At 39.9% G+C, this 134,951-nt stretch overlaps 2 protein-coding genes across 4 annotated transcripts; one reads left to right on the plus strand and one right to left on the minus strand.

Annotated features, from left to right (window-relative positions):
- The first annotated feature begins 14,265 nt into the window (after positions 1–14,265).
- On the plus strand, positions 14,266–99,926 carry mtor (mechanistic target of rapamycin kinase). 3 transcript variants are annotated; one of them, XM_062426536.1, is made up of 58 exons: positions 14,266–14,395; positions 14,827–14,969; positions 15,261–15,369; positions 15,500–15,732; positions 16,355–16,555; positions 16,678–16,812; positions 16,891–17,166; positions 17,814–17,922; positions 18,213–18,396; positions 18,713–18,841; positions 19,093–19,337; positions 20,560–20,769; positions 20,901–21,106; positions 21,862–21,984; positions 22,183–22,266; positions 23,002–23,094; positions 23,641–23,775; positions 24,678–24,807; positions 31,996–32,246; positions 32,377–32,463; positions 34,942–35,109; positions 38,267–38,379; positions 38,693–38,855; positions 39,333–39,425; positions 39,899–40,045; positions 40,548–40,690; positions 41,159–41,321; positions 42,836–42,981; positions 64,082–64,157; positions 67,470–67,609; positions 70,581–70,681; positions 71,253–71,368; positions 74,047–74,124; positions 74,807–74,914; positions 78,581–78,706; positions 79,856–79,987; positions 81,714–81,829; positions 84,975–85,092; positions 85,636–85,833; positions 86,334–86,461; positions 86,663–86,759; positions 86,927–87,025; positions 87,155–87,277; positions 87,463–87,645; positions 87,905–88,039; positions 90,293–90,467; positions 92,223–92,358; positions 92,521–92,668; positions 95,113–95,235; positions 95,796–95,878; positions 95,980–96,052; positions 96,139–96,213; positions 96,856–96,991; positions 98,010–98,075; positions 98,171–98,251; positions 98,511–98,591; positions 98,967–99,072; positions 99,365–99,926. In XM_062426536.1, exons 2-58 carry the CDS (start codon positions 14,841–14,843, stop codon positions 99,378–99,380), a joined length of 7,578 nt encoding a protein of 2,525 aa, XP_062282520.1. In that variant the 5' UTR covers positions 14,266–14,395; positions 14,827–14,840; the 3' UTR covers positions 99,381–99,926. The 3 variants fall into 3 exon arrangements, with proteins under 3 accessions (XP_062282520.1, XP_062282522.1, XP_062282523.1); XM_062426538.1 differs by having other exon boundaries at positions 86,361–86,461; XM_062426539.1 differs by having other exon boundaries at positions 86,373–86,461.
- angptl7 (angiopoietin-like 7) lies at positions 46,517–49,956 on the minus strand. The gene is made up of 5 exons (XM_062427695.1): positions 49,425–49,956; positions 48,093–48,193; positions 47,781–47,975; positions 47,339–47,534; positions 46,517–47,246 (listed from the first exon to the last, which is right to left on the minus strand). Exons 1-5 carry the CDS (start codon positions 49,783–49,785, stop codon positions 47,077–47,079), a joined length of 1,023 nt encoding a protein of 340 aa, XP_062283679.1. The 5' UTR covers positions 49,786–49,956; the 3' UTR covers positions 46,517–47,076.
- Positions 99,927–134,951: the final 35,025 nt, after the last annotated feature.

Below are 134,951 nucleotides of genomic sequence, written 5' to 3' on the forward strand. Positions count from 1 at the left end.
AGTATTTTTAAATCATGTATAATTCCATGAAAATAAGAATGGTTGTGTACAAACCAAACATTGGCTGTAGAGTGGGTCTTTCATGTTTTTCATGATTTTGACAGCCACCATAGGTTCTCCTACATGCTTGGAAGGAGGGGAAGAAGGGAATTTAGTTGGTTGTATCCACTAGATGCCACTAAATCCTACACACTGGTCCTTTAAGTGAAAGTATTTCATTCAGAACCTATACGGTATGTTTCACACATTCTTGAAGCTGCACAAATCAATTTTGGTTGACAACCATGCACGCTAACTGTAACCGCACCTCCAGAACCCAACCGACCCATTCAAAGCTTTAAAATACTCTACCTGTGCAGGCTTGTAACTCTCTTATAGTCCAAAACTAACTGTACAATATTTACTGATAATGAGCTGTGCAGGTATAACACTGTGTAGACATGCATGCAGCATTCTGCATACAGTGGAACTCACTATTTGATGCAAGACTGTATAGACCTCTATAAATAGTGTGGTTTAGACTGTCTTTTACAGTACAAATTTAATCGTAATGGTAAAATTCTTAAATTGAAAATTCTCCTAACATTAATGAATAACATAGAATACATATAACTTCCATATAAAAATATACCCTTAAATATTAATTAACTTCTTCAATCATAGTAAACTAACACCATCATCTTTAGAGTGATATAATGAACAAAATAATTAAATTAGCAGTAGATTTTTGAATTAAGTATGCTTACAAACTGAGTATACTGCCAATTATTATCACTGAAAAGGATTTAATCTTTTTTTTTCATAATAATAAAAAAAAGAATTCCCAAAGACCCCATTTATGATAAATGACAAATGTCAAAAACACGGCGCTGCTCACCTCTTTCTTCAGATGGGAGGAAGGCCGGCCGGTGGTTCATTATCATGGTGGGGGGGACAAGGCTGCTGGTCCTGGCACCAGAGGCGGGGACAACTGAGTTAGTATGAACAGCTTGCTAAAAGTTTACCTGCATGAATTAAATGTCAGCTGAAAGAGGAGTGAATTACAAACTCTCATTATTTTCTGTGGAGACATTAGCAGTTACTAATGTTACGGGAGCAACAGTAACATTAGCCTGTTTCACTGTGGACTAAGTTTAGCTAACAGGTTCATTTCCATTACTCGTGGACTCGACCCACCTTTTAATGAAAAAATGGGTGACATACTGTCGCCCTTTAAGTTCTGTGTCTTGTCTTTCTTTTATTTGTTTTTCCTTTTTTGGAACGCTGACTGTATTTTATGAATGAATTTGCTGGGACATTTTGCTAACCTAGCACTCCTCCTCACTCGCATTTCGCTGCTAGCAGGTGAGAAGGTGCCGCACCTGGTTTGGATTCAGGACTGAACCATTCCATTTAAAGAGAGGGGGTGTTTGGTAAATACAGAGATTTTGGATGGTTTCGTTTGCCAAAATCAAGTAAAATAAACCATTGGTTTGATGAGTACAATGTACATAAAATATCCTTTTGATGTATATGTAATGAATGATGATAGGTTCATTTAAAAAAAAATTAACTTACATATTAAGGGACTGTCAGTAACGGGCCCTTAGAATCATCCTAATTTTCCCCTCCTTGCAGGGCAAATAGCAGCTAGTAGCTAGCAGTAACATAAGCCGGTATCAGCAGTCGGTGGAGATGGAAATAAAGCAAGGAGAGTGAATTTTACATTCATTAGATGTAAATAAACAAAAACCCGAAAGAATGATAATGTTACGTTGTATTTGTAAGGCAATTGCTTGCTAGCCCATTCACCATAACAACAAGGTAATATAAAATGAGATTGTGGTCTCAGACTTGTGGATCCCATTGCAATATGGCAATGTTTAGTTTACAGCTTGTTCTGCTATATTCTGCTAGTTTGTAATGTGTGGCCATATGTGCCAATTGTGTGGCCAATTAAATGAGTTAGTTTGAAATATCCCTTAAGATGTTTTGTGGATACGGAACAAAATGACTAGAAAACCTGAACAATCATTTCCTCCCACTTCTAGTTCTCTCCTGACAGTCCTCCTCCTCCCACAAATATTTGAATACAAAAGTTCAGAAAGTAAACAAGCTTAAACAGATATTTGACTGAAAGGAGACATCTTCTAGGCTTTATTGTGAATCAAAGTGGAGGCAGATGCAATAACAGAATCCCCTGCAGAGGGGATTTACTGGCTGACATGAAGAAGATACACTCAAAAGGTTTGGGAAGCCCTTTGCTTGGACTTCTTTCTCTCTGCATACATGTATGTGAGTTTGATTCTAGTCGTTAAAAACACAGATAAAGTCAGACAGTGTTAGTTGAATCACTCGACAGCTCTACAGTCTTGGAACATGTTTTTTACAGTCAGAGCAAAATTATTCATATTTCTAAAAATTGCAAGAGAACAGTCAGATATGAATTAGTCAATCAGCACAAAATACTGGCTCTAAGGAGTGTTCTACTTGTCTTGCCCCTGCATTGGTCAATCTGTACTTTTCACAGTTATGACAATGAGGGAGCCTATTTTTATCATCTATTTTGATATGCTACACTTTAGTGAGAGTTGATGACTTGCACAGAGGAACGGATTGCAACTGAATAGAGTTGACTGTACTCAGACGCGTGTCACTGCAAAGAAAGACGTGTAACCAGAGATGGCAGCCAAATTGTATGCAAAACCCTGGGGCTGCGTTTCACCGAGAAGCAGCTGCATAGCTGCACCCCGGTGTATCCCTGCATCATGGTCCACCAGAGAATCACTGCAGCTCAGTATCGAAAACCAATCCAGCCTTTGAGCTTGTGTTAAAGTCATGTAAGTGATACCTCACAGTGCATGCTACATAAATAATGCACCACTCCTGCTGAAGTTATTCATTGTCTTGGTCTTCAGTTTTGTATTCTGTTTCAAACATCCTTTATCCTGAAGGTGTCTGTTCATTTCCTCTGCTTAGTATAATATGTTTTACATTGCTCTTATAGATAATGCGCAGGCACACACCCACTTGGAATTGCCCTACTTGAAACAAGCATATATACAAAGTACTCTCACACACACACACAGACATTCCAGCACTATCAAATGAGGCTGCTGTAGCTCTTTTGTTTTTCCAGAGAACAGGCCCAGTCCCCTTTATCAGGTATCAGCATGAGAACAGAAGAGTGAGCCGTGCCTGCTTGGCATCTATCTGACTCAGACCACAGACACAGTGTCCAGTTTCTTACAGTACACCCTGTACAGCCATCGTCTTTCTGCTGTCTCCCAGTGCAGCAAACCTGGCTGGAGAAATAATACTGATGAACTTATCCGGTGATGAATTTACCTTGTGAAATGCAAGTCATCATGGCTGATGTTTGTATATTTTTATCCATGCATGCATTCATATTCAGATGTCTATGTGAGTAACATCATAAGGATGGAGACGATCAGATGCATGAGACATGACATGTTTTTTTTTTTCATTATTGGAAGTTTGCCTTTGTTTGTCATGTTGCCTTCATGAAATGGATGGTTGTACAGTGAATAACATTTGTTTAAGGAAATTAGACGCTCCACTTTCATGTCTGGAAATATGATTTGCTTCAAATTTGACCTTAACATTTCCTAACTCCAATTCCTTTGCATGTAAATTATACAGTACTTAAGTCAAAAGCAAGATATTATTATTAAGAAACTACACACATTTAAATCTTGAGCAAACATAGTACAGAGACACCAATGAATTGTAATGTCATTAACCCCTTTAAAAGATCTCAGGAGGCTCCAGGACCCTTCCAGTGAACTGATAAAATAACCAGGTCACCTGTTTTCCTTCACTCTAACGCCCTCTCACACTGAAGCAGGCCCCTAGGAAGAACATGCTTTCTTTTGATTTTAATGCGTGAACAGAGATTACCTAATCAAGCTTCACAACAAATGCTCCAGGATGAAGAGAAGCTACATGTTAGTAAAAAGGTAAAGCAATAACTTAATCTCTGTATGATTTGTTGAGAGGTGACGTGTTGCAGACCAAGGCCTTGCAATGATCAGGGATTTTTTTCCCCCCCAGTAGGACCAGTCTGCTATGATCAAACAGTGGTGGAACACATGTTCACTGTCAGGCATCTGTGCTGGTTCTTGGTTCATACAAAATATCTTGCAGCATTGTTTTACTTCTATCTTTAATATTCTTGCCATAAGGGCAAACATTTACATGTGCTAGTGTGTGTGAGACACTAAGATTTTCATTAGATCCATGTTGAACTGACATATATATGAAACGATTATAGCGGCTCACTGCATTTGCATAAGAAAATTGCTTTTTTCAGTTGTGTTTTTCTCCACAATTCAGATCTATTTTGGAGCCGTTAGACTGCTTGGTAGAAAGTTCGTTTAAAGCTGATTGGTTTCCCAGAAAGGTGTAGTTTGTCATTCACAATAATAGATTGTTTGGTTTTCGGCACTACATATTGGTTCTTGGACTTACTCATTGCAAATGTGTTTAATTCTGCTGTTTATGTATATTGATGCAACTAGTGCTAAGCTAGTTTTTTTCTTTTTACTTCCATCTGATGGAGATGTATTGGAAGTATTGAAAATACGGACACATTTATTTCCAAATGAAACTTATAAAAGGTTCCCTTTCTCCATACCGCCTACAGACAAGCAAGATGAGAAGTTAAGGAGTATAAATGAGGTGTTTTCCATTGCCACATTATATTCCTCCAAATGCAGCACCACTTTCCCAAGACAAACAGTGGAGGTAGAAACGCTGCAATGAACAGACTGTGTTTAGCTGTCTGACAGTTTGCCAGATGGCCCTCTGCTTTGTGGCGTCAAGTCTAAACAGGAGAGGTGGTTTCACACCTGGTTTTATCCCTGTGCATTTAACTGGAATGTCAGATAGTTCAATGCCCTGTGGAGCCTCTCCCATTTCTTTTTTTCTCTCTCCGGCTTTTTTCTTTTAGTCTGGAGATCTGCAGCTTGAGACCTTGAGCAGAGCTTAAAAGTTTGTTGTCTGTGTCAATGGAATGAACAAACAGGTACATATTCACCATCTGGGTGACTTGTGGTGGATTCTCACGGGCCCCGTCTCTCCTTTTTTCTCACAGCCAAACATGTAGTATCTTTCCCACTGTTCATGTGAAAATGCAGGCCTTACAGTCCTCGAGGTTTGCTACCATCATTAGTATCTGTCTTATCTGAATGGATTACCATAGATAAGGTTGAGTGGAGACAAGATAAAGGAGTGTCAGTGAGGAAGACCATGTAGACTGTGTCTGCTTTATTATAGATAGGAAACTGGATAAAGTCCCCCCACTTCCTCATGTCACACAGGGCGACTGTATTGCCTCCTAGAGTGGATTTAATGTGTAAAGTTTCCACACAAGCACATTATATGTCGGAAAGAGTCATCCTCAAGGTCATTTAAAGGTATTTTCTAAGTCCATGAAATAACAGAAATCCTCATTGTTGGGATTACCAAATGCTAATGTCAAATTCATTATGTCAGTATGAGCTTCCTGTAAATCATTATCTTCAAAACCAGCTGTGAACGGTTTACTGGCCATATTGAAGGCAGTGAATGATAGCGAGCCAGCTTCCATTACTATGAGTTGGGTACGAGACCTCTCCATCCATCTGCTCCAGCTCCCGCCCGTTTATGCAGAGTGGCCACAATTTACCAACGACCATTTTGTCTAATGGATACCATTCATTCATTCCTAGCTTGCTCTTTGGCGGGCGCTCGCCAGAATCCATTAGGAAATTAGTCTAATGTGAACGCCCACGACCGCGCCACTGCAGATGAATGGCAAGATCAAAACCTGTCTGACTCCAAATGATTTAGTCACCGCTGCTGAGCTGATTTTGTATTCTGTACCTGCTGGCTATTTCTGTTGCTAGATGTGTAATGAGATACCAATTTGAAATGAAACTGACCACTCTAAATCACCATTAATGGATTATGTTATATCCTCTCTGTTTGATATATTGAATCTCTCCTTAACAACAGGATTTCATAGGAGGACAGTGGTCTGAAGGAGAAATTCTGAGTAATTCTCCTGTGGAAGCGACAACACCGTTTTGAACCAGAGGTACCGGTGTCCACTGTTATGCTCCCTAATTAAGGACTTTTTAATGTACATGATTATCATTTCCATAAACTGGCCTTAGGTTTTCCCTGCACAGCGATTCATGGATTAGCAGAAACTTGATCAATAGGTTGATTCTGTGTGTGTGTGTGTGTGTGTGTGTGTGTGTGTGTGTGTGTGTGTGTGTGTGTGTGTGTGTGTGTGTGTGTGTGTGTGTGTGTGTGTGTGTGTGTGTGTGTGTGTGTGTGTGTGTGTGTGTGTGTGTGTGTGTGTGTGTGTGTGTGTGTGTGTGAGAGAGAGTGAGTGACTGCGCGCGTGTTTATGTAACTGCCCTTCCAGTCAGGGAGCTGAGCAGTGTGCCAGAAGACAAACTAAGCACTGTGACAAGAAACTGCAGCATCATCATCGCATCCTCCTCTGCAGACTTGTTCAACCCAAAATGGCTGTCTGGTTGCATTAGCTAATTGCACACCTCACTGTCTTCATGCCACTTTTTTACCTTTTTTATTTGACCAGCTGTGCTGATTCAATACGGATGGTCTAATGATTTATTTCTCCTGCCACTACTGAGATCGGATCTACTTGTATGCAGCAAAATGATAAGATTGAGGAAAAGCCATTATAAATCTTACAAATTCACAGATCAGATCCTCTTCCACCAAACATCCAACACTGTGCGTTGAAAACTGTTGGTACAGTTCTGGCTTGACTATCGTGGTATTTCTATATCTAAAAAGGGTGCATGATGTTTAGGTTGGGCTTCCTGCTATTCATGCCAAGTCTGCAGGATGGGAAGCCAAAATTGCAGGCCTACCATCATCAACTTCCACTTCCAGAGAAGGTTTTAATGGCAGTGCCATAGCAAAGAGATCCACAGGCGTTTTGCCCACGCAGGTGGGTAGATACATACGGGCCAGGATACAGTTTTGGCCAGGTAGTGGGTGAAAGCTGCCCCCAGCACTGAAAACCAGATGTTACCTTGTGAATCTTTGCCCAGGAATCTGTGACTCATACCGAACCCTCCTTCTGCTTAACAAAAATCCCTGCTGACAACACGTGACGGAATGAAATAGGGAAGGGGGAAGTGTGTGAGTGTGTGGTGGTGGTGGTGGGGGGGGGTTAATCATGAAGTGCGTGACAGGGGGAGGGAAGGATGAAGGTGGGAAGGATTAACAGATGGATGAATGGTAAATGAACAAGGTGGGTGTAGGAGTAAACGCAGGAGTAAGCTCACCTTTCCAACCCCCCCCCCCTCCCTTCAGTCTAGATGGAATGACAGGCTCCATCATAGGGGAAATATTACAAAAGTGCAGCTGAGTGAAGGGACAAAGCAGGAAAATAAACAGGAATGACGGCGGGGGAATCAAAGCCTCAGACTGATGAAAGTGCGCCCAACATCCTGTCTGTCACTAAGCAGAGGAGGCCTGTTAGGACAAGAGCCTGTGAGGCAGTGAGTGTGCATACATTTGTGGTGTTCAAGTGGTTTTGTGTGTGTGTGTGTGTGTGTGTGTGTGTGTGTGTGTGTGTGTGTGTGTGTGTGTGTGTGTGTGTGTGTGTGTGTGTGTGTGTGTGTGTGTGACAGCATGTGTGTTTCATCTTCCTAAGGAACTCTTCCCTTTCTTTCTTTCTTTTTTTATTTCTGGCACACACACACACACACACACACACACACACACACACACACACACACAAGCTCTCCAGTGAAAGCACACGTCTAAAAGAAAGGTGGGTCTTGCTGATTGAGTGTGTCGATGTCTCATACATGAAATATGTCTGGCTCGGACAGTCTTGAGAGAGGGAGGGGGGCCCTTGGGCACAAAGGTAGGGATCTGCTCCCCTTCCCAGTGTTGTTATGTTATGTTTGGTTTCCCACCCCCTCAACCCTCTCATTTTCTCCGTGTAAAGTGTTGTAAGGGTGCCAGGCTCTCTTTGCACTTCTCGTCCCTCTGAAAAACCGCATCGCACACGCACACACACGCACACGCACACACACACACACACACACACACACACACACACACACACACACACACAGTCACAGCATTACACATTATCATACATTTGTGTACATACAAAGCAGGCACATGCGTACACACTTGCAGTGTCAAATGCACTCACACAGACACACACATTGCTCTGCTTTGAGTTTTAATTACTGAATCATACACCAATTAAATCAGCAATAAAATGTTCATTGGTGACATTTGTGATAATATTATTTTTCAGTCTTTGATTGCAATCTGTGTGAATGTTATTTTGTTATTTACCCTTTCCATCAGAATGAAAGCTTATGAGTTTATATAACTCAATGAAAATCTTAATTACTACAAATAATACAACTGTGCATGCATCAAGGTGAATTAAGTTCCCGATTCACTAGAGTGGAACTGAAACCGCTGCTTACATGCTTGTACCAAAGTGAATTGAAACACAGGTAATTTTAAGACTACTTTTAACCAGATTCTTGTGTTAACCTTCATATTAAGTGGTGGTCTCTCTTTTAGAAGCTATTTAGAAAAGAGAAAGCTTAGTTCAGCTGCAGTTTTCAGTTCCCTAAATGAAAGGCTCATGACACTTTAACAGCTTGAAAAACATTTTGACAGGGTCATAGTAGCAATGTCACCTGCTGCTTTCACAATCAAATTATTACACCGAAGAGGAAGCTAGTTATTTTGTGATACACTGCAAAATACATTTTCTTTTTCTTCTTTTTGGTAATGATCGTTTTGCCTGAGAGTACTTGAAGTCAGACATGCTGGGAGTGCAAAATCATTCTTCACATCATTGTCCAAGGTTGAGGGGAAGAGTCAGTTGATACTATAGCAGCTGGAGAATCTGGATTTGTGGCAGATGATAAATAGATGTCTTCAGGGTATCTTGAAAGATGGCTGAGATCCAGCTCTTTTAAACAAAAGAAGCATTGGATCCTGTCAACACAAAAAGTGGTCTGATGGAGAGAAGCCAGGCCCAGCTAAACACAGACAAGACAACCACAGTGAAGACAGGCAAGCCTCAGACCATGGCCAAACATCATGACCCTGACATAACATGGGACAGTGGAGGTAGGTTGGATCTGGAAAATCTCAGGAAGATAAAACATTGTTGGAAGGCTCCATGTAAGGAACACTCATTCTACAGAAGCTGGATACTTTGCTTCATCCACTAATCTTAACTATCAAAAGGCTGGCTACTGACTGCATTAATCATGGTCACATTACATCAACTTTCCCCCACATTTTAGACATCTAGAATCCCAAAATATATACTTACATTAAGAGATTATTTTTTAGATGTACCCATTTGGTTAGACCTAGGCCACTTGCTGTATGTATCATATCTTACTACTGTCAACAACAACTAAAAGCCAGTGATAACAGCAAATTCTTAAAAAAACAGCCACTGTTACAGCCTGAATTTTATCGTTTAAACAAATTATTCCCCCTTTTGCATGGGACCTCTTGGAACCTCCAAAACAACCCTTCATCATCTCCACACTCCAGTGTGGCAAATACTGATATACCTGAGCCCTTAAAAGAATGAATGAAATGTTTGTTTGCCCGTGGCAACATCTTACCTTACCATGACCTCAATCTAATGATGGCATAAATGTAGAAGGCGATGGTAATTATGTTCTTTTCAATGATGAAAATGTATTTGACATTTACAGTCCAATTTCCTTTAACTGAAAAATAAGAGAGCCCAGGTTTAATTGGTGTGTTGCACTGTGGGAAATGTCACCGCTCAGACCTGGAGCTGCATTAAGTGAGATATTGTGTGTTCTTACAGTAGTTCTACAAGCTTATTGTTGACCTGGGCAATGTCTCCCCCCTGAGGCTGACAATGATTTACACTGTGAAAGAACAATAGCCACACATGTACACAGTAAATGTATCTAAAGCTATATTTTGTATATCCAGTTGTAATGATCTCATTTCACGCCAGTTTATTTTGTTTTATGTTTTGTGTGGAAGGTCCGTGCCATTTAGTTGCTTTTGATACACTCACATTCTCATACATTGATTCTGAATGTCGACAGCCATGTATGTGCTCATACACCATGCAAGCATCTCTATTACTGTAGCACAATGACCACTACTGTCTTGTAATTCTAATAATCATATATATTTTATAATAATCTAATAAATGTTTTCCTGTGTTATATGTGCCTGTTCTTTAAAAAAACAACAACTTTAAAGTAGTTTTATGGGTGACAATTACAAAAGAGTGCAAACTAAAAATTACTTGAAAAATAATGTTGTGTGGGGCCTTATATATATATATATATATATATATATATATATATATATATATATATATATACATATATATATATATATATATATATATATAATGGCCCCACACAGGTATATATATGTATGTATCAGTCATTTGAATTAAAGAGAGAAAAGAAAAAGCACAATGAATAATATTCTCTATTCTCTCTTCTTCTTTTTTAAAATTCATACATCTACCCTGTACCTTACCCCACATATTATATTTCTAATTCTGTCAGAATGGAGATTCTGAATATGTTACCAGTGTAGCAAATAAAAGAACCTTTCAAAATCTGTAGCAATGAATCAATGGGTGCACTCTTTCATATAAAGCCTGACCTGTTCGGTGATATATATTCAAACCAATTTGCCCAAATTATGTTAAATTTGTCCAGTTCTGATCTGGAAGAAATAGTCATCTTCTCCATCGTACATATATTATGCATTACATGAAACCAATCCTCAATCTTAGGTACCTCTGTCTTGAGCCATTTTCTAGTACTGTAACGTCTGTCTTATTTGCAATTAACATTATCCTGAACATTTATTTTCCTCCAAATCTTGTGAGTCCTTCCAAAAGTATAATACCTCAAATGTAAGTGGAAATTCTACCTTCTATACATTTCTTTAACTCCTGCCAGTAAAGGCTAGGGGCAATCCCAGAAGACATGGAAGTGATCAGCTTTATTTGCTCTGCATAATCTCCAACACCTTGTATCTTGCTATTTTTTCTTTTCCGGTGTTATAAAAAAAATCCTGTAATATTTTTCCATCCGTATTCCCTCCAAGATAAGGGGCAAGTTTTTTTATCTACTTTTGCTCATTAATCTCTTCCCATTTGTCCACTGATAACACAATATTAGCCTCTTCCTCCCACTTCTCTTTTATATATACAGTGTATCATTTTCCACACCTGTGTATAGTTTCGAGATTAACTACCTACCCGAGTCCAATTAATATTTTATTAATACTGTATGGGAACGCCATCTGTTGCACTACCATGAATTTTTTCCATCTTGCTAAGTAGGATGCATTGCACAGATTCAAGAGTGTCTTTACTTTTGCAGTTTGTTAACAACTCTTTAACCAAAGGAGAGCTAACCTCCCTTAATTCTCAGTAATCACAAAGTTCTGGTCCTCTATCTTTTTCTTTGCCAAATATATCTCATATCATATCATCATTTTATCCCATCCCATGAAATCTTTATCTGTTATCTCCACTGGCTGAGTCTGGAACAGGTACAGTAACCTCGGAAATATGTTCATTTTTAATCATCTCAACTCTAGAGGTGATGCTTATCATATGAACTGGACTCTATCTTCCAATATCAGATTTCATTCTAGAGAATAACAGGTTGTAATTGATGGATTGTATATCTACTTAAGTCTTGTGGTGGATTGACTTTACGATACTTTATTAGTTTCCAGACCTGGCCTATAATTAAAACTAAAACCTTTTGTTTTTTATACATTTAATAGTAGACCATAGTCTGTAAGAGTTGACAAAAGTGCAAGGAGGGATAGGTATACCAAGACATTTGTAAATAACACTATCTTCCGCAACCTTCCACATTTTATGATTTAATTTATTTCAAACTTAAGCTCAGAGTTTTAAAAAAAAAAAGAGAGGAAGACTTGCTGAGAAACCCTGACAACAGCCACTTTCTTGCGTGATAGAATTTGGAAGACTCCCATTAATCTTGATCCTAGCTGCTGGTTTATTCACTCTAAGAATTTCATTGTACAAAGTGAGTAATTTCACATATGACAATAAAGCTTTTGACTTTGACTTGACTATTAATTCACTGTGTCTCGATTTGTTGCTCTGCTTCTACAATCTGTATATTGAATGTGATAACTCTGGAAATGTTGTCATCAATCTCAGATTATGTCTTCTCACATGAAAATAGTTTTCAAATCCTTCACATATTAAGAACTAGGGTGAATAATTGCTTGATATAAAGAAAATTGAGTTCCTAATGCAATCTATGTAGAGGAGTATTAGCAAGCCTGGATTAACTTGCAAGGGGGCCCATTTCATGCCCAATTTCACCATCCTACTCAGTGTGCAATGTCAGTCCTACTCAAATAATACATGGGCCCAAAAACAATATTTTTTTAATAAACAATATCAAGACAAAACTGAAATTGATGTTATTTTAAATAAACAACCAGTACAAAAGATAATTATAAGATTTTGAGCTTTACTTGCATCAGTAGTCTAGAAATGTATGGCTGAGTGAGGAATGTACTGTATATGTGTGTTAAAGGAAGTGAAATGTCGAACCAAACCATAATGTGGAGATGAGAGAAAAAGGGAAGAAGAGGGCTGGCTCCTGGTGGAACCTGGCAGATGAAGTAATATAGCTGGACCTACCTTAACCCTTAGATACTGTTCATATTATACACCCTTGCAGTATGTTCCAGGTCAATTTTTGACATGGTTTGAGAATCCCCTCATAAAAAGGGTCTATATCAAATTTTGAACCACAGATCTGTTTAGAAAGCACCAATAGTCGATCTGACTGATCAATAAATGATGTGATTAAACCTTGATTATAGTTTCAGAGAGCAGAGAGAGTGTATTTTTATTTATACCACCTATTTTTGGAGAAAAAACACCCTATCACACTATTTGACCTATGACATGAAAATATAACATAGCAATAATGATTTAAATGTATTTTATTGAAAATGAAAATGACAAGAATTTTATGGAACTGTGGGGTTTATTGTATAACCATTAGAGCCATCAGTCTTCACTGCTACATCATTAAAAGAAATCCTCATAACTACTATCTTATTAAAACTATTAACTATTCATTTAACAAAAAGCCATGTCAATAGATACGAGTCAAATTTGACCCAGAACAGCCTCAATGGACAACAATTTGTAGCACCTGCACAAAAGTATTTTTGTGCATTTTGGGCCACTTTATGAAAAGTAGCCACATTTCAGGGTAAAGGAGATTTGGGGTGTTTTTACAGCTGTCAAATGTCTAAACGGGTCAAATTTGACCCAAACAGTATGTAAGGGTTAAACTCTTTACCATGCCTGTAGTTCATAATTAAATCAGTAGAAACAGTTGACACGTGGTTACGCTGGTGCCATGGGGGCCCGTTTTGGCAAATTGGTAATTCAGCCCTTTTTTGTAATAATAATAATAATAATAATAATAATAATAATAATAATAATAATAATAATAATAATAATAATAATAATAATAATAATCATCATCATCATAATCATAATAATAATCATCATCATCATAATAATAATGCATTATATCTAAAGGCGCCTTTCAAAGCACTCAAGGACACCTTACAAGGCACATAAAACACGACAACAGTACATCAAACAATAAAAATCAGGTAATATTTAGTGCAGAGAAAAAGAAATAAGTACTTATCTTTTACATATTAAAGCAGGGAAGAACATGTGATAACATACAAATTGGCTCCTTTGCATTCAGGTGTGCCAGAAAGCCATGTCAGTGAGCCAGTACGCACAATGCCCTGGAGATTGAATACCTGATTAAAGTGCAGCCATCATCAATATTATTAATTAATGTGATTTTAATATGTGTGCCATGACAAATATCCGTTAACTGTACTTTACTTTATAATATAATCCTACATTTAACTTTATTTTATGTACAGTATGGTAATGACACGTTCAGGTGGTGTGTTAACTCATTTATACACACTACAACCCCTAGATAAATTAAGTGGAGTAAAAAGAAAGTAAGTGTATGGGAATAGAAGCATAAAGTCAAACAACTACTAATATTCAATTGTGAGTACAATAAATCTGTTCTCAGCTGCTTTGCGCAAACTGCGCAGCTTTACGCAGACTGCGCAGCTTTACGCTTGTGACGTTTGTGACGTTTGTTGTGTGTCCTGCTGGAGTCAGTCCAACTTACCAGTAGAGATACACACATACAGCTAGCTCACCTTGCACTGTACTAGCCGTGTTGTCGTACAATGAGAGATATCCTACAAGAACCGAAAAGGAATTAAGTGGCCGACTCTTTACTGGGAACACGTAAGTTGTATACATTTGTTACACTTCACCTCGTAGCTAACAGTTTGCTACATTATGTAGGTTAACGTCAGTGCTAGCTAACGTTAGCTAAACAAAACCAGCATGATACACTGACTGGGCTGTGAATTAGCCTACACCAAACCTATACTACCTGGACTTGTCCGGGTGTGGAGGAATGCTATATTTACAGGTTAGCATTGTGTTTCTGTTTGGTATATGTGTGTTGCCTCGCAATGTTTACAATTTATTTCACTAGCTAACCGGACGTGCTAGCTAACGTTAGCCGTAACGCCTGCAATGTTGACCTGGTGTGTTACCACCTCAGGGCTACTATTTTGTGCCTGTCAAGTATGTCATTTATACTTCATTCTTTGTTTGACAGTCTAGCACGTTGTACTCAATACATATTCATTTTATTTGTCTCCTTGCAGATAAAGTCGTCCAAATGGTGATCATGTCAGGCACAGCCACTGTGCTGCAACAGTTTGTGAGTGGCCTGAAGAGTCGAAATGAAGACACTAGAGCAAAATCGGCCAAAGAGCTGCAGCACTATGTGACTACAGAGCTCAGAGAGGTATGAGCAAAAAACATATGTGGACATAACATGCATCTGCCGTGAGGGTATCATTTCAGTATGACTGCACCTCCCCACAGGAGCTGGAAGAGTGATCAGCTGTTTACACGGTGTTTCAGGAGTAAATATAACTCCACAGTTCCTTTTTGTTATAGATATAACATCATATGCAGGGATAATAAAAACAAAATAGAGTACCTATTTCTAGATTGGGTATTTTCTAGATACCCAGTTGTTGCATTTTCCTCTTAACTGTGTTTTGTAATACTGGTTTGTTTGTGCCACCCACAGATAAGCCAAGATGAAGCCACTACATTCTATGATGAGTTAAACCACCACATATTTGAGCTGGTATCCAGCTCTGATGTGAATGAGAAGAAAGGAGGAATTCTCGCTATAGGTAAACTTAGAATAAATAAATGTTCTTATTTAGTTACTTAATTTAAATGGTGTATAACACTATACACACAATGAACCTGTGACAGCACATACAGTATATGCATTAACTGTGATTTGATCCTTTGTTCCAGTGAGTCTGATAGGAGTTGAGGGAGGCAATGCCACCAGGATCAGCCGCTTTGCCAACTACCTGCGCAACCTGCTCCCCTCCGGTGACTCTGTTGTGATGGAGATGGCCTCTAAAGCCATGGGCCACCTGTCTATGGCAGGGGACACCTTCACTGCTGAGTATGTGGAGTTTGAAGTGAAGAGGGCCCTGGAGTGGCTGGGAGCAGACAGGAATGAAGGCAGGCGTCATGCTGCAGTAAGTGATTAGCAAAAAGCAGGGAGTGTGTTGTTTGTCGTTGAAATAACACCACTTCTCGGTGGTGTTTACATATGATGGAGATGAGGGTAGAGTACAATTTCACTCATGGCTGTCCAATTGCACTGTTGCTTTTTCCCCCCCTCACATTGTAAAGCTGAACTCGTCATGTGGCTCGTGGCTGGTCTTGCTTTCTCTGGAAGGCTCATTGCCTTTCAGGAGACAGTGTTGCATTTTGCTTGTAATACCAGTGTCCTTTAGGATTAAAACATTAATACTACTCCCTACGTTATTCACCTTCCTCGAGTAATTTTCCTTAAATAACATAAACCCTACAGTTTATAAAGCCTTGCTTGAAATGATCTACTGTTCCAGCTAACAAACTGACACTTTTTTCTTCATTGTTAAAAGGTCACTATTATTTAAAAGGGGCAGCAGTGAACATCAGTTGTGCAGCTATACATTTTTATAAATTCCAGAGGGTTGAACTTTATATAATTGGAATGTTATTATTGCTGCAGGTCTGAAAAGTACAATGTTACCATTTATTTACACTTTAAAAGAGCAAACCTAAGAAATGCAATTAATGACCAGTCACAAAATGGGATTCTGTCTGTTCCAGGTGTTGGTGTTGAGGGAGCTGGCTGTGAGTGCACCCACCTTCTTCTTTCAGCAAGTGCAGCCCTTCTTTGACAACATCTTCTATGCAGTATGGGACCCTAAGCAGGCTATCCGAGAAGGGGCTGTGTCTGCCCTGCGAGCCTGTCTCATCCTCACTACGCAGAGGGAGACCAAGGAAATGCAGAAACCACAGTGGTACAAAGTATGGCATTCCACCGTTATCCTGTCCTCAAATAAATATTTCTCATCAGTATATGTTGTATTTGCCCGGGGGAAACCAATGTCCTTGTAAAAGCAACACGGATGCCTATTTTTCTGTGACAGCAAACCTTCGAGGAGGCAGAAAAAGGATTCGATGAGACTCTGGCCAAAGAGAAAGGGATGAATCGTGATGACAGGGTCCATGGTGCTCTTCTTATCCTCAATGAATTGGTTCGCATCAGCAGTATGGAAGGAGAGGTGAGAGTTGACTTCACTTCAGAAACACTGTCACATCCAAAAGCAAAACATTCCACTCACTGTCTTGTCTCTCACCAGCGCATGCGCGAGGAGATGGAGGAGATCACGCAGCAGCAGCTGGTTCACGATAAGTACTGCAAGGAGCTGATGGGATTTGGAGCCAAACCCCGCCACATCACACCATTCACCAGCTTCCAGTCGGTGCAGCCGCAGCAGTCCAACGCTCTTCTGGGCCTACTGGGCTACAGCACACCTCAGGGCTTCCTCAGCTTCGGAGCCACGCCAGTGCCTGCCAAGAGCTCGCTGGTGGAGAGCAGATACTGCCGCGAGCTGATGGAGGAGAGATTTGACCAGGTAGATTTTACAGCATGAGTGTGATTATGATAATTGGTTAAGATGACAGTTATTGTGTTCAGAATTTAATTTTTTTAAAATTCACAACTTGTGATATAAACTGCAAGTCTTGTTACTGTTGCGGTTACTTCAGTGATAAAGTTAACACTGTGCTACTCCCTTTGAATAGTGCAGCAATAAAAAATGTTACTGAAGCATTAAAGTGTTCAATTTTTGTTTGCACTGCAAGGGAGGTGCTAATTGAACTCATGTACATTTCAAAGATGCTGTTTGTGGTGGTGTTACACTGGAGTGGATCACTTTGTAAGGTGCTGTTATTTTGTCTGCCACTTATGTGGGGGTTGATTACTGAATCAATGCTTTAACAGGTGTTGAGCAGGATTTCATAACTCACTTTCTGGTCCTTATTTGGATTAGAAACAGTACTCTTTTTTTTTTTTTTTTTTTTTGCCAATACAGGCTACAAAGTTGTTTTCATTTTCAACATTCAAGAAATAGAAGCTGATATTTCATATCAGAAATTAGGCGGAGTAGCTCTCATAGTATAATAGAGGGACCATGAAGGGATTAAAGACACAAGCTCAGTGCTGTTTTGAGCACCACATAAATCATACTTGACATAATTTTTCATGATGTGATTTGTTTAGGTGTGTCGGTGGGTGCTGAAATACAAAACCAGTAAGAACCCTCTGATCCAGATGACCATCCTCAACCTGCTCCCACGCCTTGCTGCCTTTCAGCCAAATACCTTTACAGGTGGGACCAGTTAATGTTTGAACATAATCCAAGATCCAGTTGAATCCGTCTTGTGTACAGTAACTTGCAGTCATGCATTCTTTCCCATTATTATATCGGCTGGGCTACTTTGGTGGTCATGGACAAGAAATGTAAAGAGATCAGGAGCACTTTTTGGGCCTCAGTGGGCTTTGCCGTAATAAATTTGCATGTAATTTCTCCCAGTCAGTTGATTTATGTGTTGCGGCATATACAAAGCCCTACATATGTGTTAAATCATTCACGTTGTGGTTTTTCCATCCACTGTGCAGACCAGTACCTGTCAGACACTATGGGCTACCTGCTGGGCTGTCTGAAGAAGGAGAAGGAGAGGACAGCAGCTTTCCAGGCTCTGGGGCTGCTTGTAGTGGCCGTCAGGGCAGAAATCCAGCCGTACCTCTCTAAGATCCTTGAGATCATCAAGGCTGCCTTGCCACCCAAAGACTTTGCACACAAGTTAGTAATTATGAACATGAAATTGACTCTAGCTACATGTAGTATTTGTATGCTATAAATGGCATTTCTTCATATTCAGATATACATAAATATGTTTAGATTTGCTTCATATGTTTTTTAGAATAATTTTAGTTTTGTAGGTTTTTGTTGTGTTTGATGCTGAAATCTAATCTAAATTTACAAAACATCTTGATTCCAGTCGTGGCCGTATTTGGGTAGTATTTGCTCTATGGTGCACCCGTTTAAATTAATTTTGGGAGTACATATAAACAAAGAGGAAACTTAACTTTGCCTCTTTCTTGTTTCATGTGCACAGGAGGCAGAAGACCATGCAGGTTGATGCCACAGTGTTCACATGTATCAGCATGCTTTCCAGAGCCATGGGTCCCAGCATCCAACCAGACATCAAGGAGCTGCTGGAGCCCATGCTTGCTGTGGGCCTCAGGTAAGACAAAATGCTTCCACTATAAGTCTGTATATTTTTAAAAATAATTTCTGACAGTTTATACATGGCAGTTTTTAAATGTAGTTTGATTTACACTTTAAAGTTTTTAAAGTTATGTATTGGTTTGTATATAAAAAAAATAACTTCACTTAACTTCACTACACTTGTATCCCCTCATCTAAAGTTTATGGTTATGATATTGTGTTTATCCATTGTATAAACATTCTCTAATTGTGTCCCTGTCCATTCAGTCCTGCACTGACGGCAGTTCTGTACGACCTGAGCCGTCAGATCCCCCAGCTGAAGAAGGACATTCAGGATGGTCTGCTGAAGATGCTTTCCCTGGTGTTGATGCACAAGCCACTGCGTCACCCTGGCATGCCCAAAGGCCTGGCTCACCAGCTGGCCTCGCCGAGCCTCACCAACATCCCCGAAGCGAGCGACGTAGGCAGCATCACACTGGCCCTACGCACACTGGGAAGCTTTGAATTTGAGGGTAAGAACCTTAAAAGACCTGAAGAAAAAATATTGGGCCTAAAGCAGGACGCTGTAAATTTTCTCTTAATGTATTTCTTAGGAAATCCAGGGACAGAAAATCCACAAAATGAAAAACAGGCACAGAGCACCAATTCTGTTCCATTGCACCAAACTCCGTTGATTAATTGTACCTTAAATTTGGTTCCGTCAGTGAAGAAAAAATGATAACTTCCAAGTGTGGGTAGTGGCATAATGTCCCAAGGAAATCATAAAACATGAAAAGACATAACTGGCGCTGATAATGTGTTGGTGTCTGAATGAAATGTTGTGGTTTTAAATTAAGGGTATGAACCATCAGGCATAAGACTAGAGCCACAGACAGTGAAGAGAACACATCAAAAAGAAATGATGAAGTAATTAAGAAGAACTGCAGAAGTTTTTGAAGAGTTGGTGATCATCTGTTCTCTGGGCTGAACCTATAGAGTTTTAATCAACATGCCGCTGAATCACATTAGTAGATAATTACGGATATTTGGAGTCAAATGTAGACTGATCTATCTGTGCACTCCATATATTTTCCTTGTTTTTTAGGAGAGAAATGTTATTAAAGAAGTAATAGTTGAAGGAAATGTAATCAAATGTATAAACACAATCTGGACACAGTGGTGTTAATATTTCTGTTCACTGCAGCAGCTGTCAACACATATGTATTACATTAATAGTAACAAGGACCACAGTGTATTGGGAATTGGATAGTCTTCACTGGAGTCAAACGTGGAAAAATTAACATTAACTTTCTTGATTTTTCCAACTGTAGGCTGTAAACAGCAGACCTTGGTAAAATAATTACTTCTCAGAGTCTGTTGTTATCCTGTAATGGAAGTAACAGCTGGTTTTTGTTTTGGGTTACTGGTAGTGGGTTATTCACAGTCTTCTTTTAAATATGTCACAATTGACTAATGACTCTCATTGTCGTACAACACTAGACTTATTCAGAGTTTAGTTGTGAAATCCAAAAATCGTGTGAAAAAACCAGACGGTCCTCTCTGGATCAAGAGAAATTAACAGGAACACTCATGAGTCAAGTTCTGCTGGCAGCACTGATATTTTAAAAATGTCAAAACACGTATAAAAGTTTATGTGTATAACTTTCCTAATTTGCCATAAAACACACCTGTCAAAACAATTATTTGCCAAATAGCTGAGGAATTATTCTTCTAACTCTTATGTTCCTTCATCAGGACACTCCCTCACCCAGTTCGTGCGGCACTGTGCCGATCACTTCTTGAACAGCGAGCACAAGGAGATCCGGATGGAGGCAGCTCGGACGTGCTCACGCCTCCTTACCCCCTCCATCCACCTGATCAGCGGCCATGTTGTCAGTCAGACAGCTGTGCAGGTTGTTGCAGATGTGCTAAGCAAGCTGCTGGTTGTCGGCATCACTGACCCAGGTAATGCATGAAAAAAAAATGAAAAGGAGGAGGGGACAAGGGACATAACTATTGATAGCTGTGATGACTATGATGATGATGAGTGTTACAAAAGTGATAACAAGAGTTTTAATGCTTCACTCCTCCTGTAGATCCAGACATTCGATACTGTGTGCTGGCATCTCTTGATGAACGCTTTGACGCTCACCTGGCCCAGGCTGAGAACTTGCAGGCGCTGTTTGTAGCACTGAACGATGAGGTGTTTGAGATCAGAGAGCTGGCCATCTGTACAATTGGACGCCTCAGCAGCATGAACCCGGCCTTTGTCATGCCCTTCCTCCGCAAGATGCTCATTCAGGTAGGAGAGGCACACAGAGTTCTTTAATGGTAGGTTTTTTCCCCTTTGAAGGGGAGTTCGTTGAATTGGAGAAAACCCCCCACCCCGACCAAAAAAAACAGTCTGAGTTTAATTATTTTAAACATTCAATTTAGCACACTCACATACAGGACTTGGAGAAAAAGCTGTCTTGGCTAAAATCAGCCAAAATATTGCCGGATAATTATGCAGATTATTATAAGATGCTGAAATTGCATTACACAGTGCCTTTAATAACATTAGAAATGTACCAGTTGTGTTTCTGATGACGCTACTTTTTGACCTATCCTCGAAATTAAATTGAAAAACAAATTCCAAACACATTAGTTACATTTATAAATTTATAAATTAATATGGTTTTGAGGATGTATTTTTGGATATTTCTTGATTATTTTCCCTGAAAGAGCGTGGATGTAAAATGAGAAAATTGATTTTTATGTTATCATACACATTTATCGGTATTGACTGTATTTAGTCTGACTGGTGAGAGTACTTATAGTCTGCTGTTTCCATTAGATACCTTTAGAGGGCAGCAAAGGCCAGAATATCCTGCACAGCTTAAAACACCAAAGTATACCTCTAGAAGACCTAGTAAATTATTCTTTTTATGAGACCCTGCTCCCATAACACCATGATGAAAATTATAATTTAATCTCATTAAGATTTGTTGCTGAACAGAAAAGAGTACAGTAAATTGTTTACTTTGTTTTATTTAACGTTTTTGAATTTTGTTGCAGATCTTAACAGAGTTGGAGCACAGTGGTGTTGGCAGGAACAAAGAGCAGAGTGCCCGTATGCTTGGCCATCTGGTCTCCAATGCCCCTCGTCTCATTCGGCCATATATGGAGCCCATCCTTAAGGTACGACTCTGTTGATTCTCCATTGTAAAGGTGTATACGTTTATGAATGTAAACAGGCTTTTACCTGTTTACATGTGTAAAGAAGAAAAGCTCAAGTCCAGTACAACCTCATTTCCCTGAAGCTCTTTAAATATTTTTTTCCTGACTGTGAAACTAAAGTCAAGACTGTAGTTCACCACTTACTTTTTGCTTTTGCAGGCTCTCATTCTCAAGCTAAAAGACCCAGACCCCAACCCTGGAGTGGTCATCAGTGTCCTTGCTACCATTGGCGAGTTGGCTCAGGTAAGGGCAGACTTAATGTTTCACTTCCTTGATGTTATTTCGACATTATTTCAATATTCATCATAACAGTTTTAATGCAAGCAGTCTGAGTTTGTCCTTTTCTAAGGTTAAAAGTAGTGGAAAGCCCACCCATGGATGTGTGCCTTGCTCCTCCTCATTGTTCAGGTGGCTCAATGGTCCCCAGTGAAGAGTCAGGGAAGCAGAGTTAGAAACAGGCAGATGCTGCAGTGCAGAGAGTGTGCAGGAGATGCGCAGGTAGATCAAGTGTTGGTTGACTCAGTGCAGGAAGAGGCAAGAGCCCAGCTGTTCAGGAGCCAACACAGGGAGATGGAAGAAAATGTAGGGAGTTGATTCATTAAATTAAAATGCTGTTAAATGCCATTTCACCTTGCATGCTCTCAAAATACAATGTATATGAGCTAAAAAAAACCCTATGTGTCAGATATGAAGATTTCTAACTTCGGTTACTTGTAGTGATTTTATCAAATAATTAAGTATTTTTGTACAAACAAATAAAAACAACATCAGGAAGATATGGAAAATACTTAAACATAAGTGTTCTTCACATAAGGGCTGTGGTTTAAACTGGTATGGGATCACCAGTCATTTTAATGTAAAACTGTGTACTGAGTAATTATTCCCTTTTTAGATTTCAGAAGATCTCATTCACAGAAAGTTGGACAGGTTATAAGGTATGTTCAGTTTTGATTGTTTCTCCTGTGCCTGCCCTGCCAGGTGAGTGGCCTGGAGATGAGAAAGTGGATGGATGAGCTTTTTCCAATAATTATGGACATGCTGCAGGACTCCTCCTCACTGGCCAAACGACAGGTATGTGAAGAAAATGAGTGTCTGCTTCATCTGGTTCTAATCTTCATTTCACATTTCTCCCTATCATTAGTTCAAGTTCTGAAAAAATATTTGTATCATGGGTACAGTAAATACACATCTCCTTCAATAAACATAACAGGGCATCAGATCTGGAAACGTTTAAAGCCACTTAGAAGTGAAGACATTTTGAGCTTGTTGTGTTTCTGGTATTTCCCGTTTAAACAGGATTGTGTGCCAGGAACTAACTCCGGGAGGGCTTATTCAAAAATAGTAACAAGTGGTGCATCAATATGGAATTAAAAAGTGGCTTGATTTAATGGCAGGGGCACGCAGGCATGATTTAATGTTTATATTTAATACATTTTAATACAGTAAATGAACAACACAATATAGATAACTACAAAAATATACAACTCACATGTACAACACATCAAAAATACTGTAACTTTTTAGCTTTGTTTTTTAGCTAACATTGTAAAGAAAAGTGCACCCTAAACATCCTTTATGCTTATATGTAAAGAGAATCTGTCTCTGACTGTCCACCAGGTGGCATTGTGGACCTTGGGCCAACAAGTGGCCAGTACAGGCTATGTGGTGGAGCCCTACCGCAAATATCCTTCCCTTTTGGAGGTGCTGCTCAACTTCCTGAAGACGGAGCAAAACCAGGGCATCAGGAGAGAGGTATGCACAGTTGCCTCTATAACCCTTTGCCCCCCCCCCCCAGATTTCTTTACAGCAACGTGAATGCAACTCTATGGCTCAGTAAGTCATAATGAGGCCAGAAAGCCTACCTGTCAACTTATACTAAACAACTGAAAGTCTGTTTAGAAGTATAGACTTTGACCAGTAAATTATAATCACATGAATACATACAGTATAACACTATGCACATTTTCCATAATTATGTGGAATTCTTTCCTAAGTCGTTTACTGTGATGTAATTCATCATTTCTTTCCTCGTCTGTTACATTGCATGAGGTTCAGAGAGCACATTGTCACCTTGTATAGTCTGTGGCACAAATCCTGTCTGGCTAATAATACAGCGACAGTTGTGTACTTTGTGTGGTCTTACTATTTACTCTATTCTGTAGCATCTATGCTTCTTGAGGGAACAAATTAGAAGCTTTTCACAGCAACTATTCATATCTAGAGGAACTGAATGTTTGCTACTTTCAAGATTGATTTGGGTGTATGTTGTAATATCTTATTAAAGGCACAGTTCACAGAAAATTTGTCTTTTAAGTATAAAATACTCGCTACCGTAGGCTTGAAAGGTGGCTCTGCATTTTTTTTCAGAGGGCAGCAGCTGCAGTCAGCTTCGATTAACAATACTTTCATTGATTCCAGAGAGGACCCAGAACTACTGGAACAAAAAAATCAAAACATAGAAACTGCCCAAACCACTTACACAGTGTTCTGCTTCTCTGTTTTTGATACTTGTGATTTTTCAAACAATCATCACTTATCTCACTGTTTTGAAAAATTTGACATTTTCTATCTATCCATAAATACTGGAGTGACACATTGCTTCCAATTCTTCCACTGGAAAATTACTAACTGTCTTTGGTGTGTGCCTCCAACAGGCTATACGTGTACTGGGTCTTCTCGGAGCTCTTGACCCCTACAAGCACAAGGTGAACATCGGCATGATCGACCAGTCACGAGATGCCTCTGCCGTCAGCCTCTCTGAGTCCAAGTCGAGTCAGGACTCAGGTACACCCGTGATCACTATTATTAATTCCACTTTTGGGAACAATTTTATTTTTACTTTTTCACCAAGAGTCAGATTATGGATTAGTTGAACTTTTTAATTAGTGTTCCGTAAAGTTATAGCAGTGTTGATTTCTCAGTGCAACAGCTGGAAAGTCTTTAAAACCAACATGAACTTTTGTTGAGATCTCACTGTGTGGTCTTCAGACACTCCCACACTGAGTCTGTCCATTGAGAGCCTTGTTGTTGCTGTGATTTCAGGCTGTCTGTGTGAACCTGAAGGATAGTATTGTAAAGAGGTATCAGAGGATTTTATATTTTTGCAGCCTCATAACATTCACCAAAATGGAATTTGTGATGTTTCTACAGTCAGATAGATTTTAAAGGGCAAGCAAACCACAAGGCAGAATTTTGCAGTATATTATATGTTCCCATTTTTGGCCATTATAGTTTGTGTTTTGATAGTAATTAAAATATATATATTTCCTCCGAGGCATATATACTGTATTTGCAATTCTGAAACCCTTTCAACATGTGGTCAGATGCATTTGGACACATTAACAACATTTATAGGGGATCTCTATGAATATAAACACTCCGATCCAACCAGGATGTGCAGAAATCTGGCAGTAGGCAGCCTGGACAGTAGAACATGAAATAAACAAAGACTGCGAAGTAACTTTTGGAAAAAAATGTTGGTTTTAGTTAATCTTTGGAGAAGAATGTAAATGTCATTCCAAAAAGGCATGTGAGTTGTATAATAAGGCATTGCCAGTTTAAGACAGAGTTTTATGAATTTTTTCGTCATACTCATGAATGATTCAAAACAGCTGATGTGAGTAGAAAAGGGGGTCACAGAATATAAAATGTCAAAGTACCTGTTCACAGGGATATGATACATTTTCCGCTTCACTGAATTGAACAATATTAAATTATGAAAATAATTGGGGAAATTGAGATATTAAACCATTTGTGCAGGTGTGATCTTCACACATGGTTGCATGTTGAAATGTGAATACACAGAACCCCCTCAGTTAATCAATGTCCTGGAAAATGCTCTACGTAAAACAGCCCTTTCCACTTTTGCAGCACTTTGGTCAGAATATGATGACTCTAGAGAGGAATTGATTTCATCTTCAATTATTTGAATTGCTGAGTGTGTCTCACATAAACCATTGAAATTATGTCTGACCAAAAACACTTACATTATCCTTTATGACTTGGCTATTTTACATTTCATAAATCTACATCTCATTAGAAGTAGGACACAGTGAAGTGATATGTCTATGCAGTCAAGACAAAACACAGTTTTTAGAGGTCTTGCCATGAATTTGAAAAGTCAACATCAAATCTGGCTTTGGGTTTACGATCTTTGGGATCTAATTCCTGGATTTTGTCTGATGATGGGGAAATGTAGCTGACACATCTGGGGTGGGATCTTTTTGAGCGGATGTATTTAATTTAAGGTGACCCACTTTGGACAGATGTCTCTTCAAGCATCTGTTCAAATGACTAAGTATGAATGATTTACATTACTATTTTTATGTGAGATTATTGATTACATATATTTTTATGTGTATGGCCGTTGGGATGAAATGTCAGTTTACCTCTCTGGTGCGGATCATTAGATGAATCACCACAAACTCTTACAGACATTCAGGTCCCCAGGGGATGAATCATATCAACTTTGGAGATGCTTCTAGCACCATCAGGGGGTTGACATTTTGGGACTGAAATATCTCAAGAACAGTTGGATAGATTGCCAGTAAATGTGGTACACTCAATCATGGTGCACAGAGGATGAATTGTTACAATTTTAGTGATTCCTTTCCTTTTCATCTATTACCATTATAAGGTTCAAATTATTATTGTCCAGTACTTTGGTTAATAACAATATTTTGCAAAACTGAGAACATTCCTAGTAGCATTGGCTGTACTCTGTGTTTAGTGCTAATTAGCAAATATTAGCATGCTAACGTGTTAAACTAACGTGGTGAAGATGGTAAACATTACACATGATTAACATCTACATGTTAGCGTTATCATTGTGAACATTGGCATTTAGTTCAAAGCAATGCTGTGCCTAAGTTCAATCTCTTTAAGCTGCTCGCATGGCTGTACACTCAGTCTTGTTTCAGTATGTTTGTCATCACAAACTTAGAGAATAAAGCATACAATTTATGTGACATAACAGAGACCAGTGTTTTTGCAGGCCCCCAGACCAAGAAGAATCCCTGCCAAGCCAAAAAAAAGAAGTTTTTAATGCCAAATGTCCATTCAGTCAGATATTAATAGCATGTGGGGGTGTCCCTTTGCAGTGCTGTTCTGAAACTTGAGTCAACCTCTGTTTCATTGCCTGTGAAACTCTTGGTAGCATTGCTCCTTTAAAGAATAGGGCAGTGAGTAGTGAGTGCAAGTGTCAGAAAAGTGACGGTGAATGTGGGTGGACAGAGGAAAAGGTTATTAGTAAGTTGTCAGTCTGGCAGTAAATGTACAGTACAGGCTACAGTGTGTCAGTTAATAAATGCTGCAGCTTCTACAGACAAAGAAAATTCATGTCTGTTGTTTCCCCAGCTGCTGGAAAAGTGAAGGGTGTTAGCTTCAAAGTTAGCAACAATGGGTCTGCCTAACCTGACGATGCTAAACAGAGAACGGAGAAATGTGTGTCTACTGAGTCTCTGTTCTGCTCTGTGCTTCAACCCCTCCCATAAGCCGCCACCGCCATCTGAAAGTAGTCAACCTGCATTTACCTTTTAGGGGAAACACAGACTCCATGGAGCATTTTCATGCCTCAGCAATGTCTGAATATAAAGATAAGTATGTGTCAAAATTCTGTCGTTATAGTAGTTATGCAAGTTTACACATCTGGGTCACATTATTTCCCACCAATCTCCTTCTCCCCCCGCTGCGCTGACTTTTTTTGAATAACTGTTAGACAGTATTGTATAAAAACATTATAAGGTAGTCTTGACTCTTCATATAAGCAAGTCTTAAACTCCTCCAAGATAAATAACCTGATACTGATGACATGTTTGTCATGAGGATGACACTATAGCAAACAAATATTGCGTCACCAAAACATGAGAATTCATCTTCTGTCGATGAAAATTCTCTAAAAGACGCTATCCTCTGGAGATTTTGAAAATTCACAAAAATGACAGTAAAACTGCATGTCTGATGCAGTCATGTGTATCAGAATATGACCTTGTAAAAATTAATATTTTACCAGTTTGTTTCCCAACAAAATGGACTGTGACCAGAATTGGAGGCTGTATATCTGTTGGCAGATGAGTCAGAGAAATTGTCTGGAGCCCTAGTATTTCTGATGACATTTTTTTGTTATCTTGGAGGTCAATTGGACGGCCCATCTCCACACCTAACTTCAAACTAGGCCAATCATGTCACTACACTACAACACTACTTCAGGATCATAACCTGATGAAATGATGCATATTTCTTCATGGTAAGGTACTGTATTTGCATCTGTTATTATGGCTAGGATTTTTTTCCCCTGCACAGCTGAAGCCTGAATTACTACAGCACTGTTGCCTCACTTAGCTACTTGACTGCCTGTTTGTGGGCAGTAAAGATACACATGTGTAGCCATCTATCATAGTCATTAATCTAGACTTGGTGAAGGCCAGCTACCCTCTTTCGCCTGTAGGCTTTGTGCCAGTTTGTTATGTCTACAGTCCAGAATCTGAAGGGAGACAAGTGAAGCAGCTGAAACTTTACTCCTGCAGAAGGCCAGTGAAATGCTGAATACCAGACGTCTGTATTCTCAGATCGCCTGTAAAACTCAGTAGCTCTGCATAGATATATGGACAGACTGACCCCATATGCATTGCCTGCCCCAAAAACATGAATAAAACTACTTATTTAAAAAAGCCGCAAGTGGCAATGAACAGGGTACAAGCACAAAGGGCAGTCTTCGACTTAATATGACCTTCGGAAAAATTTGAAAACATGCCATATGCATAAATTGCCACATTGTTTGCAAGTTAGAATTGGCCAGTTGGGGATTTGAACCCTGGACCATTGTATACCCAGGGAAGATGACTTACTGACTGCACCACTGGGGACATGGTCTCCACACACCTTCTAACAAGTTGAGCCAGTGAGATCACGTGTGCTGGACAGGGGTGGTGTTTTTGTCTGTTAAAACTTGAAACATTTACAAAAGTCAAAATGATGGTGAAAAGATTCTGATAAATATCACACACACCATTATGCTGGTTTAGGGTGTATTGTCAAATATGTTGGTAAAAATGTGTTTCAAAGGTTAGATAAAATAGAAAATGTTGTGCATACAGTAAACAATATAGCAAGACTTTGAATGTCACTGTGGACTCACTGACACTTCTATCTTCTAATCTACCATCTCTACAATGTCTTTCAATTTTGGTAGCATGTGAATGAAGACTTGTGGAGATATAGATTTTATTTTATTTTTCATATTTTGAAAAATATAACGTATGGAATGTGAATTGTTTAGAAATTTGCATTTGTTGTAATAAGTCATGTCTACTTTAATCAATCAGTAAACCTAGTTTCATGCATCGACTGTGTCATCACCCTGGATTGTGAAAAATTAATGTTGTACAAATCTATGCAGCCAATTACAAGATATAAACTTTTTGTATTTGTGGCACCCCTTAGTGACAGAATATTTCAGGGTAATATCTCTGTGTAATGAAGCTCTGGCCTACAATCCAAGCATGTGGCCCAAGTTTGGTCACAATAGCTTAAGTCAATTTAGATTTTTACGTGAAGTTGAACTTAGACACAGGTTTAAAAAATGCATAATTTCAAAACATATGGAATATCAAAAATCTGAAAATGTACTGTTTTCCGGCTTGGTCCAGATATGCTATGTGCCAGTTGTGATGCTGATTGCACCACACATTTGTAGGGGTGTTGGTATGGACAAAATTCAAAATGGTGGAAAATCTATTTTAGCATAACTGTGTGTGGCTTTTATGGATAGATTCGTTTGGACCCACAGAATCCAGGAAAAAAAAAAGTTTAAAAAAAAGTGTTTATCAGACTTGTGATTCAACGTAAAGTTCATTGTTATAGCACCACCATCTGGCCAAACGGTGTAGGTTTTTTTTGTCTAAGTAGAGGGAGAGATTTCCTGATCTGGGGAAGTTTGGTTTGGGGATGTAGCCGTTCCAGTTTATTAGACCCAGATACTTTTAGAGCAAATCATAATCCTAACCGATACAATAGGAGTTTGGGCCCCTAAATATGAATTATAAATGTTTAAAAGGCCACCACTGTTGCTTGGTTTATTTTTAAGAAATGCAAGACATACTGTCTAACCCTGAGCACGAATGTTTAAACCCTCCTCAGATTGTTTTCTACTTTTTGTGTTTACACTAAGGTGATTCTGAAATGGCTTGTTACAGATGGCAACAATTTCTTAAATTTGAGGGTAAAAGTGAGTATTACCAGACATTCAGACCCAAAATAGCACTGTTTAAAAGAAAATGCAATGAGTTTAAAGGCCAACACAAAAACACTCCATAAGTTGTAAGTAGTAAGTATTACTCTTCATGTTCCAACTTTAATCTATCAGTAATGTGAAATGCACATATTTGATTGGCCAAGGCAGTGGCAAGGCAACACTAAAGGGGGACACTTTGAATTTTTTTGTGGCATAAGTTGATTCAGCCTCAACTGGATGATCTTTTTTTTTTATCTGGAGCCATTTACATCAGGTTGCTAACTGTCCCAATGCAGCAGTCTCATTGAATTGAATGAATGGGCTTGATTTTTTTTTTTTTTCATACAGTACTGTTGTTGGACTGAACTCAGACTTGGCCCTGTGATTAATTGCACATTTTGTGTGCTATAGAACACACATGTTTGATCACGTGTTACCTCACATGTAAATATGTGATGCTTATTGTTATTGTACGGTATGCTCAGCTATGCATCTGCCTGAAACTTGTATAACCGTGTGAACCTACATCATCGTGCATTACCTCATAATGCCAAAACAAGAAGAAAAAAAAAGCCCAAAAGAGAATCAGTACTGTGTTTATACTGGCAAGCGGAGTTATTTTTCTGTGGTTGTTCTTGGGGGTTTGAACAAGACTAAACACACGGGGCACAGCCATCAACTACTGCAATCAAATTTCATCTCATAAAAAAAGAGGAAAAATCCCCATTTGATTTGTTGTCCAACATTATAATATAATACAGGTTGGTGCCAGAACTGACACACGGCCAGCAGCAACAAGCCAACAACATCAGCTCTCCCTTCAGCCTCTTAACATTGTCAATGACACACTCAGACTTGCATGCTGGAGAATTGTTGCCTGACTAATGATTTTGGAGAGTCATGACAGCAGAGCCTTCTATCCTACATAGGCCCTAAGGTTGGACTGATGAAGTTATGGTGGGAATTCGCTTTATATTACAAAATGATCTCCAATTTTTGCTATGCTATGATTAAATGTGTAAAATCCAGATGTGGGCAGTGTGGGAAGGGTTGTTTTACTTTCTGGTTAAAGAAACCGACGTGAGTGCTTGCTTGATGTTAGTTAAAGGCAAAATCTCTGATACAAAGATTTTCCCCACCACCCAAATTCAGACCATTTATTTTGAACCTGCTGTCAATCTCAGATTGAATGACAGAACCTTTTAATACAGGTAAGTTATTTACTAATCCTGGTTTCTTGTAAATAGCAGGAAACAAGTCTGTGTTTCTGTTATGATCAGTTGAGAAACACAAGGCACTAATATTCCATGTTATATATGTGAATATCCTACACATATTGGGCCAAAAGAAAAAAAGTTTCTTGGTTGTATTTGGAGGAAACCCTTGAACTGTAATGATATATTTTGCCATGAAATGTGCACTCTGAAGAGAGCAGCTCCTAAATTGGGATGTAGCTTAGGTTTAGAGTGATGCTGTAATACACTGAAGATCTATTCAGGGTTTACTCTGTCCCTGTCCAATATAATATACTGAGATAGGCTCTGATGGATGGATTGTCTTCAGTGATAATGTGGTCAGGATATTTCTTTGCTTGGTCAAGACTAGGACGTGACATGTTTTTTTTCATAAGGTTTGCTACTTCTTATAGTTTGTGATCCAAAGAAGAATTTACTGTAGTTCCAGTGGTTCCAGGTAAATATAGTCACAGCTAAGTGAACCCCTCTATTTTTTCTTCCTCTCAGCGGACTATAGCACCAGTGAGATGCTAGTGAACATGGGCAACCTGCCCCTGGATGAGTTTTACCCTGCTGTGGCAATCGTCACTCTGATGCGCATCCTGAGGGATCCTTCACTCTCCAACCACCATACTATGGTGGTCCAGGCTGTCACCTTCATCTTTAAGTCTCTGGGCCTCAAATGTGTTCAGTTCCTGCCCCAAGTCATGCCCACTTTTCTCAATGTCATCCGTGTGTGTGATGCCAGTATCCGAGAGGTAGGTAGAACTACACAATAAGAGGAAAGAGGCTTTCTCTCAGATTTGTTATCTTTTACCATCTGGTTAATAATGTGAATTACTCACAAAGCTGTAACTGTCTTTCCTATCTTTCATCTGTGTGTTCCAGTTCCTCTTCCAGCAGATGGGAATGGTTGTGTGCTTTGTAAAGATCCACATCCGCCCCTACATGGACGACATCTTCACCCTCATCAGAGTGAGTAATTGCGGTTTCTTTCTATTGTGCTAATTATGATTTCTCCCATCCTCATTCATCTGTCTTCCAACCCATGACTTGGAAATTGAACATTGCGTGCTGTCATTGGTAATTTTTCACTCCCTTTCAAAACCTCCCTAGTGCTCTTTCTCATTGTACTAAGTAGCTACTGGAGAATTGTATCACAACCCTTCTGAGTCACTGTCCTCTAATGCTGGATGCTCTTTCCTCACTTTTAAGTCGATGTGTATATATAAATAATAATGCATGATTATAACACAGATCTATCTACTTGTGGAAACAGGATCAGTAGCAGCAATGGCAGCCTGAAAATTCAGGTCTCGGTTCATTCAGGAAAAATGTACAACTATACATTCTGATACAGATGCACAGTCACATCTATTGTTATTAATCCTGTAATATCAGTACTCATCTTACTGTACCTGTGGTATTTCATAAACTAATCAGGTCATATTTTTACTAAAACATTTATAGCTATGTTATTGCTTCCTCAAATCGGTTCTACTTTTTCAGTCATAAACGTACTTATTTCTTCATATTTGATAGTTGACTAATTGCTATATCCTTAAAGTAATTGCTATATCCTTAAAATGATGCTGGTGCGTGCGTAGATGTCCCATTCGTAAATCGGTAAATACAACTCCTCCGTTCCTTGCGTTTCTGCTGTAAGGAGCTAAGATGCGAGTAAGACACGCAAGTGAAGGAAGAAGAGCCATGTTAACCAAATGGAAAGCACCCTGTGTCAACACCCCCCCCCCCCCCCCCACAATCCCCTAACACCGATCATCCAACCTCTCTTATTTTCCTGTGAGTCAAGCAAACAGCTGCAAACTCTTACTTGCGCTCCGTTGTGCTCTCCACTTTCCTCATTAGGAGTAATGTGTTCAATGCCCTTTGGATGAAGTCTGGCCCCGTGTCACAGCAGTACACATCATGTGTGGTGTGGTACTTTAAAAAGGCTGCAGGAATGGGAGAATGAGAAAATCATGTTATTTATATTTGGATAATATGATTTTTACTCTTGATTTTAGCATGGCTCACTTGTTTAGAATTACACATTCTAACAGCAGTGCTAGATGCAGTTAAGACTTCTGAGGTTTCCACTCACGTTGTCCAATTCATACTTAAGAGGAAACTGATGATGACTGATGACATTTACCCTTATCACATGATGTGGAACAACTGCTAAAGCCATAGCCTCTGCACTTGCACAAACACATTTGACTAGCACATAATTTTATAGCAAAGCACAAAATATCATATGACTGTCCTTGTATCGGAATCTTGGTAACACTGTTACCGACACTTCTGCAATGGCAGTAACTCCTGCTGCTGAGAAGAAATTGAGAGAGCTGGATCACGGCGCCGCAAGTCCTTCTGAGTTAATAAATGGCAAGTGAAACAAAGAATCTATTCATTTGTGCTCCGGCTTGGCTCCTGCATCCAGATGAGGGGGCTGGAATAGCCATTCAGGATGTACACTCACTTGCTCTCTAGTCAGCGGCCACAGGCAGGGAAAGCAGGAAGTTGGGGGCTGCTCAGGACCTCTGGTCACTGACAAAACACCTCTGCCAGATCTCACAGCTGAAGCCCATTGACTGATTGACATATTGCGTGACTGCAAGTCCTCCACCTTAACTCCAAACACCATTATCTCTGACGTATACAATGGCCATGCCTAGATTTTCCAAAGCAGTGTCATGAGCCACACAGACACGATGTCAGTCCCAGTTGACAGGAAATTGTCTCCATTTTGTCACCATTTCATATCGTGATGCTTGGTCTCTGAAACTGACACGTGAAAGCTTTGTACTTCAGTGGGGGGAAGTCTGTCCAAATGTCTCTCACACTCTGATTATTAATGGAAACACATTTTGACCCAATTCCTCAGACCCACACAGACCCTCAGCACTATACCAGAGTAAGGTGGATGAAGTAGTGCTTTGGATGTACCCACTGAATACTGTAAAAATTTATATTCAGGAGTTGGACAGGCATTAATGTAGGCCACTGTTAAGTTACATTCAACTTACTACGGCAGTCACATCTGTCCATTACATTAAGTATGATTCATTTTCTGCATTCTTTTAGATCATAGGATACGTTTTGGAAGGATTTTGGTCACAAATTAAGAGCTAATGCTAGAAGGAGCTCTCTCCATAGACTGACTGGCTAATGTTATTTAACAGTTGTTGTTCAGTGAAGTGGTAAATTAATTACCATCACATAATGTTAGACCTGGAAAACTGAATCCTAGCATCATGTAATTATGAGAGTGAATAATCAAAGTATGAAATTCAGTAGTGTACAATTGGCTGAAAGTATCAGGACCTCTTTGCTGTATGGTAACAGAATGGGTTCTGTTTGTGTGCAACACAAACTTGATCAGGACACCTCAGACATACTCTGTAAGATGTTATTCAAATTGACGCCAACATATTATTTTCTGTGCCGTAGGAGTACTGGACACCAAACAACCCCATGCAAAACACCATCATCCTTCTGATCGAGCAGATTGTTGTGGCACTGGGCGGAGAGTTCAAGCTTTACCTTCCTCAGCTCATCCCACACATGTTGCGCGTCTTCATGCACGACAACAGCACCGGGCGCAGTGTTACCATCAAGGTGAGTGGAAGTCGGTGCAGTTCAGATGACAAAAACACCAAACTTGGTATGAGATTGTAGACCTATACCAGGCTGAAGTATTTATCTTATTATTTATTATTAACTTCAAGGAACAATCTGTTATGAAAGTGTGCAAACCCCCATGATTCAAAACACTCTTCAGTAGAAGCCTTTTACACAAACACAATACTAGATACAGAACCCCAAGCAAATAAACTAATAAAAAGTCTTGCTTGGAAACAAGTTGATGCTGCCATGAATGCTTACCCAGCAGTTGTGTGCACTCCTTAACAATGGGCTTCCTGCATATTGCATAATGGGCCAAGTCCTTGAACAATGCAACATTTTCCAATTAGTACAAAACGCTGACTTTTATTTCTTTTTCTTTTCTCTGTCTTCTTTAAGTAATATAAATGTTAGTGTTTCAAAAACCTTATTTCCAACCCTCTCTTCTCTTTTTCTGACTGAATAGGATATCAGTTATACAGTCCTTTTTATAATGCTCTGCACCTATAGTAGCATAAGCATCTATATAATACGTAAGGAAAGGGGCTGTCACTGTGTTGCCATGCTCATTTCTATACAGTTTGTGAATTGGGTCCCTCACATCGATCTTTGCTTCATTTGGTGGGTCATATTTATTATATGTAGCTCTCCATTTTTACTATAAAGAGCTGTATGCAGTATGAAATTGCACACTTTGCTTGGAAAAAGAGACTTTGTACACTCGTGTGTACATCAGTACTTCAGATAGCATCAGGCTTTTGAGCCCTGAGGATGAGATTTGAGAGCCACTTGTTTAGAACAGTTAAGTAACATTTCTAAATATTTACAAAATCAGCTCTACAAAGTTTTCATGAGGAAGGAAATCCAAAATGTTAAGCCTTAAGTATGGTGAGTAACACTATATTTAAAACTAACTTTTTTGTTTGTTTACAAAATAACTCAACAGGGTAACATAAAACACCAATTTAATAAATTCATATTTGACAATTCATCAAGCAGGACAAACCTTGTGTAAGCAAAGATGTATAGGAAGATGTAAAGGTAACTGACATGTTTTAAATACTCTTTTAGTTATCTACAGATGTTACTTGTCAAGTCCTTAATAAAATATGAATAACTATACATAAAATATGTGCTACACTAATGTAATTTAGAGGAGAGGGAAATTATGAGACTTGTAATTAATAACAGCAGTGAAACCGTAATTGGCATGTAGCAGTATAACATGACTCCAAATAACATGTTATATAACTAAACTTTTTTTGAGGCCAGAGTCGGCCATTTAGCTCATTTTGACATTTGACAGCTGCACTGATTAATGGGTTAAAAGTGCCTGGTTGTATGTCATAAATCTTTTGGAGAAGGCTCACTAACTAGATTTAAAAGATCATATGTCAGATTTGAGTTGTTATTTGAGTAGATAACTTAACTTTTCCCTGACAAGAGGAGTGTGTTTAAAAAATACTGTTGTCACTCCACACTCTTTCAGAAAGCACAGGAGCTCAAGCCCACAGTTGACTTATTGGAGTGCTGTTTTCTGGTTGCGGTTTATGTAAAGATCTATCAAGCCCCACTCAGGTCTAAGCCGTTCATTTGTAATACAGCGGTTCAAAGACAGCATAGATCTGTAGCTGACACACTCTCCTGTTTCAGCAGCTGCTGCCAGTAGTTGTTGGAGTTTTCCCTCAAACCCTAAATCATGGTTTGTGCACAGACCACAAACACAGAATCATAAGGAGCATGGTCATCAGCAGTACCCTCTCCTCTGGTACGGTTTTTGTCTCAGAGTCTGCAGTATTAGATAACCCAGAAGACCACAGTCTGGATACTATATAACTCAGGCCTGGGTCTGCAGCCTAATCCAGACCCAGGCTTGAAGGTGGGGGTCACGAAATGGGGTAACTGGGAATCGGGTTACCCACAAGTCCACAGGAGTAGAAAAGAAAAACACACTTCCATCATTTCAAGTAGCTGTTAACTCCAGCTACCACCAGCCCCCAGCACATGCATGCACACTTGCACCTCCACCTCGGCTTCCTGCTGTCTCGCCGTGCGCAATTTAGACACAGGGTTGGAGGTGTGGTGTGTGCGAGGGGGCCGGGGTGGGTTTGTTGGCTGCGACACACGTCATCCTTTTAAGACCACCATCGATAAACCCACACTACTCGCACATGCTCCACACGACATGATGCAAACCATAACACCGAACTACAGAAATCTAACTCAAGCAACAGCCACACATTAAATTTTTAAATTGTTATTTTAGATGTGGTGAAGACAGCTGGCTGACTGGAATTGGCACTGAAAACAGCCAGTAAGCCCTGGAAGCCCTGATAAGTTTATGAATTTAGAACTTTATATTCAGATCGTTTCAGCATGACAGCTTCCAAGTGCCTGGGCGACATTCAGGTTTAGTGTCAACTCATTAGAACTGGAAACTAGGAGATATATGACCACCTTAGTTGATGGAAATGTTTGATTTAGAATCTCATTAACCTTTGCACTGAAAACATAATCCCATCAATACAAGCTCCTGTTTGTGTGTTTGTTATGTGCAGATTGCCTGGTGAATCTCAGTACTTTGATGATATAAATCAGTATACATGCTAATGGGGAGTACGTCTATGTGTATATATGTAATGGTGCGTATAATGTCAGAAATAATTCATGCTGTATTCTGATTGGTTGGTTGTGGCAGCAGTTACTGTAATGAAACTGTAATGGGACCACCAGTGTTTTGAATTGAAACCGCAATACGTTTTTCTTGTGACTGCCAAATTCTGTTTTTGAAAACCCCACATTGAACAACATTCATGTAAAACTATATGTTCAATATGCTAGAGCTGTGTTGTCTGTTCCTCACAATGTGTTTTCAGTGGATCTCAGAATGATGTTGTTTTGTAGCTCTGATGCACTTTTTATTGTATTTTATGCTCTGTGTGCTGTGAATTGACATCCAGATAGTCAGTCATTCATTCACTCACTCAAAGTAAGGCAGAAATTTCCTTGAAGGTCGGCATGTGTGCCAGCAGCTTGTTGAAATACAACATCATCTGGCTTCTTTTTTTTTCAATGAAAACCCTTTAGCAGTAAACAGCTCATTAAAATGTTGTGGTATGTGGTACTGAGCAGTGTGTGCTCTCCTTTGCAGCTGCTGAATGCCATCCAGCTGTTCGGTGCCAACCTAGACGACTACCTCCACTTGTTGCTGCCTCCCATTGTCAAACTGTTTGATGCCTCTGATGTACCCCTGCAGGCCCGCAAGTCAGTACTATACATGGCTGTCCTTCTGTATATACATTTGCACCAGAGAAATGGAAACATGAAACTACACCAGCCCTAGAATACCAGAAAGATGAGCTGGTATCACAGCACTGCTAGAAATTTTAACAGCATAAAATTTGTATGTTCACTCTCTTTGATATAGAAGAATCTTCACTGACTTATTCTTTTCACGTGTCCTCTTGGCTGTTATAAAAAGTCCTTCAGACTGTCCATTACAGTGTACAAACTGTGCTTGTACTAATGTTCAAAGAAGCTGATTGTTTTCTGTTTGTTTTTCTTCTGTGTGGCTCAGGGTTGCCTTGGAGACACTGGACCGTTTGACAGAATCCCTGGACTTCACTGACTACGCTTCACGTATTATCCACCCGATTGTTAGGACACTTGACAGCACGCCTGAGCTGCGCTCCACCTCTATGGACACTCTGTCCTCGCTAGTGTTCCAGCTGGGCAAGAAGGTAGCTGTAGCTATCCCCAGGGCTCTTTCTAGATGTAGCTATTATTCAGTAGACTGTTTCCAGCCTTCCTGCTGCTGGCTTCACATGAACAGCATTTCGGCAACCCCCAACCCCCTCAGTCTTTATTACTTCCTGCCAGACTGCTGATGTCATTCACTGTTTGGCGGCGGGGGGTGGTGTTTATGAGACTGGATGAGGTCACATTTACCTATCCGTCTCCTTCTGAGCCTTTCCTTCCCGTATCCCTACAACCCTCGTATCATTTTCAGGCCTAACCACCAACCCATGTGCAGCCACGTCTGGCAACAAATGTGAAGGGGAGGCTTTTGATCTGAGGCATACAGTGGTTAGATACAGGTGCAGGATAGTCAATTATTTGGCTTGTGGTGAGGGGAGAGAGGTAGCAAGAGTAGACCACATAATTAAGCTCACATACACCCTTTTATTTACTGTACTTCTCTTTCCTCTCATTTGCAGTACCAGATCTTCATCCCCATGGTTAACAAAGTGATGCTGAAGCACAGGATCAACCACCAGCGCTATGACATACTGATATGTCGCATTGTTAAGGTAAGGCCCTCCGATAAATAAAGTTTTTCTCAAAAACATATTAAACTATACACATATCCAACATTTCTCTTGAATTAATTGCCCACTGATTGAGTGGGTAGATTTTCATTATTTGTTGCCTTTCTCAGTCAGGCCCAAGCATTAGAACCCCTCATGATCATGGAGTAGCTGCACATAAATTGATAATGCAATAAATTGCACAATCATAAATAAATAGTGCTTTTTTATGTACACCATGAGCAAGTCATTTTTATGCTCTGTTTATCAGCAGTTATCCCTCTGGAAGAAAATGTTCTTGTACATTCACAAAAGGTGTTTTGTGGCTGGACTTAACAATTAGTCTGTGTGTGGGCTCTGTGTGTGTGTGTGTGTGTGTGTGTGTGTGTGTGTGTGTGTGTGTGTGTGTGTGTGTGTGTGTGTGTGTGTGTGTGTGTGTGTGTGTGTGTGTGTGTGTGTGTGTGTAAACATAACAGGGCTACACTTTGGCAGAGGAGGAAGAGGACCCTCTAATCTTCCAGCACCGCCAGCTTCGTGGCAACCAAGGTGATGCTCTGGTCAGTGGACCAGTGGAAGCGGGGCCTATGAAAAAGCTTCATGTCAGCACAACAGCACTTCAGAAGGTAAGCAGGGATCATTTTAGTTGTAAAACTGGTTTACAGTGAATTACACTTATATAGTGAATGGTAACACTTAGCAAATCCAGTGTGTTTTAAGGGTCATAGTTACCGACTGCAAGTATTGTTAATGATCTACAAGAGACAGTTCTGTGTATGAGCCCATAGTTCACTTGTGGTGGTAATGATGTAGACCAACAGCCAGTGATAAATTGAAGGAAAAACCTGAATAAATAATGAAGGCAGATGCTTCCATACAGAGGACAAGGAGTCACTGAATGTCTTGATTTTTGACTGACACACTCTCCACCACCTTGAGCCAATGAGTGACTATCTTTTTGGAAGAATGGAGTTCCATTCTTTGCAAATATTTGATGACTTAGCAACTGTGTTCATCTCAGCCAGATCATCCCACACACATAAAGTGTGACAGTCAGGTCTGGAGAAATTGTGTCTCCCACGTAGTTCTCAGTGACCTCTGAAATGGACGATCTCTGTCTGTACACAGGCTTGGGGGGCTGCCAGGAAGGTGTCCAAAGATGACTGGCTGGAGTGGCTTAGGCGTTTGAGTGTCGTCCTGCTGAAGGAGTCCTCCTCCCCAGCCTTGCGATCATGCTGGTCACTGGCCCAAACCTATATCCCGCTCGCCAGGTACACCGCTCCTGTCAAGTGTATTTCTCTAGCTCACTTCCTTCTGCCTCTATTCTTCCTTTATTTTTTTCTTGTCTTAATTATGTAATGCTCCATGTTCATGATAGATCACTATAGTTAAAAACATTCATATAACTCCCCATATTAACACAGGTGCATAACACAATTTGAAGCTTTTTCCTTGCACTTTGTACCACTAGTGTTTGGAAAGCTGAGGGGTTTGGACAGCTATCATTGAGCAAAGCAGTAAACATCATCATTATTACATCATATATTGTTGTGGAGCAGCTCAGTGACCAGCAGTCCAAGTCTGGTTGCACTAGCTACTAGTTTGTATATGTAACTGTGTGTAACAGTAAATGTGAAAGTGACTGTTCCTGAAAAATACTATAAACGCTCTGTTATCAAAGCTATAATATATCATTGCACTTGATTATACATTGATCTAATGATTCTTGTGGTCCACAGGGATTTGTTCAATGCAGCCTTTCTGTCTTGTTGGTCTGAGCTGAGCGAAGACCAGCAGGATGAGCTCATCCGGAGCATTGAGTTAGCTCTCACCTCGCAGGACATCGCTGAGGTCACACAGACTCTGCTCAACCTGGCAGAGTTCATGGAGCACAGTGACAAGGTTAGCATTCAACTGCAGCAGCTATATTAAAGCACACAATCACTGTTGTACATTTAAATGGGACACGCGTCATGTTTTAATATGGTGCTTTGCAGGTTGATATCTCAAGAGTCTTTTACAGGTTTTATTAGCAGATTATTTTAAAGGAGTGACAAGGGAGGCTCTTCCTGCGTCATAGAATTTACTCTCAAGCTGCCCATCATAAATCTACAAGAGTTAGATGTTACTTATTAATACCAGTGACTCAACTTTAGCTTGTTCATGTTTTGAGATGTTTGGCTGATTTATACAAATGCCCCACCCCTTTTGGAACAAAAATGACATGCCCATTGAATGTGTATGACACTGAATGCACTGCTTGATGAAAATGGGATGCACTTACACGGGTCTCCAGCTGGCAGAACCGCAGCATTCAAACCTCATCTGTTTTAATGTTGTGGAAATACCGATGATGGTTCACTTGGCTCAGCTCATTTTATGTCTTTCATTGTCATCAAGGCATCTTTAAACTAAGTTGTGTGTGAAAGCGTTCAGTGTTTTCAAATTATGCATCTGTCAGTAAAGTCAAATGACAAACCAGATGCAAAACAGAGTTCATGACAGCAACAAAAAAAACAAAACCCTGCATATAATAAACCCATATCAACGAAGTCCCTTCATTTTTCCTCTCATGTTATGGAACCAGCAATGCAACAATCCCATACAGCTGGTTTACCTGCCCTGCACTGTGCCATGAGCAACTGTGATGTGGACACGGTGCAAGTAGTTTTCCATGCAATAAAAATGCAATACATATCTTATGCAATATTAGTTGATCGCCATCCAATGTGACTTGTTAGCACTTCCTACAGCTGCTTCAAAATAATATCCAGCCGCAGGAAGTGTTGACAGCAGACTTCAGTTGGAGAGCACATCAGAAAACATTGATTGTTGATAAAAATAAAAACAGGAGGTAAAACTTGAAACCATGGCAACTGCTGTGTTACGCGGATGCTACAAGACTACTAAAAGATTGCCAAAGCAAAGTGTTTGAAGATGGCACTTTTTCTCAAGTCCACTGTTTAACCACATATGTTGAGCTCATTAGTGACAGTACTGTAACATTTAGTGCAGAGATAGTAATAGTTGGCCCATAATATAGCATGTCGACCGGGTTACTCCTACCTGTGAAGCTGCAGTAAAAAAAAAAACAGAGCGTGTCCTATTCCGAGACAGTGGAAAAAAAAGAGCATCAGATGTTAACCCAATCACAAAGACGCGTTACTAAAATCACGAAAATACCTCATCAAACTAAAATCCGTCACGGTAATTGAGCTTTAGTGTACATATAAATGCAATGACCGAGACATTAGAATAACAATAAGTTTTATTGATAGTGCAAACCCTACTAATTGCCAACAGAAAACCATAAAGGTCACAAACAACTCTTTATTCAAGTTCCATTTTATTTAGGAAAAAACATTTTACCACCAGCGCCCTGTTGGTTGTTTTATGCTATTTGTTTTTCTTTCCAGGGCCCTTTGCCTCTTAGAGATGATAATGGCATTGTGCTGCTTGGTGAGAGGGCTGCCAAGTGTCGTGCCTACGCCAAGGCTCTGCATTACAAAGAGCTGGAGTTTCAGAAGGGTCCTTCTCCTCTCATCCTGGAGTCTCTTATCAGGTAGGACGTCTTAAAACTTGAGAAGCAAACATTTTTTTAATGAAAAAACAACTACAGCATATAAATTGTGAGAAGTTTTATTTTTTCATCAGTAGTTTACACAGTATTTGAATGAAAACAGTTATTTGCATGAACTTGGCAAATAAGAAGTGACTGTGTTTAATGCTCCACCTAATTTATTGTTTGGTTGTTATCTAATAAAATCTCAAATCTAAAAATAGGTTACTTATGTTACAAAATACCCACAACCCCCGCGAAATGGCTCGTTTCACTATCAGAATTTGATCCATTTGGTACAATAACACTTGGAAAGTCTAGAAGAGCTGCATGATAAAATGATTTTATCTCCAATCAGGTTAGTCAGCCTGTTTACGGTAATTACCGGTAATGCAGTAACAAAAATTGAAGAGAGCAATTGGAAGCACAGCAGAAAACAAGGAGTCTCCTACTAAAATTTGAACAAATACACTTATCAAACAGAGAGTAGAGATAAAGGCCTCTCTCTAATATAAACCTGCTTCCAGTAAAGGCTTGATACCCTCTGCAGTCAGATAAATAAAGGCCCTGGCCACTATTAGAGGAAATACAGTGATTGGTTTATTGAATTAATATGTTTATTTATTTATTTTTGTTTACTTAGTTAATCTATGTGAAGTTAAAAGCATTGATCCAAAATCACAGTCCGAACCAAATTGTGGACTTCATCATATAAAGCTGTATTATAACTTCTTGAAAGTTGGTACTTGCTGACTTGGTAACTTTGAGATTCCACCATAATTGAGTGTCAGTAGGAGGTAAATAATTGCTTTTCTTTGTTGTCCTTTTTTGGTCTTCCTGTTGGTGTTAATTCATCATTGTCACAAAAACTAGGTTTGACAAATGCCTCTGTAATTAACAGTTATTGCATTATGGTTAAGACAAACATTAAATAACTCTCTCCGAGTCAATTTTTAATCTAATAAATACACAAAGGAATGATATACACATCCTCCTGTCCCATAACCCTTTGATATCTTCTGTCATCTTTTCCATCCACTTTTCTCATCCTTTTTTATTCCTCTGTCTTGGCATGGCGTGGAGAAATCTGTTTTCCAGGCATCTAATTGGATGCTTGCCCCCTTTTCATCTACGAGTGTCTGGACTTGTGTTTCTCAGGGGCCTGTTTTCAATTTCTCAGGACCCTTGATGATGATGAATGATGGGAGCCGGCGCTCTGGTGTTTTCAATAACCCCATCTGGTTCTCACCTCTCCAGGATTTCCCATAAAAGATCTAGGGCCTGGTGTGCAAAAAGCACTACGTGAACCTGGCTCTACTGAGTGGTGGTTGTATAAAAACAAACTGCGTTCATATCTGATGCACACTTTATGATGATGAGGCGCATCCTCACTGCTATTTTAGTACCTGATGAGTCATGGTGTTTGTAGATGAGTTTGTGATTATTGCAGGAATTGTTCTATATATTCTTATATGGATCTTCTGTTAAAAATCAGGGTGTTAAGTTGGAATAAGTTAAAGAATAGCACACATTTTATGAGTTGTAACTAGTATGAATTATGTGTGAGGGTTTTTAAGAAAATAAAAAGAATTAGTTTGTGGTTTCAGGCACCATAGTTTTGCATAGAGCCAAGAAATAGGTCACATTTTCCCCATAATCCCCAACAACAGAGGAACACTATTAATTGAGCTTGAACCTAGGGTGTTATTGGTACACCAAGCAATGTCTTTAAATGGATTTGGATGATAGTTTTTGTTTCTGTTTTATTAATTTTCATTTGGAAAGTTTGTTTCCAAGAGAATGTGCATTTGACACTACCTGGTAGAGTTTAATGACGGGGTGAAAGCTGTGTTATAGGTATTATGAAGGTCTGTAAAAGTAGAGTGCTCCTTCATTTACAGAGTAGCCGTGAATTTGGTGGTTCCATCACCACTGTAACGACTGGAGACGGGTATTGTTGCATCTGGACCATAGACTGTATGATCTGGTCCATGTGTTAATAATAAATGTGTAGCCATAATGTTACCAGGCATCCATGGAGATGCTTGGAAATGGAATTTTAAAATTAAATTTAGTATGTTCAGATGTATAGGAGGCTGCAAACTGTTAAGCAAAAAGCTTTCGTGCATTATTTTATTTCACCTGTTTAAATGGACTCAATATATAAGTGGACACAATTGCAGAAACACTTGTACAACGTAATGCGATCCAGTAGCCCTGCGATGTACTACCTTTGTTGACCTTGGGATATTGTATATTTTGTTATGACAGATGTGGATTTCACCCGTCTGTAAAAGATGACAGATGGAACACCTCGTACAGTATTTGTTTTTGTAGCCTAATTATATAAATAGGTTTATATAGATGTAAATAGCAGTTAATCAATATAAAGAAATCCAGTTCAACAACATCACAAACTGTGGCCTCTCACACAGTCCTGAGAAAATTTAAACCATATAAATTTCCAGAAATTTTTATTGCAGGGCCATCAGTCATATTGGATTGCATTTCAGTTAGGTTTAATAATTACATCACAGGGTCAAGATGCCTAGGCTTCTCATCTTACATAAAATCTGCACTCCAGGTAAGAATTAGGTGAAAAATAGATACTTAAGTCACATGGACAGATTTATAAATACATACATCCAAACCATAGTTTCTATGATTCGCTAAGGTTAGTCAAGTCACACAATATCTTCATTAAATATTAACTTTAACTTTTGCCAGCTCTTGTCACTTAAGTTTAAGTCTCGTGAAAATTTCCATTTGCTGCAGTTGGGTTTCCTAAATTAGGCATGCTAGCAATTAGACCTGTGTAGTACCTTTTATGGAGACAGAAAGGTTTAGGTCAGTAGTCACTGACCCCTCATTGTTACACTTAGACCATCCTCACTGCTCAAGGTCTGCTTTTGTTGATGGCGCCATCAAGTATGAATACCTTTAGACCTCAGAATAGAAAGACTTGGTCATTTGTCACCTCCCAAAGGTCTTTTTAAAGTACCCTTTATTCCACTATGGTAATTCCTTCTAAAGGGAATGGATACATGTCCAGCTTTAATTAGATGTGTGCAATGACATGTCACCTTGTAAAAGGAAAAGAATCTGACTAAGCCTATCACTGAGCTTGTATAGGCAGTGCTCCTCTCTTTTGGTATTTGAATGCTCTAGGGAATCTTTTGTTGATTCAAAGCATGTCAGGATGCTGTTGTTGTTTTCAAAGTAGTAAAGCCAGAGGCATTTAACTAGATGGCAGAATAGGGTGTGTGTGGTCTTCATTCCTGCATTTGGCTTTGGTGCCCTGGGACCTTTGTCCAGGATGTCAGGTGATGACCCAAAGAGTCAGAGGTTAGTGGCTCAAGGCAAATATGTTGCCATTATTAGACATGAATGCAGACCTTGATTTGTGTTTGACTCCCATGGAGGTGGTCAAATTTATAATGTGCTATTTACCCAGTAAAGTATTTAATTTTTTTATTATTAGTATTTTCGTCTGTTTGAGACAGTTTATGCAAGTTTTTCTTTTAAAAAATATGTTTATTTTCTATCACATAAAACAACAAAATTACAAAGCTGTACACATTTTACAACTTGAGACATTTCCATCATCAATGGTTAGGGTTTTACAATAAAATGCAGCATAATTCGTAAGAAATACCATTGGTGGTTGGTCCCATTCCAGCAACTCATAAAGATCCTTCCTACCAGTCCTTAATGACTTATGCCTGCACCAGATTATACCAGTTAGGACTGACTCATAAATCGCTTGTGTTAACTGAAAAGTACTTCCTAGTGCTTTCAAGTCAAATGAGAGAAGGAATCAAAATCCAGTTACCCATATGGGACAGTGGTGAAAGAGCATCTTTCAAAGCTTTTAAAAAATAAAATATTTTACTGATAAATACACAAAATTAACTACAATTTACAATCAAACATGGTAAAAATATTACACATTCATTTGAAACTTAACCACACCATTACAGACAACATTTGCATTCCTTTCCCAGTCAAGGGAAAGCCACAATTTGGGTGGACAGGTATTAGTGAGATCTTTCTGCATTCACGAACATGATCTTGATCCAGGACACACAGCTAAAGCACTTAAGGTTGAAACCCCACAGGCCGGATCTTCATCTCGACTTTCTTGAGGGAGTAGTTGGACCCATGCCATCCATACCAAGTGATCCCATCTGAGTTCTTCATGTGCTTGCCGTAGCGGTAAAAGACGCCATTCAAGTTTGAGTCAGTGCAGCAGTTGTACCAGTAACCACCTGTAAGGAGGTGAGGAATACAAAGTTAGACATAAAGTTGGTAGAAAACAAATATGTCCCTGTTGCAGCTTATGTAAATGACAATAATTTACCTTTGCGCAGAGAAGCACAGTCATCCACACATTTGTCATTGTCCTTGTTGTTGGTGCTGAAGTTGGTGTTGTTGTGGTAGCGCAGAGAGTCTCCTGCATTCCCACTGTAGTTTGCAAGGAAGAGCTTGTAGCTGTTGAGCTCATTACTCACAGTGAAAAAGCCATACTCAGCATAGCGAGTCTCTCCTGCCCAGTCCTGCACAGGAAAACACATATAACATGATATAGTGGGGGACATTTACAGAGCCTGAGAATATTGCCTTTCTTGGTCTGCCAAATGTCTCTAAAAGTTAGTCTGAATTATTATTCATTTTCTTACTCTCAGTGCCCGTAGGAATAAATTGGCTCTGTATTCATGCCCATGTTCATGCTTTTGGCTATTAAAATGTTTTTTGCAGGGTTTACATATTGCTCTTTAGTCTCTAGCGCTGCCAACACATACCTCCATCTCAATCCTGAGCATACTGGGCTGCCTTGTTAGACGGAAGATGTGGTCATTTCCCAGCCAGAAGTCTCCGCGAATGGATCCAAATCCATTTTTGTACTGCTTCCAGTCTCGGTTGAATGATGTCAGGCCGACTTTACGCCTTTGGATCACAGTCCAGCCACCTCCGTTTGTGTCCATATCACAGAACACCTAAAAGCATTTACCAGAGTTCAGTATACTGGAGGGAGAAGGGGGAGGCTCACCATACTCTACCAAAAATTACACATACTAATAAAACCATGATATATAGACTCAACTACAACTCACAGTCAGCTCAGGGGTTCCCAGGAACTCATCTTTTGGCAGTTTGTACTCGCCAGAGATCCTGTAGTTCTTGCTGTAGAGTGATGCACAGTCATATATGGCATCTGTAGAAAAAAACATCTTCAGTTATGCTAAAAACATATGCAGTTTCATCAGACGTTTTATGGATATCTGAGTGAATGAACAGATGACAAAAATTGCCTTTACCCCCACAAAAAGCACAAAAGATCAAATCATAGGGCAATGTACACTGCATGGCTCAGATTTTTTTTTGTCTTTCTTTTACTCCACTCACAGTAAGGTGATGCCATTAACAGGGCTTTAAGACATCCACGCAATGAGCCCAAAACTTTAAAAAGATTGACAAAAAGTGATGGAAACCCTCCACTTATTCTAATCTTTGTGTCTCTTCCTGCTCTGCTCTCCTGTTTCGAAATGTGCTCTAGTCATACAGAGGTCTCTGTGTTCCCTTTGCCATTGACATAAATGTGGCCCAGTCACAACACACAGTTAAGGTATTGAAATAATAAACTACGTCATGCCTGGTTAACCTCTCTGCAGCAGCCAGTGCTGATTAGTGCTGTGCTAATGTTGAAATGAATGGATATGATCTGGCTTTGATGTAGCTCATTCATTGAAAGCCCTGCAGAAGGGACTCCGCAGTTCCAAATTAATACTTTTGACAGCTGTAGGGCAGCTCAGATGAGTGCGTGTGCTATAATTTTACACAGCAGTTGTCCGGGATGTATAAGGCTGATTATAGTCCTTCAGGTCTGAAATAAATATACAGTATAGTGTTGTGTGGACGTAATAGTTGGCTTATTTAAAAAACTGCTTTGAAAATGGAACAGCTCAAATTCCTTTGAAATGATGGTTAGGATTCTCTCTGCGTGTTTACTAGAGTTCATAAATTGAACCAAACAACATTTCTAAAAGGCTGTTTTTCATTGGAAACAGAAGTGAGACAAGCTGAGCAGGTTGATAGACAAAAGGTTCATTCTAAGTGCAGTCATATCTTTTTGATTTGTAAAATCTGTGTCCGTTTGTGGAAATTATTCTAACTCCTGGAGCAAGAATCTGACTGTAGCTGCTAGACAAAGACAGGGGCAGGTACCTCAAAGTTTTACCATGTGTAAACCTTTTACAAACTTTCCAAGATTTTCTATTTATGTAAACTGCTTTCTTATGAATTCAATTGAGCACAAATAATCACTGTGCTGAAATGTTTTCCCTGCCATTTTTGAGATGTTATCACCAACCAGCAGCACACAAAACTAGTATATCATTTAATTCCTACTCTATTACATCTGTTACAGACAAACTGTCGATGCTCACCTGTTGTAGTCTGAGTGGCAGATTGTAGGGTCTGAAGCTGCATGATCTCCACACGGTTGTTAATCTCTGAATACTTGCTCTCTGCCTCCGTGACTCGGGCTTCTTGCTGACGGTTCTGCGAGTCCAGGTCCATTATTTGCCTCACAACGTTCATCAAGTCTGTCTCCTGCTTGCGACTCAGCTCCTCGAGGAGACTGGTCAGATTTGCCACCTGAACTTTGAGAGAGCGCACCTCATCGCAACACTGACCCTTGGGAGGTTTTGGAGGTGCCAGCCTCTTCTTGGGATTCTGGGCCCATGTCCCTGCTAACAGGAGCAGTGTGATCCCCAAAGCCACTACGCTCAAATTTACCTTGACCATTTTCTCTACAAAAGTTCTAAATCTTCACACAGTCTCAGGTGTGTTTGATTGCTTTCAGTGCTCAAAAGCAGTCGGTCCCTATGAATACCTGGAAATAGGAAAAAGACGCAAGCTCTGACTGACCAGTTGAGGTTGGAGATCTTCTTTGACCAAGGGCTCACCCAGGCTGTGTCTTATTTCCTCAGTGAAGCCCTGCTCTGCCTGAGCATCTTAAATATTTTGCATGTGGGTCCTCCCCCTCTCTCCCAGTGTGCACCAGTTACCGTAATGACCCTCTCCAACCTTCTGGGTGGAGGACCTTTCCCATCCCTCCTCCCCCTCCCCCCACCCGCACCCCTCTACTTCTCCCCTCATCTTACTTTCACTCATTCCATAGAAGTCGCGCCCACGTTTCTCCTTTCTCTTAGTCAGGTGTTGAAGGCTTCTCGGCAGTAATGTTCTTTTTTTTCTCCTCTGTCTCGAGGAGCAACATGAGCAGAGGAAATAAAACAAAGGCTACTGTCTGAAGTCATTGCATTTCCAGTTACAAGTGACTTATTTGTACCAGTAAAAATACGAATACTTAAACTGTATGTTATTTAAAGTTAATCAGCTGTACAGACACATTGTTAAAAGATTTAAATACTTGTTTAAGACTTCAGAGCAGTTATATAATTTCCTTCCCTGTTTTCACTCTTTAATTACCTTGTTAATGACAGATTTTATTATAACCTTAGGGCTGACCATTTCTTCAATAAATTTGGTCTTCTCATGCCAGGAGATGTGTGAAGTCGCTAAGTACTCTTAATTGTAGGTTAAGTGTGTTATTGATGCTATCCCCTTTTTGGTATATGTTGAGGCAGGCATGTTTTCCGCAGAGCTTTTCAGCATCATATTTCAAAAGGGTGTTGATACAAGGAGAAAGGCTCAGTGAAACCTTCAGGATAAAATTAATCCCAAAATACAGTTGCATTAACCAGAAAGAATTTGTCACTGAGAAGGTTGGCAACGTCTGATTATGCTGTCTACATGAGTAAAGGCTTAACATTTTGCCATCACACATGTATTTCATTTTTTATAGTAAGTAAAATGGTATACTGTTACCCACTAGAGGACCACAGAGCAACAAAATGAAGTGATTTTTTTTGTTGCAGCTTTTATGAATAGCAGAAGGACATCAGCTGCTTGTTTTTTCTTATAAGTCACAGACACCACTGACATCAGTTTTCATGTTGTTACCACTGCAAAATCTACAATTTAACAAATTATTTATTTGAAACAGTAAGCATTGGCAAGTAGAAGACACATTGTAATCAGCTAAATATACTAAAATATCATTTTTCTTTATTTGATATGACTACTAGAGCTGAAATGAAGACTAATCATTAACTTTTTTATTGAGCAAAGTTTTACTGAGAACCAAACGAAGCCTGAAGCCTTCATTAAGTTAGTTATGCTGAACTTCTGCTTCTGAATCACTGCTGATTCACTGAAAATAATGCCTAAATATTTATTAATATGAATTATTTTGAGTGATAAGAACATGGCTATATAAAGAGAACTGGCTATGGCACTGGAGGCAGGAACTCATTCATTTCAATGAAAATTGCTCAGTGGCACATGAAGCCAAAAAAAACACTGTGCACCCGGATGAAAACATAATGCACACGTGGCATGCTCACTAGAGACTTCCTTCTGGTTTAGCCCTCCGTCTAACTTGAACAGGGATAAACCAATTAAATCACGGTCCTCTTCTACACCTTCTAGACTACAAATGTGATAGAAATTCTATCAAATTCTGATAGTGAAATGAATCACTTAGCAGAGATTGTGGCGCTTAAAAATATTTATCTGATGTTTTACAGACAACTCTTTCACCATGTAAGTCTAAAGGAAAAAGTCTTTTTGGGCAGGTGTGCATCACATGATGTTGTAATTACACGATTTGGCTTCTATACCAAATTTGCTTCAAAGCTCAGTGCTGTTCCTGTATCCAGTTCTCTGTATACATCCATGGATAAAAATGCCAGGAGACAAGAAACATGGGTAGAGAGATGGGTACAACATGCACCAGAGGTCAGAATGTAAATGACAGCGTGGCCGGAATCGAACTGTGGATATGGTAGTTATGTGGCATGTGCCTCGGCCAGCAGGCCACCCCACAAAAGAAAAGAAAATGTTGCTGGATAACATTAAACAAATATTTTAGCAGAAAAGTGCCACAGGAAAGGAGTCCGCATTAGACTTATTCATATGAGACAGCTGTCGCAGGTTAGTCTTTGGCTGTCGCTGTAAGCAGACTCCTTTCTGCAGGGCATTGTAGTTCCATACACCACTAATAAACCACAGAGTACCATAGAGTTTCACCTCTCTTCTTTTGTTCATAGTCAGTCTCTCTCTCCCTCTCTCTCTCTCTCTCTCTCTCTCTCTCTCTCTCTCTCTCTCTCTCTCTCTCTCTCTCTCTCTGTGTCTCTCTCTCACTTCTTTCTTTCTTTCTTTCTTTCTTTCTTTCTTTCTTTCCTTCCTTCCTTCTTCCTTCTCTCTCTCTTTTCAAGGAGTTGATTAAATCATCCCATTCATTTCCCTGATAGAAACACCAGTTCACCAACTCGAGGCCTACTATTGTCAAGAGGAGGGTCAGCTGACCCTCCACCTGGGTTTGACCTAGGTAACTCTGTATGTTGATCTTAAGTATGTAATATTAGTAACAGGTTTTATTGTACTACTGATATTGGACATTGACATTAATGGAAGGACACTTAATATGATAATTGCGGTGAGAAGTTGGAGCCAGTTTCTAAATACCTGTGTTTATGGAAGGTGCAAAGCAGCCTTGGACCATTGACAGTGGTAGTTGGCACTGCTTAATGACAGTGTTTGTAGAATACTGCTCCTTGACTGTCTTCTCTTTTAAAACATATAACATGCCAATCACTGGCAGAATGTAAAAAACAATGCCTTTATAATATCAGACATAAGAGAGGTTCTTGAATTTCCACTCTGTGGAATTTCAGTCTCATCCCAGCTTCCCTGAGGAACAACCAGCCCTGCCAAGTTAGACAAGATGCCTTTGGAGAGTTGGCTGTAGGTGAGGGTCAGACATTGCCTTGGACATTGAGACAACAGATCATGCATGATGTCTGTGATACCCGGCTTTGACTGATCATTGCTGAGAACAATAGATGAAGTGCTATGATGGAATGCTGCAAATACAAAGAGTTCTGCATAACAATGCTGACACACAGCAGAACCAGGACATTCCTGTCAATTTTTATGACTTCTCCCGTCTCCACATGGACAGGAATGAACTGCCTGGAAAAGGGGGGGGGGGGGTGGCGGTGTTCATGTCGGCAATACACAGTTAAGTACAGTAGATGTATTTAACTACTTACCTTTAAGCCTGTGGAACTTTTGAATAGAGAAATATTTTGATAAGTTGGTCTTTAACTTCAGTGATGAGATACACACTTCTGCTGAACTCAAAATCTCAAAGTCAGGATATCTTGGGCTCAGCTGTACACATTTTGACTCACTGTTCACCATTGACCATCCTTTTTTATTTCCAATACATCTTACTTTCCATTGTTGAAGTGCAATATTATTTCCAATTTGAGACACGTGATGATGCCTGAAATGTGTCCATATTTATGCCAAGACTTTCTCGTGTATCAGTTTACACTCACATATACTGCACAGGATATGCACTGACATGTTGTTATTACTACATATTAGTATTAATAGTCGGTTACATGAATTTATATAACCCATGGAAACCCATGGAAAACTGGGAGCTGAGGGGGAGACAGGGTTGAAAGATTATAGCAGATGTGAAGCAAAAACTAAACTTGACACTTAACCCTCTTCTACCATCTTATTACATAATCTTGCATCGACAACTCAGCCTTGTTTTTTTGAAAATCTCAAGCGTTTTGTGTCTCTCCTGCGAAATGTTTGGCAAGCGGCCCACACTTAACCTCACATGTTCAGTCAGGCAAATGAGGAAACATTTTTGAATGTCCTGCTCAGCATCATCGTTGTGTCATGGCAACTGCGGTTCAGAGCACAAATAGAAAATATGACTTTTCTCAAATTCCAAAATATTACATAACTATAAAATGGTCTGTTAATGTTTTGATGTGTCAGGTTCCAAGCTAAATACTTGGATGTGTGTAGCTCCTCTACTTTTTTTTTACAACTGGTCACCACTTTGCAATTTCCTTTATGCTCATTGCATTGGGTCGTTTTGTTTAATGTTGACATGTGCTTTTAGTTTTCTGTATTTGTTTGCTTTTAAGACCCATGTGGAAGTAATAAGCCATTTATCCTCTTTATATAACATAATTGAGAGATATTAGACAGTCTTCATTTTGAGTTTGGTGCAAGGTTTTACTTTTCTGGCAAACCTTGAACTCTGGTTAGGTCCTAAACATGACCATCCTCTCCATTTTTCACAATTTGTCAAAAATAAACTTTTTCTTATTGTGTTGGTCAGCCCTAATATTAATGTGCCTCAGTCACATGTACCCACTGGTCCTTGTAGCTTAAAACGGCCAACACATATGATGATTGTAACATTCAAGGTAGGTTCAGTTACCACATAATGTTTTCCTAAATATTCAGTCTTACCTTTCCATTTTATTTTAAAGTATTAAGATTACATCTCTCAGAGAGAAACTATTTCAAGTTTAATTCAGTTAAGATATGTATCTTTGCTAAGATGTGTCAGCAGATGTTTCTTGGTTTTTAGAATTGTAAGTCACTCAGCTTTCAAAAATAATCAGTGTTTGCCTTAATAATAATAATATTACCTTTGGCAGATATTTAATAATGTGATAATTGATGGTGCTTAGTTCCTGTTGACCTCCCCATAAATCTTAACTTTAAGTTATTGATGAACGTCAGTCTCTTTTGGAAAAATACAGATAATTTGCCTTCCTGGATTTCCTCATTGCCTTAAATGCTCTGTGAGTCACATATCACTCTCCAGCAGTGCATACCAGTGGCATCACTTTCCTCTGGCCCTGGACTTTGTCATTCAGTCCTAGTACAAGAAGGTCCAGCTGGATGCTGGTTTATACTTTTAGCATCACGCTGTTTTTCCCTTAGAAACCGTCTACCGTCAACTATGTCTCACCGGGCTCTCAATGAAGAATGCACAACTCCCCTCAACATTAGTTGTAATCACTAAACTTTAACCAAAGCCCTCTTCTTTATATGACTTCCTTGGGAAACCCACACCTTTCATTGAGCAGATTTTTTCCTTTGCCCTTTAAGACAAGTTGGACAGCCTGCTGTGCTAATTGCAACTGTCATCTATCTTTGATAAATACGAGCTGACAAAACAAAGATTTTAGTTAGAATATTCTCACAGACATCTTTTGTGTCCCTAAATATACTGGAAGAATTTTTTGTAATCAGACAGTGACCACAGGGGCCAAGCTGTCAGCGGAGAACTCATGGGTTCAATTACAGGGAAGGCAGGAGGTGAAAGCAGGATCCAGTGGATTCCAGTGCTCCTTTTTAAAAACTTGGAATTCCATAATCTGTATTAACAGAAACCTCTTCCACCTGTCCACTCAGTCTGCACACAAGATCCTCTGTTTGAACTGTACACATTTTGGCATCAGTTTTATTCATTTGAAGGAATTATATTTCTTTAAGGTGCTTCCACTTAATTTTCCTTCATTAATGTTTCTACTGTTTAGATTAAAAAAATATGTCAGAGGTAAGATTTCCTTTTTTCTATTTTTTATCTTGGATTATCATAGTAGCAATATGGTTTTGACTAGTCTTTAAAGTTTGAAATAACGTAAGGCAGATCTTTGTCATCTGAACGAGATATGAAAATAAATACATACTATGTTGATGCTGTAGGACAATGGTTTTGATTTTAAACACAAGATCATCATCATCTTACATTACTATTTATAATTTATTGCGCCTAAGGAAAGCAGCTGACGTACCATGGATGTGAATTTCAAAATAATACAGTGAATAATCATCTGCAGCTCAGTTAAACCTGATCACGTGTAGGGGCTAAATAAGCTGTTCCATATTTTCCGTAATGAGGGAGACAGTATGCACCGGGGTATCCTCCAGCTCTGAGAGTGGCAGACTTCTTGCCCTGGCAGACCATCAAGAGGTCTGGTGGCTTAAGCTGGTGATGGCTAACAGGTGGTGTCTGTTGTCATGTAGCCGATGCGGCCCAGGCATCAGGCGTCTGCTCGCCACCCTACAAACCAGTAGCTGGGACAAACAGTACTGGAGGGAGAGGGGATGGATTAGCCCCTATCCCCTTTAGAGTAGTTTCCCCTTCTTTTTGTAAGCACAGTTGGCCATGTGGCACTGCTTCAGAGGGACGTTTCGTGACATTGAGATATAAAGAAGATTGTGTCACAGGACAGAAAACAAAAAACACTTGTGCCAACATTTAGGGTTTCCATTCCATTGAGAGCGTTTAGCTTTGCGGGTATGAGAATGATCTCATGCTTTCACGTTGGTCTTACTGTTTATTTACGTAAGTGAAAATGCAAAAACCTCCACTTTGTTTTTACCTGATATAGCTGTAGAGCTGTTAGAATGGAGTCCTCAATGAGTTTGGATACAATGTGTAACCAAACAAGTTTAAAGGCTATAAATAACAATACTTTCGCCTTTTTGACTGATTGACTGCTCATTCTGTTACTTTATGTTTCAAACCAAATCCTTTTGTAAATGAGTTGACTATATATGACTATGCTCACTGTTTGTTTCCATTGTTTAGAAGAAAAATCAATTATAGCATGAGTCATTGTCAGTTGAACAAAGCAAAATAAATGTATCAGAGAACTGGCATCTTTCATTGGAAATATTAAACAGATAATCTTACTGAAAATGTAGTCAATATGTTGCCCGCGGAAACTTAAGTCCCTCCAAAAACATTGGATATGGATCTCTTTGTTCACATAGCAACAGCAGCATTCCAATGAGGTAAGGTTTTTTTGTTTTTTTTTTGTTTTTTGTGACTGCCGGAGATGCTTTGTTCTGTTGGCCTCTTGACCCGAAGGTGAGGAACACAGCAGACACATTCTCCTGTGGTCATAGCGTGTTTTAAACGTGGGTGGAATGGTTTCTCCAGCTGATGTCTCAGTGGCCCCCTAACATGCCTAACTTACTTCAGGGAAAAGAAAACAGAAAAAATGTCATGTAAAGTTATACAATGGATGAGCAGCCTGTTTTTCTATGTAAACCATTTCAGCAGAAAGGAATTATTTGTAAAATCTCTCTTAAAAATGCAAGTTGGTAATATTTCACTATACCTGTTTACATTGCCACATTCCAGAGCACTAAGCTATACAGTTAGGTTTTCCATGAGAGAGAGCTGGTTTTTGGTCATTTTGAAAAAGAGCTTTAAAGTCAAATGATGTTAAGTGTTTCCTGATGCTTGTTCATCTGCTTGGTGATGAATCAGCCATCTTTTTGTTTTGATGGTTTGTTTTGATGAGAAATGAGGGACAATGGGCTAGTCAGATGGTGTCAGAGACGAGTTCAGAACCACTTTAGCCACACCCATCCCAGGGCAATCTGGTCGGAAGCTGCGGTAACCACTTCCTATGACTCCACGCTTATCTCATACAGTGAAGCATTGCTGTCTCTAAAGATGCATAACAGCCACGGTCTGTGTTTGATAATGACAACATGTAACTCATTAGTTCCATAGATGATGTGCTTGTGCCAAACTTGAAGATTGATGTTGTGTTCATGTCTTATGAGTTCAGGATATGGTTCCTCAGTTTAGATGGTGTCAACTGACATTGTTCAGACAAAGTATGGTTTGTCAGGATATTATCTAAATGAAAGAGAATGTTTGTTATGCCACAGCATTTATCGTTTCTTCACTTCAAAAATGTTTGAGATAATTAACTTATTGTATGCCTTTTTAAAGTAATCGCTTTTCATAACTAGATACTTAAGAGCAAGAGGTAATATGTCAATATCAAACAGTGGTGGTGTTGAGATGTACACAGTGTGCTTAAGATGGATGGTTCCTGTTGGATAAATCAGGTGAGTTGGCAATGTAACAATTTGCTTCATTCTTCAATATGCTTCTGGTGAGTTATAGATGACAATTACGGCGCAGCTGCAAGTTTTTAATTTAGTCAATGGCTAGGCCCAGAATATATTTCTGATATGATTGAAGAATGTAAAACCATTACAGATAGAGTACAGTTTCTATGTAAAACTACACCGGAACAGCACATCGATTTGTTGAAAGGGGTTATACAAATAAACCTGCCATGCCTTGCCCTGCCTTCATTCATCCTCCGATTCATGTGTCAACAGTCAGAAGTACAGTATCATTTTCTTTCAAAGCTCAGTCATGGTCAGGTTAAAAAAGATCCAGCTGAAAAAATAGGAATGTTTTGGACCCATTAATGTCAGTCATTCTGTAATTGCCCCTGACTGATGTCTGAATGGGATTGTTGGTGTAACTTTCTGGAGAGAGAAGCAAAACAAAGTTGTTCTGGCTCTCCATGCTACATTGCTCACTATGATACAATTTAAAACTGTGGATAATGTGATATTGTCTTTTTTTCTTCTTTTTTTAAAGAAGGTTTTAGAAAAAAGAAAAATGCTTATATTTATTTTTGAGTTTTTGCAAGACCATCAATCTGTCAATGCTTTCAAGAGCTTCTATTCAATGTATGGCCCAACCAGTTGTTAATTATCAATCTAGAGAAAAAGGCTGGTGTTGCTTTAGTTCCATATTTCATAAGGTGTTATTTTTGAATTGCACAGAGATTTGCGTTCTTGATTTCTTAGAAAATGTTGAATGTCTCCACCTTAGTAAAAACAGCAGCTGTTGACCAGTTGTGCTGTGTACAGGGTCAAAGTGTTTTTTTTCCTTTTCATAGCTGCTTTTTTGTACATATTGGTCCACCTGTTAGCCAGGATTAAATGAGTCTTGTTTATAAAGCAGTTTCTCCAGCCGTGCTCTATGCAGGGACACTTACTGCCTGACCTATTTTCTAGTAAATATGAAGTCATCTTTTGATGGACTGTTTACTTCTTTTTAATTTCTCCATATGCCCTTCTAATGCCCTGTTGCCTAGGGGAGTGTTTGTTTCGGATACAATGGCCGGTTTAAGTAGTGTATTGACTGTTGTCAAGAAAGTCTTAAAGTCTTAACCCCATCCGTTTCTCATCTGTAGTCTGCAAGGACAAGGCATGCGCAATGGAAAGAGCTCAAACCAGGTGCTAGATAGTTCAGTTCAATCTTCCTGAGAATCTTGTTGATTGTATTTTGGCTGCCCCACGAATGAACAGTCCCTCAGGCACAAAGGCCAGAGATGTGTCAGATAGCCAGTGTCACTTTCCCATGCTTCATGTAATAGAGCGTACGGTTCAGAGGTGTGAAAGATCTGCCACTGTCATGGACCAACTGAGCAGAACTGTTTTGGCTGGTCTCAATCACGTGTAAGGATCAAGCCTAATTTATAGTCTGTTTTCATGCCTTCACCAACCCTCAGCTAAACTGTCAACCAAAATTATTGTAATGTATATCAGCAGCGTTTTCCCTCTTACAAAGGGAGTAAAGCTACTTTTTTTGCTCAGTTAACTCACTGGTGGATCAGCTACAGCTCCAAGCTTCCTTTGTTTCCATTTAAACAAGTTTCTCCTTGTGTCCATTTCAGTCTTAATGTCATCTACATGCATGATTGCCTCATTAATCATCTACATAAGGTTAAAGTGAATTTTCTTGACTCTTTGTTTGTACCTTGACAATGGAATATCACTGTGGTTGCACTAAACTGAGAGATCTGCAGGAATCATAACGAGCGGTTTGAGGGATGAATCATTGTACCTCAATTGTAGGTCTGTTAATAACCTCTGCCAATATTATATAAGATGTTCTTAAGAAATAGCCAAACTGACAAACATATTTTCAACATCAAAAGTGAGAAAAAGAATAAATTAAATGGACCTTGACTCAGCCCATCCTAGAACAGTGTTTAGATAACCATTTCCATTTTGAAGTTATTATGTTCAACGTTAAGAATGGAGTCAGCACTTGGCAAGCAAAAGGCCCAAAAAATCAGCAAGGACCAAGTGGATATCTTCCTAATTAGATTAGATTAGGTCCAGTAGTGAGGCATGATTTTTCCTCTGTCTGAGCTCTATATACATCTTAGCCGCTGTGGGGGGAAATATCTCCAATTTCCTCAGGGATCAGCTCTCTCTTCTCTATGAAAAGCCAAGCCACTTTAGAATAGCTAAGAAGGGGATTGAGAATTATTTTATTGGACCGGAGGGGATTTATTTTCTATCTTGCATTTTTAGTTCTCATTTATGATCAAGAGCGTAAAATTTGAAAAGAAAATATATAGCTGTAGTCCCTCTTGGTTCTTTCTGACCCAAGCTAATCATGTCTGAATGTATTATATGAATCAAAATTTAATATATTCTGGCTTAGAGTTTGTAGTATGATAAATCATTTGTGTTGCACTCTTGAGACATTTTAGTGGAAAGTGATTTGTTTCTCCGTGTGTTGAAAGTTTAACAGCATGACACTGCCATGGCCCAAACTGAAGGATTCAGTCAACTTTTTGGATTAAGCCAAATACAAGATATAAGTTTGTTTAAGGTGATTAATTATTTTTAATTTTAGACTTATTGTATCTTTTCTTCACTAGTCAGATATATTTGAATAGCAAAGGTGGAGCAGAGTTCTGTTTTTGCAATAGGAGGGGCAATAAAAATTCCCAGTCATAAAGTAAGCTGAAAGGCAAAACTATTTATTCTGAATTTGGGAACCAACTGCAGGATACGGCCAATGTACATTTATGATCTGAATTTATCCTGTAAAATATGTTATTTATTTCCAGCTATGGTATTTTTGTTTAGTTTACATTATAAAGTCTACAGACTGGCCTTACACAGTTAAAAATGGTGAACTTGTGTAGAAAAGAGTCACATGTAAATGTCATTCAGCGTTTAGAATTCAGCCTCAGAGAAATCTGATTCAGGATACTGGCCTTTTTTCTTTTTTTTTTTAAATTCATAGCATGATATAATTAATCATGATGGTTTTACTGTTGACATAAGTTCAAGCTGTTTTCAGTGACTTCCCAATTTTCCACAAAAACAAATCAAAGAAAAGTTCAGTTAGGAAGTGATACTTATGGTCCTGAGCAACAAAGAGGTTTGACAGTGGTCTGAAGAAGCTTTGTGCTTGCTAATAGTTTGATGGAGTCTTTACTTGAAGAGAATGCTACGTGAGCCTATGTGAGTCATCTGGATGTGTTTAGACTGCATGTGCTTGGAACTGGCAGCCAGATGGCTTCAGCTGAGGGACAATGAAATCTCCAGGGTACGCAGAGAGAAGGCTCCTATTTTGATTTGTCTCCCTAGATGAAACCACATCTGGGCAGCTTTAGCATACCTCGGCAGCTTGTGTGCGGTGGGACATGGAGGCATCGCAGTGCATTTGTTCATTTGATGCATGATAGTTGATTATTTGACAACAAGTAGTAATTTGTAGGTCCAGTTCTAATGACCAAGTATACACAATGTACCAATGTGATATTGGCAGTGTTAGTCATAATACGGGATGGCAGGAAGTCTGTGGGATAGTCATTTAATTGGTTGCTGAAAGGGCGCATGGCACTCTGTCAAGCATCATAAGAGTTGCAGAAAAATGCTTATTCACTAAAATGAGCTCACTTTCTCATGTTACGCAATCTCTCTCTGTCTGGTTTAATTTCTGTCAGGTCCTTAAGTCTTGCACCCCCTGTCAGCTACTTTCGAAAGTCACGGCAAATACTAAAGTTTGTGAAAGGACATTATTGATTGTCACGATATATGTCAAAATATGTTAATAATGTCTGTTTTGTGTAATTTGTGATGAATGTTAGAATTTTTCAGTTGTGAATATCCTGTTTTAACTTCAGCGTTATACCAGTTAAACAGCACTGTACAACAATTGTTCAATGCCTTTAATTTAATAAAACAATATTCCATGTGTTATACAAATTAGTCAGTTTTAAAAATGGCTTATAAGAGATTGGGCTTCACCATCGTGACACTCAATTCCTACTTGATGGTCTGGACAACCTTTAAAGGTTAGTGCCAAACATAAAAAAGTGGTCTCTAATGGAGTACAAACACTTGTAGGCAAGAACTGATATTATGTAACACATAGAACAGTGGGGTTTTTTTGTTTGTTTTTTGTTTTGTGTACAATATTAGGTTTCTCAGAATATTTACATTCAGTGTATCAAACAGTCGATATTTCCACCAAAACAAACAAAAATCAACCAAATCAAAAGCCCGACAGAAGTCGGATAAACAATTTTGCCCGTGATATTCACAGTCTTTACAGAATAAGGTGAGATACAGGAGTGACTATTGGATCAAGACTTGGTGTCAGTGTCAGGAGAGAAAAAGTGTCATCACTCTTAGTTGCTTTAAGTCTTTCTTGAAGACAGGACACTTCAAAATTGTGGAACTAATCACACAAGTATTACTTTTATGGTACTTGATTAGCAACTGAGACCCTGAAATCAGCGAAAGGAAGGTTTCTTGTGGAGGTCAGATTGTCTTCTGTTTCCACTTATGTACAGGATAGCTCCTGTTGTGAATATTTGTTATTTTACCTGTCAAGTATTCACGTCTGCACCAGTAGCTTCTTATGCTTTGTGGTGACCACTTGCTGTGCCATTTCATCACATTTTTTGGCCTTTACCCTGCATCAGACCAGGTTTCTGACATATATGCTCAAGTATCCTTCATCAACTTTTGCCTGCTGTCCTCAGGAACTCCACTGCATACCAGCACTCTTCAAACGCTACATTTTACAGATGTATTGGCCGTGGCTGCATGGGTTTTGCAGTTGAGGAAATATAATAGACTTGCGTTTCACAGGAGTGTTTCCAGATGTGGTGGCGGTGCGGGTGAGTGGAGGGTGTACAAACGGGAATTGTGGTGTTTTGGCAGATAACGCATCATTTGTCAGACAACCTAGACAAATGTCAATAGGTGCATTTACTTTTCACAATAAACACTTTTGATGAAAGAGGGAACATTTATCTTACATTGCCAAAAATGCATTTAAGCATGTTTTTTACTTGACTGGCAATGGTAAGAGTGTCTCATTGTCAGATGAACAACTTTTCTTGAAGACACACAGGTGATGCAGGGGCCAATTTTCTAACCAACTACCAGGGTTCGGTGTCAGGTAGTGGTTTTTTCTGGCCTGACTGTGCATTCTGAAAATCTTAGTTTTCAGCGTTTGTGGGTGGGAAGCTAGTGAGGGATCGCCATCTCGTTTCCTTTCATTACTGGCTCTTTTTTTGGTTTGAGGTCCCTGCACGCAGACGGTTAGGATTTGGGAGGGATATCCTAAACATCCTGGTGAAGCTAGCATGTGAAATGAAGTGCCTGGTGTCTCACATGTTGCACATGTCTGTCCTCACCTCTCCAGGTCAACAGTAGAGTTAGCAGTTAGCATCATGGTGCATTACAAACGTGGAATTCAACAAAACTCTATTATCTGCCCAAATTTGAAATATCGTTCGTGAGATGTAATCATTAGCGTAATCATATCCTCTAAAATTGCCATATTAAACGACTTAACGTTCAGTTTGTGGACAAGTTTCACAAAGAGTTAAAACACAGCACAGCTTCAAGTCCTGCTTTCAGAAATCAGCAGACCATCTCATAACAAATAAACAAACGAGTCACAGTAGGAGACCAAAAACGATTAGAGAATATGAAACAACCCAACATGTCATCAGAGCAGCTCTGCACTGTGACAGAAATAAAGTGGGAATGATTTGATGTAAACTTAGTTGATTAAAAAAACTGTCTTTCTCAGTGATGGGACAAAGTGAAGAGATGTGACAATCACAGAGATATTAGAGGAAAATATTATAGTTGACAGGTGATGTTACACTGTCATCAGCAACACAACATGATATTGGAAAGAGACCTGCAGAGAGACACAGAGGCAGCTGTCGGAGTGAGAATTTTCCTACTGACTACTGAAATGTAGCAGTTGCTGTACCAAAATATGCCAATAAAAACTATAAAATCTAAAAAGCCTTTCATTAAATTGGCAGTCATGATGATAACATGGAAAGCAGAATATTCATTTTACATCAAGATGTTTAAATAATATATTTAATTTTTTATTAATTTCTCTCCTATGAAGAGAGGCAGAGATGATCTGCACGTACTTATTGTCTACATGTTGAATCAGAGCTGGAGTGTAGTTTTCCCCATGTTTTGTGTTCAGAAAGGCCTAAAAGCTCAGTTTTGTTTCTGTCATTTCTTGTAGTATCAACAATAAACTGCAGCAGCCAGAAGCTGCATCTGGAGTGCTGGAGTACGCCATGAAACATTTTGGTGAGCTGGTGAGTACATTTTTAAATTTCTTGGGTAATTCTTCTTTTTTTTTTTTTTTTTATCTCCGAACAAAATGAAACTTTTCATCGGCTGCATTTATCTCGGCAGTAACACTAGGAAAGAAAACCGCAATCTTCTTTTTCCTTCCAATGCTACCACTGGGTTTTCACAGCAGGGGTGCTACTGAATAGGGCTGAGTGTTTTTCATAAAAATTGCTTAAACTGGCTCAGCTGTTGCAGCAGCACAGTCCTACATTACCCAGGACCATATTACATTGGCCAATGAAATACATGCCAGTGCACATTTTAGATACAGTACCACGTAGCATGTTCTGTATGCCCAACATTGTGCTAATTCTACTGTTTACTTGGCAGTAATCAAATAAAGGAGAAAATGACTGAGGTAATAACTTTCAAGGGTTTGTAAAATCCTGCTTCATACAAATAAAAACTATATTTCAGTGTCTTTGCATCTGGTACATCTTCCAACTCTTCCTGGATTTTCAAACTGGACTTACTGGTTTGTATTTCATGTTCTCACCAGTACCAATAGCAACAGCCCACACCAAGGCAGAGGTTTGCATTTTTTGGTGCATTCTCAGTCGAAATACAGTCTTATGGGCTGTTTTATACGCTTCTTCCTGGGGTATCCTACCCCCATACATAGTTTAACATGGGAATGAGGGTCATTTAAGACACCTACCCCCTGAACACCCTGTTCTTAATGTGCAGCACGTGGAAAAAACATCTGCTACTCTGATCAATTGTCAAGAGAAAGGAGCAAAAATACAGACTTTTTCATCTAATTCACAGGATGTCTGCCTTTTCTTTCATGTCTCTCTGCTGTGTATTTACTAAAGGTTACTTGGGACTACTTTGTGCTTTTTTCCAGTGGTAAAAGAACGTAATGCTTCATACCAAAAAATACAAACAGTAATTATTTGTGAACAGTGAGGGTTTTTTAGGAGGCCTAAATAGCTTCATTCACTGTAACTCCCTATGTGACTTCTGATGGGTCAAATAGAAAGCCACAAAAAATATGTCACTGCTGTATGTCTGTACTTGTATGTATATTGAGCCAATGCCAGTATTAACCTATATTAGTTATATTAGTTACAAAGGAAAACTTTTTTTGTTTGGGGGGGGGGGGCTATATGTTTATTTTTTTATTTTTTTTATTCTGTACATGTGAAGGACTGTTCCTCCCTGTGCTTCATGTTCTTTGTAGATGGACCTGATCCACATATGAAATAACTGTTAAAAATTTGACACGCATTGGACACCATCACAGAGATTTTCCTAAAAGAAAAAGACATGTTTTTGTTTTAATTCCCCCTGTTTCATTTTATTTTAATTCCCCCTGTTAAATGTATTAACTGTGGTCTTTGTTTGTTTGTTGTATGGATGTATATTTCTCCATTATCCACAGTTGCCACAGATCCAAATTCAAGGGCTAGGCTGGTCATGACATAATTAATGTGGTTAGTGTAGCAAAAAAGCAGTACTGTGTTAGAGATGACCTACACATAGTATTTCTATGTGGTTAATTTTAGCCCAAAGCCAACGTGTTTTCCCAACCACCGGGAATCCTGTGGAAAAGGTCTTTCCTTCTGCCTTTGTGAATTGCATTTATGTTTCTCTTTAAAAGCGCAGTAAAAGTTAAAAGACTTGGTAAAAAAACGGTTTCACTTTGCACTTTCTTGTTTATGAGGTGACCATTTGGAAAGCTTTACTGTGGGAGGATGCAAGCTTTCTCTGTTTTGTATACCAGTCAGCAATCAGCAGTTAAACAAAGGTTGTACTTTTTCCAATGGTTGATGTCACCAGAGAGAAGTAAATACCTTCATTGAAGACACTTTGTCAGATCTTTGCAATGACTTGTAATTCTGTTGCGGTGCTTATTATTGCTTGAGACTTTAATCAGGCTAACCTTAAGAAGGTAATGTCTGACCTCCATTGACATTTTGACTGCGACATCAGGGGGATAAACACTCTGGATCACTGCTATAAATGTCATTTAAAAACGGCTGCAGAACGGAATCACTACCCATGTTTTGGGAAAAGCGAACATGTTGCCATCTTGCGAGATCAAAGTATGTAAACAAACTATGAGTGACGCAAGAGATCAGGAATTTGTCAGGCCAATCATAGGCCACCCTAGAGTCGGCACTATGTGACGGAGTCTGTAGCACTTTCCAGGATGCCACCATCGACATCATTGATTCACAGAGTCTGTGGTGGATTTAATTTGTGAAGCAACGGAACCCAAAAATAAAGTTACTGTTATTACAATTACTGTTCATTGTCTGCAGTTCAGCGTTTAACACCATAGTTACCCCCAGGCTCATCACAAAGCTCAAAGAGCTGGGATTAAACCCCTCACTGTGCATATGGATCCTTGACTTCCTGACAGGCAAACCCAGGGTGGTTACAGTAGGCGGACACACCCCTTAACACCAGAGGGTCACAGCCCTCTGCTGTATTCCTATGTAGCCACTTTGAACTTCAACGCCATCATAGTTTCTGACAAAACACAGCTTGGGTCTGATCACAGATAACAGTTAAAAGGCCTACCTGAAGGAAGTAAAGGACCTGACTCACTTGTGTCAGGTCAACAACCTACTTGTTAATGTCAGCAAGACTAAGGAACTGGTAGTGGACTCTGGGAAGAAGCAAGGAAGGAACTACACCACTTTTAATATTAATGGGTCCTCGTTGAAGAGGGTGAAGCATCAAGTACCTTGGTGTCCACATCTCTGTCAGCTTGACCTAGGTGCTGCGTACTGCCTCAGTGATGAGAAAGGCAAGGCAGAGATTGTTTTTACCTCAGACGCTTGAGGAAATTCCGGGTATCCCCTCAAATACTGAGGAATGTGCTACAAAGGATATTTACACCAGGCGCTACAAGAATAAGGCTAGGAATATCATTAAGGATCCCAACCACCAAGAAGTTACCGGATACACCAGGTCGGCACTGAGAGGCTCAGGAAGAGCTTCTACCCGCAGGCCACTAGAATCCTAAATGGGGTTACTGCCAATCGGCCATATGATAATATAATGAAAGTTAGTTGTGGAAGTCTTTGTCTGACTGTAAATGGACATGGAGCTTATTTTCAAAAATTGTTTGCTTCAACTACTTCAAATGTTTATTAGATTTTCGATTTGTCAAGATAGTTAGTCTTGGCCACGTGATAAAACAGTATTCATGGCAGACAAATAGTTCAGGAAAATTTGTTGATTTTGTAGTTGCATAGTAAAAAGTTTCATGTTACTTCTGTGACTCCACTCAACTCCCTGTTTTTTATTTTTTTTATTTTTAGGAAATTCAAGCCACCTGGTATGAGAAGCTGCATGAGTGGGAGGATGCCCTGGTGGCATATGACAAGAAGATCGACATGAACAAAGAGGATCCAGAACTCATCCTGGGCAGAATGCGCTGCTTAGAGGCCCTGGGAGAATGGTATGTCATCAGTCATATCTGTTGTGAGTTTAGTAGTAGAGTCCACTTTGTAATATTTGCTGACTGTATTCTTTTTACCATAAGTTTGTTTTTTCTAACATACAGCCCTATTTTTTTGTGGTAGAAATGTATTGTGTGATTCACTTGAGCTATAAAATAAAGAGCACATTGGGTTTCTCAGTTTTCTACCTTTGCTCTAATGAATAAAGACAGCATCTGAAGTAGTAGTTTCGTTGGGAGCTCTTGAATCTCCAACTTTGTATTTGCTCACTGTATGTAGGAAGTCTATTCAAAATGAGTCCTGACATTAGACCTTTGATGACTGGGTGAAAAGAGAGAAAAAACAGGTCCTACGAGATGACCGAAGTAATTTTAACGGGAAATGCATGAACAGACATCCAACGCCAGTGAGAGGCGCCGCCAATCCAATGAAACCTCACCACAGCTGAGGCTTAACTCCATAACGACTGCCCACCTTCAAAGAGCATTTTTGCGGAAAAACAAAGTCACAAGATGTCAGAAGGATCCAACTATGTGGATCGTCACAGAACCCCTGACGCTAAGCAGATGTTAATTTGCTTATGTAACTTGCCATCCTTGTGCCATTGTTGTATACACTGTTATTCATTTCTCAAGAAAATGATTTAATCATTTTACAAGAAAATGATTCAGCTGAATTGGAGCTTTTGGTTTATATTTGTGTATCGGTAAGGCTCGGAGATGATATAACAGTTGATTGGGTCATGAGTCAAATGAGATCAGGCTTATAAGAACATATTGTTCTCTGTCAAGCTAAGGGATATTGTACATGTCTGTGCTAATCCAAACCCGGTGAGAGAAAGATTTTTAAAGTGCAGTTAATTTTTTTGACTGTTAAACTCAGGCCTCATGTTGGACAGTTTTTAAGGGACTTACAATTTATATCTTGAGGTGGTGACAAAAAATTGAAAATGTCATGAAAAATGACTCAGAATGAATTAAATTATCACTGCAGCAATTGTGGATCATATTAAACTACATGCCAGGTATGAGTCTACCCCCTTTACTTTGTAACTGTTCAAACATACTGTGTACAGCACTCTGTCAGCAGTGTTAGTGAGTGCTTGATAAATGTTTTGACATTTTTTCCTTCTTTTTTTTGTCATGAGAAAATGATTTTTGTTTGTTTTTGTTTTGTTTTTGCACTTCACTTTGTTCACACTTTCTCTAAAATACATTTTGTCACATAGTTGAATTAGTATAGATAACAGCATTTCAAGATTGGACTTTGGAAAAGGCATCTTTATTTTGGAACATATATTAGTCCTCAGTATGTGAACACACAGACTCACATGCACAGATGCTAAAAACAGCTGGATCCTTAAGGTTTTTTTCCGGGGAGTAGATTTAGCTAATTTTGTATCACAAAATATCAGGATGTCAGATTCCTGGCAACCATAGTTGTGTTCTGTTATATTATGATGCTAGTGTGTCACTTTAATGCCCTGAACACCCATGCAGGTGTTTTCACATTCTGGCTTATTAGGCCTCTGCTCAGGCACCAACAGGTAAAAGTAAACTAACAAAAATGAGGGAATGTCAATCATGTGCAGTTGGTTAACATCTACACTGTCCTGGACCAAGTATTCCATTGGTACTTTAAAATGAAATGAATAGAAACCAGCTTTCATTACAGTTAGCCAGTGATGGAAACTTTTTACATGACTAAATTAAAGACTCCTTTTGAGTTGACAGGGTTTATTTTATTTATTATTTAATTGAAATTCTGAAGATATGATCTGCTGAGTCAAACTATAACTCAAGCTATTCTTTCCACTCGACTTTTTGTCTGCTGTAGGGACACACATGACCAGTGTACCGGAGCTTTTCGTACTTGTTGCTTTCACGTTATACGATAGGCAGGCAGCTGGAAAACGGCTTCACTTCACTGACCCTTATCCAAACCTGTCTCTCTCTTTTTTCCTTTCTTTTTTTGTTCTTCTGTCTGTTCCTCCCTTTATTTATCCTCTCAACCAAGGTCGCTCCAGCATCCTGCCTGTAAAACACATGCGGTCGGTTTGATCTCATGTTGGCCTGTGCAGAACTGATTGTTGTTAATGAGGAATTAGTTTTGGTTAAATGCATCTGACCCCAACGGGAACATTCATCTGTTTGCCGGAATACTTGATATTATCAGACTGTGGTAGGAAGAACAGTCGGCTGATGTTCATCTTTGAGAACAAATGAAAAAATAAATAATGGCAGATGTAATTGAAACCAGGGCTTACCTTCAGTCAGTTTATTTCTCTTCCTTGGCCAAAAGCGCATGGTTATTGTGGTAAATCATTTCTTTAATTGTTATTTGGCACATGAAAATTGGAAAATAATATTTAGTGTCTTGACATGATTTTTATTATGATAATACTTTGATTTTAGAAGAGCCTTTTTTCTGTTGAAGATAAAGGCTATTTTTATGTTTTAATGTTATGCTTTTATGTTTTTAAACAGTATTATTAAGGTCTATATAGACGTGCTATAAAAGCTGCTGTCAAAGCATTATTATTTTAGTCACATCACACTATGTTGTAGGGTCGCTTTGGTCTATGAAGCACTGTGAAGCAGCCATTTATTGTATGTATGCTGAAAAATCACATAGCTCTCAGACACCAGGTAATATGCAGAGAAGTTTATATGCATTGCACAATGACAGAATTATTCCGGGTTGTCTTTTGCTCTTTGTTATCCAGTGAATTGTTGGCAGTCCATGTCACCATACTGCAGTGCATTCCATAAAACTCTGCACCTGATTGCATGATCAACTAGGTAGCCTGATGATAGCACAGATCAGTCTCTGAATCTTGCAAACTGCATCACTGTGAACATGCAGTAGGACTTAACTGATGTCATCACTCAGAATATGTGATTCGACAGAATCTGGTTTCTTTTTTTTTCTTTTTTCTACCATCTGAAGCATGTGGTTAATGTTTTCCAGGGGCCAGTTGCACCAGCAGTGCTGTGAGGAATGGACACTGGTCAGCGAGGAAACCCAAGCCAAGATGGCTCGTATGGCTGCTGCTGCCGCCTGGGGTCTAGGTAACCACACAGATACTTCATATCATATGCTGAAAAATATTAACTGGAAAAAACATTCAAGATATTTATTGTCACTCTGGTCAAATTTTAAGTCTGACTCAACAATGCAATCAAACAGAGCAGCAATGAAAACAGTAAGAGCTCTTGCCAAGTCCCTCTCACATAACCAGATGGGAATGGCATCCAGTCATAACATTGACATATCGTAATGTGCAATGATGGAGAAAAGCAGGGGACCACAGTGCAGAAGCATCGCCTAAGGTTTGTGGTCTGTGGCTTTGACTTTCCAAACTCGATCGTAAACTGTGAGACCATACACAACCAGCAGAGCCGTCTATCTGAAAACTCAGACCCTCTTTTATTGGTGTTGTTGGGAAGCAAAATGTTGAGGTTGCATTCATTTTTTATTACAGCAAGCAGAGGTGGAGTATGGTTCAAAACAGCAGTGATAGGCTTTTAAGCTCCAGTCTTCAGTTGTTAGGTTAGAAGTTGTCCATAATCAAATGTTGCACTCGTTATCATTATGGCAGCCTTTGTGAATTTCTTCATGTGATTGTTTTTTTTTCTACAGGGCACTGGGACAGCATGGAGGAGTATACATGTATGATCCCAAGAGACACACATGATGGGGCTTTCTATAGAGCAGTGCTAGCTCTACATCAGGACCTCTTCTCATTGGCCCAGCAGGTGGGATATATCATCACTCAAAAGAACACCCAATGGAGTAGACCCTCCCCTCTCTATTTATATTATATATCATATATACATGGTGGGAGAGGCTTCAGGTGACTACAGCACATGATATTATTATACAGTAAAGTCTGTATTTTTAGAAAACATCTCGTAAAGACATACCACGTGGGAATTCGCCTAGTCTCACGGCTTCTGGAATTTCCATCAGTCTTTATAGCAAGGTATGAAGAGTTAAAATCATTGGAAGCAAACACTGTAAAGAAACATAAAAAAATGTCTGTACGGCTATTCCAGACAGGATCAAATTTCTCCATCAGCTCAGGCTTTTCATTAAATGGTATAAAATGCACAAGCTTTTTCTTTTTCTTTTACAATGTGGTACAACTTTGGTGTAGAAATGTTATGTAACTCTTGCAATTGTAAATCATCACAGCATTCAGCTTCAAACAAATAATGAGCCCTTTACCCCTCCTGTCTCCCTGTCAACAATGTCTGGCGGAGGTCAGGGTGGTATTTTCTTTGTTTGATGAAAGTTGGGGATAGTAGATGAGCTCATGGTTCCCCGGAGGTGGATTTGTTCAAGCTGGATGCCAAGCACGACTAACGAACACAGGCTCCAGCACTGAGAGACCAGTAAACACCTGTTCCTCCAATTTCCCTGAACTCATCCTCCAAGTCCCCTTTTGACCACAAAGCCTGGGAGACTTGCTCTCCGTGCCCCCACGTCCTCTAATTCTGAGATTAGATCCAGGTGTGGCCTATAGGCTTCTGCATCAGCTGAATAGGGAAAGCAGACTCTTACTGACAATGAGGCCTCTTACAATGAATGATGAGGAATGAGAAGCAGATGGAGCAAGGGTGAAAGCTTAAATGTCAACATGAGCTCAGTCTAGTCTTCCGGATGTGGTTGGTAATCCTTGCACTTAAATCCTTTTGATTCCATAGGGCAGGGTTTTCCTCTCTCTATACTCCCAACAACCAGACATGCGCTCCCCGAGTCTCAGCATGCATCAATGTTTCAGGTTGCATTGCTTTGTAAATCTTTCTTTGGTCTGTCCCATCAATGAAGTGTAGACCCACACTGTCATGTTCCCTACATAAAAAGCAGTCTCATGAGACAAGATTCATGATATATCTAGTCCACTGTGTGTATGAATTGTAAATTGTCTCTCTGTCTTTTTGACTTTGACAACACATACTTCAGGGTCATGTTTTGGCCTTATTTTGACTTTGTGTTGATTTGGCCCAAACCACTGGATCACTGGACTTAAACCTGTGTGCCTATGGGTGAAACCTTTATATAAGAGAATGGAAAATTAGGTCATGGTTTGTTTGTGCTGCCAGAAGCCAGACACTGCATTTATCAGGAGTCGTCTGGACTGCACATTTCCAATGAGGCCCCAGCACAGTAATTCAGGAGTAAACAGCACCATAACTTGAGTGGAGGCAGTAAAGAAGCAGCCTCATTGTCACCTCGTCCCAACTACCGTCCCCACAATCGCTTCTCTTGCTGTGCGTGCCTGAAGAGGTGTTTTGGCATGCCATTCCTCCTTTCCCTCCCCACGAAAAAATAATTGGTGGGAGTGGGTCTGAAACAGCTGTGTGTCCTGGCCTCAGAGAACTTCCTCAGTCTTCCTCCTTCATTTTACCCTCCCGCTAATAATAGTTCCCAAAAACACGGGCTGTAGAAGCCCAAGAAATAAGCAATACTTGTGTCCTTGTTTGTCCCTTTTGCTCTTCTGGATGAGGTTTTTCTCTCAGTTACTGTCTTTCCACGCCTCAGGGTTCTTACTGGTGATGAAATACCTGCAGTGTCCTTGAATTTGGAGACATTTAGTCCTGCAAGGAAAAGTCAGGGAATTTAACAGTGAGTCAGTAACATACTGTAATACGCCAGAAAAAACAGGAAACTAGACAAAATTAAGCATGAATGTGTTCTGACAGTTTACAAGCACCATGAACCAAAATGTTTCAGAATTGCAACATGGTCATGTCTAACTGTCCTCATTTTGAATCCTCCTTTATCGCCCTTCAATTCCTCCTCTTTTCTTTAAATGTGCATGGAAATTTAGGCTGTTTTTTGATGATGCATTTGACATCAACAACCTTGGTTACATAACTTAAACGCTGTGACTCTCAACAGTTCATTTACCTCTCCTCATAAAACATTTGGCACTCAGCAGTGCATCAAACTGTTCTGCTATACAAGCAGACGTACTAGTTCTAGTTGCACTAATATGTCACTGTTGGCAGGTTTTAAGTAGGTAAGAAGGTGTGTGAGCAGTAAGCAATAACGTACATTCCCTCATTTGTAAAAAGTGTTTTTATAGTCTGGGTTTAGTCCAATCCCAGCTGGTCCTGATGCAAGGAGCTTCTAGGACAGGGTGATATTATGGTACATTCTGTGGTCATGCAAACATTACACTATTAAGAAAAATGCCTTTATTGCCATTATTATTCATGTTTTAAACCGGTGTTTGCAATGTTGAGGATTTACAGTGAATTGAGAAGCGAACTAATAATTGCACATCAGTGCACCATTCAGGCAGACTTTTCAATAAAATCTGCAGTTTCCACAGTACATTTTAAGAAAAGATGTTAATAGTCATTGTTATCTTTATGTGTAGTCATAAATCTCACACAGATCTCACTGTAAATGTTTTTTTATGCAGTGTATTGACAAAGCAAGAGACCTCCTGGATGCTGAGCTGACGGCCATGGCAGGAGAGAGCTACAGTCGAGCCTACGGGGTAAGTGTTCCTCCGAGACAGCCAAAATATTCAGCGCCTGGCGTCAGTCTACCATCTCATTTTTCATAGCATTCATGTGCAGAAAGATTATGCCACTGCAACAAAGTTTTATTGAAGCAATGATTTGTAAAGTGTAAGTCTCTGATCTAAGTCCTTTAGATGTCAAATGATTCATGTTTACTGTTTCTCCACAGCTGGAGAAACTGCTGCTATTTTACTGTCTATATAAGTGGAATTATCTGGTCAACATTTCAAATCAGTTGTTGAAATCTGAAAACAGCACTGCTCCTCTCAGACAGATGTTGTCAGGTAACATTATCGTGAAAGCCATTTGATCTTAGTTGATTTAGATGTGCATACTTTAGCTGTGCATACTTTAGCTGTTCACCATGAAGACTGACAGCAGACAGAGCAGGCATCTTCTTCTGTATGTTGTTGCACTTGGAGATGTAAACAAAGCCATCATATGGAGATGACCAAATATTTTCTGACAGATGCCACACATGAAGGTTCAGGGAGTTGCTGAATGCATTCAGTTGCAGACTGTGGTTAATTTATGAGCTTTAATAACCCTTTTATATCACACAGAAGGGGCTTTTGCCCCATCTGTGCAGTATACATTTACAACTATAATACTGAATTTGCGAATAAGAATAAATGTGTGTGCTTGTTTGTTTCCCAGGCCATGGTCTCCTGCCAGATGCTGTCCGAGCTGGAGGAGGTGATCCAGTACAAGCTAGTGCCAGAGAGGAGGGACATCATCAGGGAAACATGGTGGGAGAGGCTTCAGGTGACTACAGCACATGATATATGGAAACACACACACGCACACACACTCACGCGTGTAACTACAAATGCAATGTAAAGCAGATGTGGGAAGGCTACTGTTACTAATGGGAAACATTACTAGCCACACACCACACGTGTAAACAAAGACACACACTAATACCATTATATCAATGACAAAGGCTTTAGTATTTAATAGTATCTAAGTATTTAAGTAGAATCACTTTGTCCTCTGGCAAGTGAAATTTATGTTGCTTGCAACCAACTTCAGATGATGGTTAGTAGTAATAAAGTACGTAAAGTCCATATGTCCCATTCCCTAACCCTAAATTGTCTGTTTTAGAATTAATCTAAATTAACCCATTGGTCTACAGAAAATGAATCCATCGCTTGAGCTACAGCACAGTCCTAAAATCAGGAAAATCTAGTTTATTTTATAAAGCTGATGTGTTTTGCATGCTGTCCACTCAGTGCAGCTTTACCATTGTACTTCTCCTTGGTATTGTTATTTCAAAGGGTGTATAAAATATGGAAATGGAGGTGGTCTTTTCATGTTGCCCACTGAATACCATAAGCAGCACCAAGTAAGCCACCCTTTCATGTGACCCTTGATTTCTACAAGTAGGAATCTTCAGAAATCCACACCGTAACCGATCCAAACTCTTCCACCTTCCTGAGACTGATTATAATTACTGTTATTATCAGCATTAATAATGAATTACAGAGTTGTACGTGCTGTTAAATAAGACAGGATGACGTGTGGAATAACCAAAATTCCACAAGCGGTCGGGAAGAATTCAGCCACCCAGCAATTCTTTGGAACTTGAGACAAATACCATCTGATCTAAGATAATACTATTGAAATTCATCTTTTCCATGTCGGCTTTTTATAGCTAAATCAAATGTGCTTATTTCAAAGGCCTAAGCCTTGTCTGTACATGTTAAGGGAAGTCAAGTCAGGCAGCTAAACTGATAAGCTCTTTGCGTGATGTACCATTCCTAAATCTTGACACCATGCCGTCCAAGCTTCTCAGTTTAATGCAGCATATATAATACTGCTTACGCGCTGTTGGCATACCTGTTGCTCCTTTGCTCAATTTTACAGTCTAAAAAGAAACAGATAATGAGATGGTTTGTTCTTAAAGCCAAACAAAGAAACCAAAAGGAGAAATTGTAGTTTTCTAGAAACAGTATGAATGTGGATGTGAATTTATGTCACAGGGCTTTAAGTTCTCAGGCACTATACCTGATTTCAGGCATGGAACAGTGTTAAATTCATATAGTCATTAATTCAATAAACATACATTTCCTCCTGGATAACTTTTCAGGCTCATAAATCTTTTATTGCTTCAATCTCTGATGTCAGTCAATGTGATTATCTTCAAAAATTAGTGACTACATGATAATTGGGACCATTAGTCGGTGCATTCGATTATTATTATATATATTATATTATAGTGTACATTTTTGTATTTGGCTTTTAGACAAAAAGTGCTCTTTGTTGTTTATCAAATATAAAAATTGCATTCATTATCTCTCGGAATTCCACCTAATAAGTTTCTTTGTGATATTTCCAGGTTTTCCATAAAATTAGCAGTTAAATGGAAAAAAGACTCACTCAAATCCTTGTGCAGTAAAATGAAGATACTCTTGATCATCTTGACTTTTTCCATTCATAAAAGATGAAGGCTGCTTGGGGGGCCGTATGTGGGTTCAAGTGGGGTCTTCCTGAGCAAACAGAGAAGGCCCATAATGCCAGCACCAGAGCTGGGTCTGCAGTGCCTGACAGGTTTCCTTTCTCACTAATGATTTATCTGAGGCTGACCTCACACATCTGTCAAGGAGTCACTGTCCCGCTCCTTTATGCTTTCTTTTTTCCTTCAACAGTCTCCCTCATCAAGGGGTTAGTGGTACAGTAGAAGGTGTACGACAGCACTGCACACCACTGTGAGTGTGTAAATGTATCAATGAGTTCTTGCACTTCAGTCTGTGAGAACCAGTCTAAATTTTGGACTATTTGTCCTAGATTGCAGTTGGAAACTATTGATCCCCTTTTGATCCCTGCTCTTTGTGCTGTTTCAGCATTTCTAATGCAAATCATGTGACATTTTTTCACTTTCCTCTTCTTCTCTTCTTCTTTCACTAATGTTTCCTGTGCTCCTCTATGGCCTCATTTTAAAATATTTTACCTCAGTTTTATTGAACCTATGCCATATATTAACCATTCCCTTTTGACAATATAACAGTCAAATTCATTTTGGCTTTCTAATAAAAGCTCTTTGTTATTTTGGTGTGCTTTAAATTATAGTCACCCAGCTGTTCATCACCCTTTTAAAAAGGGGAAAAATAAAGTTGACTCCGAAATCTGTGAAAAAGATGGTGGAAACTAATTTAAATGTTAAATATTTGATAGATGGAGAATCCACATGGACTTGCTCTTTTTATAGACTTCTAATTTTACACAGCATTATTCTTAATCAAAGCCATTGACTGGTAATATGCATTTTCAGACATCACACAAGTGTTACCTGTAGACAAAAGCAGTGGGTTTGATGTATTTTGGCTTCCTTATAACAATGAAGTGATAGATGGTTAAGAAACTGCTGTTATGTAGCACGTGTCTTAACCAGTAGGCTATTGGGCAAGCCAACATTTATTTTCCTTTCTCCAGTGTGACTGTGAGGTCGCAGTTGCTTACAGTTGTTCATTTGTTTTTTTCAGTCGAGTTGAATAAATTGAGTAAATTGAGCCTCCCTAATGATTTCAGTAATTTTTGGTTTTTAAATCCAGACTAAACTGTAGCAGTCACTTTAATGACTGAGCATAGCTGCTGCCATTGGACCTGCACTCATCCTTTTAATTCCATCACGTTAAGCTTACTTCAGACACGTAGGTGTAGAGTTTAATTCTAGCCTTATCTTTCAACAGATTACTCAAAGGCTTACCCAGACTTGCTCCTGTCGTCTAAGAATTGAAAGAAATGGGTTGAATGTGAAAAGGTCGACTTTTCATTAAAAAAAAGACTTAAACTATTACGTAGCTAAATCACCATTTCAGACACAAAGAAGGATTGTATTAACTGTGAAACTCTTATCAGTGTTTGTTATGTTGTTTGAACTTAAACATAAATATTTGAGACCCTATTTGTTGCTGCTAGTTTCCATGTGACCTAATACAACCCTCTGTTGTGATGGTGTTTGTAATTATATCCAAGTTACATCAAAGTCCTTTTTCATGAAGTGTTTATATTATTTTGTCTACCTCCCGAAGGTCAATTCAAATCATACTGAAGAGATTATACAGTCTTTTTTTCATCAGAGCTGGATTGTGTGTTGCCTGCCTCTGCAGCACTGTGTTCTATTACTCAGGTTCAGGTTTGGGTTAAGAGAGATTTTATACACGTCAGCTGATTGTCTTGCTCCTTAGAGATACATTAGTACAGCCCTGTGTGTGTGTGTGTGTGTGTTTTTCTTAGCACGTGAGCCTGCACGTGTGGGGGCTGTAGAAGACAGGGATCACTGGTAGTAATAGTAGCCTCCAGGGTTTTAACTGTACCCCTCTCTCGCACGTGTTCATTCTCTTGAGTGCAACGAGCAGGTGCATCTCTTTGAAAGCAGTAACACAATGGTAATAAGTCTGTTTCTTGTTATGTTTGTGTGTATTTCTCCAGGGTTGTCAGCGTATCGTAGAAGACTGGCAGAGGATCCTGATGGTCAGATCGCTGGTGATCAGCCCACACGAGGACATGAGGACTTGGTTGAAATATGCCAGCCTCTGTGGCAAGAGTGGACGTCTGGTCAGTACACTCAATGAAAGCAGCCCTTTTAATCGATAAATAATCCCCGCATCATGGACGAGGTGCATCAAATTTTGGTGTTTAATTCATTATGTATGAAACTAAAGGATCCACATTGTGTGTATAAATGAATGAATTGTGATATTGAGTTAACAGTACCTTCTTTGACAAATCTAGATCAGATGTAAGCATTGTACTGTAGATACTCTACCCCTCCCCAAGTGCATTCATAGTTGAAATGTCACAATTTGCACAGTGATACACACATTTTTTTAAAGCCCCTATGTTTTCAATTTGGAAATTTCTGACTTTGCTGACTCCTGATTGGGGTGGAATAAAAAAGACACTGTGGTAATGCATGTTGATTTTATCCCTGCCCAGGCAATCAGAATAATTTGATTGAAAAATAATTTTCTGCCATCCTAATGCAGACTAAATGCACAAACTTGCACACATCTGAACCTCTTTACATGTGCAACAACAATATATGAACATATCAAATATATAAATCAGTGTTGATTTAATCAGCCTTGTCGAACGGAAAGGGGAGGTCAGGCTCTGACAGAGTTAAGTGTAACCATGAACCCAGGCTATGAAATAAATCTTTATTTCAACCGGTTTTAAGTTGGCACTGATGAAAGCAGCACAGAACCCTCAATCACACTGTTTAGAAACCTGAAACCACATATCTGCTCAATTAAAGTGCTGCAATTTTCCATCCTTTACCTCACTGTTATTTTAATTGATTGCAAGGGGTGGCAGACAATGGGCCAATTTTTCTATCAACACACACACACACACACACACACACACACACACACACACACACACACACACACACACACACACACACACACACACACACACACACACACGATTTAAGCACATACACAGAGAATTGCCACAATCTTCAACTATGATTGACTGAAAAAAAGAGGTGTGATTGGCCAATGGCAAAAATGGTAGGAAATGTGATTATGAGGTGAAAAATGACCTCTCTAAGGCTTTTACCTCATGGAGTAGTGTGGTTTGAGTTTGTTGCACCTCTATTTGAGTCTGCCATTTTCCTTTAAATGTTTTGTTATTCAAATAATCTTAATCATTTACGTGTGCTTAGACAAGTTTCCTTTTTCCTCTTTATCCCTTCAGGCATTGGCCCATAAGACTCTTGTGCTCCTTCTGGGTGTCGACCCCTCCAAGCAACTTGATCACCCACTGCCCACAGCCCACCCGCATGTCACCTATGCTTATATGAAATACATGTGGAAGAGTGCACGCAAGGTAAGTTTATGAATATTTTTGGTTTTACTTTCTATTAGACATCATATTTAGGACTAAATACAGAAAGTGCTTTTTTTAGACCAAATGGAAAATGGAGACATTTCAGCTTGAATCTTCAGTTGCTAAGTTTTTAAAACAACACCAGGCAACACTCGTTGTTGACAGATAGGCAGCCTAAGTAACATTTCATCAACAAACTACATCTGTAAGAAAGAATCAAAGTTCCAACCTACGTAATAGGATGATTGTATAGGTCAATTTTCAGTTTCTTCACTGAGTTGATCTGTAAAGCCAACTGCAGATTTTTCATTAAGATTAATGTTGATGTCACTAGTCCATCATAACCATGGCAACGGTGAATGAAGTAAGCCCTACAAATGTCAGTATTTGTTCAGAAAGATTTGTGCTGTAAAGCAGGAACACTTACCAACCCTCCAACTGCCAGCAGTAGTTACATTATGCTATTCATTATGTTTCATACTACATGTCATCATCAACAGGGCAGCATGGGGCTGCACTGCTCTGCCCTGTGCCATTTGTCTACTGCGCACGCACGCACACACACACACACACACACACACACGCACACGCACACACGCACACACACGCACACACATTAATATACTGCATATGCACCCCAAGCACACATAAACACACCCACATTTATTGCCAGGTGTTGAATAGTGTTGGAGGTTCCAGAGTGCAGGTCTCATTAGAGGACTTAGGTAAGTGTGAGCACAAGCACTGCTGTTGCTAAAGCCAGCTGCACTGCTCACCAGACATCTCACAATATAAAAATACACTCTCACACACACACAGCTGGAAAGGATCCTTCCCCTGTCCTTGCTGTTTTGTAACAGTGGGGAACATCAGCTCAGGCCGTCACTCATCAGACTTGCCATGACTCGAGTGTTACTGATCATCCACCAGGGATAGCTGCTTCATAGTAAAGCAAGACTTGTGGAGCCTTAACTTCCATGAAGAGGATCCGATTAAGTCCAATCCTTCCATTATTTTTTTGGAAGTAATGTTGAAATAAATTATTTTGAAGTTCATGTGAACTTTTCTAGAAGTTCACATGTAAAAGATACAGTATCCTGCTCATAGTAAATATACAGCCTGGATTGCGTCCCTTGCTTTCAGTATATCTGTCCCCCATTTTCAGCACTTGGTCAACATTTCAAAGCTGTGGAAGCTGCGTGGTGTGTTGTACGAGGCTGTTTTGTTCAGTTCAGACCACAACATGCCACAGGGGTCTTAACTTAGATGTAAGTTCAAGTAACAAAAACAGTGTATCCATGACAGCACAGGTGGCCTGGACAGATGGAGTAGCTGGATTTTCCCAATGGGTTGGTAGTAAGTCCAGCAACACTGATATGAATAGAAAATAATGTTTTTTTTCGGGAATCCTGTATTAGATTAGCTCTGAATAAGCAGTGCGATTAAGACAACAGATATACATAATAACACACAGCATAGTCACAGCATAGTCACCACAACACCTGTAACATGTCAGAGGAAGGCCACAGAATACATGCCAAACATGAAAAAAAATACAATTGTAAACACAGTTGTCAATTTAGCACCATCTGTTCTTTGTTTATCACAAATAATTTGATTATATATAATTCAGAGTGAAATCAATAATGGTCTAAAGCCCCCAAACAAACACATTTCTCTCACGCAGTCTTTACCAGAAGTTTGTATTTGTTTCTTGTCTCTCCAGATCGATGCCTTCCAGCACATGCAGCATTTTGTGCAAGGAATGCAGCAACAAGCCCAGCACGCCATCGCTGCTGAAGACCAACAGCACAAACAAGAACTCCACAAACTCATGGCCAGGTCTGTTTCAATACTGAAGTGCAGCAGCAGCAGCTCAGCACCTAATACTGAATATGAAGTGCACATATACACTTCCAGCACTTTTCAGTTTTATTGCTGGAAAATGTTCACAATAATTTGATTAAAATAAGCAATAAAATAAAAGTAAGTACAGGAGTTTTTACATAACAATTTTAGTTATTTTAACAGTTATAAAACTTTGTCCAGGCGACCGAGACATTGATCAGAACAACCTGCACATGTTTGTGCTCAAATACACACAGGCACAGTGAAATTTCTAAACTACGTTGCTATAAAATAAAATTATTGGGATCAGCATGGAGGCTCAGTTCAAAAGCAGCGCATATGATAGGAGTAACTGAATGTAGGGAAAAACAACACAATCCCCTTGAGAGTTGTATTGGTTTATGAGATGATGAACACAGTTCTGCACCTGCTGCTTCCAACTGTTAATATCGCCAACAAATTTCACCAGTGAAAGGAAGGTAATAATAGTTACATCACTGAGCAGTTGCAGAGGTCGAGCAAATTACAATCATTTGAGTGTGAAATGAAGTTAATAATTGCCATAATATTCTCATTATGTGAAATGTATTTTTCAACAGCAGAAATTAAGTGCAGAAACACTTATTGACGTACAGTAGATTTACACGCAAAAGTTGGATACCACATTGCATGTAACTATTTATCACACTAATGTGGCTAATTATTTATAAGCTTGTGCCAAATTAGCATGTGTGCACTTGGGTGAGTTTCATTGCATAACTTAATGCTTTGGAGAAAACTTTTATCTCTTCAAATAGATGCAGAGATAAACCTGATACCACAGCTTTGGTTTCTTGGCACGTATTGCAAGCTTAAGTGCTTGAGGGAAAGTTAAAGTAATCCACAGTTATCCAAAATCACCAGAATTAATGCCAATGTGTCATTATCATTTAGATGTGGTTCAGTATTGTTAAAAGTCGTGCCAGCCTCCCGACACCCACAATCACGAAAGCACAAAGCAAGGAAAAAGTAGCCTCATGTATTTTCTGCCCTCGTGTTGTAAATACAAGGGGTCATGTACAGTGTGTTCTGCTTCTTTTACCATGTGCATGACCCAATCTGGCATAGCACCTTTTACAAGCCCAATGGCATCCTGTGGTCTTTTTCAAGACTAGCCAGGTTCAATGAATGCCTCACCTCAAACTTCTGAATAAAGTTATCCCTTTTGGCAGTTTGTCCCAGACAGCACAAACCAAACATGGCACCGTGCCTATAGATACAGTATCAAAGACCAGGTGTGTACTCCACGCCGATCCCATTGGATGCTAGACTTTTCATCTGATTATTCTGGCACAGCCTCAGCACATTTCCACTATCATCACCTCACCTCAACATGGTAATAGATGCAGTACGGAGTCAGATTCAAGCAGTTGTCAACACAACACCAGATTTTTGAAAAGTTGACATTTAAATAACCATCATGTGTTTCCAGATGCTGATTTGGGCGATTAGAAAATGGAAAGTTTAGTACTTCCAAAAATTGTTCGGAGTGACTTCAAAGCCTTAAAGAAGTTGTTTGTACGCTTTGCAGGCTCAGCAGAACACTTTTGGAGGATATCTAAAGCTGTCTCCTTAAGGGTTGAACATTGCTTGCCAGGGCAGGAAGGATAATTTGAATGCAGTACATCATGTATCTTATTGGTCAGAAGCCTAAAAGTAAGCCAGGGGTGCAACCTGAGAATAGACAGGTATAATCCCACATACAGTAAATCATACAGTAGTGTCATCTGGCCTTGTGCACAAACACACCAGTCATGTGCCCCATCCCATCTCATAAATCATACATGACAACACAGAAGCGTGACAACAAGCAAATAGGGGCTTTTTTCATTTTTGCATCTTCCAGACAGTGACTCTGGCAGTCTGAGGAATGCATGTTATGGAAAAAAACACCTGTATAGTGTCAGTCTCGACGGGTTTTCTCCAGACGTGCTGACACACTTTCATGAATGCAGGTCGGCTGCGTGGTATGGAGCACACCTGGACCGCTCAGTCAGATACATTCACACACTCACATGGACGTCTCCACTCTCTCTCTCTTTCCCCAAAGACTCCAGTGTAATTTCACTGCTGCTTTACTTTAGATCAATAACCGTGGCGTCTCCTGTCTTAATAAACATGTTGTTCCAACGTCCCCGGACACCCCGTCCCCCTCCTGCTTCTTTCCCAAAAGTCCAGACTGTTAACAGTTCCCTGCAGTTTAAGGAAACTGTTCAGCATAGATGCGCTGAACCCTAACTGTACAGTCATATGGAAAAGCACTCACATGAAATTACATAATCCCAAAAGAAAATTTATTGGAGGTGCTCTGCTAATAGTACTCAGCTTGTTGATGGATGGGTCAACAATGCAGTGCTTGCCAGTTGCTCAGTTTAGTTGTACTGTATATGAATTATGTGTCCTGGCAAAGCCAAACAAAACTAGATCGACCATTTGCCTGTAAGCATCTGTGTTTCTGAGGATGATGGATGAAGCGGAGTCCTCGTCAGGCATACCGCAGTGCTCACTGTCAGGTTACATTATAGTGGTTTGGATAATTAAAAATCTCCAGATGTGATCCCACATCCTTTCAGCAAATAAATGCATTGCTGCCTTAAGTAGTGATACTTTAAATGTCTTGTATCATTATCTATCTCTTGTTTATTAAACTACCCTTGGATATATTGACCGTCACTGCCAACTCTTTGTAAGCAATGATAAGATAAGCATGGTTATAAACTTCTTTTGTGACTTGTCCTAGCATTGCATTTGTTTCCTCTTTGCTACTGTTGTCATGTAGTTGTTTAAATCGTGTAGAGCTTCTGACATCAATGACATTTATGGTCTCTAAAAAGTTTCATCATGTTTTTATCTGCTGTATGACATAAGATATTAGTTAGTGAGGTTATTATTTGCAGAATAAAGTTCAAGAGCCTGTTTGGTCAGATAGTGCATCATTATCAGTGGGTAGTTTTAATGTTTGTAGACACAACAGAATTACTCCAGCTTGGTTAGGGTTTCTGTAAATAAAGCAGTAATGTGCAATTTTTGAGTTTTTAAAAATAATAATCTTAGATAAAATATCCCTCTGTCTTTTTGTCTCTCCCTTTCCTCTATGTAGATGTTTCCTAAAGCTGGGTGAGTGGCAGCTCAGTCTGCAGGGCATCAATGAAAGCACCATTCCCAAGGTTCTGCAGTATTACAGCCATTCAACTGAGCATGACAGGAACTGGTACAAGGTCAGTCCCTCCCTTTCAATTCCAACCTCTCACTTTTGACCTCTCTGTCCGCAGTAAAATACCAGCTGTGTTGGTAGGTTGCCCTAACACTGTTGTGTCACAAGGAAAAGCTTAGACTTCATTCTCTCACCCTTGAGCCAAACATGTCAAAAGATCCTTGTTTGTTTGGGTTTTTTGGCTCATTTGTTCTGCTCATTCTGTGCCTGTCTTAAAGCATTAATGATTGGAGGAGATGGAGGAACTCAGAACATCTCTGTTTTCTCTTGTCTGTGCATGTGCTGCAGAGTACAAAGATGTCACTATACAGCACTTACATACCCAACTCCCCATCCATCCTCACCAACTCCTTTCAGCTTTCAACTGTTAATAGCTGGTTGCATAACCCAGCAACCATCAAACACATATGTTTGGATCACAAAAAATATAGCCCCTTGGGAGATATCTGTCCTCAATAAACTGGAAAATTACACCATGAACAAACATGAAAGTCATTTCCAGCTCTTGGAAACCCAGTCTCATCCAGTTTGTACCATCTTTCGGCAGGCCTGGCATGCCTGGGCGGTGATGAATTTCGAGGCAGTGCTGCACTACAAACACCAGAACCAGGGACGTGATGATAAGAAGAAACTGCGACATGCCAGTGGTGCCAGCGCCAACAGTGAAGCCAGTAATAGTGACAGTGAGGTCGACAGCACCGACCACAGTCCTGTGCCCTCACCGGGGCAGAAAAAGGTCAATGAGGTGAGAGTCACAGAAAAAGACAAATCCAAAATTACAAGCCTGTTTTTACACTTGTCCACATCAGTCATTCAGTGTTCTCCTTCTCTAGCACCGTGTCACACCAAGGCAAACATCTTTAGTTAAGATACTCATAACTGCACTGTGAATTGTGCATGCAGTGCTTCAGATGGTCACATTTCTGCCACACTGTTAAGCTACTGTCCCACTACACAGTCCCCTCAGAAAGCATAATTTTTAAGACATAACACAGTCCCTCCATCTTATAAAGTTTGAAACATCACAACTTGAAAACAGACACATTTCTGGGGACTGATTTAGACCTGACAAGATATTATTAGGGCAATGATCTTTGACATTTTCATTTCAGTTTAATAAATACTCATGATGAAGGAATGAATTTTCTCTAGATTATAGTGACTCTTCAGAGCTTGACATCTCTAATCCACCCCTACAGCATGTTCTTCAATGTAGCTTTTTTCTTCTTTTCATGTATGAAAAAGCATCAGTTGTGTGCTCTCCCTGCACAGGACCTCTCAAAGACGTTGCTCCTGTACACAGTTCCTGCTGTTCAAGGTTTCTTCCGCTCCATTTCCCTGTCCAGAGGCAATAATCTGCAGGACACACTCAGGTGACTGAAATGACTGTAACTCACGCAGGTCAAGGATCCGCAAACAGCACCCATATTCATATACAACCATTAAATGTGTTTATGTAGTAATAGGGGGACCTCTAGTGGTTGGTTGTGATCATACTGTTGTCATGGTCCTTTACAATGAGGCAAAAAGAGAATCTGTTTTCATTCTTTTCTTTTATTGTTTGTTCTCTTCAGGGTTCTGACGCTGTGGTTTGACTATGGTCACTGGCCTGAAGTGAATGAGGCCCTGGTGGAGGGCATCAAAACCATTCAAATAGACACATGGCTACAGGTAATACATGCATACTTACAAAAGTACACATATGAAATGGAGGTAATCTTGAGATGAATAAGTGTGATAAATTAATTGTCATGAATGTGAGAAGCTTTTGTCATGGAAGAAAAGATTATGCTGACCAAGTACCAAGTTATTATTTACTTTTTCGTTTGCCTGTGTAGGTGATCCCTCAGCTCATAGCTCGAATCGACACCCCTCGTGCCCTGGTGGGTCGTCTCATCCACCAGCTGCTAACAGACATTGGTCGCTATCATCCCCAAGTAAGTCTGCACACACTACTAATTTTATTTCACACACAAAAAAACAAAACCACAAACACAACTCCTGCAGTAACGTAAAGCATCAGTGACCAGTAATTAATTGCCAAACTGTTCCATGTTCCCCTCCAGGCTTTGATCTACCCGCTGACTGTGGCCTCCAAGTCCACCACCACCGCCCGCCACAATGCTGCTAACAAAATCCTGAAGAACATGTGTGAACACTGCAACACTCTGGTTCAGCAGGCCATCATGGTACAGACATTTAATTCTAATGAAAAAGAAACATTGTAGCAATAGACTTCTTTTTTGTCATCTGCTGCGGGAAACTAATCTAAATTGTAAAAATTGTGCAAGAAGACCAGACATCTGATGTTTTATACCTCTGAGTTTTTTGAAGCAATGTGAATGAAGAGTCTGACCTTTTCTTCTTCATCCAGGTGAGTGAGGAGCTTATCCGAGTGGCCATCTTGTGGCATGAGATGTGGCACGAGGGCCTTGAAGAGGCTTCACGTCTTTACTTTGGCGAGCGCAACGTCAAGGGCATGTTTGCTGTGCTGGAGCCTCTACATGCTATGATGGAGAGGGGACCACAGACCCTCAAAGAGACCTCTTTTAATCAGGTGCGTGTCATCCCGGATTGGGGTTGAATTTAGATTCAGTCTTGTTTAGGGCAAAACCACAAACTATATCCTTTGCATGTCTCCCATCCGACATTGAATAAATCTTGCAGGACAGTTTGTGCTTTCGTTTCGTGCTGGAACCTTGATATTTAATGCCTTGACATTCAGTTTTATAGTCCTCCTTTGGCAATTCATGTTCATTTCATTGAATGAGTCATCGTACAAAGACTGAGTGTTTTTGTCTTACTTCACGTGACAGGCTTATGGCAGGGACTTGATGGAGGCTCAGGACTGGTGCAGGAAGTACATGCGCTCTGGAAACGTAAAAGACTTGACTCAGGCCTGGGACCTCTACTACCATGTGTTCAGACGCATCTCCAAACAGCTGCCACAGGTGAGTAAAACAAGGGAGTCTATAGTGTACTAGTGTTCTTAAACACATTCTCATGACCACTGCAGTCCGCCTCAGGTGAACATACATGTAAAAGGACAGTTTTTATTAGAACCTTAAGGCACCACCTGTACCAGTTAACTCAACTACACAAATTAATGTAAATCATACAAAAGTGAAATAGCAACTGTAAGGCTGCTGGGGAAACATCCTAACACTTGTGCATTCTTATACTCATGTCAGTCTCTCATCACATATGATGAGATATATTTTGCCTCTCATGTCCTGACTAATTATATGGCAGGTGAATTCAACATATTGTATCTTAGTCATGTAAAGTGGTATCAAGAAGGAGAGAGATTCCACAGTAATGGAAACTGTGTTTTTTTGGCAGGAAGAAAATGAAAGAGGCACAAGAGACTTCTTTCATTCTTCACTTTCAAGATGTAGTCATTGAACAAGATGCCAGAATAGTGTTGAAAGATGTTGAAATATGGCCGGACGTGATGAGACCGAGCAATGATGGAAGTCAGAGAAGATCTTTTAAGTCAGAGAGGATATTTTAATATTGTACACACAGTAGCCAGTTTATTCACTAAATTATGAGGGACACTCTAATAATACCAAGTTAAATCACAAAAGCCAGAATGTTTTGTGACATTGATTCTTCAGGTTGCTACAAATTTTCCTCTGGGTGTTAGCGGCAATGATTTTTACTTATCTTAATTTTCTGGCCAAGCTCTTACCCTGCAGAAGTTGTACTATTATCCTTTAGCTTTTTTTTAGTCATTGTAACCACAGCTCCCAGAACCTAATTTAACAGCCAAAACATGCTTTTTCCCCTCACCAAATATTACAATATATTCCGTTAGTAGTTACATCCTTTTATAAATGCTCTTATTTTTTATATATAGTACCAGTCTAAAGTTTGGACATACCTTCCTATTCCCTCGAATTAGAAATGTTTGACTGGTACAGTACCAAATCCTGCACATGATCACATGCACATTCATTTTCTCATAATGTTCTGTATACTTATGAGCTTGTACATGTAAACACTATATCCCACAAGCAGAATAAATTATTTTGGGTATGATGAATCTGTCTTAAGGTACAGTGAGTGATGCAGATACATGCAGGCTGTTTGTTTTGGTAACACAAAGTCATTTTGCTACAGCAACATGGTTAGATGGCTTAAACTTTACTAACATCAGGTCCTGTCCCTTCTGGAGGGAATATGAAATTGAACTGATACATGTCATTTCTTGCGGCTATCATCATGTTGTTGAAGAATGACATTAAATATAGTTCTGTCAGAAGCACTTGCTCCACTTTGCAAATGGAGACAGCAATAGTATTTGACATTGAGGCACAGCCCCGCTCTTGGGGATGCTTCCTGCTGCAACATTACAGTAAGCAGCATGAAATACACAGCAACATAATAACAAGCAGAGGGCATTGTGAATATTACCCCACAGGGCATTAACATAGAAATCCAAACCCACTTCAGGGTGCATCTGAACAGCAGAGCCAAAGGAGGTTGAGGCTGTGATGAAATAACCTTACATCAGCATTTAAAATTGTACCGTAAAAGCCTTTAAATAGGCTGCGAAAGTCATTGCACAGAGATTGATAATGACATTTAAACCACAGATGGTTGAATGCAGACAAGTAGAGAATGTATTTATTGATGTGCACATAGAAAGTGAAATATTTCAGAGCATGTGTATAAACAATTTACCTCGCAGGCAGCTGGATTCATGAGATCACAACATCCTGAGATCACGTGAGAATACATCTTGTCAGGCTTCATGTTAGGCGCTTGTGTCCGAACCACCGGTAGTTCAGACCAAGCAGTTTCCTATGAGGATTCTCATGTGATTTCATGGTCTCGTGATCTCGTGAATCCAACTGCTTCACAAGTTTAGATGGTGTCAGATAGATGGTTTGTCCAATCACCTGCCAAGTATTTTTTCGAAAGCGCCCGCCCCTTTTTCCAAACTGTTTTCAAGGACGATTTTTCAGATGGTTCCATGTATCAAACCATCTGGTGCGTCAGGTTAAAAAAAAACAACAACCTTTTTACAGATAAGACATTAAGTTGGATCTGATCCAGGTTCTGTAACACTCTGCATGTTGCTCCAGGCACTGTTGGCAGGAGCTGTTTTGTCAGTGCAGTTTTTTTTTAACACAACAGACTAAAAACTAATTGTCTTTTTCTCTACTACACCCCCACCTCATCAAATTTCCACGCAGCTGACCTCCTTGGAGCTACAATATGTGTCTCCAAAGCTGCTGATGTGCCGGGACCTGGAGCTGGCTGTACCAGGCACTTATGACCCCAACCAGGCCATCATCCGCATCCAGTCCATTGCCGCCTCCCTGCAGGTCATCACCTCCAAGCAGCGCCCACGCAAACTCACCATCATGGGTAAGATTAGGCGACAATTGAACAGGCCTTTTCGCCTGACTCTGAACTAGTTATATTAGGAAAACAGATTAGAGTCAGAATTAAAAAATTTCTCGTCTGCGTCATATGCTTTCAGCAGATGTGGGCCATTGCTTTCGAGAAAATTCAATATTAATAGAATTTTTACCCAAACAACAACCTGCTCCAAGGCCACAATTTATTTTGAATTCACAAGTCACTGCAAAGTTTTGTGTGTGTATAATACACCCGAGTAAAAATTGTCTTAACAAACCGAAACAAGCTCAAACTACCAATGAACTTAAACACCATTTTCATTTTTTGATTTAAAGAAAAATGGTGCATGCAGGCACAAATCAATGTGGCATGAATCCTCCTAACACTGTTCATTGGTATTAATTTAAATACAGAAATAAATAATACTGACACCTTATCCCCTACTCCGATGTGTGATATGAAATACGACACTGAAATGCTTCTGAAATGGCACAGCACTATAAAGTCACCTTGTCTTGAAGCCAAACTCTTAGACTATCAATCACAAGTGGTTCACTTCGCACTTTTTGCACTGGACAATGTGATATACCTTGTTCTGATGTATCCCATCAGTGTTACACATCATACTCTGTAAAAGATGATAGCCAATAAATCAACTGACCTCTGGAGCAAGACTTCAGATTAAGACCTATCACCCACTGCAGGTCGCCTAGATTTACTATCAGCAGCACTCTGTTCCCCTAGCGACAGACAACACATCGCTTACTGGGATTGTCATTAGGAGTAAGCTCGAGTTAGACAAAGGACTATATAGATCCAATGTCTTACTCATTTTACTAAGAGTCTATGTTAACTCCATTAATGGTAGTCTGACAGTTACATTGTTGGTAAAGTCATTGTAATGTGGTCTGTTGAGATTATTGAGGACACTATAAGACACAGTTACATAACTGACATCATCTGCATTTCGGATAAGTTAAATACTGTTCATTTTCCTCTCTGTCATGCTGCAGATTTCTGCTTGAGAGGATTGAGTTAATGCCACATAGGTACATTTCTCCACAACAGTCAGTCAAAGACATGCTTTGGGCACAATAAAGAGATACAACTTTAAGGTGCAGTCTGTAAAATTTAGTGGAATCTGGTGGAACAGACTTGGCAGAAATGGAACATAATATTCATCAGTATGTTTTAAATAGTATATAATCACATGGAAATAAGAATTGTTGTGTTTTCATTAGAATGAGCTCTTTATATCTACATAGGGAGTGGATTCTCTTCCACAGATCCCGCCATTTTACACCGCCATGTTTCTACAGTAGCCCAGAATGGACAAACCAAACACTGGCTCTAGAGAGGACCTGTGGTGTTTTTTATTAGGTTTTGCGGCTAACTTCATTTTATTGTAAAGGTCTATGTCAGTTCTGCTGTTGGCCTCTTGGGATTTTTTTCAAATCACAAGTAGCAGCGTTATTTTACCATGACCCCTCATACATTAGTGGTCTTTTTAGTGGACCACTCTAAACTGAGGGTGACCTCAAAGTGAGAGATTATTGAGAGGAAGTCTACTGAACGAGTGATGTGGTTCATATGAAATCATTTATTGCCGTCACTAGACATTGCTTCAGGCGAAAGTAATGGCAGTGCAGCTGCTGAGGAAAACAGCCAGTACTGCCAAAAGCCATGTAATAATTCTTACATAATGCTTTGCTTCCTTTTGAGCAGTGCATCACTGTTGTGTTTTTCTGACTCCCTCTGCAGGCAGTAATGGCCACGAGTTCATGTTCCTGTTGAAGGGCCACGAAGACCTGAGGCAGGATGAGAGAGTCATGCAGTTGTTTGGTCTGGTCAACACACTGCTGGCCAATGACCCAGCGTCCTTGCGCAAGAACCTCAGGTAGACACACACCCACGCACACAGACACACACAGCAGTCTGAGGTACAGTACATTTCTTAATGATGGCTTGGGCAAATACTTGCACAGCTGTAGACAAAAAACATTGAAAATCTGATAATGAGTTGTTCATATGTTTGTGTTTCTCCTTGCATATCTGTCAGCATCCAGCGCTATGCAGTAATCCCACTGTCCACCAACTCAGGCCTGATTGGCTGGGTGCCCCACTGTGACACCCTGCATGCCCTCATCAGGGACTACCGAGAGAAGAAAAAGATTTTGCTCAACATTGAACATCGCATCATGCTCAGGGTGAGGAACCACTAACGTAGTTATTATCAGTCATCTACTTTCTACATTATAATAACTGAAAACAATATGAGCATCTGTTTCCTGCCTACATACCGTATGTGATTGTTTACATTGTTAGAGTGCTCTTTTTCCTGTTTCAGTCAGTTAACTTACTTAGCAACATTAAGATGTTAGAAACAATCACATTGCATAGGATTCTATCATATTAAATACTAAATGACACATAACTGAGCATATGTGCCTGCATGGTATTCACGGCTGTGTGCCAACTGTCGGTCTCATCCATGAGATCTTTGTAAATGTGTAGTTTACATACAAAAAAATATTCATACAAAATACTGAATAGATTCATCAAAGCAGAGGAAGCATCTGTTTTAGGTGATTAAATTGATGAATACCAATCACTTTTTAATGGAAACACATTCACAGGACCTTAATTGTCACAAATTAACTAAACATCTCTGCCTCCGAAATGCCTAATTAGTCAAAAGAGAGCACACCCACACAAACATGCATAATCTTCCTAAAATGTCACTGCAGAACAAGAAAGTGCTGCTGATAAAAACAAGAAGGCTGAGATTATATATGGGGGGGGGGGGGAGGTTATGACTAGAACAGTGATATATCAGCAGATATCAGTTTGTTACAGATATACCTTGCTGTGTCCGTGTATATGTTGACTTTGAAGAAATTTAGACACATGTGACCATGATACAGTTTGTGCACCGGAGAGAAGTGACAAGCTTATACTAAAACTGTAAAATAAAATACAATCCAGTCAATCTTGTATTATTCATGTTGTAGATCATGACAATCAATGCAAAAACACTGAAAAAGGCATCAGTCAAACAAAGGAACATCAAGGCTACAGAGAAAGGGATGAAAGGCAGGGTTGTTCAGATTTTATTGGTCCACAGTAAGATGAGGACACCATGTCCAACTATGACATTATTCACAGTGCAGTAGTATAAAAAAACCTGAGACCTTCTCAGACTATGAATAGACAAGCAGGAAACGTCTCCAACCTCTCTCTCAGTTGCCCTTTAAATATAATCCAAAATAACATGGATCAGCCATTAACTGAAAATGAAAAACAAGAACTTTGTATTCCAAACATTAGTCATTCTTTCAAAGGAGTATGATTAAAAGCTTCATCTGTAAAAGTGAAAAGTGATACAAAACATGAAACTTGGAGCGTGCACACTTCATGGTCTAATTTCATCCAGATTTGGGACAAATTTAGGCAACTAAACATATCATGGAAATCGCCTTGTGCTAAAATTTTCCTCTACAGACATTTTTTTAAATAGAACGTTTTTCTTTCCATTTGCTAATGATGGTGGAGTTACTAATGATGTTTTCTGTTTAAGCCTCGAAAATTGCAACATATTAAGCTGACCAGTCAATCAGTCAGGCCATTAATCAATTTGAGATAAAATATGAGAGAGATGAGAGGGTGACAAAATGATAGATTGTAGTACTTGGAGTGTATATTTCTTTCTAAACCCAAATCTTCGCAGTTAATTAAAGGTAAGTCATCATTCTGGTTATTTTCAGTTTGCAGGGAGCTGTGCAGAGCAAACACAGTCTCTAATATTTGAACACCAACAGCTATTAAAGAGTTTACTTTCAGATCAATTAACCCCCTTAATGTAACAGGACCTGCTCACACCCAGTTTCAGATGTTGCATGACCTGAAAAACAGTTTTAGATTTCAGTATTAACACAACACAACGCTCTTATTGTAATAACATCAATGACAACAGAACGTTAATTATATTTATTTGATTTCAGTAGATGGTAGTTCAAGTAGTTATGTCAAAATAGACAATAAACATTAATGAAAAGGAAGTCCATCAACATAATTAATTTAATATTCATCCATTCAAATATTAACCTCCAAAAGGCTCATTTACAGTAGATGCTGTATTTTATTAGAGGCTAAACGCAGCAGAAACTCAGCAGCCAGCAAAATGAAGGTAGACATGTATGAAAAATGTTAAAAAATAAGTATTTTAATCACCTTTTGGAAGTAGTGTTTTCCTTGAGGCTGTGACTACACTGTAGAGCTCACAGTAATTGAAATTCTTTGAAACCTCAGACCCTGCAGTGAAGTAAGTGATGACATTTTCACACCATCACTCGTCATGGTGGTGGAGACGAGGAAATTGAGGCCTGTGTTGAAAATTAGAATTATTATCCTTTATATACATGACACAAGCTCTTCCAGGTCTTTAAAAGTTGTTTGTTTTTACGGTGCTCAGGCTGCATGATAAATGTCTAAATATTCAGTAGTAATGATTTGAAATTCAATATCATTCATTTGTAACTAGCTTTAAAAACGTATAATGAGCCTTGAACTGAACTTTCCTAAGCGTACAACATGGTGTTTATTATCATATCCAAGTTTGCTTTTGTAATGTAACAGGCTTTGTGCATTTCAGATGGCTCCAGACTACGACCACCTGACGCTAATGGAGAAGGTGGAGGTGTTTGAGCACGCTGTCAATAACACAGCCGGAGACGACCTGTCCAAGCTCTTGTGGCTCAAGAGCCCCAGCTCAGAGGTGAGACTTTACTTCTCTGCAATCTACAGCACTGATTGATAATACTCGAACTTTTCAACATACTTCCATCCATTTGACTGGCTCAGGGGTAAAAATGTCAAGAGTCCTCACTTACAGAAGGATAACATACAGATGAATATTTTTCTTTTTTAAGAGGCTGACGCTTCACTGACAGACCTGCGGTTATTTTGGAAAGAAAAGAGGAAACACAGTAGGGAAGGGGAAACTTTCCGTTTGTAGTGTATCGAGTGTCTCAATCCAGTCTCTCACTTTTATAATAATTGAGAGGAATACAGTGGTAGTGAAATAAAAAGAGTTGTTTTCCCTGAAGAATCAGTTTTCTGGGTTGTGCGTCCTACTTTCAAACCACTGACTTAGCAGGACTTCACAAACAAACCATCAAATTGAATCCATTTTTAGGACCATTAGTACCTTGTGTACATGATGTTCTGCGTAGATGTATTAAGCCAGTGATTTCTGTGCCATTTTCACTCCTGCTCTAAAGTAACTTGGTGAAACAGAAGAGCTTTTTTATAATCCAGATGCTATTTCTCCTCCAGGTGTGGTTCGACAGGAGGACCAATTACACTCGCTCTCTGGCTGTGATGTCAATGGTGGGCTACATCCTCGGGCTGGGTGACAGGTGACAGCTGAAAATCTTGAAGTCTTGCATTGTTTCAAGCAGATTGTTGCAATAATGAAAACATTCCACAACATTAACGAGGAGGGCGTTTTTTTTTTCAGGCATCCTTCCAACTTGATGTTAGATCGGTTAAGCGGCAAGATCCTCCACATTGACTTTGGTGACTGTTTTGAGGTGAGAAGCGTTTTTCTGTGAATAAATCATCCACAGATTATTCTTTTAATTGATCTGATATTGAGATTCATTACAATCTTCAACAGGTCGCCATGACCAGAGAGAAGTTCCCTGAAAAGATCCCATTCAGACTGACAAGGATGTTGACCAATGCCATGGAGGTAACCTCATGCTCTGATAAATAAATGTGTGCATTGGTTAGCTCAAAGCAACCAGGACGTTGTTTGCTTTAGTCTGTAAAGTCACAAATTCTGTTAGAGAAGAATCCTTTCAATAGCTTCTGAGTTTTTGAGTTAGTCCCCCACCTTAAACACTTACCAGACTTAAACTAAACCCTTTCTTACCAGCTTTTCTGGTGTCCACTGTATTTTAGTGAAACATAATTAATCTTTTCCTAGTGCTCAGTGTTTCATCCAAATTTAGGATTCACTATGACATTTATTTAATGAGAAAAGTAGCAAAAATTAAAGATGAAAGTATTAAGAATGAAGTTAGATATTTTAAAAGGTAGGAAGTTTTATCATCTCCTAAATTAATGGAAAAGTTTTTGAAAGTTGGAAATCTATTCAAAAAGGTTTTTTAAAAACACAGTTCTATGATCCAAATATAAGCAGAAGAGGAGCACTACCACTAAACTTCAAAACACCAGATTGGATACAGCTCTTCAATACCAAATTGACTGAGCTCTTTTGAAAAATACAAACACCAGATAAAAACTACATCCAAGTCATTATCCTGTGATCCTGTGATGCTGGGAAAACTTTTGGTTCCGTCAGTAAAGTTTGTGTCTGATTGCACGCCAGGTGACGGGCTTGGACGGAAACTACCGCATCACCTGCCACACAGTGATGGAAGTGCTGAGGGAGCACAGAGACAGCGTCATGGCTGTGCTGGAAGCCTTCGTCTATGACCCGCTGCTCAACTGGAGGCTGATGGACAGTAAGAGATCATCAGCAGTTCACATTCAGGACATTTCAGCACAATAAATAACCATGACACCGTTAAATGACAGTAACAATGAACTGGATGTGGACAAGTTCAGCCCTGCAAAATCATTTTGTGAAGGTCAGCGCAGATTATTCCACTTACGGAAGAAACTCCTTTTCTGAGTTTCTGAGTAGAGTTGAGAGTGTGGAGCATTAAATTGAATCAGATCAGGCTGCAGAAGTAAAGTGTTGTCCCAGTCGTAAAATGGAAATCTATTTGGGAGAGAAATTGACCTAACTGTTAGTGAAGTGCTGTAGACATCTAAAGGTTGTTGGATAAATTCGGGTGAACAAAGTAAACCAATTTCTCCGGTACTCTCTCAACTAATAGTGTTCAGTGCTGACAGTGAGTAAGACATTTAATCTCCAACAGTTGATTAAATAACTTTTTTATAAACAAGGGTTATTATTTTAAAAATGTTAAAATAACCCAGGAACTTGTATCGATTATTAAAATTGTTCACTGTTAAATTATTATCGAGGAATCCACCTGAAAATTGGATGTTTATTAATACAATTTGCAGCACAAACAGTCAGGTCTTAAATTAGTTCTGATTATGGTTTGTGGTTTACTCACAGTGACTGCAGGGTGCTTTACTTAGAAGCTCATTGCTATTTTTCCTCCCCATTTTTCCTCACTTTGCATTACTGTAACTTGTTCTGCATTGTCATTGCCACAGGAGGACCTTATGTAATGTAAACTGTCTTGAACATTTTCTTCTTGCTGCAGGTAACAACTTTTAGGTGCATTGAGACATAAAATCGGGGAGAGGATCACAACTATTTTCAACGAATATCAGTAAAAGCAGAACCTTCAACTGTAATAGCTTCATATTTCTGCTTTGAAAAGGTCAAACAATGCTACGGCTTGCTGTGTGGTATCCAAAATAGAACTGAAAAAAGTAAGAGTGGTTATTGTGATGTCAGTATGAAAAACTTGTTCTCCCACACCTCACTTGTGTCCCCTACAGCAAACACCAAAGGCAACAAGCGTTCCCGCACCAGAACTGACTCGTACACCGCCGGACAGTCAGTGGGTGAGTTCACAAACTGCAGCCATAACTGCTTCCGATTTTCTACTTAATGATGCAGCAAAGTGCTCAAGCCTGCGACTGTGTGTTGTCCTCTGCAGAGGCTCTTGAGGGAATAGACCTTGGAGAGACCACACACAAAAAACCCGGGACCACAGTGCCTGAATCCATTCACTCTTTCAGTGAGTTGCCCGTCCTCTCTGTCATTTCATGGATTATTTGTTGTTGTGCGGCCCTTTTAGTTTTTGTCTGCTTCTTTTACCACAACAAGAACATGCTCTCTGACTGTCCTAAGTGATTGGTGCAACTGCTGTGCTATTGTACAGCAGCACTTCAGTCCACTTTAACTTGCCTAGTCTCAGTACAGAGAGAGCACTTGAATTTATGTTTTTATAAGTTGTTAGTAGTTGTTGATGCCGAGATGTTTGTGTTTCTTTTTAGTTGGAGATGGCCTGGTACAGCCTGAGGCACTTAACAAGAAAGCTATTCAAATTATTAACAGAGTGAGAGACAAACTTACAGGTAAGTTCTGCAGCACTAAATGAGCACTACCAACCTTTATGTAAAAAAGAGTCTTTCTGCAGAAATCAATATCTTAGCATTGTTAAAATCAGCTGACATGTTCCTACTTGACATATAACTCAAATGCAATACTTCAGTGCAGAAGTTCTGTATAGACAAATGTCAAGTGGACAGGTGTTTGCTTCTTCACACTCACATTATCATACTATTAAGCTAACCCACCACGTTTCCTGTAGAGGAAAGGTCTCGCCGTATCTTAAACAATTCTAAAATGTCAGCAGTTAAAGTCCTTGAAATCAGAAGAAAGTCAAGCCTTAACGGATTGAATTTTGCGGTCGAATGTCTCGTGTTTTGATGAGAGTTTGTTCTTTCCAGGTCGAGACTTCTCTCACGATGAGACGCTGGATGTGCCAACACAAGTAGAGCTGCTCATCAAGCAGGCCACGTCACATGAAAACCTGTGCCAGTGCTACATTGGATGGTCAGTACTGCTGTTTGTTGTTTGTATCTGATGTTTGCATTTGGCATTTTCTGATTTAGAATTGATTAGGACCAGCAAAGATCCACCTAAAAAACACTTTATGCTGACTTAAGTAATGGTGATGAAGGTTGACTGTGTCACATGTAGAAGTGTCAAGTGACTTTTTTTAAATTGTATTTGGTTGGTGGTTGTTGCATCTAATGCTGGTTTTTATCTACCTTTTTAAAGGATTATTACATCACTGGTATAAATGTATCAAGCTTTTGCATGACTTGAATTTTTCTATCTTTAGGTGTCCATTTTGGTGAAGGACCATCTTCGGCAGCCAAGGTTACACTTGACATTCTCTCTCACGGAACCAAGAAGAAGCACTCAATTCAAATAGCTGTACGCTAACAAAATGTGTGTATTTCACAGGGCACAGCCTTTGAGAATTTTTTTTCTCTTGTTTTAGAATGATCTGACTTTTCAGTGGCATGTTTTAAATTCATGAGGACGTTCCCTAAGAGCTCTGTTTTTACCTGATTATCATAACTGAAGTCAAAACGTAGTCATTTCTTGAAATGACTCTCCACAACATGAACATTATAATTACCTGCTAAAAGCTTTCTACAGTGGCCATATTGTAATAATAAGTTATAATATTTCTTACTTCACACACTGTTCCTGCTTCATAGACACCCACCAGTCAGTTGTATCATTGTTTATTAATGTGACAAATTTAAACAACTTGCCTTTTACTAACTTGAACATTCTTTAAATGTCACTCATGAGAAGGTACAGATGAAATTTGCTTTGAGATAATTATAATGTACTGTATGGGCATTTGTGTGCCATTAAACCTTGTACAGATATCACTGTGTCAACACTGTCTTCATTTAATAGGTTGTTCAAATGGCTGAGCATGTTACACCTACTGTAATTATTATTAAATACACACAGAGGCATTACTATGGCATGAAAATGAAAAATCTTACATTTTGGCATCAGGCAGGTTTTTTATGCATGTGTCTCTCCTCTTGTTTTTCATCTAGTGCCCACAGAGGGCACTCTGACTCCTAATAAGAACCATCTTCTCAGGAAATACTTGGCACTCATCAGGACAGAGATGATAAGACCAAACTACATTCTCATCTGAAACCAGAACAAAAAACAGAAATACTTGTATTTGCACTTGAATTGAAATGAGATTGCTTGTACTCCCAGCAGCTACTCTATATTTATCTTCATCTTAGGACCCCAGGGAGACGCAGTCATTTACAGCGAATGCAGTCCTGACGGAAATAAAACCGAATCAGATGTAGCAAATTGCAGAGGTAGCAGTGAAGACAACTATTAATTTGGTTTCCTGTGCTGTTATCTGTTCCATGCAAGGTAGCTTCTGTTTTACTTGTGCTCATTGTTATTCCTTCTGTTATTTCTCCATTTATTCTTTCCCTGCATTCTCCTCTGAAGGTTAATTACTTATAGATAGTTAAGGATTACGGATCAACAAAAAGCAGCCCATTGATCTCTTCCCTGCCGTGGCCACCTCTGCAATGTCACACTCTTTACACATTGGGACAGAGCCTTGGTGATTATCTGTTCATATCGATCGATTCCTCCTCTGTTTTCCCTCGCTTTTCCCCCTCCTTCGCTTCCTTTTCCTCCACTCTGTCACTTTCTTCCCTCCTGCTGCCAAAAGCTCATTATTGAAAATGTGACTTTTCATAGTCTGCGCCACCATCTCTGTTGTTCTTTCTCACTCGTCTAATTTGTATTTTTTTTCAGCCTCTCAAGTCTGTTGAGGGGCAGGTGAGTCAATAGCTCAAGTTAAATAGGTTCCATTGATTGGGAGAGGGATTTAGCTGTTTACCAACTGTGGAAATGGGCTAAGGCCACAGAAAAACAGTGGGGTGTCTGCATGGAGGAAGTCAATGGTGACAAATGATACTCATTGGAAGACAATGCCCCTAAATGACAGAGGCTAGGGATGTATCAGGCCACGCTCCATCAGGCTTTAAGATTGTCCCATGAAGCCGTCCAGGCCTGGTACCTTGAGCCAAGACATGAGGAATGATGGAATATAGCGAGACATCCACAAGTATACGTTCCCTGTGGGGAACCAGGCCTGCTTCTCTTGCCTGTTTGCATTTCCTCCATCCTTGAGTTTGTATTCCTCCACAAGAGCTCCCCTCTGGATGTTATTCCACTTCCTTGCACCCTCTTTAGCTTCTCCTGATCTCTAGGGATTTTTATAAGTGCTGTATCCAACGCTCACCATGTTTGGAGTGTAGTTACACACACTAAAACTCTGCCGATGGAGAAAAGTATAATTTATCTAATCTCGTGAACATATTCAACATGAATAGCCAAACATTACTGATGAATGAAGAACATTTGACAGTCCAAAAGTTAACTTTACTTACAACGTCCTTGAAGATTTAAACATTTTCTACAAGAGAGATTTACCTTGTACATGTAGCTACAGTGTTTCTCAATGCCAACCAAGGTCTAAAAGAAAGAACCTGAACTGAATGTGTAAAAAAGCTTCTCATTCCCTTCCTTTCCAAAATGCTGCAGTGATGTTCACTTAAAAGATCACTCTCTGAATTGATAAAGTTTGGAGACTCCTAGCAGACAAATTTTATAGTCAAAATTGAAGCTGCGGCGGCCAAGATATCTTGACTTTCAGTGCCCGTTCATCCAGAAAACGACAGGGAAATGAATTTGCACTATAATGTGAGGTAGTTCTCAGTGCAAGCCCGCTTAAGTGGTGGCTACCTGCAGTCGAACAATAAGTTAACACAGTTAAATCAAGTGATTTTATTTCTAAAATCCAATCCTGACTTAGGACTGACATCAAACCATGCATATCTCTTTTGAGTAACAGGTTAAATAAAGGTTTATATAAATTCCTCAATGTTAGACTCTCTAGTTCTGTCCTACAGCTTGCAATAGCTGATTGGAATAAAACCGGAGCAGTCATTCACAATCTCATTTATAATAACAGCAGGAGAGGGATGACAGAACAGCGTGCACATTTTTAGAGTGCAGAGAATACAGCTCATGATGAAACCGCATCATGATGAAATCACAAAGGGCTAAAATTCTATTATCAAGTGCTGCAGTAGTTCTAATTTATCACACTATATTGTAGGTGGTAAACTCCAGGGCCAGGGATTTCACCGAGTCAGTTAGCCTGGTGTTGCCACCACGACTTTGGCTCTCTGTTGGTCGAAGGCGCAAAGTTGAACTCTAAGCGAAAGCATTGCATCAATGTTCATCACCTATGCAAGAAAATTCACTGGTTCACTGTGATTCTATTGTAAATAACTTCAAGAAAGAGAGAAATATTGAGATGTTTCTGTTAGAGATGCTGTTGTGAGCGGTTCAAGTGATGGGATGTTAGTTATTCTCTCAGGCTTGACATAAAGCTCTTCCAAAGCCATGGAGGACATTTGTCTAGACAGGCCGAGGAGTACTCTTCATAACTAGCAAATACATGTATAAACTTAGTGAAGTTTGTTTTTCTCCTTTAGGTCTGAGGGTTTAAGGAAGGTAACAGAATTAAAGTACGAACGGCGAGTGCGAACTCTGAATAAAGGACACAATTCATCTCCTCTTCAGGGATCGCAGGCGATGTAGGATGGAGCACAGGTCTTTGCTTCAGCTTGATGGTTGCGCACCGGATCTAATTAAGGTGTCACGAAAATGTATAGCTCTTGTAGATCAGGTGTGAAGGAGTCGGGCTGGAGGAGAAACTTGCAGGATTTAAGTTCAGTTGGAAAGATTCCAGCATGAGTGAAGTAAATGTGCAGAGCGCTAGCTGGGCACTCTCTCCTTGACTTATTCACCAAGAATGTCTCAGAGGCAACACACTCCTCAGCCTCCCGTTGATTATGAGAACACTGTCTCTGATACCGTCTGATACTACGCAACCCCCCTCCGACTCTTTCTTTCTGGCATGGCTAACAGCTGTGAAGAAAAAGACAGAGACAGAGGCGATATTGACAGCCAACCCGAGGCGTTCGATAGCAGGCTCTGGAGTTGTTTAAAGCAAGAGCCTGCAGCCAGGACTCAGGCTGTCTTTGTGCACTGTGCTGTATAGCCAGTATCGATGAACTTGACAGCAGTTTAGCCTGCTTGAGATCTGCTGCTCTCTAAGGACACTTGAAACACATTCTCCCGCCAGCTTTTTTTTGGTTACGTAATCGTCTGTTTGTCAAATTTCAGCAGCAGAGTAGAGGGATAATTTTAAGTTACATACGATGACTTAAACCTCCTTAAATAGAAGCAGGCCAAGGAAGGACAAGACAAAAAACTGGGCCAGTTTCAGCTGAAAGCAGCACTGGACATTTTGCATGTTGGCATCTCCAAATGGCACCGTGAGTTTGTTAGCCGTTTGAGAAATTACAAGTTTAATACCCAGCGACATCAGCAAATGGCACACAGTATGCTCATGTTTGTGTTGAGTGACCCCGTTAGTCTGATACATTTCCAAGAAGACTTACAAAGGGACAACAGAGGAAGAAGATCTAACTGGTGAGTACAGTTTTGTGTTATATCTAACCATTTACACTCTCTACGGCCTTACTTTGTGCTTTTATGCACTATTAGTAGTTTTAGATACAGGGAAGGTGAATGGGATTCATTTGTGGTGCTCACAGCATTGAATAAATTGATTTGACTCAACACTGGAATCTGTGTCAGAGTGAGTCTGGATAATCCACAGACCTCAGGGTCACCTTTTTGTTCTATTTCTTTGTTAAAAAACAGTCCCAATGGAAACTGTTAGTATTTAGTTTAGGGACACTGACCTGTTTATGCTTTATGCCATTACTGTGTTTTTATTATTTTTTATTGAATTAGTTTTTCAAATGCTTTACAATATACAAATGCATCATGTACAATATAAAGGTAAATGGACTGTACTTACATAGTGCTTTTCTAGTCTTTTCGACCAGTCACATTCACCCATTCACACACAACCATACACTGATGACTACCACACAGGGTGCCAACCTGCTCATCAGAGGGAAACTAACCATTCACACACCGTTGGCTCAGCCATCGGGAGCAATTTGGGGTTCAGTATCTTGCCCAAGGACACATCGATATGTGGATGACGGTGGAGTTCATTTCCACATTATTTCAGAATGTGGCTACACAGAAAATGCTGGTCAGTAGGCCACATTTGTTGGTTAAGATCTTGTTGGATTTGTTACTAATAAGTTCAACTTTATATGTTGGCATTTTTCACAAGTGGTGAACTGCACACTTTCCACAGTCTTAAAGTATGTGTACAGAAACAGATTGAATAATTGGGCATGGCTGGATTATCTTTACATGATTTACATTTAAAACTCCTTATTTATCTTATACTGGCCCTTTATGCAGCCCCATAGTTCAGTTTCTGTCTGAAACAGGCTGTTTTATCCTGTCTTCTTTAAAGCCCGTCTCCCAGTGAACCCACTTTGTTCTGACTGGCCAGCTCTCAATAGTGGTCAGACTTTACTATTTTTTCTCATTCTTTACTTGAGATGGAAACTTCACAAATACATCCATGCATGTGCATAGAACATACCGCCGTTAGTGGACATGTGCGAACAATCTGATGTCATCAGAAGGAGGAAGTGGTGGTCGCAGACAAAGTAATCAGTTTGGAGCTTTGACCATGTTTAACATAGACATCCAACATCATAACAGTACATGCATAACAAAATCATAGACAGCACGATATGTCCCCTTTTAAAAGATACCTCTGCAGTGGTTCCAGTGTTCGACCATGCTGGTGGTAATTTGGTGACGGCCAACATTTGCCCCCATCGGTGTATGTTACCACTGTGCAGGCTACCCCCTCAGTGATGTGAGACAGGTCATGGGGGCGGTAAAGGTCTCCATTAGCCGAGAGCCTGGACAGTTGAGTCATCCATGTGTTCAACAAAGTGGTAACAAAGCATACAGCAGAGGTACAAACAGGCTGTATTTGTTGTTTAGCAGTCAAAGAAAACCACTGTGAGGCTGATAATATTATTCCACACTTGATGCAGTTATTGGGCCGTCTGACCAAAAGCGACCTTAATGTTGTATTTGCTCGAGTTGAGCTGTTCAGTGGCTCGCAGTACAGCACGAGCGTCTGTCTGCAGTTGTGTGTGACAGCTCCCAGGTGTGAGTGTATGGGACTGTGCGAATGTGCTCAGAGGCTGCACGCTCAGCAAAATCCTTCCCTGGATAAATAAAGATTGTTAAAACGTTGTTTGTCTCAGTGCTTAATGTAGATGCAGTTGTGGCGCCGCTCGCAGCAACTGACGCTATTCAATTTGACATTTCAATTGCATTTGGGCTTTATTGGATCACAGAGAAAGATAGGAGACAGACGACTGCCTTAACTGACTCTTTTCGAACACATTTTCGTACGGTCTAAAAGGCAAAAAAATCAGCAGACTAGACAAAGATTAGATTTGAAAGCTCTGTGGCAAAAATGTCAACCACTAACTACATTTATACACACAGTACAATGCATTCACAGCTTAAATTATTATTGACTTTAACCAAAATGTTCTTAATCATGTGCCTGTCTGTGTCCAATCTCCATAATATTTTCAATTTTCAGGTACGATGAACAGAATCATCAAGCAGAGACACAGAGAAGAATTCAAGCTGACGTAAGACCTTGGAAATGCAGGTTTTAAAACAATAATACTTAAAGTGAAACATAAATATCTTAGATACAGCGTTCTTAGTATGACATGAAGTATTGGAAGTCTTAAAAATGTCATTACTGCAGATTGCTCTCGTTTCAGCTCATTCCAATCATGCTCCATGAGGATGGTGTCGGGAGATAGTGCAGGAATGGACTAAAATTACTGTCAAACTGCCAGAACCATCCTGAGTAGATGAATGCTGCCTGACTTTAGTTATCCTGCTGGAACTGTCCATTTGAGACAAGACAAGACCGTGGACACCAAGTGATGCACCTGATCAGCAGTGAGGTTTAGGTACACTGTCGCATTCCAATGATACTATTAATGGGCATTGTGCGTGCCAAGAAAGTACTGCCAACGCCATTACACTGTCTACCAGCCTTGACCTCTGACACTGAGCCACCAGCTTGCTGCGACACAAATTGAGAGTTCTTGTGCCAGGCAAAACATTCCATTTTTCATTTTTAATATACTTTTATGAGGTATTTAGTAGTTTCACTGATAGAAAGGCTACTTTTCCCTACTGAGCAGCAGCAGGGTGTAGGAGGTATAGAGGAAGGGGCGAGCTTTGCTTTCATTCTCCTCACGCACATTTTTCCTGCCAGTTCAGGGAATTGAACCAGCAACACCAGAGAGAGGCACTCTGGAATCCATTTGTGCATTCTTGTGAAACAAGTGAGAGAAAGAGCAGAGGTCAGCACCGAATGCTTTGCGACTGGCCAACAGCGTGGATCCACATGTCAAACTACAGCTAAGTTGAACTCTTAAATGACAGCATTACACAAATGTATTCCTGCCTCAGCAAAGGAAACCTTTGATTGCAGCCAATTCATTTAAATGAACAGATTTTTGTCCAAATGTTATACATGATAATGTTGACAAGCCCCAACCTTCATATCAGCGCACTCCTTTTCTTCTTTTCTTTAGCTGGTTGGTCTACTGCTGCTGTTGAACAGTTTGACAGTTTTATTATTTCCAGGTATCCTTTTGATGGCCACCATTGCACTGGGCTGTTATTTGTAACAGGCCCTCCTGTTGGCTTGAACACGTTTCTGTTCATCCTCTAACCTGTCTCACTGACAAGGTGTTTACTCCTGCACAGCTGTTGGTGTATGTGCACCTTTCTGTTCACACCATTTTATGAGAAAGTGTGAAAATCTCAGGAGGGCAACAAACAATACCAGCTGGCACGCACGTGATTTGATCACGTGTCTTGTCCACGTGTAGTAGAATGCCTCTGAATGCTCTACTGTAAGCATTCAAGTTGCAGTCACGTGATTGGCTGTGTGGAGTCAGCTTGCATTGCAGAGGTGCACCTGATAAAGTGAGCTCTGAGTGTAGATTAGTAGCTGGCCACTCTGCATTATTAAAGCGGTGGACATTGTTGTCACTTTAAGAACTGAAAGCTTAGATTGGATGCCAGTGATCTCAGAAACAGCCTTCACGTCTGATTGTTGAATTGCCTCTAGCCCTTCAGAGCCATGTACCCAATCATTCAACCTAAGTAACTTGTTGATGTGGGACTGTCCTCCAGCTGTCTGGGCAGCCCATCCTCTTGTCTCCCTGCTTAGATTTACTCACCAGGGGGAATAGCTATTACATCTCCTGTTATTATTTGCCATAAAAATGCGCTGAATGGCGACCAACTCTGAGGTGCTATAAAAAGCAGCGGGGTGTGAGATGGCGTCTGCGCGTCATCAATCAGACACAGTGGTGAAACATTGGGCCTCTCCACTGGGTAGTGGAAATTGATTTTTCTGTAAGTCTCAACGATTAGGGTGTGAAAGAAGGAGCGAGGGGGGATGGGCATGGGAGGAGAGGAGTAGGTGGTGGGTGGGAGATGGTATGGGGTACTTTGAGAAAATGGACGAAAGGCTAATGTTTTCAAGTGGGTTCATAACTGTTGATCTGCCCCTTGCTCTGCTTTTTAAAAAAAAATCTTAAATCAAGTTGGACTTTCTCAGTCACTGTTCCTGCAGAGGCATGACTCAAAAGCTTGAAATGTGAACTAAAATATTCAATACCTGAGATCGAAGTCAATGAAAAGATGTTTTTTAAAAGCAGGCTCTTTATGTCCTAGCAGGAAAAGCAGGGGTGTAATTAATAACCTCAGTTAAGGCTGTATTCCAGGTAGGTGTTCCATTTCCAGGGCCGTGGCGTTGTTCATGCTGCATTACTGACATGACTTCCTGTAGAAGACCTGCGCTTTTGCTGCTATTACAAACACTCTTTTGTCTGCCTCAGGGCAGTATCTTACAAGAAATATTTTATAGTGCTCAATTTTTTTCACAGGAATTTCTTTGCCAACAGCTTTGATAATACATTTACTTTTTTTAATAAAGTTATTTAAAAAATAAGGCTGTTGATATTCTATATTTTTCTTTAATTCAATAATCAAACAAAACCAATAATACAATAGATCTTTATTGCCATTGCAAGTATACAACAAGCTCTGTTTGAGCAGTCCAATGCAACATAAAAAAATAAAATAAAATACATACACATAATAATAATACACACACGCACGAGTCAAGCACATCTCACCTATACCCATGACCACATACACATAAAACTTAAAATATGGTTTAAAATATAAATAAATAAATCAGGTGAAATGAAACACGACAGTAATCACAGTTCAATATTGCACTGGGCCCCTTATTGCACTGGTATTGTCTGTGTAGCTAAAGCGTGATATATCTTATTCCTCTATTCCATGGATTTCCATTTTAAACTATTAAAAACACAACAGTTAACCTCACAGTTGCACTGGGTCACCATCAATACTTCCACTGTAGTTTATTTTGTGTGCTGCTTTGGTAAATACACACTATCAAACCATATTTGTATTCATCCAAGGCTGTATGCAGTATTTACACCCATGTGAGTAACGTTAGCTAAAAACAGCAGTGTCCAGCTTTCTAAGGGAATTAATGATTCTTTTATACAGTAAAACTACAGTACATGTTCATGACCTGTTTTAAAGAATGTACATCTTCAGAAGGAACCCATGGGCTTGGGGTTGAGTGCTACAGACAGGGTACGGAAGTCAGAAAATATTGAGAAATGGATTTATTGCAGTTTTGGGTTTGGTCTGTGTCTGAAATCACAACCTTGCAAACATATTGACTCTTCTGAGTAAGTTGAGACACTTCTGACACTTGTAACTCATCGTTATTTTACATCATCATGACAGCTTTACTGTCACATAAGTGTAATCGTCACATTAAATAGGTAATGCCCATGCCACTCAGCTAACCATTTTCATTGCATTGTGGGGGGTTTTCAGGGCAGAATATACTTTATAAATTCCAGCTCTGAATTTTGAACATTTAAATAAAAACAGCAAATGCAGGGAGATTTTTGGCACAGCCTTGATCTTTTCAGGGGATTTGCTGACTGCAAGAAAAATATAGAACAATGCTATCCTTATCCTTTAAAAAGCATTTATGAAGCAAAACTTCAATAAAGTTTGAAGATTTCTCAAATGTTCCTCTGTCTGTTTCTTATGTCATTTGGATATTTTTTGGGTTTGTTGGACAAAACAAGCTTTGTGAAGATCTCGCTTTGTGCTCTGGTAACTGGTAATGGGTTTTTTTCATTCACATGTCTTGACATTTCACAGACTAAACAATACACTTAAGTGTAGCATTAGCATCTTTTTGGCTCATTCCCCTGTATCCATTCGCATTTAAGCAGAAAGCTTTGGAAACGTTTCTGATATTCCACCATTTACCTCCAGGAGACATTAAATGTTGAACAGGAGAAAGGAGAAGCGGAATCAAATAAAGAAAACCTAAACCCTTCTTACGTGTAATTCAGCCTTCTGAGGATCCTTGAGCCTTGAAAATTGTGATTCACAAGCCGAATGGATACACACAAACACACATACATACATACACACACACACGCCCTGCGTCGTGGAGAAGTGTAGCTGTGTCCAGCCCATCCAGCTCCTTGGCCTTATCTTCAATTCATTCACCATGCATCATCCATACACATAACTGCACTGTAAGCCATGATTCACTGCACTATTCTTATCATAGCCCAGGCACGGTGATGTTCTGAGGCATGCTGGTGCAGTGACCCCCTCCCTCCATTTCCCCCACCACCCCCCCTGCCTGCGTCTCCAATAAGCATAACCATATCTGACAAGGCCAGAGCTATTGAAGGAGGGGGAATTCTCGCCTCCTTTAGATAGCTTTCTACCCTTCTGTTCTCTTGGCTTATTTCCACTGGCGCTCTGCGGCCTAAACCCCATCTTCATCTTCTCCTCCTCCTCCTCCTCCTCCTCCTTGAAATGTAGCTGATTTATTTTTCCATATTGTTTGCTCAACCGTTTCTTTTTGCATCCATGGACATTTAGCATCAACAGGCAGATGAGTAAACAGTAACTCCTGCGGTAGCTTCAGACGAGGAGAGGAGACCGGATCCAGCGGAGATGAGTGGAGATACGGAGTTGTAGTGTGAAGCAATTGGATGCATTTTACAGGATATAAGCCCACCAATCATTCCCTACAGTCCTGTGAGAATACTTAAGGATGCTCACAGGAGCCACACACACATACACATATGAATGAATTTCATTTACTACCCACACACTGCTTCTTCTTTTCTTTTTTTTCCTTAAGTTGATCTTATGTCTACAGAAATAATGTGCATGCGCCCATTATCTCAAGAAGAGACCGCCAGAGCGTGAGGGGCATCTTTCGCCTGACTGACTTTCATTTACAAAGTGGCAATGTTACTTTTGTGTGGGGAAATGAGATAGCACTGCAGCAGACAGTAGGCGACATTATCCCGAGCCGGGCGCACATCCTGCTTTTTCTTTTTTCCCCCCCCTTTATCAGCAGCTTTTTCTCACATTGTTCATCAGCCCCACGTCCCCCAGACACAAAAAAGCCCGTCTCCCAGGATCAATTAGTCACTTCCAGGGAGTTGTGGAGCGGAGGGGGAGCTGAGAAGACAAAAGCCACGGCCATGTTGGCGTATCGGCGAGGTGATAAAGTGACACGGTCTTCCTTCCAGGCCATTAACGTGACAAGCAAGCCTTGTCCGGGTAAGGTGGACCTGACAGCGGAGTGGTGCCCCGCCGGGTCATGAAAGAAGACTCTCAAAAAGAGCAGTCGCTTTCTTTGACACCCCCCACCCCCTTGCCACTAACTCCCCACATCTTTACCCCTCTCTCTCTCTCCCCCTTCTTCTTTCACCTCTTTCTCTCTCCAGCTGTTTTCAGTCCGCTCTCTCTGTCTTTTTGTCTTTTTTTCTGTCCTCTCCCCGGAGCTTTTTTCCCTCTCCCTTCATCCCCTTCACTTTCTTAAAAGCTGTCTCTTTCTATAGCTCCGCAGTCCTCCCCTCGCCCCTCAAAAATTTCTCCCCTTTTATCTTTGACTCCGCTGCAGTCTTCCCTCTAGCTTCTCCTTTGTTACCTCTTTTTCTATCTTTGAATATCATCCATCTCAAGTCTTTGTTCCCGCGTCCACCTTTTCCTCTCCAGCAACTACTCATCTGCTCGCTCTTCTCTTAAGGCTATCGAAGTTGACACTGGCAATGCAAAAACAGTGAGCCTGCACAGAGAGTCACAGCAGGACACAGGCCCAACAAAACACAGGAGGGTAAACAAGGATTATTTTTAGGATGCTGTCGCCCATCCTTAAGAAGCCAAAAGCAGCGTGGCTTCTGTGTACGACTGCAAAATCAAGAACCGGATTTGTTATGCTGGGGTTGTTAATAAGACTTTGAATGGATAAGATGCAAGCGTTTGCTGCTGGGGGCCAATTTTCATAATGTATGTATTTCATATGTCAGGTGGTGTTACGACCAGCAGTGTAACCCTGTAAAAGAGAGAAGGTAAATTGTGGCCTCCAGTCACTAACTGAAGTCATTCGATTGGAGGGACCGATTTACTTCAAACCTCCGTACTTCATATTTAGTGTCGGGCAACTTTCCTGAAAAATGGAATCATTACTTATTTGTTTCCGTAACTCAGTCTGAATTTCAAGGGTTTCTTTTGATGGCTGCATCGTCTATATTTAACAAGTCTAGCAATAGGAAATGAGGCATTGTAGTTGAAAAAGCCATCCAAATTAGTCAAATCAAGTAGATATCTTTCAGTGTTAGTCTTTTTAGTGTCTTTTTGTTACTATACTTCCACCACAGCTCAACAGGGAAACACAAAAAAGGGAATTTGATGCTAAAATGACTGTAAATGTGTCAGATATCCACTTGATGTGATTGACTGTGTGGACACACTGTGGATTTTGGTCCCCATCACTTACACTGAAAGCACATTTGGATCTTTTAATAGTCAGTATGAGCAGGAGGAATTATTACAGTAAGGAAAACCTCTTTCACTGTTCATATGGGCACCTGACTGTTGTTTTAAGACAGACATGAACAATTGTGAACCTCTCCTTTAATATCAGGCATCCAATCCAACCCCTAAGAGAGTGAACAAGACAACACCCAATAGCTGCTGTAAAGAAGCATTAGGAGCTGTGATGTTATTACATAATTGGGTCTTGTTGAAGATAAAAGTAATCACTGTAACATATTACTGAGTAATGAGTGTTACATCAGAACTTTTGGTGTATTTTGTTGACTGTTTCAGGCATCCACTCATTTCCTTATTACTTTTATGTAATCCATCACAGTAAATATAAAGCCTGCGTTCACTTTTCATTTTAAAGTAATGCAGTACAGACTTTTACAATGAATCTGTCCTTAAACTGCATCACCACACACCGATAAAAAATATAATAAAAAATCCAGCCTTGACGTTCAATCGGATCCTTTACACAACTCAAACAAATTTCAGTTATAGAAATGAAATGAAATAATAACTGGTCAGAACTACAACATAAGCGTGTAAAATTGTACCAGCTAGCTAAAACTTCCGAACACACTGGCATTGAGACCTTTCTTCTTCATATTAGTTATTTGAAACAATTTATTCTGACCTGTAATTAATATCATTAAGATTGAAAAATGGCCAGAAAATACATAAAGATGTGGATAAAGTCACTAAGTGGTTTGAAATCATGTTATAGTTAAAAGTATTCAGATAACATCCACTAACAGTTCCCTTTTAGACCCACACACATTAGTTTCACCCTCTATGTGTTTTTAGTTTGAGCTGCTGTGTGAATACAATGGTTCTCTCTCTGAGTTTAGCCACCGATACATCTTATAAATCTTTTCTGCTTTGCTATCATTTGCTCCTATAAGTAAAAAAAAAAGAATGGCATCCACCCTTTTAAATGTGCTGGATGTGTGTTGCATCAAACAGTGTGAAATGTCCACGGATGTGAAATATGTGAGCATGCATGGACAGGCTTTATTTGTGATAACCCATCACACACTTATTCCCAATTGGGGAAATTGGTTGAACAGGGAACAAATCTTGCATCTCGTTAAGTCTGCTCGGCGTGTTCACCTCTGTGAATAAAAACTCTGTTATTTCTGCTTTTATGGGATTTATTCGGCGCGTAACTATTCTTCGCCCGCGGCGTTGGTCTTTACAATGTGTGAAGCGAGGGGAAAGAAGAAGGAATGACACACAAACGCTGCCCCCGCCCTCTCTGTCTCCTCCTATCAGCCTCGCTTCCTGGACGGGTCCACCACTGAGTTTGACCCTGCCACGCTTCCTACTTTAAAGATGCCTATGTCACAACCTGCTAAAGGTACAGTACATCACTCCTGCTGTGAGCTCCGCTTGCAGGGTCTTTTGTCTGGGGTTTGTTTATTGTGTGCTGTGGTTGAGCTAATCTCAGGTGTGAATTAACTTCATTAATCCAAAACCAAGGTCAGGGATATTTTCATACGACATTTCACCTTCATTTCAAACTGGACCATTTAACCTGGTTTGTTCCACCAAATTACAAAAGAACATTTGTCCTCACTTACCAGAAGAGATAAGTGAGAATGTCACTGTGAACAGTTTTCATTGGATCTACCTTTTACCCAGTAAAGATCTAGTGGATTATGCAGAGTAACGGGGGAGTTGCTGCTGGTTCAATGTTCAAGTTTTGATTTCCAATTTCATTTTTGTCCACGTTGGTTCTATGAAATCATGTTTGAAATCGGTTTGGCATTGCAGGACAGGTATAAATGCTACAGTACCAATGGGCCTCGAACTCTATTGCTATGGAGAGTAAGCAGACTAAACCATTTGTTGTTGAATTTTTTGAAAAAATTGAGTCCCATAGTTGCTGAATTCATCCAAAAAGGACCCAAAATCTCAAAGTGAATAGATGTCAGCTGCAGATTGTATTGTCAGTTTCTCAACAATGTCCACTTCAGTGCACTGTTATTTAGCATGCTAATGCTAAAGCAGATTTCCAAAGCTTTGAGGATGGAGGCAGACATTTCAGAGACAGATATCTCGAAACTTGGGTGAATAATACTCAACCAAATTATATGACAAGGTAACACAATGTTTAAGTGAGAAAATGTTTTTTTTGCCATTTGGATGAACTCCCCCTTTAATGAGCAGCTCGGCTCAGCCTGAGCCATCTGAAGCTTTGGGTCTTGAGGCGCTGATGTCAAGCTGTTCAGCTGTGGTAGAAATGAACACATACTGTAGATGCCGACAATTTCTGACACTTTTTCTCCAAACTACTCCAGAGGGCAGCCCAAGCGTCTGTAAGCTGCTTACATTTGTAGCTGTTCTTTGGATGCTGTAAAAAAAAAAAAACAACACATTTCATTGTTGATAAAGCGAAACTCATGAAATGGAACGTCACACTTTTTTACTGGCAGCAAATTCACAGTTAAATGTGGTCACCACACCGGCACAATGCTGCATACAACAATTCTGACTGCAAATTCCTGTGCTAACTTCTTTTCACCATTCCCTATTACAGTATATACACACACACATATACACACACACACATACACACACACTGTCTCCTCCGCCCCCTTTACGCTGCTGTGACAGCTTTGTCACAAAGATGAATTCATCGTCAGCACTGCAGCCAAAACAAGTAATTTGATTGCCCCGACCACAAATTAAGTTAGTGTGATTCAATTTTCGATTTGGGCTTCTCCTGCAGCCATACATCAAGGGAGACATATTTCATTACACAGCGAAACCACAGGCGAGCAGGCAGCGGTGGCCCGCTCCCTCCATAGGAAGACATCATGGGAGCATTATGGCATTTACTCAATACCGCTGCGGGTCCAGTGAGGCCAGTGGTGGCGTTGGTGCCGTCGTTGGGCTTGTTATCCACAGGGCGACACCGCCGCGAACTCTACAGCCAACATATTTAGCTTGTTTGTATTGCTGAAAGCTGAGTTGTGACAATGCACTGGCAGGCCTGGCTGCACAAGATATCACAGGACACTGGTGCAGAGTGTGAGATTGTTCATTTCATCTGAAGACCATCTGATGTCACCAACAAGCTCCTCAATCTCAGATAGCAGGGGTGCTAATGAGCGAAATCACCTGGTTGAATGAAGACCGGCAGACTCGTGCTTAGAAGGGAGTAAATGTTCTCATCTTCTCCCTTTTTAAGATTCTGATTCAATCGTACAATCTCCCACTTTCTCACCCTCCTCTGCCTTCCTTTCGCCTCCTCCTCAAGGTTTCTTCCTGGCTTCGTTTCTACTAAATGGGTTTGAAGACAGAGTGTTCAATCAGTGACCTGCTACAACCACCTCCTCCTCCTTCTTCTTCTTTCCTTCCTGCCTTCACAGTGGAGCCAAGAGCTTTCTAATTAAACTGCAGGCTGTTCTTCTGGGTAACCAGAGTTTGAAAGCGATGAAGTGAATATGCACCGCTTGGCCATTAATTCAAATGAATATCACTGATGTGGTGCTGAAACGTGCCCCCCGTTTTTTGGGTTGTCTTTTTTTTTTTTTTTTTTTTTTAAACGTTATCGACAGCAGGCTTTGTCCTTGTGTAGATTGTTGAGGTACTTTACAAATTACCTCGCTGTTACATTCATGAACTACAAGAGAAAAATGTCTTTGAAGTAATGGGCCGTGATCAAACGCAGAGCCAGATTAAAACTGAAAGCATTTGACGATCGTGGAATTGTCCAATACGAGAATTTGCACAGTAAGAAGTTTCGGGATGCAAGAGAACATTTCTTGGCACATAACTTTGCTTTGTGAAGCTCTGCCTCTTTTAATTTCATTTGCAAATGTGAAAAGAAAACAGTTACTCTTTTCTTTCTGTTCTGTTGCAGTAATATGTGACCAGCAAGTCAAAACCTGAAACAAAACAATGATCGTGGAACTTATTGCAGCTGCACATGCACATGTCTTTAGACCTGCAGTGGATTTAAAAAGTCTACACACCCTTGTTAAAATGCCAGGTTTTTATGATGTAAAAAAATGAGACCAAGATAAATCATTTTTGAACTTTTTCCACCTGTAGTTTAACCTATAACCTGTACAATTCAACTGAAAAACAAACATTTAAAAGGGAAAATAATCGCACAACATTAAAGTAATACTTTGTTGAAGCACCTTTTGATTTAATTACAGCATTCAGTCATTTTGGGTAGGAGTCTATCAGCATGTCAAATCTTGACTTGGCAACATTTCCCCACTCTTCACTGCAAAAAGCGCTCCAAATCTGTCAGATAGTGAGGGCATCTCCTGTGGACAGCCCTCTTCAGATCACCCCACAGATTTTCAATTGGATTTAGGTCTGGGCTCTGGCTGGGCCATTCTAAAACTTTAATTTTCTTCTGGTGAAGCCATTCATTGTTGATTTGGATGTGTGCTCTGGGTCATTGGTGAAATTCCTCTTCATCTTCAGCTTGTCTGGCAGACACCTGAAGGTTTTGGGCCAAAATTGACTGGTATTTGGAACCTTATAATTCCCTCCACATTGACTAAAGCCCCAGTTCCAGCTGAAGAAAAAGAAGCATGATGCTGCTACCACCATGCTTCACCGTGGGTATGGTGTTCTTTTAGTGATGCGCAGTGTTGTTTTTGCACCAAAGATACCTTTTGGAATTATGGTCAAAAAGTTCAACTTTTCCCACATGCTTTTGGGAGACTTGATGTATTTTTTTGTGTGCAAAATTAAGCCGGGCTTGGTTTTTTTTCTTTGTAAGAGAGGCAGTCGTCTGACCCTACCCCATAGTTCAGATATATGAAGAATACAGGAGATTGTTGTCACATAATACACAACCAGTACTTACCAGAAATTCCTGCAGCTCCTTTGGTGTTACTGTAGGCCTCTTGGCCTTTTTGTCTTTTCATACATTTTGGAGGGACGTCCAGTCCTTGGTAATGTCACTGTTGTCCCATATTTTCTCTACTTGTTGATGAATGTCTTCACTGTGTTCCATTGGAATATCTAATGCCACAGAAATAACCTTTCAACAATGAGATCCCTTTTATGATTTGTAAGCTCTTTGCAGACCATGGCTTTTACTGTAAGATGCAACTAAGTAAACGTCAAGAAAATCCTATTAGGACAGCTGAACTTTATTTGGGGTTAATCAGAGTAAATTTAATTGATGGCAGGTGTGTACTGACTACTATTGAAAATAAATTTGAATGTGATTGGTTAATTCTGAACAGAGCTACATCCCACATTATTCCCACTTTTTTTTTTATTTTTTTTACTTTTAACCCCCCCCCCCTAAAGGATTTCAGTTTATTTTCCAATTGAATTGTTCAGATTATAGGTCATTAAAGGTGGAAAAAGTTCTGAAATTGGTCTCATTTTTTTCAAATCACAAAAACCTGGCCTTCAACAGGGGTGTGTAGACTTTTTTAATATCCATTTTCCCCCTTATGTTTATAGATGACATTGATGAATTGTGTAGATTGTGCAGCCCGGTCTGTCCAAAGTTTACAAGATTTCAAGTTGCTGCTGAAGATTGGAAAGCATCCAGATTGTTGACCTCTGGACTGAATATCTTTCTGTTTTCTGCTGACAATGGAGTTCTTCTGACCTCATCGAATTGTGACCTGGTCAGTCACCTCAAACTCGGTTCATTGTCACTGAAAAATGCGGATAACCCTCCTCAAGGTTTTGAGGTAATTGTTGCCCCAGGTGAAGGATTTAAAGATTCTCAACGTCTAGCTTGCAGGGGAGGGTACAAGAGACCATGAGAATGTAGTCAAACAAATGTGAAGGAGCTGTGCCTGAATACAAATTTCTCTTTTTTTTACCAGTTGATCTACATTCAAAACTTATGTTCATAAGCTTCTGGTAGCAACCACGCATCATAGATTGCAGCTTTAGACTCTCAAGACGTGTTTCCATCACAGGGTGGGTGTCTGCACAGAGGCTGCTGGGATGCGTTTCAGCTGTTTCTCTGTCGTCCATCTCCCACTTATTTAAAAGAAGAGATATGATTCAGCTTGCATCTAGTATTTTATAATCCTTAAATCCTTTTCAGCTGTGATGATTGTGTGATGGGCTCCAAGCAATGCCAAAACACGACTGACCACACAACAGTGCTGTAGCTGAAAGTGTCCGGTGTTAGACATCAATGCAAAACAAAAGCTGGAGCTAATCTGCTGCAGTCACTGCCAAAGAAACATGTAAAGAGACATGCAAAGGAGCCCAGATAACAAAGTAGATTTTAGAGTAGAATTGCTGTTCCTTCATGTTGAAAGGAGCTAACTGAGATGTTCGCTTTGGCATCTGCGGGTTTATGACCCTTTGGAGATATTCTGGGAATGTCCAACTTGGGAGGGGAGCTCAGGTGCACGCAGAACTCACTGGAGGAATCCATATATCCAATCTGAGCTGGAAACCTTTCACGATGCCCCTGAGAAGCTACTTAAGACTTTTACAAGCGGCTGAAAATGTATGGATTGATAATTTTGATGGAGTGCAGGTAAATAAATGGTAACAGAGTTCATTAGCCAATTAAATTAGTAAATACATGCACACTAGAGGGACTTTATCTCTTTTGGGTGGTGCAGCAGTCTTCTGGGAAATTAAATAGGAGAATATATTACCACTGTGGTCTTCACCTTCTCTGCCTTGTGGCCTCTCCCCGCAGGGATGTTGCGACACAATGTGGGACCCACGGAAACTGTTCTCTTGGGGCCCTTAAACAGTACCTATAATCCCTGGCAACCCCCGTGCACATGTAGGGGCTCCTTTAAATGGCTAAGAAAATGTTCCCCAGAGATAAATTTGTGTGGTGGATTTGAAGATGTTGCCGATTGTTAAGTTTAAAGGAAATCAAAAGCAGCATTGTAGTTTGGGATTGACATGCCCTAAAAGAAAAGTGTCCTTCTCTTTGTCTGCTCAGTCTATCAATTCACATTTTCCTTTTTGCCCTCCACAATTGAAATGATCCCTCACGGCGGTGTGTCTTCAAGGCTGGCTGCTCAGGTATAGTGGAGATATGGTGCCTGTCTTGTGACGCAGGTTTCATTTGTGCACCGTGCAGGATGGAGAGGCACCCCTGAGACACAGAGGGAGCTGAGGAAAAAGAGGAGGAGGAGGAGGTAGAGGAAGAGGAAAGTGCCCACCAAGCATGGACTGTTTCTGGCAAATGAGAATCTGTTGTGCTTCCCTCTTCATCCAGATGCCAGAGCTGTGGGATTCCAAATTACGGCTGTAAATTTTGCACAACTGCCTCATGCTTGATTACCTCTGATCTGAGTTTTCGCTCTCCCTTTTTTCATTGCTTCTCTTTGTGTCTACTTTCATTTTGCCTTTCTCTCTATCTCTTCTGGCTGCTCTTTCACATTCTTTGCCTGTGCATGTATGTCCTTGTTTTCAACCTACTTTTATGCGTGTGTGGTCTTTCAATTTCTTTTTCAATGTAATTATCTTTTTGCCCTTTTGCTGTGTAGCATATTGCTTCCGTGAGCTGCCAAAGCTCTGAATAGACTGTCCACTTTCTGGAGTTTTATTCATTTCCTTCGATGGGGAAGGAAAGCCAGACATTTCTCGCAATGTCACCAACACACAAGTCTAGACACTGGCGAGATTTTGCAGCTTACTTCCTCATCTTTTCTTAATGCGTTAATATTTCATGCAGTTCAAGGCCTTCTTTGTAATCTGCAGGCGCAGCAGTTTTCTGGACAGTATTTGAATTATGTGGCCGCCGGCCATTCTCTGATTCAAGCAGGAAGCAGTCGTTTCCATGAAAAGAAATAGGGGTCACTTGTCATAATGGTGGAACACTTATTTGCTAAATGGATGCTAAGATTAGCTCTTCTGTAAGAGGATGAGTCATTATAATCACCATGCAAAGTAAAGGAAGCTGCCATTCGACATTTAAGTGGACAGCGCTGTGATTCCAGCAACAATAGAGCACGAGCTTGTGAGGGAGGTGAAATGAACGTGAATGTCTAGGTAGCAAAAATTTCCATGAAGTACAATTTCTTTTTTTTATTTGGTGGACACATTGGCTGCTCCTCCATAAAATGTTAATGTGCGCTGCTGAGAGCTAGACAACATGATGGGAAGCTACAGAGACAAGGCTGCTGTTCCAGGACCGTAGAGTCACTTGGCCTCCGACAGCTTGACAAGAAAACACAAACTTCCCGCTGTGGCTTTGCATCTGGCAGGCTGCCACACTACCGTTTAACTGCGTGGCTGAAAATAAACAAAATAATTACAGTGGGGAAGAATTGCTCTTTTGGAGAAAAGTGTTTTGTTTTAAAAAACACAACCTTCACACATCTGCCTGTGTTAGAATCCTTCCCAAACCATGAACAAAACTACATTTTCTAACTTAACCTTTGTGGTTAAGTAAGACAGAACAGCCATGCACATAGTTTTAGCTTTATTTTCTTGGACTTTGAGATAAGTGAAATTTCTACCTCCATCCCAATACAATGTGAATACACAACTGTAATGCAATTACATTTAAATAGCACTTAGAATCTTTAGCGGTGTTAGCAGCTCTTTTAGACTAACATGCTCACAATTACAATGCTAACATGCAGATGTCTGCAAGATATAATTTTTCACCATGTTCACTTTCTTAGTTTAGGAAATTTGCTTGGTAATATTTGCTAATTAGCACTAAATTACACTTGCGGGAATGAGAAATGAATTAGTTGGTCATAATAATATTCAGTTTTAACCATCAGTGTATGTACAAAATTTGGCAAATGGACCAATAGTCCAACATTGCCATAGAGAGCCTAGTCTCTTGATACCAGAAAATCGGATATCTCTGTCCACCTTCTATCTCCTCTGCTTTGAACTGCATGTCAATATGCATTTTTTGAACTCTCTAATTGCTTTCATTTTTTAACAATGAAACCTGAGAGATTGTCCTAGGTCTCAAGGTGCAAAGTGTAAGAGATTGACCTGTGAGTTTATACCGAGCCACAGAGCAAGCATGGCTAAAACTTCAACAAAATTCAACTTGCAAGCCAATTATCTCGTGGCTGATGAGAGTAGTTGAGGTATCATTATACTGAAGACCACTTTGGCTGTATCTTAGACAACGTTGACTGAAAAAAAAACTGATACTTCGAGGATGAATGGAAGTTGTTGAACCTTATGTTTGTTGTGTTTTTACTATAATGGCATGAGCTGTTTCCTCTTCATTATTATTATTCATTTATATATCTTCAAGCAGAAATTCTGAGCAGAAATTATTTTTCTATTCCTCCTCAGTTTTTAGCACAAAGTAAAATGTTGCCTATCAGAGGTTCTGATTGCAGTGCAGCAGGGCATTGGAGAGCACTGTGCAGATTCCCTCTCCATATTTTTTATAGTATTAATATTTGACTACAACAAACTAGACTAGTGAGTTTGGCAGCTTTGATTCAATTCATGTCAACGCAAGAAGGATGACCCACGAGACATGTCGCTCCATAGTTCTCTCCGCCCCCCCCCCCCCCCTCTATGTCTCTCTCAAAGTGCAATTTCAGGAGCGCAGATTAAATTACTGCCTATCATTTCAACAGCTCTTACATAGACAGATAGCTTTTAAATTGCTGTAGAAAATCAGAAAGATCATCAAAAACGTTCCTTGTAATTCACACTTTAACTGAAGAAATGATTCAGTGTAGCCAATAAATTTGACTTGTTATAAGAAGTCTGAAGGCGAGAGAGCTTACCTGCTGGCTGCTCCCGCTGTGGAGGAAATATGGTCTTGTCTTTGGCTGAAGGATATTGAAATTGAATTTCTGTGTGACAGAGGTAGCTTTAGCATACTGAGTGACTTGCGGAGCGGCGATGACACAAGTACTGTGACGGTGACATTTTTGCTCGTGACAGCCATCTTCGGGGATAATTCTGGTTTATTACATCTTGCATCATGATTGAGAAAGTTCAGTCTTGACCTCGGAAATAGACAAAGTAATCTAAATTCAAGGTCCTCTTACTGTCTTTTTCTTATTCAGATCAAACAATGCAGGAGATGTTAGAGGAGAAATTCACTTGGATACGCTCCCCACATATATTCACATATATATACACAGGTTGACATATTCAACCTGTGACAAAGGGTCCCAAGTGTAAAAACTTTGCAATATAATTTTTAAAAGATAAAATTTTTTAGCATTTCCACTCAGGTTTTTTAATGCACAAATTGAAAATGTGAATTAAAAACAGGCAGTTGCTTCATTTTTAGGTGTCACTTGCCAAAAACATTGGGAACCACAGGGTTAAACAATCTAGCTGCTTATGTTTCTTGCCCTGTTGAACTTCATTATTGCGACATCACTGTGTTCCCAGAACTCAGCAATTACTTGATGAACTTGGTTAGTATGGTATTATCATAATAGGAATGATGGCCAAAGCTGCAAGAATAAGAAGAAGCTGTAATAAACCAGATTTATCCAATAATATTCTGACAGCTCACAATATGTTCACTGTCATGCAAATACCTCCCGTCACGAGTTCTAAATCCTCTGCAGAGAAAGTTCGTTGATAGCTTTTCCAGCCGCAACTTAACCATCCAAGCCTCTTTTCCTGCCTGCCCTACATTCTGCAGCCATATTGTTTGCATTCAAAGGCAGTGCCCACACAGCTGGAGGATAAGCCAAGTCTCTCAGCAGATAAAGTATGGCGCCATTGGCTGCTGCACCCTCTTTTCATTTCCCTCTGTCTGCTTGGGTGTCAGAGGCTCCTGGCCACAGCTGGAAGATGAATAGTGCTGCACCACTCCACTTTGTCAAAGTGTCCAAGAAGGCTTTAAATGGCATTGAGAGACTCCGAGGCTCTCACAAATGGGATCTCTGCGGCCCTGCGTAACCTTGTATGTACAGGAGAGCCTGAATCTTTAAAGTTGTCTGATACGAACATTCTCAAGAGATTTAAAATCCCATGTGGGTACTGTTGCTCGCGTGGAATACAGACACACTGAAGCCACGTTTGTTTTTAGCATACCAGACTCAATTGTTTTGGGTATTTCTCATTGGACTTTTAAAATCATCTAGAGTAGGATATGATAATTAAAGGTAAATAATCAACCTCATCACAATACAGAACACAGCTTTGATATGCGTTATCACGTTTTTCTGAGTGCGTATGTGTGTGATGGGATAGGTGTGTGAAGCGTTTATCTGTTTGTTCATGTGCCAGGCCACATGTTTGCAGAAATAAAGCCTCTCCTTCAATTGCCTCGCAGTGCTTGGGCTGGAAAGACACAGATAACAGAAATCTTCCAGCGCTGCATCCTCCCTGTTCAGTTTGGTTGTTCCTACACCAGGGGCAACAACACCTACCTGCTCAGTCTCGCTGTTCTCATGGAAACGCATCAAAGGAGCTAAAAGATAGACAGAAACAGAGAGAGAGAGAGAGAGAGAGAGAGGGAGAAATAAAAACAAGCCTGAGATACTTTGTTAGTCTACTGTTGCACATTTGATTGTCCGTGTTGCTTTTCTCTGCGATGACAGTAAGCCCTGTCACAAATCTCTTTCCCCTTCTGTTGAGGTTGAAGACCAAAGTGGAGCACAGCGTGTAGCTGCTGTTGCGCTGTGTTGAAATCCAAGGCACCCGAGTCACCCACTCAACCAACATAAACTGCACACATTTGTCAGTTTCAGGGTACGCCTATACATATTTCAGTGGTTTGAAGGTATTCCTCCATGTTCAGTTTTCCCCGTGTGATGAAAGCGGGGCTGACACAGAAGAGAGCCCGGGGCCCGAGGAGTTTGGAACCAAGATTAAACCAGAGACGCCCGTAGGCCTACAGGCAGTGATTACAACAGCTCCCATTAAAAGCAGTCTTGATGGAAATTTAAGGCGGCATATCTCTATGGAGAAGAGACTAGCAGAGGATGCGTTCATGGCCGCATTGTAGACATGAGGCAGTAAATGTCCTTAGGTTGAGTGTTAGTGTTAGTGGGGCATATTGTATGCCAAAGCAGCTATAGAACAAGACTACAGTTTGTAGGATGAAGTGTTGAAGTGTATAAATTATGGTCTCTTTCTTTCTCTGTTGATGTTTTTCAGTCTATCTCGGAAATTACAAGTAAACCTGCTGTTTCAAATATTTGCAAGGAAAATATATCCACCGCAGTGATATGATGTTAAAATAGGTGTCCTCTGTCTTATAGTGTGGCTTATTTCATTATCTTAGATTGAGCCCTTTAGATCTACATGTTGCACCACCATGTTTCTACAGTGTATCAGAATGGAAAAACCAAACACCGGCCTTTCTTGTTATTTGAGAGTTTCACGGCCACCGTAGTTTTTCCTAGACGCTTGGATGGAGAGTGGCTGGGGGAAGGGTAACAGCAACCTCACCGATAGATGTCACTACACACTGTTCTTTTTTAAGTTTTATTTTGGGCTTTTTTGCCTTTATTTATATAGTAACTGGCAGAGAGGGTGAGAGGAAACAGGAAGAGAGAGAGAGGGGAATGACCTGCAGCATAGGTCCCTGGCTGGATTTGAACCAGGGACCACGTTGCATTTATGTGGCATGTACTCTAACCACTGGACCACCAGGGCGCACCCGGTCTTTTTAACTGTAAAACATATATTTATTTATGTTATTTAGAACTCTCATAAAACCTAAGCTCCATCAATGATACCACAAGGTGCTTTGGGTCCTTCAGTCAGTCAGTATTGATTTCATCAGCTTTGTTTAGAAAGCTCCATAAGCTCTCCAGCACTAAAGCAATGGTGGCAACTTACAACTGGAAATGTAATTTAACCCAACATGAAGCAAAATCTATTCAAGATGCAAAGCTAAACGGCATCTTCCTAAACTGTAGAGTAACCGTTCAGAAAGTCTCACACCTGAATAGAAATCAAGACCAGCAACCGGAAAATGTATATCTGATATCTGATATATTATGGTTTAGGTTGTGATCGAATTCATTTGAACAAAGAACTTGTTAGTTTGAATTTGTTTGAAATTAAATCACTAGTTTTGTGCTGCTCAGCATCTGGTTCAAAGTTTAATAAGAAAGGACCCATGAAGAAAGTGATCAGTATGTCAATTCACAGATATATATGAACTAATAAATACATAATGATTCATTGATCTGTTCTCCAGTAGCTCATCATTATTTCTTTTATAGTCATTGATTCAGTTATTCAGGAACTATTGACTGATTCATCAGTTATCAGGTGCTTACTAATTAATTCCTCTCTTCTACTGTATTTTAGTAACTACTCACAATTTTGTGCACTATTTTGTATACCGTATTAAATATTCACTCTTTGAACTTGAAGACTGAGCCTTTGTGGACCGGTCAATGTAACCTGTCAAGTCGAAGGTATTTATTGTCATCACTTCAAGTGTGTGAGGGCGCTGGCCCTCGAGGGGATAAAATGTGCTATATGAGACAGGAATTCTAACTTCACGCATTTCCAGGGATTCAAATGTCATTTCTTGACATTGGCAATTCATGAAAGCCATGTTCAGGATCTGCTGCTTTTACGCTGTATAACAGAAATAGATAATGGTTGATATGCACAGGAAAACTTTCCCTAGGGGCTCAAGGCTGTGGCACTGTGAAATCAGTCCATGTTTGTGGACCTCACATTGGCTTTTTGAGCCCTTATTCACACTTTCTGTACGTTTGCAACTCTGCAGACTTTGCTCAAGGGAGTAACCCACAATGCATAGCGGTGTCTCAGTACAATGGTGATGACAAAGCAATTCTGCAATGTACACTTGTCACCAACCCGCATTACATAAGTGAACTTGCCTGTGACTTTAGATATCACTATTGTATATACAGAGAGCAAAACACACTCCAATTAAACAAGAAACAATTAAACTACAAACAATCTGTAATCTGAGCCTCACTCTTTACTATCCACAGAAATGACTTTGTCACAGTAACACTATTTACAAAGTGCTGTCCCATTCCTCAAACAGAGTTAGAAGCCTTCAAACCATCCTGCACTCAGACACTAACAGAGATATTGCATTTGACATCAGTTAAAGTGTGTGAGGGTTCAGTGTTTCAGGCTTTAGGGGGGACATTGGAATGTAGTCTTGGATTCAGCCTCACTCTCAGTCTGTGCACCTAATGATGATGTCTTAACTGAACCAACTCAAGAGTATATATGGAAATGAAGGGAACCTCACTGTGCTATTATTCTGTAATTGCCACTTGTGGACAATAAAGAGGATTCCTATAAAAACCCCAAAGTACAGCATGTTCAGTAAAACATACTTTAAACAGACAGATTATCCTGATTTTACTTGTTGTTTTTTATGATAAATATTTAGAAAAGGCCTGCACTGTAAAAAATAGAATACTTTATTTCTAATTCCAGCAAAACATGAGAAAAAATGCAGCATCCTTAAGATACCATACCTCTCCACATATTTCCTCAAACATAGGAGCTTTGACTTTCTGAAATGAGCGAGACAAAATGAACGAGCACAGAAAAATGAGGAGGCGATCCAGGGGGGGAGGGAAAATGACCCAGGGAAAAATTCCTTTTATTGCTTGATGCTGGTGTGTCACAGCAGCAAAGCAAATTGACACTGGGAGCCACAGTAGGTACACAAAAACAAACAAACAAAGAAAAAAAACCCTGTTCATCACTGACATTTCCGGAAGAATTAATTCTGACACAAAAACTTTGCACACACCCCCGTATGAATCCTCTCTTTCCAATGCTGGTGGGAAAGCTTAAACCCGGAGGCCCAGTACAGGAACAATAGGCCGTTGGCAGTGTGCCTAGTTCAGCCTTTGAAAGTCTTTAACTGAACGGTTCCTCTCAGCACTAACGATATGGTGGATGAGGATGTGAATCCAGACTATAGAGGAAAGTGTTCCATCAAGAGAAGGTCCTTCAGCTTGTTTGGCAGCAACTTCATTAATTCCAGTTAGCATCAAGAGTAAAGGGATCTGGGCACCTTTGACTGCCAAAAAGAGGCAGAAAATACTTTTCTAAAATCTATTATTCTATGGTGTGTTCAACATAAAGAACAAACATAAAAAAGCAGAGGTTTTGACATGATATTGATATCTGCATTGACATGGATATCTGTCTGGGACTGGTCTCATCTTTTGCTCCACATCACTACAATTTGAGCCAAGCTACTTGAAAGAAAATGTTGACAGCAGTGTGAAAGGTGTACCGTATGTCTGAGGTAGATTGGATGTGTATGGCTGAATGATATAAAGAAAACCAAAGGCCAAAACAACATGACGTCTCAGCTCTATCTGCAGCAGCAACACAAACAACACAAACTATTAAGAAAGTGAGGCTACAAAGAAATGCAGACACGCTGTTATTTTTAGGCATACTGTCACTATAAGTGGTACTTAGTAAAATGCTAGCAAACTTTGTAGTGGGATTGAAAGTCCCACCTAGGAGGATTTAATTAGCGCTTTGAATGAATAACATTTCACCCATTTCTCTCTCTGTCCTTGGTAATCAGTTCTGGACCATTAATGAGAGGATGACTATCGACTGGCAGAGCAGGCTGCTGATAATTGAATGTGTAGAGGCCATTAAACATTCCTAATCAAGAACAAACACTCCAAAGCCACCGTTTCTGCAGAACAATACGATGCAGCAACAGCGCAAACATGTTTGTTGAAAACTATAAAAAAAAAGAGCTCTGTATCTGTCCTGGTCTTAAGGGTAGGTCTTTGTGTTTAGGCTATCAGTGCCAACAGTTCAGGATTTGACAGGCCAGAAAATAGGTTGAATTTCTTGGGGCATGGCGGCTTATTGAATTTCCAAAGTTAGTGTTTTGATCCAAACAGCTGAGAGGGGACAGACAAGAAAAACACTTTGTAATTGAAACATTCTCGGTGGTTCCATTACACATGCAAACAGGCCAATATATCACTAATAGTGACTTTGGAGTGGTGTTGGAAATCATTGGCCCACTATTGACTGGCCACTATTGATCTGACTTTAGTATCTCTACAACTCATATGAAGTTGATAGGTCAATATTACCAGTAAGCAAAACCGACCCTGTATGGCCTCTGCTTGTAGACTGTTTTGTGTAATAACCAGAGGTGGAAAGTAACTAAGTACATTTACTCAAGTATTGTACTTAAGTATAGTTTTGAAATACTTCTACTTTACTTGAGTATTTCCATTTCCTACAACTTTATACTTCCACCCCACTATATTTCAGGGTGAAATATTGTACTTTCTACTCCACTACATTTATTTGACAGCTTTAATTACTTTTCAGATGAAGATTTCAAATATAACAAATGGAGTAGTCAGCACTCACAGATAATTAAGAAAATATATGTGTTTCAGCCAAAAGCTTTCCTCAGTATAACTGACACAATTATAGGTGTGAACCTTATTAAACAGCTGTCAGGAACCTGCTGGTGATTAAAACCAGCTGATACAAGTCAAACAAACAGGATTCATCAGAAAACTAGTACTAATTAAAAATGATTGCAACAAACATATTATAATAGCATTTATGTGAGTCTGCATATGTGACCTCATTATGACCAGCATCTCAATGAAGAATAGCTTTCAAATACATATACATAGATACAAACACCCATACTTACGATACAAATATTAGTAAGAAAAAAAGTAATCAGATAAGAGGAAATTGATAGCTTTTATACATGACTCTGCTCAATATATCTCACATGAATGTAGCAGCAAAACAAGTGATAGTTTTCCTTAGTTTAAGCAAAAGATTTGACACAATGGATAATGTAACAAGCTTTTAAAATGCAACACATTGTTAAAGGTAAAACCAGTGATTTCAACCTTTTTTGTGTTTTTGAGCTTACAAAAAGCAGTGTGTAGTCGAGGTCACATTTCAGATGTATATGAGTTGTTAACAGCTCCACCAAATAGTGATTTTCCCTCTAAATTTCTTATATTTCTCACTTGGTTTCATTTCAGTGAATGTTGAAATGATCCATTTTTTTTTTTAAAGAAATAAAAAGAAAAAACAAAGATGAGAGAAAAAGTCCAAAAAGTGAAAACAGATATGTGTATCAGAACTTTTCTTCTTTCCTCTCCCATTAATCATCTCACGACCGCCAGATTTATCTGGTGACCCTTGGACGGGCCTGACCCTTACATTGGGATCCACTGGACTAAACTACCTAACTGTACATGAATTCAAACTAATTATCTAATGATGTCATATATAATAACAGATCAGTCAGAGGGACCAAACCACTACTTTTACTGTAATACTGTAGTACTTTCATATGAGAAGGATTTTTCATGCGGGACTTTTCCCCGTAGCTGAGTACGTCTTCATAGTCATAAATATGACTATGTTAAAATCATCATAGATTTGAATATATATCTTAAATCTCAGATTTTAACTGTCCTTTACTTTTGTCTTTTTGCCAGATGTCACCTATCAGTCCAGCAGTATGGGTATGTTGAATAGTTTGGGTATTGTTACATCATTGTGTTGATGAGTTTTAGAGTCTCTGTGGTTGTCAGACATCTTTTTATGTTGTTAACCATCATAGCTGATTGATTCATCATGTATACATGTTTAATTGATGAGCCTGTATGCATTATTTTTTATTCCCACATTACTCATGCTACAATAAATATTTTAATACATGCAAATGTTATTATATGCAAATCTATGGAGACCTATTAGTCTTTTTTATAGTGTGCTGAAAAGATTACAGGCCCTGGGTGTTTGTAACAGGAAATGTGAACACCCTCACAAGCTGGCTACGCTGAATCATTGTGTTGTATGTATCAGCATTTGAGAGCAGCCATACAGGCATTTATTCATGTTAGTGTTAATGTAACCTTGTTTCATTATGTAAAGACATTTGAGTCCTGCAGGAGTTTGGTGTTCTCTTCTCATGATCCATAAGAAGAAGCTGTAAAGAAGGAAAAGTTTTCAGTCTAAATCATTATGAGGAGCACGTTGAATCTTCAGTAATTGCGTAAGGGACCTTGCTGTTGCACTCAAATTTGTTTGTGTTGTTCTTTCAAGGTCTGCTGCGTCTCAAAAGGACAGACGCTCCTTTGCTTTTCTGCGGCGGCTTGTCAACATGACTCTCTGTCCAGCGGAGCAGAAAAGGGGGTCCTGTCCATATCCCGTTTGCCTGGCATGTCGCTCACATTGTCCAGCTGGAGGAAGCGAGAAGGGAGTTCTGCTTGTTAAAACCAAGCAGACATCCGTGTGGAACATGGAGAGTTATTTCAGAAAGCAGAGCCAGTCGCCGCTGTGACCGTCCAGAGGTCACGTTTAATACTGCTGGGGTTCTGAGGCCTCACCTGCTTTGCAACTTTTGATCATTCCGGGATGTGAAGAGTTCCCCTGGACACTGTGAACACTGCAAAAGGTGAAAGCCTTGACACTGATTTTGGTCAGTATCCTGGTTTCTTTAGTCATGTTTGACCCAAAAATATCCTGAGTTAAGGGTAAAATATAGACTTTTGTCTAAAGTTTCACATTAAAGTTTTGTTCAAAATCATACTGTTACTATAATCCTAAGCATTTATTTTATATTTCACTAAAATGACACCAAATACAAATGAAACAAAGCCAGTAAACAGGGCTGTATTTTTGGGTCTGCATATCTGTGGCCTGTCCTTGATAGAAACTAACAAATCACATTCCCGAGGTGGCTGCGTATTCCAACTGCTCGTGCTCATAAATTTTGGGTTTTCTAATCTCCCTCCCCCCCAGTGATTTAACAAATGTTGCAAATTAGCTGTAACAAATTCTCCACCTGTTCCAGTAAGACCATATTTATGTGAAAACCTGTCAACAGACATAATTAACGAAACAAAAAGAAAATAGCTGCAATATGCAATGGTAGGATTTGGGAAGTGAATATATGAATGCTTGATATTTCTGTTCTCATTGGCTTGAAGACCTACTTCCTCTGAGAGCACTCATCTATTATCACCTCTCTCTCTATCTGTCTCTCCTTCTCTATCTGTATCCATCTCTCTAACTCTTAAAAAAAAACAAGAAAGAAATATGATTGGCTATGCATATATTTGTTACTTAATGCCCCTGCAATGTTGTGGCACTTGAGTGAGGTGGCGGCACTTAACCTTGAAGGCCTCCCATCGATCTATTGTGGCTTGGATTGCACGTCATTTGTACATTGCTTTGGACAGTAGCGTCTGCCAAATGAATAAATGTAAATGCAATCAGGTTACAGAGACACTTAATCAACTGCTCTATTGTTCCTGTTGGTATTGCTTGTTTCATTTTATTCACCTTCCAAGGTTTTTAGCCCCTTGTTGTCACACCAGAACTCCATCTGCACTGATGTCAGCAAACTTCAGCTTTTATTGTTCCAGCTGGAAGTGCTGCAGCCTCAACCTCTGCCTCATTTTATTGAATTTATGTAGAAATCTGCTTTCTCCAAATTTTAAAAGCATCGACAGAGCTTTCCAAATGCCATCCCAGATTGTGACAGCTGTCAAACTTGCTGGCACAGCAGCAGGGTCACAACAGATAATATAATCAAACAAAATTATACATCATATAACTAAATTGCATAATAGCCATGAATGGACCAATAAATAAGCAGGCTGTCAAAAAAAAGCTAGACATGAATAAATAAGCAACTGCACATCTGATAAACTGAACAAGCAAGTCACCAAATTTGTTCTTGTGAAATTTAAACTATCCATCAACAACTCTGCTGATCTACAAGCCAAAAAGCCAAGCGCTTAAAGCAAGAATAGAAGATCATTGGATGGAAAGAATACCTTTACTAAAAGTGTCTGTAATTGATATTTTTAATAACAACAATGTATCAAAAGAGCATGTAATGTGACAGGTTCCACTCAGTGTATTGAACTTATCACCCGACTGTTTTTAGTTCAATGTCATCGCTCTCATAGTGTCATTTTCAGATGCTGTAGGCAGCTGTTTACAGCAAAAAGCTCTAAAAAACCCCTCTGTACACTAGCTACTCAGCACCAAACAGTAAACAGACACAGTTACTGACTGGTGGGTGAACATAGTGGAGCATTTAACAGCTGAAGGGCCAGATATTTCCCTCAGGATTTGGTAGAGAGCAAAAACAGAGCTAAAAGAGAGTGAATATTGGACTTCCATTCAGCAGTCGGACAGAAACACGACTCCAAAGGAATGATGATGTTGCTCTGAAACTGCTGGATGAGTAAATAAACAACTATATCTGCTTAGAAGGTGGTGATATGTCACTGTTTCCACTTCTCCCAAGTGACCAACAAATCAGTTAATGCGGGTTTAAGTAAAAATAGCAAAACATTGGTGTAAAATACGCCATTACAGATAAACAACCTACATTCACAATGTTACTTAAACTGGCATTCATTTACGTGTTGGCAAAACGGGTCAATTGAAACAAGCTGTGAACAGAACATTGACATAATATGATCTTTTGTTGGTATGATACATTTGTTAGCAAACAGTTGCACACCGAGCAAATGTGGGACAATTGCTTCTCATACTGTTGGGGAGCTTTATCTATTTCCATGGGTCATATTTTCATCATTTATATATGTTTTGTAAGAAAAAAAACTTGATCTTCAAAGTAAGATCTAAAGCTGCCAGATACTGTAAGTAGTGGAGTATATTGGTAGCACAGTATAACATTAACGACCATTTTTACTAAAGCATAATAACCACATATGTCATCCTAATTGCATGTGTGTAAGCATCCAGCATGAATAAATCACCATTCTTTCTAAAATATTTGTTGAGCACTTTTAAAGTGGCATACAGTATCGCCTCACTGGCATTACTATTTATATAATCCACACATGCTTGAATGCAATTAAAAATAAGTCTGTGTGCTATTGGTAAATATGAGGGGTAAAAATAAACTGAATTTTTACAGGCCTGCCAGTCACAGTGATGGATTATGATTAATTACACAGCTGGGACTTCACTCTGACAGACTGATGCTTGGTTCTTAACTGGGATAGCCGGCTGAGCAGCGCTGCATATGAGAAGAGAGGAAAACAGCCCAACTCTCCCTGTAGTAGCTGCTGCAGCTGGCCACAGCCAGCTCAAAACATCAGCAGGTTTAAAAGCATGAGGAAAATCGGCAAAGTATATGTTTAATACTGAAGAAATGCACAGTCTTTGCAGCTTGTAATTTTTCATGTATTACAGTGATGATGTGACAGGCTCTGGCCTGGGCCGATACGTCATTCTGAAAGCCATTCAGTGAGAAGCTGATAGCACGGCAGTGCACAGGGGGAACTTCTCCATCTGCTAATAAAGTGCACATTCACTGGTCATGGAATCTGTGTGTGTGTGTGTGTGTGTGTGTGTGTGTGTGTGTGTGTGTGTGTGTGTGTGTGTGTGTGTGTGTGTGTGTGTGTGTGTGTGTGTGTGTGTGTGTGTGTGTGTGTGTGTGTGTGTGTGTGTCTGTGTCTGTGTCTGTGTCTGTGTGTGTGTGTGTGTGTGTGTGTGTGTGAGCTAAAGCCCTGCAGATGCCAGTCTATCTTCTGAAAGAGCGCCATTTAAGACTCCCTTGCCACTCGAGCACCATTACTAGCCTATAACTCACCCCCCTCTCACACACACACACACACACACACACACACACACACACACTCAAGGGAACACCAGTCCCTATGTGTGCACACTTGAGACTTGATGTGATATTACGCAGTATATAATAATGTAACTTCTGCTTTAAAGAGCTCTGAGGCACTGCACGTTATAGTAGCAGCAGTCCTAGAAAAGAACGGACCTCTCATATGTCATATTTTCCCACAATGCCAGTGTGCTAAATGTTAACTGTAGTCCCTAGACCATGCAGCCCCTCAAGGGTGTTTTCCACCCATGAAAGAGGGCATAAAGACATGGAGAAAAGTAACATGTCATGATGTGGGGAAAGGATGGTGCTGCTTTGTGTCTCCCTAGGGGCTGAGATGGGACAACTGACAGTGTATAAACAAGAATTATCATCCACAGTTTGGGATTTATAGCCTAGGAGCCCAACGTTTCAGGAATTAGGACAGTGTGTGTGTGTGTGTGTGTGTGTGTGTGTGTGTGTGTGTGTGTGTGTGTGTGTGTGTGTGTGTGTGTGTGTGTGTGTGTGTGTGTGTGTGTGTTTGAGAGAGAGAGAGAGAGAGAGAGAGAGAAAGGGGGGAAGAGAGTGAGAGAGAGAGAGAGAGAGAGAGAGAGAGAGAGAGAGAGAGAGAGAGAGAGAGAGGGAGCAGACATTGTAACTCAAGGCAACAGGGTGCAGTAGCAGCAGCAGCGTTTTTTTCCATGGACTGAAGAGAGGGGGGAATCTTCTTCCCCGGCGCCTGCATCCAAATGGAGCCAGCCGGGACAGACTAAGACTGGGGTTAACACACTCATCTGTAACCAACACTTGACTTTGCGAGGAGGGGAGTTTATCCTTCAGCCCGAGAAGCAAAGCATCATCCCAGAGATTTTTCCAGAGCCTCCCAAAAAAAAAGGCTCACACAGGTGACAAAGTGTGTCCCTTTTGCAACTTCAGAGTGCGTTTTGTCCAGTGGCTGTGCTCTTGCGTGAGACCCACCACTCTTGCTTTGGCGTGACATTTTGCCTGCGCTGCGTGCCGCGCATATGTGACCACATATGACGCCATTTGCGCCTTTAGCTGTTCCTCAAACGCCGCTTTTTTTTGGATGAAGGGGGGGGGAGCTCGACTGTTTTCGAACAAGTTTCCATGTTGATTGGTAGGTTAGTCATGTCCGCCTGGGTTCACTTGAGCGTTGCTCCGTAGAGCCACACAGCCGGGCTCAGTGCAGAAGTTGCTTGGGAATAATCAGAATAATAGTAATAACTGTGCGGAGCGCAGGAAAGGGGGGTGGGGGGAATAAGAAGGGGTGACAACGGCGATCAGAGGCTGAATTTACTACCAGCATCATCAGCATCTCCGTGTAGGGGATCAAAACTGC

This window comes from Scomber scombrus, chromosome 10 (genome assembly GCF_963691925.1).
Source record: "Scomber scombrus chromosome 10, fScoSco1.1, whole genome shotgun sequence".
Lineage (NCBI taxonomy): Eukaryota > Metazoa > Chordata > Actinopteri > Scombriformes > Scombridae > Scomber > Scomber scombrus.

Coding starts and splice junctions, on each gene's coding strand:
- mtor (XM_062426536.1), top strand. CDS start 14,841: ATGGTGATCATGTCAGGCACAGCCACTGTGCTGCAACAGTTTGTGAGT. Junction 41,322..42,835: donor TCATGGAGCACAGTGACAAG/GTTAGCATTCAA, acceptor TTTTCTTTCCAG/GGCCCTTTGCCTCTTAGAGA. Junction 74,915..78,580: donor CATGGTGGGAGAGGCTTCAG/GTGACTACAGCA, acceptor GTATTTCTCCAG/GGTTGTCAGCGTATCGTAGA.
- angptl7 (XM_062427695.1), bottom strand. CDS start 49,785: ATGGTCAAGGTAAATTTGAGCGTAGTGGCTTTGGGGATCACACTGCTC. Junction 48,194..49,424: donor TGCCACTCAGACTACAACAG/GTGAGCATCGAC, acceptor TTTTTTCTACAG/ATGCCATATATGACTGTGCA. Junction 47,247..47,338: donor CTGTGCTTCTCTGCGCAAAG/GTAAATTATTGT, acceptor ACCTCCTTACAG/GTGGTTACTGGTACAACTGC.